A 144,179-nucleotide genomic window follows, 5' to 3' on the forward strand; every position below is an offset into this window, starting at 1 on the left:
GGAACTCTATTCCATGAAAATATATCTGAGAAAATATCAAGTATTCTTTTTAAAGAGGTAAAGAAATAACCATGCTTCAATGTTAAGATTTTGTGTCCCTTTATTTGCAACAGTCTCTGGCTCTTTTGATGACTCATTCTGAAATAAATTATATTTTGTTTCATGGATAGTAAAAGTTGAGAAAGAAGTGAAAGTTTGGCTTTTTCATTTTTGAAGCAATTAATTATTAAATGGGAGCCTTTAAGGGGTTGACAGCTTTTTATTGCATTGTGCAAATTTTAAAATAGCAAACATTACAGGAGAATAAGCACAAGTGTCAATTAAATGTCACAATCAGATAGATTCAAATATATATATTTTGTATCTAATACCTGAGTCAGTGTCAATCAGTTGTGAGCTCCCTGCAGTAACTAGAATGTGCATAAACTCTCAAAAATTGCATAAGATAGTGGGTGCTTGGGTCTGTGTTCTGTCCCTAGTTCCCTGTCATTAGTCCTGATGAGTTTTTTAATGAATTGTTAATGTATTAACATCATAAGTTTTATATGTAAAATAAAGTGCCAGAAATAGGACTGGCCTGACAAAAAATTTAAATGGTCAATAAAAATGTTAAGAAACTGTGGTTAAAAAAAGCATCAACTGTTCAGAATTTTGCAAGAGAATGATTATATACTCCACAAATATCTGTGCTTTTTTATACTCAATTTCCCCATTCCCCTGATTATTTAGTGTAAAATAAGCAAATGAATAAACAAAATAAAAATAAAAACAAAAAGAACATCAGTGTTGTTATGCTAACTAATCAACACATTTCTTTTTCTTAGATTTATGTTTGGCAAGTCCCTGGAATTAGGTATCCATTATATACCTAAACTGCAACTTCATCATGCGTCAGTATGGTTGTTAAAACGTGGTCTTTCACACAAATTAGTGGAGAATATCTGTAACAGCAAACCTTACTTTAAATATTGAAATGAAAAGCATTCCATCTTTAATCGTAAGTAGAAAGAGGATAAGTTATGGATGTATGACTACAGAGTAGGATGTACTGTACTGAAAATCCTACGGTGGCTCAGACAGTGAAGAATCTGCCTGCAGTGCAGGAGACCTGGATTCAGTCTCTGGGTCAGGAAGATTCCCTGGAGAAGGGAAAGGCAACCCACTCCAGTAATTTTGCCTGCAGAATTCCATGGACAGAGAAGCCTGGCGGGCTATAGTCAACGGGGTTGCAAAGAGTCGGACATGACTGAGCAACTAATATTTTCACACCATTTTAAACCATGCATTCAAAATCTGTTATGAATTTTCTCCCTTTAGTCTCTCAAGGACTAGCAAATGGTCAGTCCTGATATATTTATTCTAATCCCTAGGCAACAATAATTTTAAAAAAATTATCTTAACCTTTTATTTTTATTTATTTATTTATTTTTTAATCAAACTTTTAGTTTATAATAGCCATATTAAAGTCTCCTAGTTGGTTGGTTGTTTGTGTTTTTTACTGTAAACATTGACTATTTCTACGTAGGAGGCAAAGAAAAGCATGAATAAAAATCCTTAAGTATGTTTTTAGGTGAAAAAAATTACTATACTAAGGAAATATAGTTACTAATCAATTGTAAGTTGCAGCTATGCCTATAAACAATTGTCTCTGAACATGTTATTTTTATTAAGAGTCTTCTCATTTGACAATTTTATTTTCCAATAAAACAAAGAATTACAAAATAGAAGTGTAAATTTATATTTAAAAAAATAAAATAAAATACTTAGGGTAAAAAAAAAAAAAACATAAAAACAACCAGAAGTGTCACCTTCAGTCATATTGTCTATAGCAAGTGGTTCTTTTAGGCTTGGTAAAGTTTCTTTAGTTTTAAATCAGAAAATGTTAGCCAGGAATATTTGTTTTCATTGAGATGCCACAAGTAGTTTTGAAAAATTTTAGGGAATTAGGTATAATTTTAAAATATTAATTTGTAAAATAGTTACATCTTAATTAATGGTAATGCCATCATATGAGAGGTGCCAACATACAAAAATCTCAAGACTTTGAAACCTAATTTTAATATTTAGAAATAAGGGATTTTACTAAAATCAAAATTTTGCAATTGCTGATAAAATTTTCTCATTCTGATGAATCCGTTTTTATAGCCTAACTGCAGATTTTCTTGCTTTTTGGTTCTTTGGTGGGGCGGGGTGGGGGGCAGAGAAGGTTGGGATTTAACCTTCTATCTTTGGATAAGCCTGAAACATGCACAATACACATCTCAAAAGTAAGGTTAGGGTCGTTCAATATAGATACCTTCTAATAGGGCCCAGAAACATGACAATAAAAAGTTGACATGATTTAAAGGAAAGTTCTGCAAAAACATTTGCATTGTTTTTACGACTAGCGGCCTGATTCTTGATTCTTATGAGGGCAACTGCTGCTGCTAAGTCGCTTCAGTCGTGTCCAACTCTGTGCGACCCCAGAGACGGCAGCCCACCAGGCTCCCCCGACCCTGGGATTCTCCAGGCAAGAATACTGGAGTGGGTTGCCATTTCCTTCTCCAATGCGTGAAAGTGAAAAGTGAAAGTGAAGTTGCTCAGTCATGTCCGACTCTTTGCGACCCATGGACTGCAGCCCACCAGGCTCATCTGTCCATGGGATTTTCCAGGCAAGAGTACTGGAGTGGGGTGCCATTGCCTTCTCCTATGAGGGCAAAGCCTTTCACAAAAGACCGTGGGTCTGTGCCTTAAGAATTATTTGTTTTTTATTAGACGTTGAAGTTGAATTATTTATAATTTTATAATTTGCTGAAAAATAAGTAATTTTTTTCTTTAAGAAAATACCCATTTCTAAGATTAGATAAAAGATTAGCTTCTGTTTGAGTTTAAAAGTCACTATCACTGTGTACAATCCAAATGACAATAAGCACAGAGATTTATTGTAACTTTGGTGTCAGTATGTCTATCAGGAATACAGGATCCATGTGATAACTTTATGTCACAAAATAAACATGTTGTAGTACTTGAGAACCTCATGAGTTCTGATTCTGTTCATTTAGGAATACTAATGCTACATTTGAGAATATGAATAATAGAATTTTTAAAATATCAAACAGTGCTACAGATATTTGAACTAGTAATTTTAAGACAGTATAAAATAGTAGCCCAAATGGCTCAATCTCCATTTTCCATCTACTAAATATTCTTAAATTTATACTCAGAGAGGATCTTCAAATTATAGAGCTTTCTCTATATCTTAAAGAATACGCTTGAGAGAAAAAGTTTAGAGTTTAGCAAAAACCAAACTTCACCAAGAAAAGATTTTGTTGAGAATGAAAGAATAAACAATAAATAAATTAATAAATTATATTAATTTGATTATTTAATGCAGTGAGTAAAGCTCACATTTTCCATTAAGGTTTATATAGAACCATATACACAACTGGAAATGAACATAGTTTTAACAAAGTCAAAACCATACATATGTGACATGTGCTAATCTATACAATAGCAGCATTAACTATATTTAATTTTAGATAAGTATGGATTATTTTTAAAAATGTATTATTTGCTTATTCATAGAATTTACAATTTATTAAAAAGTTTTTCTGCTAATTGGCATATGACACAAATAATAAAATGCCTTATGTAAGTAAAGACCATTTGTATTCAAGTAAAATATATTAAGATGTTCAAAGTTAGTAAACAGACAATAAAGGCAAATAAAATTTACACAAAATTTTGTTTGTTATCAGGATGTATTTCAAATGAAGAAATCAAATCTTCCACTTTTTTTTTTTTTTCTGATTTGGTGAGTGCATGGTCCTGGGTCCTCATTATAATGGCATTATTTTGGATGCATTATGGTGTGGAAGTTGGCTTGGGAGATGGACAAGATCCTTGACTATCAAAACTGGTCGCCCGGCCAGGTAACTGAAAGATAATAATTTTATAATGTCCAAAAAAAATAATAAAGTGAGTAATTGTTGTTACCTTTTAATAGTGAATATTCACACCCATGATATGCTAGTCTCTGAACAGAAGATATACATAATTCCCCATGACCTTCATAACTCACCTTCTCAGGTGGTGTGAGGGGACACAAACATCTCACAAAAATGTATGCAGACAGGGTTATCATTACCATCTTTCTAAATTCATGTCAATGTATGGTAAAACCAATACAGTATTGTAAAGTAAAATAAAAAATTAAAAAAAATGTATGCAGAGCATGGTATATAGATGACATGCAGGGAAACTACAGATTCATTTCACATTCTATCACAGACTATTAGTTTTTTTTTTTAATGTTTCTGCTTTTTATTTTATTTTATTTATTTATTTATTGCTTTTTATTTATTTATTTATTTATTTTTATGAATCCACCACGGGTTTATTTCCTGATAGCTCAGATGGCAAAGAATCTGCCTCCAACGTAGGAGATCCAGGTTTGATCCCTGAGTTGGGAAGATCCCTGGCAAAGGGAATGGCTGTCCAGTCCAGTACTCTTGCTTGGAGAATTCCATGGACAGTGGAGCCTGGTAGGCTACAGTCCATGGGGTCACAAAGAATCATGCGAAACCACTGAGCAACTAACACTTTCATTCTAAGTTGGAGTAAAAGCAAGAAGGTTCAAGACACAAAACACTGCATTCCATTTGCTTTAAGGCAGGAGGTGATTTTTATAGAAGCAATTAATGAGAAGGACTGAGTTTGGAAAATAGGAGCCACAAGGGATAAAGAATAATTTCTTCTAAATATTATGTATATTTTAAAGGTTTAATTACAATCGGATAATCTTTTATATCCAGGTAGAAGTAGACAGATTTTCCAAGTGATGTTTTAGTCTCTTTCTTACCAATTTACTCAGCTCTTGAGTAATTGTTCCCTTCTCATTTTAATCCCTGCTGTGGCAACAAAACACATAATTCCACACACAGCACTTTCCCATAATTTAAAATCCAGCCAGTTCTTAGGTCTGTAGTCCCTATGTTCTGTTTGACCAGTGAATGCAGGTGCAGAAGTCAGTAAAAAGTGAGCTATTTGCTGGAGAAAGTACCTCTGCATAATCTTTTCAGCCCTCTTGTCCTCTGCTAGTGAGCAACTAGAAAATTTTATCTGGGATCTTCTTCTGATGTTTATCCTTCCTATATAACCTACAATGACTGAAAAGTTCTCCCATGTTTTCACACACAAATTCATGCCTATTTCATAGTTTTTCCTCATCATATAAATGTGTAACTGCTTATTGTTGTTCAGTTGCCCTAAACAACAAACAGCCATGTTCGATTCTTCGCAACCCCATGGACCGCTGCATGCAACTTACTAGTCATGAGCAATTATAATATACTTTGGGTCATAAAACATCTGTCTTTCATTAGTTAAAAGCTGTTGATCACATTATCTCACTTATCCCTACATCATTCCTATAAACTCTGTAAGAGTGTGTATTTCTCTTTTTCAAATATTTATTAATTTTTTGGCTGTGCTGGGTCTTCATTGTGGCATGCAGGATCTTTGGCTGTGGAATGAGGATGCTTAGTTGCAACATTTAAAGCCTAGTTCCCTGACCAGGGATCAAACCTGGGGCCCCTGCGTTGGGAATGCAAAGTCTTAGTCACTGGACAATCAGGGAAGTCCCAGAGCTGTGGATCTCTATTTTCTAAATATAGAGAAATGTAGCAGCAGATAAAGCATGTGGTCTGCCCAGGATCAGACAGTCAGAGGGACAAGGGTTAGAATTCATGTCTGCCTTCAGTGTAGTACTCTGCCCAGCAAACTCTGCTCTTATGTCTAGATTCTAATCACTTTTTAAACTAAGTAAAAACAAAAATACGAATCAGGAAAATAATAGTTAAGCAGCAGCATGTACTTCAGATAATACACGTTGTTGAAATGTAACAACCTTCTCAGGACTTACTGAGTTATAATTTAGGAGAAAGTGCTGTGTGAATGTGCATTTGCATAGCATGTCTGTCTTTTATGAAATACAATAAATGATGAAGTGAGTTAAAGATTTGGAAGATTAATGTAATAAAGCAGATAATTTATCTAACATGACATTTCACCTCCTATGTCAGAGCATGTACTGTTTATATAGTGTTCATGGAATTTTCCCCATAATGTCTTGAGTAACACAGCCAGAGTCACACTTTTGTGACCAAGCTGAGAATAGAATGAGGGCTCAGTGACATTTAGTTAATTATACTGCTCTGTCTCTCCTATTCAACCTATGCTTAGTGATAGAATAAGAAGCAGAAGCTTATCCATGGGAGAGATGGCAATGTATACGTCACTTATTACTGTGTGGTTATCATAAATTTTTGTAATGGATTGCATAAAGTCCACCCCTTATCAACTCACAATTAATTAGGTCATATAAATAATTTATTTTGAGGTTCTTCAAGATATCCCAGTCTTTGGAAAATAAAATCACTTCACCTGGCAACATTCAATGTATTGAATAGACCGACACTGCTTTCATGGCTAAAAATTCTGATAGAAACTGGTATTGATATCACTTCTAGTTAATATAACTATTAGTATTAGTTATATTTAGAACAACACTGTGCTAAGCTGTGTTAAGTACTTCATAGTCAGCAGTTCATCTAGTTTTACTCTAAGTTTACTGCTAGTAAGTAGTAATAATAGAAACTTAGGTTTATGTCTTGCCCAAAGTTCTCTAATATGTGGTCACACAGCAGAGCCAGGTTTTCAACTTAGGCAAATGGATGCCTCAATATTTTTAAAAACAATCTGTGAGACTTTTTACTTCCTGAACAGAGCCAGTAACTATATACCTGCCCCCTTACATATTAAGTGACATCTTTATTTAGGGATTCTTGGAAAGTTTAGGTGAGGTGGCTGTTTTCACAAGAGAAGCAAAAAAATTCAGTTTCCAGGTAATAATAAATTTACTTCATTGTTCCATCACTTAATGACACAAATTTTCAGACTATGTAGAGAAAATAACAGATTTGAGTTTTTATGGACTTATTCTAAAGGAATATCAAACTCAGAAAATTTAGTTATTTTTAAAAACCAACAAGACATACAGAACTTTGCATACTGGATAACAGGGTCTGTGGGACAAAAACAAGAGCAAATAGCTTTTTTTTTTTTTAAGGGAATATGTAAAATGTTAGTGAAATTTTAGCAGATAAACAATATTTAAATAAGAGATAAAGAAGAGAGTAGATGCGAGAGAGGTCCAGAGCTTACCTCCAGCAAGGGGTGCCAATGTGTTATTGGTTTTCGGTGATAGGTCAACATTTCATTCCAATGGTCTCGCCCAAGACCCTCAGCGTCCAGTCCTGTTCTACACACTCCTATGACCTCATTGTGTCCTACCCTATGATTTGGAGAATATTTTACTTTCATTCCAATATTCAAAGATAAGTTTCACACACCTTAACAGAATTTTAAGCACAATTAAAGCAGTAGATTTTGTGATAAGTTCTAGATAATTTTACATATTAAATGTCTTCAGGTCTAATGAAGAGTCTTAAGTAAGTTAAAACTTTCTAAACAAGATTGGGCTTCCCAGATGGTTCTAGTGGTAAACCAAACCGCCAATGCAGGAGATATGAAATATGCAGGTTCGATTCCTAGGTCAGGAAGATCCCCTGGAATCAGTCATGGCAACCCACTTCAGTGTTCTTGTCTAGAGAATCCCTTGGACAGAGGAGCCTGCTGGGCTACAGTCAATAGGGTCGCAAAGAGTAGAACACAACTGAAATGACTGAGCAGGATCAGCATTCAAAAATGAATTTGTAAAAGGACTACACACAACTATTTTAGTGCTTCATTTTAATCTGTAAATCAAGCACATTTCACAATAATAGGAGTGTGAATGAGAAATGCCAGTTGGTCCTTACCTATATGATGAGTTTCTTTCTTGGAAGCAGACTTATTAACTTTAAGTGATGTAACTCTAATCTCCTTTTCCCAAAGGGCTTAATGTTTTATAATGCTGCATAAATTACTCACAAAGTGTTCAATATAAATGAGCTTATATAAATGACCATAATTAATTGATTCTAAATGATATGCCAGTGAATGTTACCACTGGTATAATAAATAAACAGGGAAGGGCTACATTTTGAACCATGGCATTTAACTTACTGCATAGCATCAGAGCATAGTGAACATTCTTGTTTTCTATTCCTGCCTTGTTTTCATAGCAATAAATCAAAATAATAATGATAATGTTTTTGAGAGCTTATTATGTGTGAGACACTTTTCTAAGTAATTTAAATCTACTGACTCACTTAATCTTTACATCATGACCATGAATATCATTATTGTCAACTCATTTTGCATACAAAGAAGTTAAAAACTCAGAAGGGACCTGCCTGCCTTTGTACACTTAGTAAGAGATAGAAGACTTGAATCAAAAGAGTTGACCCAAACACACATGGGGTAAGCTGCTTCTCAAGAACAGAATGCAAGTTAAAGGCATTTTTTTTCTAGCATTATTTTGACATAAAACTCTAAGGAGATTTTTGAGATGATTTTAGGACATTTCTCACTGTCACTGATGTATTAATTGTACAATTAATTAATGATGTAGTAATTAATTGATGTATTATGGCAGAAAGCAAAGAGGAACTAAAGACCCTCTTAATGAAAGTGAAAAAGGAGAGTGAAAAAGCTGGCTTAAACTCAACATTCAAAAAACTAAAGATCATGGCATCTGGTCCCATCATGTCATGACAAATAGATAGGGAAATAATGGAAACAGTGACAGACTTTATCTTGGGGGGCTCCAAAATCACTGTATCTGGTGACTGCAGCCATGGAATTAAAAGACAATTGCTCCTTGGAAGAAAAGTTATGAACAACCTAGCTGCTACTGCTAAGTCACTTCAGTTGTGTCCAACTCTGTGCGACCCCAGAGACAGCAGCCCACCAGGCTCCTCGTCCCTGGGATTCTGCAGGCAAGAACACTGGAGTGGGTTGCCATTTCCTTCTCCAATGCATGCAAGTGAAAAGTGAAAGTGAAGTCACTCAGTCGTGTCCGACTCGTAGCAACCCCATGGACTGCAGCCTACCAGGCTCCTCTGCCCATGGGGTTTTCCAGGCAAGAGTACTGGAGTGGGGTGCCATTGCCTTCTCTGATGAACAACCTAGACAGCATATTAAAAAGCAGAGACCTTACTTTTCTGACAAAGGTCTGTCTAGTAAAAGCAATGGTTTTTCCAGTAGTCATGAATGAATGTGCAAGTTGGACCATAATGAAAGCTGAGCGCCAAAGAATTGATGCTTTTGAACTGTGGTGTTGAGAGTCCCTTGGACAGCAAGAAGATACAATCAGTCCATCCTAAAGGAAATCAGTCCTGAATATGGAAGGACTGATGCTGAAGCTGAAACTCTAATACTTTGGCCACCTGATGTGAAGAGCTGACTCATTAGAAAAGATATTGATGCTGAGAAGGCTCAAAGGCAGGAGGAGAAGGAGACAATACAGGATGAGATGGTTGGATGGCATCACCAACTCGATGGACATGAGTTTGAGCAAGCTCTGGGAGTTGGTGATAGACAGGGAAGCCTGGCATGCTGTAGTCCACGGGGTCACAAAGAATAAGACACTACTGAATGACTGAGCTGAACTGACTGAATTTCAGAAGGGATTGGAAGATGATATTTAATCATAGTGCCCACTGTTATACAGTTAAGGATATTGAGGATTCTTGAGTATAAATTCCTTAATTCAATTATTCACTTTCTCAGTATGCAACAAATATCTATTGAGATTCTTAAAGGAGCCACAGGTTTTTCCTAGACACTGGGGATAAAACAACAAACAAGTCACTGCCCTCAAAGAGTTTACAACCTATTGAATTAATGTCATTAGCAGACTAAAAGCTAGATAAGGAAAAACACAGTTTTAGCAAACTCTGGTAGTTGATGATGGACAGGGAAGCCTGTGTGCTGCAGTCCATGGGGTCACAAAGAGTCAGACATGACTGAGTGACTGAACTGAACTGATGCTTAGTATCTTTCCCCTAAAAATGAAGTCCCTCACAAGTATATTTTTATAAATAACTTTAAAAATTCATTTTACAGATTTTCAGGGTCCACTTCCCTAAAGTTATTTGGGTGACAAATGCTCAGTTGTATCCACCTGCAGTCTTTGCTGTGAGAAATCAATGGGAGTAATTTTTTGATAAAGTGGAAGAAGGGGTTCTGATCAAAACACTGTAATATTTTTAGAGTTTGCCATTTCAACTAGAAATTCAAGATTTCTCTCTCTCTTTTTAAACAGTGTCAGCTTTTCTGTAAACTGTGATATAAACTAATGGTACAAATCATCTTATCTTTTAGTACTTCATTTTTCTAGCTGTCATCCAGAGTATACATTTTTAATGTCTCTGTTATAGGGTCCTGGCTACTACCATTTGCATAATAATACAAAATAGACACTCTGAATATTTATGTATGTTTATTCTGTACCACTTGTGTTATCTCTAGAACAAAATAAGACACTATCTATGTCTGATAATTTTGTAGGTTAAATATACAAGATTCATTTTTGAAAGCCTTATAAATATAAAAAGAAAACAATAAGAAGAATTATATAGCAAAGAACTTCAGTGGAACACAAGTTCAGAGGAAGAAGAGATTGGTTAGCCAAGAAAGACGCAGAAGTGGTGACTCAAGCAGAGCTGTGAACCATGAATGGAATGAGATAAACTGAGCAGGTCAACATTTCAGATAAGAAAGGAGTAGGTGCTGCAACAGGAAGAAGATTCAGTGCTTTACTCAGGAGTTACCTATTGATTTTATGAAAGGAGAAGTAATCAAAGTGTGCGAGCTAGAAGAACTATCCATAAACCAATGATTTAAGATTAGTTAGTGTGAAACCTTCGAGGCAATAACAATATGGACAATATTCACCTTCAACTCTTAGTACTCACTGTTCACAATCCCAAATTATACTAATGTTTTAAAAATGGAAAAGTGAATATCTAAGAGAAAACTTGCCCTTTACCCAGCTAACTAATGATAGAGCTCAGGTAAGCATCATGATATTCATATTCCAGCCCACTTGGAAAAGCAAAATCCATTGATTATAATTTCTGCTGTTACTATTTAAAAAAAAACTTCACAAAAGTGTTTCTTATAATGTATCCCATACAACTTCCACACCCATTATGTCACAATACTCAGGTAACCTGTCCTTCAACTTCAGAATCATGTCCTTTGGAAAAGAAAAATGAAATGTTATAGCATAGAATAAAGTAAATTTTGAATGAATAATTTTTCCATTTTCCAATTTAAATTAAAATTCTTATAGCAGAAAATAACCCAAAAAGCTGAATTTGGTCCACATATGACTAAATGTAGCAATTACTCTGTGAGTAGAAAAATAAACATACCTATCATAATCCATGACTGCAATGGAAAGGCTGACCTGGTCCACATTCTCTGGAGGGATGTCGAAAATAATTGCCTCATTGTACACAGGGTTTAGAGTGTTTTTCTTCGTAGTCGTCTTCTTCTTTTTTAATCTTCTACCCTCACACATAAGAGACACTTTGACATAAGGATCTAGCAATAGAAAGGTAGTTTTAATAAAATGCAAGTAGTAGTACAAAGCATAAATAAAAACTGTGGTTAATTTTATTAAATAAGGAAAGTGGTATATTATGTCCTATAATGGTATATTATGTCCTATAGTTTCAATTATACCAAAGAAATTCTTTTTTTTTTTTTTTTTTAGGTTTTATTCTTGAATTTTTTTTTTTTTTAAACACACTGGTTTTTCTAGTTGATTTATCTAGTTATATAACTTTAACTACAATTTAAATACTGATGACTCAAATTTATTCCTAGCCTTTACTTTTTTTCTGAGGCATCATACACTCACATAACCAAAGAAATTCTTGCACTGTTAAGAAAGTCCTAGGACCTACAACAGTTTTCCCAACCTGGGGATCCAGCAAAAGGACTGAGAACTCCCAGGGACTTTGACTTTGGAGGCCAGTGGGATTTGATTACAGAACCTCCACAGGACTGGGGAAAGAGACTCTTGGAGGGCATAAACAACACCTTGTGCCCACCAGGATCCAAGAGAAAGGAGCAGTGTCCCCTTAGGAGACTGAGCCAGACCTGCACGTGTGTGTCCAAGAGTCTCTGGAGAAAGCATCGGCCAGCTGTAGAGTCAGGGATACTGAGTACAACAGTGCAGGCATAAGTTCTTTTGAAGGAAGTCTCCATTATCACCATTACCCCTACCATAGTTTGCCCTCAGCCAAATAACAGGAAGGGAACACAGCCCCACTCACCAACAAAAAAATGGATTAAAGATATACTGAGCATGGTACCACCTATCAGAACAAGAACTAGATTCCCCCACAGTCAGTCTCTCCCATCAGGAAGCTTCCATAAGCCTCTTATCCTTCTCCATCAGAAAGCAGATAGAATGAAAACCACAATCACAGAAAACTAACCAAACTGATCACATAGAACACAGCCTTGTCTAACTAAATGAAACTTTGAGCCATGCCATGTAGGGCCACCCAAGATGGATGGGTCATGGTGTAGAGATCTGACAAAACGTGGTCCACTGGAGAAGGGAATGGCAAACCACTTCATTATTCTTGCCTTGAGAACCCCGTGAACAGCATGAAAAGGCAAAAAGATAAGACATTGAAAGACGAACTCCTCAGATAGGTAGGAGCCCAATATACTACTGGAATAGTGGAGAAATAACTCTCGAGAAACCTATATGCAGGTCAGGAAGCAACAGAATTGGACATGGAACAACAGACTGGTTCCAAATAGGAAAAGGAGTACATCAAGGCTGTATATTGTTACTCTGCTTATTTAACATATATGCAGAGTACATCATGAGAAATGCGGGGCTGGAAGAAGCACAATCTAGATTCAAGACTGCTGGGAGAAATATCAATAACCTCAGATATGCAGGTGACACCACCCTTATGGCAGAAAGCGAAGAGGAACTAAAAAGCCTCTTGATGAAAGTGAAAGAGGAGAGTGAAAAAGTTGGCTTAAAGCTCAACATTCCAAAAACTAAGATCACGGCATCTGGTCCCATCACTTCATGGCAAATAGAAGGGGAAACAGTGGAAACAGTGTCAGACTTTATTTTGGGGGGCTCCAAAATCACTGCAGATGGTGACTGCAGCCATGAAATTAAAAGATGCCAACTCCTTGGAAGGAAAGTTATGACCAACCTAGATAGCATATTCAAAAGCACAAACATTACTTTGCCAACAAAGGTCCATCTAGTCAAGGATATGGTTTCTTCAGTGGTCATGTATGGATGTGAGAGTTGGACTGTGAAGAAAGCTGAGTGCCAAAGAATTGATGGTTTTGAACTGTGGTGTTGGAGAAGACTCTTGAGAGTCCCTTGGACTGCAAGGAGATTCAAACAGTCCATTCTGAAGGAGATCAGCCCTGGAATTTCTTTGGAAGGAATGATGCTAAAGCTGAAACTCCAGTACTTTGGCCACCTCATGCGAAGAGTTGACTCATTGGAAAAGACTCTGATGCTGCGAGGGAAGAGAATGAGATGGCTGGATGGCATCACCAACTTGATGGATGTGAGTTTGAATGAACTCCGGGAGATGGTGATTGACAGGGAGGCCTGGCATGCTGCGATTCATGGGGTCGCAAAGAGTCGGACACGACTGAGTGACTGAACTGAACTGAACTGAACTGGTCTGAACTGAACTGAACTGAACTCCAGAAAGATGGAGAGACAGAGCCAAAGTGAAAACAATGCCCAGATGTGAATGTGACTGGTGATGGAAGCAATGTCTGACGACTTCCTATGAACAATATTGCATTGGAAACTGGAATGTTAGGTCTATGAATCAAGGTAAATTGGAAGTGGTCAAACAGGAGATGGCAAGAGTGACCATTGATTTTTTATGAATCAGTGAACTAAAATGAGCCAGAATGGGTGAATTTGATTCAGATGGTTATATCTACTACTGTGGGCAAGAATCACTTAGAAAAAAATGGAGTAGCCCTCATAGTCAACAAAAGAGTCTGAAATGCAGTACTTGGGTGCAATCTCACAAATGAAAGAATGATCTCTATTCCTTTACAAGGCAAATCATTCAATATCAGAGTAACCCAAGTCTATGCTCCAACCACTTATGCTAAAGAAGTTGAACAGTTCTATGATGATCTACAAGATCTTTTAGAACTAACATCCAAAAAAATTTAAAAAATGTACTTTTCATCATAAGGGACAGGAATGCAAAAATAGGAAGTCAAGAGATACCTGGAGTAACAGGCAAGTTTAGTATTGGAGTACAAAACAAAGCAGGGCAAAGGCTAACAGAGTTTTGCCAAGATAACACACTGCTCATAGCAAACATCCACTTCCAAAAACACAAGAGGCAACTCTACACATGAACATCACCAGATGGTCAATATCAAAATGAGATTGATTATTTTCTTTGCAGCTGAAGATGGAAAAGCTCTATACAGTCAGCAAAAACAATCTTCTATGGCTCAGATCATGAATTGCTTATTACAAAATTTAGGCTAAAACTGAAGAAAGTAGGGAAAACCACTAGACCATTCAGGTATGACCTAAATCAAATCTCTTAATTATACAGTGGATGTGACAAACAGATTCAAGGGATTAAATCTTATACACTGAGTACCTGGAAAACTTTGGACAGAGGTTCATGACATTGTAGAGAAGGTGGTGATCAAGACCATCCTCAAGAAAAATAAAGGCAAAATGGTTGCCTGAGGAGACTTTACAAATTGCTAAGAGAAGAAGAGAAGCTAAAGGCAAAGGAGAAAAGGAAAGATATACCCATTTGAATACAGAGTTCCAAAAAAATAACAAGGAGAGATAAGAAAGCCTTTCCCAGTGATCAGTGCAAAGAAATAGAGGAAGACAATAGAATGTAAAAGACTTTCTTAAAGAAAATTAGAGACACCAAGGGAACATTTCATGCAAAAATGGGCACAGCAAAGGACAGAAAAGGTAAGGACCTAACAGAAGCAGAAGATATTAAGAGGTGGCAGGAATACACAGAAGAACTATACAAAGAAGATCTTAGTGACCAGGGTAACCACGATGGTATGATCACTGACCTAGAGCCATATTATCCTGGGTTGAGAAGTCAAGTAGGCCTGAGGAAGCATCACAATGAACAAAACTAGTGGAGGTGATGGAACTACAGTTGAGATATTTCAAATCCTAAAAGATGATGCTGTGAAAATGCTGCACTCAGTATGCCAGCAAATTTGGAAAACTCAGCAGTGGCCGCAGGACTGGAAAAGGTCAGTTTTCATTCCAATCCCAAAGAAAGGCAATGTCAAAGATTGTTTAAACTACCACACCATTGCAGTCATCCCATGTGCTAGCAAAGTGATGCTCAAAATTCTACAAGCCAGACTTCAGCAGTACATGAACTGAGAACTTCCAGATGTTTAAGCTGGACTTAGAAAAGGCAGAGGAACTGGAAATCAAATTGCCAACATCCATTGGATCATCTAAAAAGCAAGGAAGTTCCAGAAAAACATCTACTTCTGCTTTATTGACTATGCCAAAGCCTTTGACTGTATGGATCATAACAAACCGTGGAAAATTCTAAGAGATGGGAATACCAGACCAATTTATCTGCCACATCTGAAATCTGTATGGAGGTCAAAAAGCAACAGTTGGAATAGGACATGGAACAAAAGACTGGTTCCAAATTGGGAAAGGAGGACATCAAGGCTGTATATTGTCATGCTGTTTATTTAACTTATATGCAGAGTACATCATGTGAAATGCTGGGCTGGATGAAGCACAATCTGGAATCAAGATTGCCGGGAGAAATATCAATAACCTCAGATATGCAGATGACACCACTCTTATGGCAGAGTGAAGAGGAACTAAAGAGCCTCTTGATGAAAGTGAAAGAGGAGAGTGAAAAAGCTGACTTAAAACTCAACTTTGAAGAAACAAAGATCATGGTCCCATTACTTCACAGCAAATAGATGGGGAAACAATGGAAACAGTGTCAGACTTTATTTTGGGGGGCTACAAAATCACTGCAGCCATGAAATTCAAAGACACTTTCTCCTTGGAAGAAAAGCTATGAACAACCTAGACAGCATATTTAAAAGCTGAGACATTGCTTTGCCGACAAAGATCTGTCTAGTCAAAGCTATGGTTTTTCCAGTAGTCACATATGGATGTGAGAGTTGGACTATAAGGAAAGCTGAGCACCAAAGAATTGATGTTTTTGAACTGTGGTGCTGGAGAAGACTCTTAAGAGTCCCTTGGACTGCAAGGAGATCCATCCTGTCTATCCTGAAAGAAGTAAGTCCTGAATATTCATTGGAAGGACTGATGCTGAGGCTGAAGCTACAATACTTTAGTCACTGATGGGAAGAACTGACTCGTTAGAAAGACCTTGACGCTGGGAAAGATTGAAGGCAGGAGCAGAAGGGGATGACAGAGGATGAGATGGTTGGATGGCCTCATTAACTCAATATACATGAGTTTGAGCAAACTCCATTATTGGTGATGGACAGGGAAGCCTGGCGTGCTGCAGTCCATGGGGTCCCACAGAGTTGGACATGACTGAACAACTGAACTGACTGACTGATGTCCTATTGTATTACTAGTTTTATAATTAAACAGCATAACTGGGGGGAAACAGAATAAGACTTCTTATTGAATGAGCTAGAAAAGAATTTGCTGATCACTGTAATACAACAGAGAAAACCCAGTATTTTACCAAGAACCAGTCTAAATTATAATGTGTCTTTAGTTATTTGAGGACATGTTTTATTGTAAGAAATATCTAAGGAATATAATCCCAATAGGAAAAATTATATTTATTTCCTTCAAAGTGATTTAGAATTAGAAGACTAAAATTTATGAAATAGCAACATTGTATCTAGATAAGTATATATAATCACAATGAATTGAAATTAGCAAAACTGTACTTGTTAGGACTATCTTGAATTGTTGGAAAAGGCACTAAATTTAGAGGTTCTGTTTCAGTCATCATGCTTGATAAAGAGTTTGGATTGAAGGAATGATTACTACAAATCATTTATTAAATGTTCAGCCATATAAAATGAAAAATATATATATATTCTCAAGGAAGTTTCCTCAAATGTATTGTCTGTATGATGCCAATAGGGAAGAGAAAATTTCATTTATGCTATATTTTTATGGGCCAAAGAGACAAATAATTGGTAACAAGTTCTACCCTAGCTGATTGATCTCTACTCTTAACTCCTATCACCTTAAGTAGAAAACCAGCCACAATACTATAGAAAATCATACAATATTTGCAATAAGGAGTTCATGATCTGAGCCAAAGTCAGCTCCCAGTCTTGTTTTTGCTGACTGTTTAGAGCTTCTCCATCTTCAGCTGCAAAGAAAATAATCAATCTCATTTCAATATTGACCATCTGGTGATGTCCATGTGTAGAGTCATTTCTTGTGTGGTTGGAAGAGGGTGTTTGCTATGAGCATTGCATTATCTTGGCAAAACTCTGTTAGCCTTAATTTACCTGTTACTAGAGGTTTCTCTTGACTTCCTGGGCTTCCCTGGTGGCTCAGAGGTTAAAGCATCTGCCTCTAATGCGGGAAACTCGGGTTCGATCCCTGGGTTGGGAAGATCCCCTGGAGAAGGAAATGGCAACCCACTCCAGTATTCTTGCCTGGAGAATCCCATGGACGGAGGAACTTGGTAGGCTACAGTCCACGGGGTCACAAAGAGTCGGACACAACTGAGTGACTTCACTTTCACTTTCTTTCACTTTCTCTTGACTTCCTACTTTTACATTCCAGTCCCCTATGACGAAAAGGACAACTTTTTTGGATGTTAGTTCTAGAAGGTCTTGTAAGTTTTCATAGAACCGTGAATGCCAGCTTATCTGGCATTAGTGGTTGGGGCACAGTCTTGGATTACTCTGACACTGAATTGTTTGCCTTGGAAATGAACAGAGATCATTCTATCCTTTTGAGATTGCACCCAAGTGCTGTACTTCAGACTTCTGTTGACTATGAGGGCTACTCCATTTCTTCTAAGGTATTCTTAGAAGAATAGTAGTAGATATAGTGGCCCACAGTAGTAGATATAATGGTCACCTGAATTAATTTTGCCCATTCCAGTCCACTTTAGTTCACTGATTCCTAAAATCATGATGTTCACTCTTACCATCTCTTGCTTTACCACTTCCAATTTACCTTGATTCATGGACCTAACATTCAAGTTTCCTATGCAATCTTGTTCTTTACAGCATCAGACTTTACTTCCATCACTGGTCACATCCACAACTGGGCATTGTTTTCATTTTGGCTCTGTCTCTTCATTCTTTCTGGAGTTATTTCTCCAAAACATTAAAAAAAAAAAAACAAAAAAAAACCTAAGATCATGGCATCTGGTCCCATCACTTCATAGCAAATAGAAGGGGAAACAATGGAAACAGTGACAGACTTTATTTTCTTAGGCTCCAAAATCACTGCAGATGGTGACTGCAGCCATGAAATGAAAAGACACTTACTCCTTGGAAGAAAAGCTATAACCAACCTAGGCAGGATATTAAAAAGCAGAAACATTACTTTGCTGACAAAGTCTGTCTAGTGAAAGCTATGGCTTTTCCAGTAGTCACGTATGGATGTGAGAGTTGGACCATAACAAAAGCTGAGCACTGAAGAACTGATGCTTTTGAACTGTCATGTTGAAGAAGACTCTTGAGAGTCCCTTGGATTGCAAAGAGATCCAACCAGTCAATCCTAAAAGAAATCAGTCCTCAATAGTCATTGAAAGGACTGAAGCTGAAGCTCAAATTCTTTGGCCAGCTAACGGGAAAACTGACTCATTGGAAAAGACCCTGATGCTGGGAAAGATTGAAAGCAGGAGGAGAAGGGGGTGACAGAGAATGAGATGGTTGGATGGCATCATTGACTCAATATACATGAGTTTGAGCAAGTTTTGGGAGTTGGTGATGGAGAGGGAAGCCTGGCGTGCAGCAATCCATGAGATCACAAAGAGTCAGACAGGACTGAGAGACTGAACTGAACTGAACTGATATAATATTTATCAAGAGTTTGCTTTTTGTACCTTTTTATAAAAAGGAAGCATGGTTTGGAAGAGGAGATAGGCATTGGGGTGTTTGCTAGGTGGTAAAACTGTCTATTCTATCTTCATCTGTTCTTTTTATTATTATTATTATAGTTACCCTCCAATTTTGGAAAAGACTCTGATGCTGGGAGGGATTGGGGGCAGGAGGAGAAAGGGACAACCGAGGATGAGATGGCTGGATGGCATCACGGATTCGATGGACGTGAGTCTGAGTGAACTCTGAGAGATGGTGATGGACGAGGGGCCTGGGGAGCTGCGATTCATGGGATCGCAAAGAGTCGGACACGACTGAGCGACTGAACTGAACTGAACTGAACTGAACCCTCCAATTATAGCACCACATTTTTTTTTCACTCTATCAATGTAATAATAGATTTTATTTCCTTAGAATAAGCCAAAAATGTGACATTAATTTATTTCAGCAAATGAATGAAATGAATGTTTTTTAGATTCTAGAAAAATGTATTTGTATATTTCATAAGTATTTGTACCAAGGGGCCAAAACATATTTTGTGGCTGGAAATAAGGTATATAGAGGAAAACAAGGTAAAAGGGAAATATTCAATGACTGTTTGTATTTTTTTTAAACTTTTAATTTTATATTGGCATACAGTTGTCAAACTCAGCTGAGTGACTAACAAACACACATACAGAGTTGATTCACAATGTTGTGTTAGTTTTAGGTTTACAGCAAAGTGGTTCAGTTATGCATATACATGAATCTATTCTTTTTCTGGGCTTCCCTGGTAGCTCAGACGGTAAAGCGTCTGCCTACAATGCGGGAGACCTGGGTTCGATGCCTGGGTCAGGAAGATCCCCTGGAGAAAGAAATGGCAACCCACTTCAGTATTCATGCCTGGAAAATCCCATGGACCAAGGAGCCTGGTGAGCTACAGTCCATCGGGTCACAGAGAGTTGGATACAACTGAGCAACTTCACTTCACTTCACTTCATTCTTTTTCTAATTCTTTTCCCATTTAGGCTGTTACAGTATTGAGCAGAGTTATCTTCCCTATAGAGTAGGTGCTTGTTGGTTATCCATTTTAAATATAGCAGGGTGTGGTGGTGGTTTAGTTGCTAAGGCGTGTCTGACTCTTGCAACCCCCTGGACTGTAGCCACCAGGCTCCTCTGTCCATGGGATTCTCCAGGCAAGAATACTGGAATGGGTTGCCATTTCCTTCTCCAGAGGATCTTCCTGACCCAGGAATTGAACCCTGGATCTCCTGAATTGCAGGCAGATTCTTTACTGACTTAGCTATGAGGGAAGCCCAGGTTGTATATAATAGCAGTGTGTACATATCAATCCCCTAATCCCTGACTATCCCTTCCCCCCACCCATTTCCCCTGGTAACCATAAGTTTGTTCTCTAACTCTATGAGTTTGTCTAAATAGAAATATTGATCAATGGAACAGGATGGAAAAACCCAGAAATAAACCCATGCACCTATGGTCAATTAATCTATAACAAAAGGGGAAAAACTAAACAATGAAACAATGGAGGTAAGATAGTCCCTTCAATAAATGGTGCTGGGAAAACTAGACAGCTATATGTTTAAAAAATGAAATTAGAACATTCTTTAGCAGCATACACAAAAATAAGCTCAAAATGGATTAAAGGCCTAAATGTGAGACCAGACACTATAAAACTCTAAGAACACCCATGGATGATTCATGTCAATGTATGGCAAAAACCACTACAATATTGTAAAGTAATTAGCCTCCAATTAAAATAAATAAATTAATTTAAAAAAAAAAAAACCTCTTACAGTAAGACATAGGCAGAAGACTCTGTGACATAAATCGCAGCAACATTTTTTTTTTATCTGTCTCTCACAGTAATGGAAATAAAAGCAAAAATAAACAAATGGGACTTAATTAAACTCAAAAGCTTTTGCATAGCAAAGGAAACAATAGACAAAACTAAAAGACAATCCACAGAAAGGGAGAAAATATTTACAAACAATGTAACTGACAAGGGGTTTGTTTTCAATATTTACAAACAGCGCATGCAGCTTAACATCATCAAAACAAACAACCCAGGGCTTCCCTGGTTGCTCAGTAGTAAAGAATACACCTGCCAATGCAGGAGATATGGGGTCAGTCCCTGATCTGGGAAGATCCCACTTCCATGGAGCAACTAAGCCCACAAGCCACAACTACTCTTAAGCCTATACACTCAAGAGCCCAGGAGCCACAACTACTGAGCCCACATGCAGCAACTACTGAAGCCCGTGAGCCCTTGAGCCCGTGCTCCACAACAATAGAAGCTACAACACTGAGAAACCCAAATGGCCTCTACAGAGTAGCTCCCATTCACCTCAACTAGAGACAAGCACATGCAGCAACAAAGACCCAACACAGCAAAAATATAGATAATAAAGAAATAAATTAAAATTATAAAATACAACCAAATCAAAAAATAGGCTGAAGATCTAGACATTTCTCCAAAGAAGACATATAGATGGCCAGAAGGCATATGAAAAGATGCTCAACATTGCTAATTACTTAGAGAAATACAAATCAAAACTATAATAAGATATCACTTCACACAGGTCAGATTTGCTATTATCAAAAAAGTCAACAAAAAATATATGCTGGAGAGGGTGTGGAAAGATGGGAATCTTCCTAATCTGTTGGTGGAAATGTAAATTGATAGAGCCATTATGAAGGTTTCTTCAAAAACTGGGTCTTCCCTGGTATCTCAGACAGTAAAGAATCTGCCCACCATGCTGGAGACACAGGTTTGATCCATTGGTTGGAAGGATCCCCTGGAGAAGGGAGTGTCTACCCATTCTCTTTTTCCCTTAAGAATTCCAGTATTCTCACCTGGAAAATCCCATGGACAGAGGACCCTGGCAGGCTATAGTCCATGGGGTCAAAAAGAGTCAGACACAACTAAGCAACTAACACTTCACTTCACTTCAAAAACTAAAAATATAGCTACCATATGACACTGCAATCCCATTCCTGGGCATACACCCAGAGAAAAACATGGTCTGAATGGATACGTGTATCCCAATGTTCACTGCAACACTGTTTTACAATAACCAAGACATGGAAGCAACTTAAATGTCCATTGATAGTGGAATGGATAAAAAAGATGTGGTACATATATATAAAATGACAGAATGATCTCTGTTTGTCTCCAAGGCAAACCATTCAATATCACAGTTATCCAAGTCTATGCCCCAACCAGTAACACTGAAGAAGCTAAAGTTGAACGGTTTTATGAAGACCTACAAGACCTTTTAGAACTAACAAACACCAAAAAAAGATGTCCTTTTCATGATAGGGGACTGGAATGCAAAAGTAAGAAGTCAAGACACACCTGGAGTAACAGGCAAATTGGCCTTGGAATGTGGAATGAAGCAGGGCAAAGACTACTAGAGTTTTCCCAAGAAAATGCACTGGTCATAGCAAACACCCTCTTCCAACAACACAAGAGAAGACTCAATACATGGACATCAGCAGATGGTCAACACCGAAATCAGATTGATTATATTCTTTGCAGCCAAAGATGGAGAAGCTCTATACAGTCAACAAAAACAAGACCAGGAGCTGACTGTGGCTCAGATCATGAACTCCTTATTGCCAAATTTAGACTCAAATTGAAGAAAGTAGGGAAAACCACTAGACCATTCAGGTATGACCTAAATCAAATCCCTTATGATTATACAGTGGCAGTGAGAAATAGATAGAAGGGCCTAGTTCTGATAGATAGAGTGCCTGATGAACTATGGAATGAGGTTGGTGACATTGTACAGGAGACAGGGATCAAGACCATCCCCATGGAAAAGAAATGCAAAAAAGCAAAATGGCTGTCTGGGGAGGCCTTACAAATAGCTGTGAAAAGAAGAGAGGCGAAAAGCAAAGGAGAAAAGGAAAGATATAAGCATCTGAATGCAGAGTTCCAGAGAATAGCAAGAAGAGATAAGAAACCCTTCCTCAGTGATCAATGCAAAGAAATAGAGGAAAAGAACAAAATGGGAAAGACTAGAGATCTCTTCAAGAAAATTAGAGATATCAAGGGAACATTTCATGCAAAGATGGGCTCGATAAAGGACAGAAATGGTATGGACCTAACAGAAGCAGAAGATATTAAGAAGAGGTGGCAAGAATACACAGAAAAACTGTACAAAAAAGATCTTCACAACCCAGATAATTATGATGGTGTGATCACTAATCTAGAGCCAGACATCCTGGAATGTGAAGTCAAGTGGGCCTTGGAAAGCATCGCTAAAAACAAAGCTAGTGGAGGTGATGGAATTCCAGTTGAGCTGTTTCAAATCCTGAGAGATGATGCTGTGAAAAGCTGCACTCAATAAGCCAGCAAATTTGGAAAACTCAGCAGTGGCCACAGGACTGGAAAAGGTCAGTTTTCATTCCAGTCCCAAAGAAAGGCAATGCCAAAGAATGCTCAAACTACCACACAATTGCACTCACCTCACATGCTAGTAAAGTAATGCTCAAAATTCTCCAAGCTAGGCTTCACCAATACATGAACTGTGAACTTCTTGATCTTCAAGATGGTTTTAGAAAAGGCATAGGAACCAGAAATCAAATTGCCAACATGTGCTGGATCATGGCAAAAGCAAGAGAGTTCCAGAAAAACATCTATTTCTGCTTTATGGACTATACCAAAGCCTTTAACTGTGTGGATCACATTAAACTGTGGAAAATTCTGAAAGAGATGGGAATACCAGACCACCTGACCTGCCTCTTGAGAAATCTGTATGCAGGTCAGGAAGCAACAGTTAGAACTGGACATGGAACAACAGACTGGTTCCAAATAGGAAAAGGAGTATGTCAAGGCTGTATATTGTCACCCTGCTTATTTAACTTCTATGCAGAGTACATCATGAGAAACACTGGACTGGAAGAAACACAAGCTGGAATCAAGATTTCTGGGAGAAATATCAATAACCTCAGATATGCAGATGACACCACCCTTATGGCAGAAAGTGAAGAGGAACTAAAAAGCCTCTTGATGAACGTGAAAGTGGAGAGTGAAAAAGTTGGCTTAAAGCTCAACATTCAGAAAATGAAGATCATGGCATCCGGTCCCATCACTTCATGGGAAATAGATGGGGAAACAGTGGAAACAGTGTCAGACTTTATTTGGGGGGGCTCCAAAATCACTGCAGATGGTGATTGCAGCCATGAAATTAAAAGATGCTTACTCCTTGGAAGAAAAGTTATGACCAACCTAGATAGTATATTCCAAAGCAGAGACATTACTTTGCCGACTAAGGTCCATCTAGTGAAGGATATGTTTTTTCTGTGATCATGTATGGTTGTGAGAGTTGGACTGTGAAGAAGGCTGAGCGCCAAAGAATTGATGCGTTTGAACTGTGGTGTTAGAGAAGACTCTTGAGAGTCCCTTGGACTGCAAGGAGATCCAACCAGTCCATGCTAAAGGAGATCAGCCCTGGGATTTCTTTGGAAGGAATGATGCTAAAGCTGAAACTCCAGTACTTTGGCCACCTCATGCGAAGGGTTGACTCATTGGAAAAGACTCTGATGCTGGGAGGAATTGGGGGCAGGAGGAGAAGGGGACGACAGAGGATGAGATGGCTGGATGGCATCACTGACTCAATAGATGTGAGTCCGAGTGAACTCCGGGAGTTGGTGATGGACAGAGAGGCCTGGCGTGCTGCGATTCATGGAGTTGCAAAGAGTCGGACACGACTGAACGACTGAACTGAACTGACACACACATACACGATGGAGTATTATTCAGCTATTAAAAGAGAATGAAATAATGCCATTCACAGTAACATGGATGGACCTAGAGAAGTCATACTCAGTTAAATCAGTCAGATAGAGAAAGAAAAATACTGCATGGTATTGCTTATATGCAAATCTAAAAATGATATAAATGAACCTATTTGCAAAATAGAAACATTCCTATATATTTTTCAATTTTTAATAATAGGAACTATGTTCTAAGGAAGAAACTCACTTTTGTGGTGTCAGCCCCAGGCCTAAGCCTCTTTTTAACAGTGAGAATGAGGCCCGGTTTATCATTTACTACCCCCATCATGTCTCTGATGACATTTCTCTATTAGTGATAAAGATAATTTACTGGTTCCTTACTTGATTCACAAGGCTGTTGTGAGAATTAATGAGGTGATGTTCTCAAAGCATGCACTCCCCTGATGAGAAGCTTCATTTAAATAAAAAATATTCTTGAACTTAATTACAACTTTGCTCTTTGCTTGTCTGGAAATTTGGTTCTTTTTCAATACATGGTAGAAAGAGCAAAATAAACAATAATTTGCAGAATATATTGTTTATCTTAAGTTCTTCCACATTTGTTTACTGAAGACTTTTTCACCAAAATGAATGTAGATTTAATTTCCTTTCTTTCTATTTTTACATTTCAACTATGCACTATAATTTTTTTAAATGAATAAAAATTCATAACAAATTTTAAAAGATGAGACAGAGAAAGACATGCAATGAGAAGTCTCCTTCCCATCTGTTCCCATACTTCTCCACCCCTCAGTTTTTGTATATCACTCAAGTATTTCTTTATGCAAATATTAGCAACATGATATATATTCTAAGATTACACATTCTTATATCGAAAGGAGCAAGATATCCATATTTATGCTTGTACATCATTTTTTACTCAGTTAATTTTTCCTAGAATCCTTCCTACTTTAGAGTTCTTTTTTTTGTTTTTTGTTTATTATTTTTTTATTTTTTAATATAAATTTATTTATTTTAATTGGAGGAGTTCTTAATATTTTTTGTGTTGCAAATTTAGTTTATTTTGTTCTGAAGAACCAAAAGGTTATAGATTGCACTCCCCATGCCATCTTTTACTAAATCTGCATTACTATTTATTATTTATTTAATTCAACAAATGCTATTGACCTCCCTACTCTGTCCTTATCATTTTTTCCTTATCATTGCCAAAGTTCCCTATTAACTTACAAATAACTCTCCAGAACTGTGGTGATTTAAATGAAGGGAGTAAAGAGAATGATGGAGTTTTGCCTCTTCATCAAATTTAGAACAAGAGAAATTTCCTCCACTGTTTTTAAGAAACTTTAAGGTGTGTTCATTTACTTTATTATATCTCTCTGTTCCTGCATGCATGCATGCATGCTCAGTCACTTCAGTTGTGCTCGACTCTTTGTGACCCCATGGACTATAGCCCTCCATGCTCCTTTGTCCATGGAATTCTTCAGGCCAGAATGCTGGAGTGGGTAGCCTTTCCCTTCTCCAGAGGATCTTCCCAACCCAGGGATTGAACCCAGATCTCCCACATTGCAGGTGGATTCTTTACCAGCTGAGCCACAAGGGAAGCCCCGAAGTGTATGGTAAGTTACACATTTTTTGTGAAAGAACTAAATCAGGAGAGAAAGAAATTAAAATATAAACCCAAGTTCAAAGGCAATCTACTTGATAATATGATAATACCTTTAAAAAATGCCATAGTGCTAATGTAAACTAAAGAGGTGTTTAGAACACTTTAGTTGGTAATCTCTTTTTCTACTTTTATAGTGCCCCAAGGCTTCCCAGGTGGTGCTAATGGTAAAGAACATACCTCCCAATGCAAGAGACATAGAGACACTGGTTCAATCGCTGGGTTAGGAAGATCCCCTGGAAAAGAAAATGGCGCCTATTCCAGTATTCTTGCCTGGAGAATCCCATGGACAGAGGAGCCTGGCGGGCTACAGTCCATAGGTTCACAAAGAGTCGGACACAACTGAAGCGACTTAGCACATAGTGCCCCACAGCAGAAAATGAACTTAATAATTCAGTAGCCATTCATAATTTCAGCTATATGGCATGTTTGTTTGGGAATGTCCCCATTAGCCAATTGTGAGCATACCTGATGAGCCAGTGATATCCATAGCCTTCAGGTTTCTGCACTTGATGACTGTCAATGTCATACGTCCAGCAGTTGGCAAATAACAAAGGGAAAACATGATTTCACCCAGATCTATACTTTCCTAGAAAGGAAATAAGTAACATTAGCAATTTAAAATACCAGATAGTGAAAAAAAATTACTGCTGAGTAAAAAAATCACTTTAATGGACTATTTGAATTCCATGTTTTATTGAGGATATATGTTACAATGCAAAATGCTCTAATAAACAGATAAGAAAAGAGAGTATATCCCAGGTGGTATTTTGATATATCTATTTGTATTTCTAACCAGAATCTCAAACTTAATACAGTCAGAATCAGACTGGTGGTTCTACTTACTTGCAAACATTTACTAAAACCAGTTCCTCTGTCATCTTCCCAAAATCAGGAAATGGTATCTTAATTCATCTAGAGGTTGCAGTTAAAAACTTAGCACTTACTTTTATTCTTTTTCTCTCACCCCTAACACATCCAACCCACATCTTGTCTACATTATCTATAAAACTTATCTGAAATTACTGATATTCTTTGTAGCTCTATTACTATTAATCTCATGGATGTCACTTTCACTTCTTATCAGGATTATTGCAAAGATTAATCAGAAGCCATCAGTGTGGTGACTTATGAAATGCAAATCACATTATCTCACTTTCCTGCTTAAAATCATCTAAACAGCTGGTATATCTAGGAAATTACAGATTAATACCTTTTGTCCTGGTATAATTATTAAGAATATCTCTATTATTAAATATGTCTTTGTTTAGATAATGTATTACAAAGTCATACACATATGACCCGTGTGGTATGGTCTCATCTATCACTCTATTAATCTCTTGCCCCTTCCTCAGTTCACTCTCATGTAGGCCAAAAGCTTTTTCCTCAGTTATTCATCAGATGATGTTTGTGCTTTTAACTTTTGCATTTTCTTTTTCTCTCCCATAACCTTGCATGGCTGACTCAGCTCACCATGTAGGGCTTAGCTCAAAAAATAAATCTCTTCAGTGAGGCCTTCCTCCTTCCTATCCTATACCCACCCTACTCACAAGATTCTTCACATTTTTTCATAGCACTAAGCATCATCAGAATTATCTTTTAAATTCAATTTTCATTTCCCTGACTCCCATATGTAAGGTCTAAGGGAAAATAGTTCTTATCTATTTTATTTTTGTAACCTAATGAAGGTACATAGCTGACTTTCAGTGCAGTTTTTGAAGGAATGAAAATACTATTAATTAATCTGGATAAAAATCTGAACAGCTTTGCTTCATTTGTAAAGTAAAACTGTCCATATTATCCTGGTATAGATAAATTTGCTGTCAAAGTCTGCATAGATGGTAGACAAATGAAAATGAGTGTGAGCAATGCACATTCTGGACTTAAAGAGTTGTTTACAGGACTTAAATTGTTTATAGGACTTAAATAGAATTATTCCTGGTAAAAAGATCTGTAGAAGATTTAATATGGGGAAGAACAAGTTGCTATTCATTCAAGTTCATAAAACTTGGTTCTTAAAAAAATTTCATGAAATACTATTAACATTTATTGGACTAATTCTTACAATTCAAGTTCTGATCTATGTAATTCCCATTTCTTTATTCATGGTCTAGAATTAGTGTTAGTTGCTCAGTCATGTCTGACTCTTTTCTACCTCATGGACTGTGCACAGTAGCCAACCAGGCTCCTCAGTTCATGGAATTATCCAGGCAAGAATATGGAGTGGATAGCCATTCACTTCTCCAGCGGATCTTCCTGACCCAAGGACAGAACCTGGGGTTCCTGCATTGCAGGCAGATTCTTTACCATCTGAACCATCAGGCCTAGCAATTAAGAGCATAAATATTAGAGTCAGCTAAAGTTGCATTGACTCCTATTTTCTCCTTCTGAGCTGTGAGATCCTAGGAAATCTAATTAAGCTTTGAATCTCGGAAATTTCATTTTCAGATTGAAGAAAATATCCTCCCCACAGGGGTTTTAATCAGTAATTGAGATAATGTAAATAAAGTCCAAGGTATTTAACAAAGTGTCTGGCATATGATAAGGCATGCTGTTCTGTTCATTGCTGTATTGCTATCACATGGAGCAATGTCTTAACACATATCAGGTGCTCAGAAATATTGGATAAGTGAAAAAAATAAATAGAAGAATTAGTATTTTTAAAAAAGAGTAAGAAAATAATTATTTAAAAACAAAAGTATATCCAAATGGCTCTCCTCTGGGTTGTTTGCTGCACACTTAAAATAGCAAGAAAGATCTAAAAGGAGAAGCCTGAGGAAAACAGGAAGATACAACCTCCTATAGGACTCATTCTTTTCACTACCAAGAAAATATTGAGCATTATTTGTTAGGTACACTGGTAGGCGCTGTAGATACTAAAAGAGAGATGGCATGATTCTGCCCTCAAAGATCTCAGCTGAGGAGGAAGTCAGTATATAAGACTATAAACAGCTAATAAAATAAGTCTGAATTTATTTATCTGATTCTTTACTTATTTTCTTTTTTTCCAAGAATTTCTTTAGGCTCAGTTAATGGGTTAAAATTCTTTGTCTATAGCCCATCCTTCTTTCCTTTTCTGGATGTTTGTCCTCCCAGGAACTGTCAATCAGAGTAAGTGCTTTTTGTTGAAAGCTGGTAAAAATTAAAGTGCTGTTAAACTGCTGTACTCAATATGCCAGAAAATTTGGAAAACTCAGAAGTGGCCATAGGACTGGAAAAGATCCGTTTTCAATCCAGTCCCAAAGAATGTTCATACTATCACACAATTGCACTCATTTCACACGCTAGCAAAGTAATGCTCAAAATTCTTCAAGCTAGGTTTCAACAGTACATGAACCGAGAACTTCTAGATGTTCAAGTTGGATTTAGAAAAGGCAAAGGAACCAGGGATCAAATTGTCAACATCTACTGAATCATTGAAAAATTGAGAGTTCCAGAAAAACATCTTCTGCTTCATTGATTATGCTAAAACCTTTGACATTGAATTGAAGTCGCTCAGTCGTATCTGACTCTTTGCGACCCCATGGACTGTAGCCTACCAGGCTCCTCCATCCATGGAATTTTCCAGGCAAGAGTACTGGAGTGGGTTGCCATTTCCTTCTCCAGGAGATCTTCCTAACCCAGGGATCGAACGCGGGTCTCCCGCATTGTAGGCACTTTACCGTCTGAGCCACCAGTGAAGTCTTTGATAGTGTGGATCAAAATAAATGTGGAAAATTTTTAAAGAGATGGGAATAAACGAGCACCTTACCTGCCTCCTGAGAAATCTGCATGCAGGTCAAGAAGCAACAGTTAGAACTAGACATGGAAAAACAAACTGGTTCAAAATTGGAAAAGGATTATGTCAAGGTTGTATAGTTTCACCCTGCTTGTTTAACTTATATGCAGAGTACATCATGAGAAATGCAGTGCTGGATGAATCACAAGCTGGAATGAAGATTGCCGGGAGAAATATCAACAGCCTCAGACATGCAGTTGACATCACTCTTATGGCAGAAAGTGAAGAACTAAAGAGACTTGATGAAGATGAAAAAGACAGTGAAAAAGCTGGCTTAAACTCAACATTCAGAAAACTAAGACTGTGGCATCCGGTCCCATCACTTCATGGCAAATAGATGGACCAACAGTGGAAACAGTAACAGACTATTTTTGAGGCTCCAAGATCACTGTAGATGGTGACTGCAGCCATGAAATTCAAAGACCCTTGCTCCTTGGAAGAAAAGCAATGACAAACCTAGACTGCATATGAAAAAGCAGAAACATTACTTTGCCAACAAAGGTCAGTCTAGTCAAAGCTATAGTTTTTCCAGTAGTCATTTATGGATGTGAGAGTTGGACCATAAAGAAAGCTGAGCACTGAATAACTGATGCTTTTGAGCTGAGGTGTTGGAGAGGACTTGAGAGTCTCTTGGACTGTAAGGATATCAAACTAGTCAATTCTAAAGAAAATCACTCCTGTATATTCACTGGAAGGACTGGTGCTGAAGTTGAAGTTCTAGTACTTTGATCACCGGATGGGAAGAGCTGACTCACTAGAAAAGACCCTGTTGCTGGGAAAGATTGAAGGCAGCAGGAGAAGGGGATAACAGAGGAAAAGATAGTTGAATGGCATTACCAACTCAATGGACTTGAGTTTGAGCAAGCCCTGGGAGATGGTAGACAAAGAAGCCTGGCATGCTGCAGTCCATGAGGTCACAGAGTCAGATATGCCTGAGAGACTGCACAACAACAACAAAAATTAAAGGATCCCTTTATAAATATAGAACAAGATACCAAGTGCCACCAAGAAACATGTTGGGGACTGTGAAGGATAAATTAGGAAAGAAATAGAGATAATCTCAGACATGACATACTTAGAATTCAACAGGAAATGAACCACATTTTCTGCTTGTGCAGAAAAAACGTACACAGAGCCTTCTAAAGAGATTAATAAAACATTTTCATACCTCTGACTGATGGTTTTACTTTTATACATCACACAATCTGTAGGAGTAATTTTTCTTTTTCTTTTGATGTATCACATGTTTACAGGGTGGAACAAAGAAAGTTTGCTGTGTTTGGTGCCATCTCGGAAAGACCTTATCTATGAATTGAGTTGCAACATAATTTTGACTATCAATAGGTATTGGCAAATATGAAGAGGTTAAATTGACGAGTGATTGAAGAACTAGCCCAATAAACTGAAAGAAATGAATATGGGGCACTTTTTAAAGGACCACTTTGATGACAAGCTAGTTGGCTTTTTGCTCACTGCAGTACTAAGAAGTCCACTTAAATGTGTCAGTTCCATATAGTCAGGAGTTTTAAGGAAACTGGAATGAGCTGAGTGGGGAAAATTAATGTATTGTAGGCATGTATAATAAATGCACAAAATTTGAGTCTTTATTAAGACTAAGTTTTTCCTTTTGAAAGTAAGAATTTGAAAAAAGAAAAACTGCCTATATATGGAAAAGGGCAAAATACTCTCTAGGGTAAATACCAATATTCTTCAGCTTTTTAAATCTGGAAGCAATACAAGAGATAATTATGAGAAATGAACTTGATGAAGGTAAATGGCTGTATGACCTATAAAAAGATCCCATAACAAAAGTGCATCAAATCTCTGGGTTTTGGTGACAGTCTTCTGAGGTACAATGTGCACTGATCTCAGTACCCACCACTGAATCTGTCCCTATATTGATAGCCCACCTCCAGGGACCAGACTGTGTTTTATTTGACTCTGTCTGCCCCAGAGCAATGTAGTTTATAAGGAAAGTCACTTTCAACAATCTGAACTTCCCAGGCCCTGAAAAAGACCAGGAAATAAACAGAAAGGTCTCTGAATATACAGCATAAATATAACATAGTTATGCAGCAAAATTCTCTTATATAAAGATGCTATACCATCCCTATCCAACACCCATTTACTATTATTTTAGACAAAATTGGTGTATCAATCTATAACAGGTCAAAAATCATACATGAAATGTAAAGTTGGGAAAACTAACAGCACTAGGTCTAGCAAAGCAGAGATAAATGATAGCTGCAGAGATACAAAGCATATAAAAAAGAAGCAAATACTGTATCCTAAAAAGGATAGCCATTTAGAATCATTTTGTATCAAAGGGGACTAACACTAATAATGCCTCAGTAACTTTAAAATGTCATTTTATTACAGAGTTGAAGAGTAATTAAAGTTCAAAATGATGATTCTGAGTCATCAAGCTAGGGAAAATTATCCTTTATGTTTTGTTTAAGAAAGTAGAGAAGTATACACTACTTTTTGAAGTTATTTTTATCCCAAAACCTTAAAATGTTTAAAATAATAATTTTGGCTTAAAATGAGAAATGCTTTGAATTTCTGAAAATTTTATTTATGAGTAATCTCATTTACTGTAATGCTCTATAAATATGAACTCTGCATATTAACCTTTGAAAAACATTTGTGTCTTTATGCATATAATTATTTGAAAGCCTACTATTAAGTATAGGATATCATGTTCCATAAATTTTCTTTCAGATAGGACAATTTTAATTTAATTCTGATACACACACACATAATTGGTGAAACATTCACAATGACAATTTTCTTAATCCATTGGAATAAAGGACTTATGAATAAAAGCTAACATTAGGGTTGGGTTAGACACTGTATCTTTGATTTCTTTTACCTGGTTCCACAGACATAGAGCTGGAGAGATCAAGATAATTGATGACTGGCTACAGTCAACCTCTGAAACATAATCACAATTATAAAGTTTTTGTGTGTACTGTGTCATTAAAACAGCAATCATTGGAAAGATAAATCAATATGCAAACAGTTGCATTGCACATCTTATTTCAGGACTAACTGAACTAATAGCGAGCTCAAGATATGGAGAGGAGGCAGTTTAAAGGCTCAATGACTAGTGTGTATAATAACCAAGGGAAGCACTCCTGGAGGGAAATAATCATTATGTTGGGTTTGAAGAATTAATGAAATTGAGTTTTACAGGGAAGACGAAGAATAATGCTACAGGTGAGTACTATGATAAATACTCAGAAATAAGAATGGACAATTTACGTTGAGAAATATGGAGTTTGGCAACATGTTGAAGGAGGTTTAAGGCTAGATATAGTTGGTTTGGTGACTTCTCTGGGCAACGGGGATCCAAAGGTTTTGGTAACACTAGAGAGTGGGAGCTTAGCAGAATGAAAAGGGCATAGGTTCCTGGATTGGAAAAGCCAGAGCTGAAAGCTACAACTTCCATGTACTAGTTCCCAAGCACATGGCAAAAATATGACCTCCTTTAACTCCAGTTTGATCACATGTAAATGGGGATAATAACCTCTGCCTCACAAGGTAGGTATCATCCATACAAAGTCCCTGGCATGAATAGACATTCAAAAGTAATGATACCAATGAAAATAATGGTTTAAAACATTTATTTATTTTGAGTAGGCTAGGTTAAAAGAGCAAAGAGAGGGATCACTGAAGTATACAGATATAGGGAAGTGCTGGCTACAGACATGCTTGAATTCAGATATATTAGGAAGGATCATTAAGGCTTATTTTAAAAAATCTTTAAATGAACAACTTGTTGCCATAGTGACAGCAGTCATCACATCCACTTAGGACCCTAAATGCAGCCTGCCTTCCAAATTTCCTGCTTGGTAAGAAAACAGATGGCTTTCCTCACTTTGTTAAATATGTTATAGGATCAAATCAGTGTCTTCATGAAGTTACTATTTTACTTCATGAAATGAAGTTTTAGTGAAATGCAGACCCAAAGAGGGTCTACTGAATTTAAACTACAGCAAAATACTTACATCTCTCTGACCCACACCTCCCATACACCTGAGGAAATCATAGAACTTAACCTTAATCAATCCGTTTAACCCTATTTGGCCTTAGTGTTTTTTGGTATAAAATGAAGGTGTTCAAAGAGAAAAACTAGTTGATTTTCCAGCTCTAAAATTTTGTGTCTTAATTCCTAGTAAAATGAGGACTAAATAATATATATAGCTCAGGTATGTTTAGACTGGATGGACAGGCCCTTTTAGTCTTTGTGTGCTACAGAACCAACAAAACCTCATTGGAAAGACTAGAAAGGATCAGTTGGAGCTCATAGCTTGATTTCAAGTTTAAGAATAAGCAGTTATAAAACATGACCATCAAGTAAATTCCCAGACAATGTGGTTCAGATGAGGAAGGATCCAGTCCTTAAGGTAGAGAACATAGGGTTTATTTGGTTAGGGATTTGTGAGAAAAGACCATGTTGAACGAGTAACATTCAGAGTCATTTATATTGTTCCCCAGCTTTGCTAAAAATTCTAAGTATTTGACTCTCTGATGCATGTTGGACACACAGGACTTTCAATATAGTCTATACTCCTCAACATGACACATAGTCCCTATCAAGTTGGTTCCTATGTTTTTTCTACTGTCATTTACAAATTTATTTTTTATTATTATTATTTTTAACTTTACAACATTGTATTGGTTTTGCCATACATCAACATGAATCCACCACGGGTGTACACGTTCATGGGGTTCTCAGGGCAAGAATACTGAAGTGGTTTGCCATTCCCTTCTCCAGTGGACCACATTTTGTCAGAACTCTTCACCATGACCTGTCTGTCTTGGGTGGCCCTACACGGCATGGCTCATAGTTTCACTGAGTTAGACAAGGCTTGTGGTCCATGTGATCACATTGGTTAGTTTTCTGTGATTGTGGTTTTCTTTTTTTTAATTTAATTTTATTATTTTGAATCACCAGTGTAGGTTCGATGCAGGATACAGGATGCTTGGGGCTGGTGCACTGGGATGACCCAGAGAGATGGTATGGGGAGGGAGGTGGGAGGGGGGTTCAGGATTGGGAACACGTGTACACCCACGGTGGATTCATGTTGATGTGTGGCAAAACCAATACAATATTGTAAAGTGATTGTGGCTTTCAGTCTGTCTGCCCTCTGATGGAGAAGGATAAGAGGCTTATGGAAGCTTCCTGATGGGATAGACTGACTGAGGGGGAAACTGGATCCTGTTCTGATGGGAGGGGCCATGCTCAGTAAATCTTTAATCCAACTTTCTGTTGATGGGTGGAGCTGTGTTCCCTCTCTGCTATTTACCTGGGGCCAAACTATGGTGGAGGTAATAAAGATAATGGTGACCTCCTTCAAAAGATCCCAGGTATATACTGCTACACTCAGTGCCCCCAACCCTGCAGCAGGCCACCACGAACCCACGCCGCTGCTGGAGACTCCTGGACACTCACAGGCAAGTCTGGGTCAGTCTCTTGTGGGGTTACTGCTCCTTTCTTCTGGTGTACAAGGTTCTGTTTGTGTCCTCCAAGAGTCTATTTCCCAGTCCTGTGTAAGTTCTGGCAGCTCTATGATGGGGTTAATGGTGACCTCCTTCAAGAGGGCTTATACCATACCCAAGTCTGCTGCACCCAGAGCCGCTGACCCTGTGGCAGTCCACTGCTGACCCATACCTCCACAGGAGATGTTCAAACACAGTTCTGTCTCACTCTGTATGGGGTCCCTGGGACCTGGTGAACACAAGCTTTGTTTTAGTCTCTTAGTGTCTCTGGTGGGAATAGGATTTGATTCTAAACACAAATTTGCCCCTCCTACCATCTTGCTAGGGTGTCTCCTTTGCCCTTGGACATGAGCTATCTCCTCACAGCCACTCCAGCACCTACTGTCTTACTGGGGTTTCTCTGAACTTAGACATAGGGTATCTCCTTCCTTTGGGCTCACTGCTGCAGGAAATATATCCCAATCAAGGGTCCAAGTGGGGCAAGGGTGGGGAGAAAACATCATTTCAATGCCTTTTTCCATTAATTTAGTCATAGTGGATCACACACTAGTAAAGTAATGCTCAACATTCTCCAAGTCAGGCTTCAACAATAAGTGAAACTTGAACTTCCAGATGTTCAAGCTGGATTTAGAAAAGGCAGAGGAACCAGAGATCAAATTGCCAACATCCACCGGATCATTGAAAAAGCAAGAGAGTTCCAGAAAAACATCTATTTCTGCTTTATTGACTATGCCAAAGCCTTTGACTGTGTGGATCACAATAAACCGTGGAAAATTCTGAAAGAGATGGGAATACCAGACCACCTGATCTGCTTCCTGAGAAATCTGTATACAGGTCAGGAAGCAACAATTAGAACTGGACATGGAACAGACTGGTTCCAAATAGGAAAAGGAGTACATCAAGGCTGTATATTACCACCCTGCTTATTTAACTTCTATGCAGAGTACATCATGAGAAATGCTGGGCTGGATGAAGCACAAGCTGGAATCGAGATTGCCAGAAGAAATATCAATAACCTCAGATATGCAGATGACACCAGCCTTATGGCAGAAAGTGAAGAAGAACTAAAGAGCCTCTTGATGAAAGTAAAAGAGGAGGGTGAAAAAGTTGGCTTAAAGCTCAACATTCAGAAAACTAGAATCATGGCATCCAGTCTCATCACTTCACGGCAAATAGATGGGGAAACAGCGGAAACAGTGGCAGACTTTTCCAAAATCACTGCAGATGGTGATTGCAGCCATGAAATTAAAAGATGCTTACTCTTTGGAAGGAAAGTTATGACCAACCTAGACAGCATAATATAAAGCAGAGACATTACTTTGTCAGCAAAAGTCCATCTAGTCAAGGCTATGGTTTTTCCAGTGGTGATGTATGGATGTGAGAGTTGGACAATAAAGAAAGCTGAGCCCTAAAGAATTGATGCGTTTGAACTGTAGTGTTGGAGAAGGCTCTTGAGAGTCCCTTGGACTGCAAGGAGATCCAACCATTCTATCAAAAAGGAAACCAGTCCTGAGTGTTTATTGGAAGGACTGATGTTGAAGGTGAAACTCCAATACTTTGGCCACCTGATGTGAAGAGCTGATTCATTTAAAAAGACCCTGATGCTGGGAAAGATTGAAGTTGGGAGAAGAAGGGGACAACAGAGGATAAGATGGTTGGATGGCATCACCATCCAACTCAATGGACACGAGTTTGGGTAAACTATGGGAGTTGGTGATGGACAGGGAGGCCTGGCATGCTGCAGTCCATGCTGTCACAGAGTTGGACATGACTGAGTGACTGAACTAAACTGAGCTGAACTGATACAACAAACTCTCCACTCTAGCTTTATCAAATACCTCATCAATTTCTAAACATTCATTCATTTATTAGTATGCTTGTGTTTATTGAGAACAGCCTAAATGGAAAACACTGTTCTTGTCATTAGGGGAACACTGATGATCGGGACAAAATTTTTCTCCTCATAGGGCTTATATGGGATTTTGTGTAAGTTACATAGCCTCTCAGAACATCACATAATTAAGAGACAAAATGGAATAAAATATATTTAAGTCTGCATAATTTTAAAGTACATTTTTAAATCCAGTGTTGTACCGCCTTTTAGATGGATTCCTGGGTTTTAATTATGAGAGTAGAGATGAAAAATACTTGATTCTTCTCATGAGGATCTAGGAGAACTTCAGAAGTGGGTGACTGAATCTTGAAGAATGACTAATGGTAAAGGAAATTAAAAATAGAGGAAGCATCATATAAAGAAGTTGTGAGGTAAGGCTTTTAAGTGTCTAACTATGACCAGAATGTAAACAAGATCACTGGGTTAGGAACCATTCTCAATAATACTTACTCAGATCAACCCAGAATTTCTCTGCAATCAAGATGAGATCCACTTTCATGACTAATATCAATAATAATTTCCTGGGGAGGTTGCATTTAGACTTAAAAGGGATAATATGCAAAGATAATGTATGTTCAATTTGCAGATGCTCAAGAAATACTATTCTTTTCTTGTTTATAACAATATTTCTATTGTTCAGGAGCATCATAGTGTTGATTCTCGATAAAAAGCATACTGAATGAAAAAAATCATAAAAGCATCAAGCCAGGTCAGTAGCAGCAGGGACTTCACTTCCGTTTGAAGATGTGAAGACTACTCATTAACCAGAGAGCAACTGAGCTAAGACACTGTTCACGACGGCTGAGGGCTTTATGAGGAAACCCTCTAGAAGTGTGCAAGGGCATATCCATTACATGGCTCAAAACACTTTTGAATCATTTAAAGGTACACAGGATTTGGGGAGCTGAAGTTGCATGATACACATCTGCTAGTTTTATTGACCTATTTCTTTATAGACCCCTTTACTCTCAGGTGATTTGGCATTATGTTTGCTATAATTCTATAGCACTCTGGAATTTCAAAAGAAATACATCTCTAAGGTGGACAAATTGCTTCTTTTTTTGTACATCTGACCATCTTTTCCACTCAGCCAGAGCAAGCAGTCTAGTGACTATGGGGAGCAAGGGAAAATGATGAAGAAGATGCTTGGCAGAATACAATTAGGAAATATAATTAACATTATAATCCTGTTCCAGTTTCTAGCTCATTTCCCTCCTTCTTCAAAGAACCACAATTTTTGAACAACCTTTCCTCCCTGCCCTTCCTATTTCTCTCAGTGATTCCAATTAAACTAGATTTCATCATTTTGAATGAAGATGGGGAAGAAACAACCAAAGGAGGGTCCTATCAGAAAACCTAGTTACATTCCTGGATTTTTATCTCACATTTTCTTTACTGATTCTTTCCCACCATCTCCATTAAAAACAGAGAAAACGCTCACCTAGTGTCCTCTAGCAGGATCTGCTAGTATTTCCATAAGGACAAAGGAATGCCTTTGTATTAAGCATATAATATTAAGCATTGTGCTTAGTCATGGAACAAAGATGAAACTTATTTGAAGTCAGGGCAGAAGTGGGGAGAGAGCATGGTAGAGTTACAGATGGGACCATTATAAAGCATACTAAGCATTAAGTGTTTAATGATCACAGCCAAGAGCTATTATTGCCAAGGATGCTATTTAATATTGCCCCTGTTTTGTCTCAGTAGGAGAATCATTTTCAGCCCTTAATTCAAGCAGGAAATAACTACCTGACACAACGGCTTAACTCTTATACAATCCAATACAGCCATTGGATTAGCTACCAGGAGTCATTGAATGCTCAGGTTGAAGAGATAGAGCTGAAACAAACTTTCCTGGATTTAACAAATGAAGTATCCTAACCATCTACATAAAGAGCAAATGGGATAGGCTAATATAGACACTGAGACAAGAAGAACTTAGAACACAATAAGAGTATACAAATTTGATAAGAAGTCTTTATCTTACTGGTTAAGAGATATCAAAGTTTCTTGCTGAGAGGAACTGGAGACTTATTTTCAAAACTTAATTACTATTTATAGATGGAGCATAGAAACTTGTGTAGTAAACTGTATACAGCATTCCTTAGAATGTTTGATACCTTTAAATATCATTACAAAATTCCTGATTGAAGGAATTCCTCTCAGTTATTGCTATATGAAGATACTGAATTGGATGAATTTGGCTTCACTATTTAAAAAAATAAGAAATTGGTTTAATTGGTTCCACTTTCCTTTGCCAAAGTTTTTTCTTCATATAGTAGCCAGAAATCTTACAGCTAATAAATGAAGTCATGGCTCACTTCTGATCAAAAGCCATCAATGGTCTCACATGTCACTCAGAATATAACTCGAAGTTCTTTCCATGACCTAAAGGCTCTCGGTGACCTGACCCTCATCTACCACTCACATCAGAGAGACTTTATCTGACCACACTATGAAGAGTGGCCCCGCCTCACTACCAACTTCTTGTCCCTTACCTTGCCTCACATAGCACTTCCATTCACTGGAGATATTCATATTTCTTTCATTATCACCTGTTTCTACATAGTAAGCCTTATTAGATTGGGGACATTTTATATCCTAAAACATCCAGAAGAATACCTGGCAAATAGAAGAACTACAGAAGTTATTGAACTGATAGATTTAAGATCCTTGGTCTAAATAGGCATAGCAGGTAACCAGCATCTGTTATAAAAATGTTCTCCTAGTCATTATTTTTCACTGTGTGGGCAATATTTTATAGTCATCATATCAGTTATATCATAGTTGCTTCTCTATAAATAACTAATTATAAATTGAAACATCTGCAGTCTACTTGGTACGGTAGCAACCTATTTAGACATAATTTCCTTCTCCTGGGTGGCTAAGCTCTTCCCTAGATTGTTATTTCATACATGCCTATACTTGTAAAGCATCCCATTACTTACTATGGGGTGTGGGACTGTGCATAGCATATATAAAAATTAAAAGCATTCCAAAAATATAAATAAAATTGGTATTCAATCAGTGATTGAATGGTTTAAAACTGGTAAAAATTTTGTAAAAATTTAGTTTACAAAACCAAGTAAAAAATTGGTTTAGTGAACTAATTAAATTTATAGAAAGACTTAATGCAGTGTATGTCAAAGTACAGTCTTTTAAATGTGTCATGTTTTAATCAACTTAAGATTGAGGATAATAGTAAATAATATCACTCATTTTTTAAAACATTTTTGACAGTAATACATTTAGGAAAGTTAAATATTAAGGTAAGAAGTTTAACACATGGAGGGAATTGGATATTACTAATCAAGTAGATATTCAAGATATTCAAGAATAATCAAGGCTGTATATTGTCACCCTACTTATTTAACTTATATGCAGAGTACATCATGAGAAACTCTGGACTGGAAGAAGCACAAGCTGGAATTAAGATTGCCAGGAGAAATATCAGTAACCTCAGATATGCAGATGACACCACCCTTATGGCAGAAAGTGAAGAAGAACTAAAAAGCCTCTTGATGAAAGTGAAAGAGGAGAGTGAAAAAGTTGGCTTAAAGATCAACATTCCAAAAACTAAGATCATGGCATCTGGTCCCATCACTTCATGGGAAATAGATGGGGAAACAGTGGAAACAATGGCTGACTTTATTTTGGGGAGCTCCAAAATCACTGCAGATGGTGACTGCAGCCATGAAATTAAAAGACGCTTACTCCTTGGAAGGAAACTTATAACCAACCTAGACAGCATATTAAAAAGCAGAGACATCACTTGGTTGACAAAGGTCCATTATATCAAGGCTATGGTTTTTCCAGTGGTGATGTATGGATGTGAGAGTTGGACTATAAAGAAAGCTAAGTGCAGAAGAATTGATGCTTTTGAACTGTGGTGTTGGAGAAGACTCTTGAGAGTCCCTTGGACTGCAAGGAGATCCAACCAGTCCATCCTAAAGGAGATCAGTCCTGGGTGTTCATTGGAAGGACCAATGTTGAAGGTGAAACTCCAATACTTTGGCCACCTGATGTGAAGAGCTGAATCATTGGAAAAGACCCTGATGCTGGGAAAGATTGAAGGTGGAAGAAGAAGGGGACAACAGAGGATAAGATGGCTGGATGGCATCACCGACTCAATGGACATGGGTTTGAGTTGACTCCGGGAGTTGATGATGGACAGGGAGGCCTGGTATAGTGCTGTTCATGGGGTTGCAAAGAGTCGGACACGACTGAGCGACTGAACTCGCTCAAGTTCTCTACTGAATCTACTTGTTATCTGCTACAAGTATCTGTTTTCTTTATTTACAAGATTATAGCATGTCGGGTATAAGTGACACAACTTATTTTAGTAACTAAATTTTACAGAACTGTACTTTTATTATCTTATTTTCAAAATTATTCCCATGGGGCTGATATTATTATAAACCTTTTTTTTTATGGTTGTATGAACAAGTTCAGAAATGGTAAGCAGTTTCCCCAAAATGATATGAATAGATGATAACTAATCCTGGATTGTAATTAAAGGACACTCATTTTGAGTTCCTGTGGTCTTCTGCTTTCCTCTGTGACTTTCTTCAAGGGAAATACTGCTCCACGCTTTACAAACCAGAAGGACAAATTCAGAATTGTTTTCATGGACTTAGATTTCAAAGCTAATGAGTGACATACTATATTTCTTTGAAAAAAATTTTTTTAATTAAAAAATCAGTTACTGAATTTTAGGAAACTAATGCAGTCTATTATAGAAGAAGAGAAGATTTTGAATATTTAAAAATCAACTACATATTCTTTTCACTACATAAGAGAATCTTAATAATTAAACTAGTTAAATGTAAGAGAGAAAGTAAAAAATTTAATTTAATACTACCAGTAGAATTATACTACATTCCTAAACCTTGCAACAGACCTGCATATGTTGCTAGAACATCATGGGCATAAAAAGTTTCCTTCTGTTTCCTATAACCTCCAAACATTATAATATAGAAAGACACAAACAATAAATACAATCAAATTATTCTTTAGTGTGGATTTTTCACCAAATATATATAAGAAAGAAAAATAGCCTAGACATTCTCTGAAATAGCATTGATTCTGACTACTGTTCTGAATAAGGCCAAAAAATTACTGCTTAGTACTTCATGCATTTTTGATTAATGTTGTAAAGATAAATTTGACAGGGTTATAAGTTTTAAATTTTTTACATATATTTTGTCAAAAGTATCATATTAAATTTTTATTCAATTCAAATTATGTAAGTAATATGAGATTTTAATTTTGTAAACCAAAAGTGAAATTCCATGTTAAAAAATTAGTTTTTTTCATTTCTTTTTAGCATATTTCAAACATGTAATCTAACAGTTCAGGGCAAACAACACTGAAGCAAGAGTTAAATTAATGATTTAAAATCTAGTTTTGAACTTTCTATTAATTAGCAGTGTGAACTGGTAATTTTCTTATCATTGGACCTATATTTGCTACCTATTTTTTTAAAAAAAGGATCACTTGAATTCTCTACCAATTCTAAAATAATATGACCATAAGATCCAGACTTTCAAAACCTACTTAGAACATACCCTTGAGCTTTTAGGTTAATATAAAATGACTTCTTTCCTGTTATAAGCCTCATGCACTTTATTATGAGAACAAAATCTCAAATCATTATTTAACACATATTGATTTTACTTATATATAGTCCAACTTAGATATTTTATTATATAACCTAAAAGGAACAAGTTGGAGAAGTAAGGAATGTAGGAAGCATGTATACTTATATGGAGAAAAAACAGTGTAATAGATGAACAAAGGACAAAAATAAAAGTCTGCTTTTTAAATTTACTATCATAATTAATGGTCATAAAGATCACCACTGATATGCAAAGGCTAAATTATATTCAGTAGTGTCTATTGAAAAAGTAGGGATATATGTGTGTGTGTGTGTGTGTGTGTTCTTAAATTATATTTCTAAACTGGGCACACAAATATATGTTTTGAAATCTAAAAAAATTATCATAAAAGAGTCATTTTTTAGACTATCTAAATAAATGCTGTATTATTTATTCTGAAATCTTGATTTTTTAAAAAACAGAAATTCAGATTTTTTCAGTTGCAATGAAATGTGAAATTCTGATACAAGGAAGCCCTTTGAAATTCTCTGTATAAAAAAGATTAGAAGACTGTAACAATGTCATAGCTATTTTGCCTTGTTAATAGTTGAAAACCTTATCTTAATATCAAGCATTTAAAGGACTAATTTAGCTTCCCTAAAACTAATAAATATGTGGAATATATTCCACATGTGGCATGGTCCCCAATGGCTCAATGGAAAAAGAATCTGTCTGCAATGCCAGAGATACAGGAAATGTGAGTTTGATCACTGGGTCATGAAGATCCCCTGGAGAAGGAAATGGCAACCCACTCCAGTATTTTTGCCTGGGAAATCCCATGGACAGAGGAACCTGGCAGGCCATAGTCCATAGGGTCACAAAGAGTTGGACAGACTGAGCAACTAAGCATACATACATGCATGATCCTAGAAGTTTACAGGAAATTAAGCTGTTTGTAATCAGGAATCATTTTATCTCTTTGTTATATCTTTCAGGATATAAGAAGAAACTGAATGACACACACAAATCAGAGTAATTCCAAAGGGTTTAATTGGGGGGTGGGCATCTAAGGGGTGTAAGCAGGAAGTAGGGAAACCACAAGAGACTGTGATGTCCTGGCTGCTGGTAAGAGTAGAGGTAGTAATGACCCCAAGGTCTGAAAGGACAAGGGAGAGGACAGTTACCAGATCTCAGAAAGAGGTGTAATAAGAAAAGCCTACTTTGAGAGGAACTGTACCCTCAGGTAAAGCACATAGCCAGCCTGAGACAATCTCTCATAGAAAGATCTAAAGAGACTACATAGCCAAATGGCATTCTCCTTCTGCCCGAACACCTTTTGCCAGAACTCAGAGAGCTTAGAGTGTATGGACAAACAAGTCGACCTCTTTATGCATCAAACAGGTTGAAGCATAGTGGAAAGTAGCATACTGAAGATAACCAGAATCATTAACTCTTGAGGTTTTATAAGATATACATTATAAGTGCATGCAGAGGTTGGTGAGGGGAAAAAGAGGAGGAGATGGGCCCAGTGGAAAAGGAAGAGTCAAATTAGGTGGGAGATAAGAAGCATGTTAGGTAGCAGTATATATCATAAAAGAAAAAGTAGTATCTACTCACTGAGTCATGGCATACAGTAACTAAATAGATTTGAACTATCTATTGCACAAAACTTTCCAGTTTAAGTAGAAAAACACATCATCTAAAACTATCTTCAGTATAATAACAGGGCAAAGCTACTTTTAGCACCAAGATCTTCATTCCTATATAATAAGCCAACTATAACAAAAACCAAAACAATATACTGATGATATCATTCTGCCAATGCTTTTTAGCAGCTAATGTATAGTGAGCATTTAGAAAAGGTCTGGATCTATGCTAAGCACATATCTTATTTAGTTTGTTCAACAAACCATGATTAATGTTCTCATAATCCCCATTTTGCAGATAAGATAATTAAGACTTAGAGAGATCCAGTAACTTGCTCAAAAATATGCAGATTAATGACCTAATAAGTATGTAAATCCATGGTCAGTTTGTTTCAAAGTTCTCACTGAATTCTTCCATTCTTTTCCTGATTTGGGTGGGTATCCTTGTAACTTTCTGTCAGTGAGAACTTTCACAAAGACTTAGAAAATATATTAATGAATCAGTCAGAAATGAAGAATATAATAACTGACATAAAAATACACTAAAAAATCAAGCATTATAATATTTACAGGGTCCCCAAAATGATAAGAGAGAGACAAAGAGACAGAAAATATATCTGAAGAAATAATGGTTGAAAACTTCCCTAAATTGTGGGCATCCAGGTATAGAAAGCACAGGCAGCCCCAAACAAGATAAACCTAAAAAGGTCCACACCAAGGCATATTATAACTAAAATGGCAAAAGTTAAAGAGAGAATGATCAACTTGGATTCATTCCAAGGTTGCAAGAATGGTACAATATCCACAAATTCAATCAATATGAACTATATGTACTATATGAACAAAACAAAAAGTAAAAATCATATCATCATCTCAACAGATGTTGAAAAGGCATTTTATAAAGTTCAACATCAATTTATGATAAAAACTCTCAACAAAGTGGGCATAGAAGGAGCATACTTCAACATAATAAAGATCATATATGATAAACCCAAACAATACACAGTTGTGGATGTGACTGGTGATAGAAGCAAGGTCCAATGCTCTAAAGAGCAATATTGCATAGGAACCTGGAATGTTAGGTCCATGAATCAAGGCAAATTGGAAATGGTCAAACAGGAGATGGAAAGAGTGAACGTTGACATTCTAGGAATCAGCAAACTAAAATGGACTGGAATGGGTGAATTTAACTCAGATGACCATTATATCTACTACTGCGGGCAGGAATCCCTCAGAAGAAATGGAGTAGCCATCATGGTCAACAGAAGAGTCTAATGCAGTACTTGGATGCAACCTCAAAAATGACGGAATGATCTCTGTTCGTTTGCAAGGCAAACCATTCAATATCACAGTAATCCAAGTCTACGCCCCAACCAGTAATGCTGAAGAAGCTGAAGTTGAACGGTTCTATGAAGACCTACAAGACCTTTTAGAACTAACACCCAAAAAAGATGTCCTTTTCATTATAGGGGGCCAGAATGCAAAAGTAAGTCAAGAAACACCTGGAGTAATGGGCAAATTTGGCCTTGGAATATGGAATGAAGCAGGGCAAAGGCTAATAGAGTTTCTCTAAGAGAACGCACTAGTCATAGCAAACACCCTCTTCCAACAACACAGGGGAAGACTCTACACATGGAAATCACCAGATGGTCAACACCAAAATCAGATTGATTATATTCTCTGCAGCCAAAGATGGAGAAGCTCTCTACAGTCAGCAAAAACAAGACTGGGAGCTGACTGTGGCTCAGATCATGAACTCCTTATTGCCAAATTCAGATTGAAATTGAAGAAACTAGGGAAAAACCACTAGACCATTCAGGTATGATCTAAGTCAAATTCCTTATGATTATACAGTGGAAGTGAGAAATAGATTTAAGGGACTAGATCTGATAGAGTGTCTGATGAACTATGGACTGAGGTTCATGACATTGTACAGGAGACAGGGATCAAGACCATCCTCATGGAACTGCCACTGCTACTGCTAAGTCACTTCAGTCATGTCCGACTCTGTGCGACCCCATAGATGGCAGCCCACCAGGCTCCCCCGTCCCTGGGATTCTCCAGTCAAGAACACTGGAGTGGGTTGCCATTTCCTTCTCCAATGCAGGAAAGTGAAAGTGAAGTCGCTTAGTCATGCCCGACTCTTAGTGACCCCATGGACTGCAGCCCACCAGGCTCCTCCATCCATGGGATTTTCCAGGCAAGAGTACTGGAGTAGGGTGCCATTGTCTTCTCCGCCCCCATGGAAAAGAAATGCAAAAAAGCAAAATGGCTGTCTGAAGAGGCCTTACAAATAGCTGTGAAAAGAAGGGAAGCGAAAAGCAAAGGAGAAAAGGAAAAATATACCCATTTGAATGCAGAGTTCCAAAAAATAGCAAGGAGAGATAAGAAAGTCTTCCTCAAAACCAGAATTGAAAGAGACACATGTACCCCAATGTTCATCACAGCACTGTTTATAATAGCCAGGACATGGAAACAACCTAGATGTCCATCAGCAGATGAATGGATAAGAAAGCTGTGGTACATATACACAATGGAGTATTACTCAGCTATTAAAAAGAATACATTTGAATAAGTTCTAATAAGATGGATGAAACTGGAGCCAATTATACAGAGTGAAGTAAGCCAAAAAGAAAAACACCAACACAGTATACTAACACATATATATGGAATTTAGAAAGATGGTAATGATGACCCTGTATGCAAGACAGCAAAAGAGACACAGATGTGTAGAGCGGACTTTTGGACTCTGAGGAGAGGGAGAGGGTGGGATGATTTGGGAGAATGGCATTGAAACATGTATACTATCAGGTAAGAAACGAATCGCCAGTCTATGTTCGATGCAGGATGCTTGGGGCTGGTGCACGGGGATGATCCGGAGGGATGATGTGTGGTAGGAGGTGGGAGGGGGGTTCATGTTTGGGAGTTCATGTACACCCATGGTGGATTCATGTCAATGTATGCCAAAACCAATACAGTATTGTAAAATAAAATAAAGTAAAAATAAAATTTTAAATTAAAAAAATAAATAAATAAAAAATAAAATTACATGCCAGCCTATTAAAAAAATTGATTTGTGTTATTAGTGAAATGTAGTTCTGTCTTGGTAAAAATGGTATTTTGATTTATTCTCACTTTATCTACCTGTACCGCTTCCAAAAAATACAGCCAACTTAAAAATGCACACCTTGAATTCTTGTTAAAAAGCAAAAAAAAAAAAAAAGAAAGAAAGAAAGTCTTCCTCAGTGATCAGGGCAAAGAAATAGAGGAAAACAATAGAATTGGAAAGACTAGAGATCTCTTCAAGAAAATTGGTGATACCAAGGGCACATTTCATGCAAAGATGGGCACAATAAGAGACAGAGATGGTATGGACCTAACAGAAGCAGAAGATATTAAGAGGAGGTGGCAAGAATACACAGAAGAACTATAGAAAAAGATCTTCACGACCCAGATACCCATGATTGTGTAATCACTCACCTGAGCCAGACATCCCAGAATGCAAAGTCAAGTGGGTCTTAGAGAGCATCACTATGAATAAAGCTAGTGGAGGTGATGGAATTCCAGTTGAGATATTTCAAATCCTAAAAGATGACTTTGTTAATGTGTTCTACTCACATTGTAATATCTTACTTTATATACATTTTATGTTTCAGTAGTTCGGTTCAGTTCAGTAATATGCCAGCAAATTTAGAAAACTCAGCAGTGGCCACAGGAGTGGAAAAGGTCAGTTTTCATTCCAATCCCAAAGAAAGGCAATGCCAAAGAATGTTCAAACTACCGCACAATTGCACTCATCTCACATGCTAGCAAAATAATGCTCAAAGTTCTCCAAGCCAGGCTTCAACAGTACATGAATCATGAATCTCCAGATGTTCAAGATGGATTTAAAAAAGGCAGAGGAACCAGAGATCAAATTGTCAACATCCACTGAATTATCAAAACAGCAAGAGAGCTCCAGAAAAACATCTACTGTTTATTGACTACAACAAAGACTTTGACTCTGTGGATCACAACAAACTGTGGAAAATTCTGAAAGCGATGGGAATACCAGACCACCTTACTCCATCCTGAGAAATCTGTATGTAGTTCAAAAAGCAACAGTTGGAACTGGATATGGAACAACAAACTGGTTCCAAATTGGGAAAGGAGTAGTCAAGGCTGTGTGTTGCCACCCTGCTTATTTAACTTATATGTAGAGTATATCATGCAAAATGCTGGACTGGATGAAGCACAAACTGGAATCAAGATTTCTGGGAGAAATATCAATAACCTCAGATACGCAGATGATATCACCCTTATGGCAGAAAGTGAAAAACTAAAGAGCCTTTTGATGAAAGTGAAGGCAGGTGGAGAAGGGGATAACAGAGGTTGAGATGGTTGGATGACATCACCGACATGAGTTTGAGCAAACTCTGGGTGTTGGTGATGGACAGGGAAGCCTGGTGTGCAGTAGTCCATGGGGTCGCAAAGAGTAAGACACGACTGAGTGACTGAACTGAACTGAACTACTGAAACATAAAATGTAAATAAAGCAACATATTACAAATTATTCCTTTTCCATATTCATCCAGTTTCTACCATTTTTGCCAATAGGTAATGACTATTATTGGACTTCTTAGGTGTTTCTAGTTATAAAGAATTCAGTTGCCAATGCAAGAGATGTAAGAGAGAGATGCAGGTTCCATCCCTGAGTCAGAAAGATCCCCTGGAGGAGGGCATGGCAACCCATCCCAGTATTCTTTCCTGGAGAATCTCATGGACAGAGGACACTAATGGGCTACAGTCCACGGAGTCACAAAGAGTCCAACATGACTGGGAAGCTAAGCACATTGCCTGTGTGCATGCTAAGTTGCTTCAGTTGTTTCTTACTCTTTGTGACCTTAGGGACTATAACCTGCCAGGGTCCTCCGTCCATGAGATTCTCCAGGAAAGAATACTGCAGTGGGTTATCATGCCCTCCTCCAGGGGATCTTCCCAACCTGGGGATTGAACCCAGGTCTTCTGCATTGCATTCTCTGCTGTCTGAGCCACTGAGGAAGGCCAAGCATAGTGGAGTGGGTAACCTAACCCTTCTCCAGGGGATCTTCCCGACCCAGGAATCCAACTAGGGCCTCCTGCATTACAGGCAGATTCTTTACCAGTTGAGCTACCAAGGACACATGCAATAACTATTATTAAATTTTTATGTCTCTTTATAAAGACCTTAAAAAGCCTCTTGATGAAAGTGAAAGAGGAGAGTGAAAAAGTTGGATTAAAGCTCAACATTCAGAAAACGAAGATCATGGCATCCGGTCCCATCACTTCATGGGAAATAGATGGGGAAACAGTGGAAACAGTGTCAGACTTTATTCTTTTGGACTCCAAAATCACTGCAGATGGTGATTGCAGCCACGAAATTAAAAGACGCTTACTCTTTGGAAGAAAACTTATGACCAACCTAGATAGCATATTCAAAAACAGAGACATTACCTTGCTGACTAAGGTCCATCTATTCAAGGCTATGGTTTTTCCAGTGGTCATGTATGGTTGTGAGAGTTGGACTGTGAAGAAGGCTGAGCACAGAAGGATTGATGCTTTTGAACTGTGGTGTTGGAGCAGACTCTTGAGAGTCCCTTGGACTGCAAGGAGATCCAACCAATCCATTCTGAAGGAGATCAGCCCTGGGATTTCTTTGGAAGGAATGATGCTAAAGCTGAAACTCCAGTACTTTGGCCACCTCATACGAAGAGGTGACTCATTGGAAAAGACTCTGATGCTGGGAGGGATTGTGGGCAGGAGGAGAAGAGGACAACAGAGGATGAGAAGGCTGGATGGCATCACTGACTCGATGGACGTGAGTCTGAGTGAGCTCTGGGAGATGGTGATAGACAGGGAGGCCTGGCGTGCTGCGATTCATGGGGTTGCAAAGAGTCAGACACGACTGAGCGACTGAACTGAACTGAACTGAACTGATTGCATATATAACTCAATGTGAATATATATTTTTCTTTCCCAGTTTAGAAGTAGAGGTATAGGGTATACACTATACTTCAGTGTGATTTTTTCCTACATTGGAGATATTTCTATCTTAGGTGAAGTGCTGATTGGCTTACCATATTTTTAACATGCAATGAGATGAGCTCTAAAGTGAAAACTAATTTTTTGCACAAAATAAAGATACAACTTTACTGTTTTCTTAGTCATTCAATCTGAAATTTTAAAAAAAACCCTGCTAATTCCTGATAAAAATATTAATCCTACTTGTATAGAAATAATTAGTAATACAATTATAGCTGATATGTGTCTCTTTTTTCAACCTGATAGGATTATTAACAATAAATTTAAAATATTAGTATTTCTGGCTTATTTCACATATGAATTTGTGCTACACACTCAATAATTTTTTAATTTTTTGTCTACAGAAAGTAGTTAATGGCAACAAATATAACCAAACATATCAATAAAGTACTTCATTACATTGTTTTTTCCCCTCAGAGATTTGTACTAACATACATTCTTTCACTTGACCTTATATGAAAATAGGCTGTTAATTATTCAACAAATATTTAGTGAGGGCATTAAACTACATTACTATTTCATTCCTTTCTCCTTCTTTCTAGAAAACTCTATAATTTCTGTGTGAATTTTTTTTTAAGTTAAAGATATATGAGTAGGAAAAGACAATTTCTTAAGCAAATTTTAACTTGTTCTTTTTTTTCATTTTTATTACTCTGAGGATATAAAAATGCTTAATAATTTCTCAATAAATTTTCAAAAGAGAATTTTTAATTAAATACTACATTAACCTAAAAAATGATACTAGTGCATACTGAGAACTTTGGTTCCATATTCAGGAAACAGGTTTCATCACTATCTTCACAACAAAAATGTCATAAGTAGTATCTAGAACAGTGCACGGCTCAGTTAAAGGGAAATGCCATTTGACTAGAATAATTTAATAAAATACATTATTATCCTCATACTTTCTTTTATATCTAGAATACTGAAATGAAAATGTCTAAAGCCATGGCAGACAAAATAAAGGCATCCTTAAAGATGGCTGCATCCTAATTACAAGACCTGAGTATGCTACCTACATGGCAAAAAAGTACTTTGCAGATATGATTAAGATTATAAACCTTGGTATGGGAAACTTATCCTTGATTGCTCACATAGGCTCAATCTACACAAAGGAATTCCTGTGACTGCTAAAATTTGGAAAAGGCAAGGAAATGCATCACCCCTAGAGCCTCTAATAAGGCGCAGAGTCCTGCCAACACCTTGAGTTCAGTCCAATAAGACCTATGTTGGACTTCTAACCTACAGAAGTATGATGTGATAAATTTGTGTTAAGACACTATATTTGTGGTAAGTTTTACAGGTGAAATAAAAAAGTAATACCTGAAGCATATGGGAGAATTAAAAATAAAACTGAAGGGTTCATTTACATTTATCAAAAAACAGTTTATGTTCTATAAAAGGTCAAAAATTGAAGCTTCCATGAGGAATGCTTACTATGTTTTTAAGGACTAATTATGGAACACAAAAACTATGAATGTTAAAAAGAAAATCCACTATCAGTCATCTATAAAATTATGCTAATTTTTATACTTAATTTAGGGGTTACCTACCTCTGATCCCAAATATATGAACAGAATGTATGTCAACAATTTTTTATGGTAACATTTTTCACATTCCTAGTACTCAAAGCATGTCAAACATAGAGTAGGTAATCAGCAAATAGTTGCTGAATAAATAAAAGAACGAATAAGATTGGAGAATCAATAGAAATAACCTAACAATTAATTGTTATCTGCATTTTATAATTCTAGAATATGTCATATATCTAAAACAGTAAAATTTCCCTCTTCACCACTGTTATTCCTGTAGGAATATAAGTAATAAGGTAAAAAATGATATGAAATTAAAAAAGCTTCAATGTTCCTTTGAAATATAATCGAGTTTGTTCCTTAATAGAGAATCACAGTGGAGACCATGAAATAAAAACCCAATAGCTAAAATGCTTTGATGATGTAATGCAATAAACTGACTATAAAATTTTATTTTATTTATCTATATAATTTATAATGAAAATGTGTTAACCTCAAATACTAGTGTACTACAAAAGGAGCTATTTCTAATTTAACAGTTTTCTTATTTTTAAAATAACCTCTGTCTCTGTCTAAAACTTCAACTTTTTAGGTTTATAATTTGTGGTAAAACTTTTATAAAAGATGTTAAATACATAAAGACAGCCTGGCAGTAAAAAATTAAATACCTTCATTAATAACTAATAAATGAAAAAAAATTAGCAATCTAACCTCCTAGGAGACCAGTTCCCTAATTCTGTTTATCCAGTTCTATTCTGGACAAATATTCTTGAATATAAAAGAAATTTCTATAAAAAGAATGCAATAACTTTTAGTATAACAAAATTTAGGGCTAATTTAAATGTCCAACAATAAAAGATTCACTAGGGAAAATGGATCACATCTTGAACATCATGTACTAAAACAAATACCATCTGAAAAAAAGCATGGAAAAGTTTAAACTTATATTGACTTTAATTACTTTCAAACATTTATAGAAAAACAAATCAAAAGCAATATGCCAAGGTTTTACGTATTAATTCATGGCATTATAGGCTATTTAATTGCATTTTTTTATTCTATTTTTCAAATTTTGATATTATTTTATAATCAGAAAAATCATTTTACAATGAAAAAGAAAGTCCTAATGTAAACAATTCCAGTTGAGTTATGTCAAATCCTAAAAGATGATGCTGTGAAAGTGCTGCACTCAATATGCCAGCAAATTTGGAAAACTCAGCAGTGACCACAGGAATGGAAAAGGTCAGTTTTCATTCCAATCCCAAAGAAAAGCAGTACCAAAGAATACACAAACTACCACACAATTGCACTCATCTCACATGCTAGTAAAATAATGCTCAAAATTTTCCAAGCCAGACTTCAACAATATATGAACCATGAACTTCCAGAAGTTCAATCTGGTTTTAGAAAAGGCAGAGGAATCAGAGATCAAATTGTCAACATCCACTGGATCATTGAAAAAGCAAGAGAGTTCCAGAAAAACATCTATGTCTGCTTTATTGAGTATGCCAAAGCCTTTGACTGTGTGGATCACAATAAACTGTGGAAAATTCTGAAAGAGATGGGAATACCAGACCACTTGACCTGCTTCTTGAGAAATCTATATTTAGGTCAGGAAGCAACAGTTAGAACTGGACATGGAACAACAGACTGGTTCCAAATAGGAAAAAGAGTACGTCAAGGCTGTATATTGTCACCCTAGTTATTTAACTTCTATGCAGAGTACATCTTGAGAAACGCTGGACTGGAAGAAGCACAAGCTGGAATCAAGATTGCCGGGAGAAATATCGATAACTTTAGTTATGCAGATGACACCACCCTTATGGCAGAAAGTGAAGAAGAACTAAAAAGCCTCTTGATGAAAGTGAAAGAGGAGAGTGAAAAAGTTGGCTTAAAGCTCAACATTCAGAAAACTAAGATCATGACATCTGGTCCCATCACTTAATGGCAAATAGATGGGGAAATAGTGGAAACAATGGCTGACTATTTTTTGGGGCTCCAAAATCACTGCAGATGGTGACTGCAGCCATGAAATTAAAAGACGCTTACTCCTTGGAAGGAAAGTTATGACCAGCCTAGACAGCATATTGAAAAGCAGAGACATTACTTTGCCAACAAAGGTCCGTCTAGACAAGGCTATGGTTTTTCCAGTGGTCATGTATGGATGTGAGAGTTGGACTGTGAAGAAAGCTGAGTGCTGAAGAATTGATGCTTTTGAACTGTGGTGTTGGAGAAGACTCTTGAGAGTCCCTTGGACTGCAAGGAGATCTAACCAGTCCATCCTAAAGGAGATCACTCCTGCGTGTTCATTGGAAGGACTGATGTTGAAGGTAAAACTCCAATACTTTGGCCACCTGATGCAAAGAACTGATTCATTCCAGAAGACCCTGATGCTGGGAAAGATTGAGAGCAGGAGGAGAAGGAGACAACAGAGGATGAGATGGTTGGATGGCATCACCGACTCAATGGACTGGAATTTGGGTTATCTCCAGGATTTGGTGATGGACAGGGAGGCCTGGGGTGCTGCAGTCCATGGGATTGCAGAGTGGGACACAAATGAGTGACTGAACTGAACTGAACTGAACTGAATGTAAACCAATCACTTCCTCATTATTTGCCATATCAAATGGTATAATTTTATGAATTCCACAAAAGCTTCTGAAGGAGTGGGCTGTTTTAAGCCCAATCAAGGCCTTTCCAAATGGCACCAAAGTACATTTTAGGTTAAACCTGAGGAATGAAATCTTCTTAAATAATTAAAATCAATAATAACTATTTGGAAATTGACTGTAGAGAGTAAGTTAAAGATAAATATTTTACAAGTGAAAAGTCCTATTACTTTTGGCAAATTATAGGAACTGTCCAGTATGGTGAAGTAATGAACTTCCCCAAAACAAGAAGTGTAGAAACAAAGGTTAGACATTAAAAGAAAAGATTTTTTATGTATACAATCACTAATATTACCTAGATAGTGTTAAGTGCCTGAATTATTTATGTACAAATGTAATTCATACACTGTTTGCAGGTATTTAGGACAAAATTTCCCTAACTTTTTGAAACTAATCTGGGTAAAAATTAGGTTTATATATCACTGCAGGTCAAATAAAAGGAATATATTGGCAGAATTATAACTTACTGTGGTAGCACAATGAATATCTTTCCATACTGTGGCTTCTCTGGAGAGATCAGAGGCTTCAAACAAATTATCAAAAATCACTTCCCCAATCATGTCATGTCTAGAAAATCTGTCAAAATCATACACACTGAAATGTAGTTTTCTGTTGCTTAGTTGATCATATGCTACAGGAAACTGAAAAGTTTCATCAAACAGAGGATTTAAAGTCTTTCTGTGCACACGAGTCTGAAATTTCTTTTTCCTATCTGGAAGAAGATACATCTTCACATAAGGGTCAGAAGTTCCCATGAAGTCTTTAGCAGGGAGATCTAAGGCTTTGATAATTTTCACCACTAGAAGTTCATTTTCATAGTCATACTGGAGGGCGAAATTAAGCTTTCCACAGGTTTTGACATCTTCTTTCCTGTTGTCCTCAGAGTCCACTGATTTCTGTTTGTAGAGCTCTGGTTTTATTCTCCCAATGCTGGTTGTTGTTTCTCGTCTTTGTAAAATGGGTTCTGTGCCCATGCCAAAATCAACACTGGAAACCTGCATTTGCCTTGGTAGGTGTCTTCTGAAGGAATTGTGTCTGTATACATATACATATATATATACACAAAAAAATCATTTAGGTAGATTGTTTTGATAATAATGTTATATACAGTGGCATAAAAACTCTCCCCCACACCCATGATGATGAAGCATTCTATCGACAGCAATAAACAGATGGACACACACACAAACACATATACACACAGTACTTTTGAAAAACCAGGGATGAAGTATTCAAAGAAAAAATCTCCTAAAATTATAGAAACACCTAAAACACACAAATGCACAATTTACAAGTTCTTGGTATTTTTACTTACCATCATAAGCACAATTACAAAGAAAGAGGATTACCAAAAAAGTTCAATATTATACAAAATGTTATAAATGTTATCAATTACTTGGGTGCATCAAGATGTAGACATTATGTAAACAAATCATTCAGATGAATGGTTTCTTTTCATCTGGATATTTTGGTCCTATGAATTTTCATTTTAGTGTCAATACTAAAGACATAAGTCCACGTGTTCTTACACTGTGTTATTTCTAACATTTAACCAAATTAATGTTTACTTTTCAAAATATATATAATTATGACAGCCAAAATGAGTACATTTTACTTTTTTCAACATAGAGTGGCTTCAGAAACTCTTAAGGATTGAAAGATTGTAGAATTTTAGAATTTGGGGTTAAATAATAGTTCTTTAAATTCAAACTGAATTTCATATACTCAGTTACTGTTTATCTCATCAACATTTCCAGGACATTATATATATATATAATGATCTCAGCTTATTAATTGTCACCTAACTGTGACTTGCATTAAGATCTGATTCTCATACTTTCTCCATGATTTCTAGCATGAGCTATATCAACTTCTGTGTTTCCTTAAGGTCTAGTTCCAGGTTTCCTGTTCTTTTTTCAGTCACTCCATTAGACTAATAATCAGTTCCTGAGCTACAATTACTAAGTTAAATCTGATGATTCCCAGAGATTCCTGAGATATAGATATATCTCATATAGACAAAAATTTAGTTCCATATCTCTTTGTCTTCAAGGGGGATTTCTAAACAAATGTCCTAATTTTGCCCCAAAGTCAAGCAAATTCATTATTATCCCTACTTTTCTTTCAAATCTGTTATCTCTTCTATAATCTCTTATAACAGGTGTAACAGTTTTATCAATCATTTATGCTTAGAATCCTGCAGTATGCTTTGAATCACCTTTCCTTTAATTCATGGGCTTTGCTCAATTTTCTAACTCCAGTTGATCTGCTGCTTTGAGACATCTCATATAATTGCCCATTCTGCTTCATTTCCATTGCTATGCAGTCCAGATTCTTATCACCTCATACTTTGCTTTCTACAGTAGCCTTCAGTTTGGCTTTCCTTCTTTCAGCTCCCTCTTACACTCAATAGCTCTCCAGCACTTATGTTAAAATCCTTTGCTCATGTCATTATATCTTTTTCCACTTAATCAAAATTGAAAAATTATTTCTATACAAAAACAAACTAGGACTACTTTATCTCAGATGAGGGAATTTGCTCCTAATTAAACTATACTGAATTCAAAACTAAAATAATTCAATATTTTAGTTTCAGTATTTGAGTATAAATATAAAAGTCTTTACTGACTGACTTAAAGCTTGAAGTGATCTGCTTCCTCAGATTGACCCCATTTTAATGTGTTGAACACGCTATAAAATATATTTTAATCTTAACTCTATTCCAGATAGATCAGGGGCTTAAATTAGGGTCACAAATCATCAGGAAATAATAAGAGTTTTAAAAGGAATACAGGTAGTATATATTGCTTTGAATTATTAAATAGATCTAATATAGCCCACTTTATACATTCAACCTTCTTAAGAGATTTGGAATACTTACTAAACAATCTAATGTTTCTGCCAAAGTCACTTTCACTTATGCAGCAATATAATTTTTTTAATTTTTGCAAGCAAAAAAAAAACCCACAAATTTTTTCTTATTATTTATAAATTGATCCATAATTTCACATCCCTTATGCTTTTCAATAAAATTTAATCTTCTGTCCTCCCCCTAAAAAATCAATAATTTATTTCTTATGTCACTGAATATAACTGTGCAGCTGTAAACCCCTTCTAACAGGAATCAAAAAGTAGTAAGATTTTCATTCTAGTAAGCCAGTACCCTAATTACAGAGTAAATAGTGCCTGTTCTAATTCAGAGTTTAGCTAGTCAGCTAGGAGAAGCTTTAATTATTACAATGTTAAAGTATTGTCACGACACACAGATCTTCTTTACCTTATTGCATTTTTTCTCCTTTGGAATGACAGAGGTAAGTGGCTATTTAGTCTCACACAGATATCCAACCAATTAAAGTACAGGCAATTAGACTGCTACAGACCCCACTCTTAACCTTCAAACCTAAGAAGACACCACATAAATACCCCTCCAGATGGAGAAGGAAAAGTTCTACCCATCTTACCTGGAACATCCGAGGGTAGCTACTAAATATAGTCAATATTACATAATGTCATAGGAACAAATGTAATCAATACGACAATTTTAAAATATTATTTTACCAACAGTTCTTTTCTTTCAAACAAAATCAGAGACCAGAAGTTGAATACGTATGGACAGAATCTCTTTGGGTGACATGTGAGTAGAGTCCTGGAATCCCACTGGAAACCATGCCAATATTTCCCACTATCCAAGCAAAATCACTTGAAGAGGATTACACTGAGATGAGATTTTTAAAATGCTGCACTTGAAATCAGACAATAGTTTGGTACCAGCTTTCCTATGAAGTGAGCAACTTTGGACAAGTCACTTCACCTTTTGAACTTTATTTTCCTCATCCATGCTGCTGCTCAGTTGCTTCAGTCATGCCTGGTTCTTTGAGAGCCTATGGGCTGTCACCCATGAGGATCCTCTGTCTATGGGATTCTCCAGGCAAGGATACTGGTGTAGGTTGCCATTTCCTCTCTAGGGAATCCCGACCCAGGTATCAAACCCATGTCTCTTACAATGTATTGTTCTTCATCCTGCTCACAGCACCAATTGTCTTGCTGTATCTCACTGTGCACACTGTTTGCTGAAACCACGGTAAGCAAGGCGAGATTTAAGAGACTGGAAGAAAATGTGAGGAGTCTAGGAACTGCAGACCTGTTTATCCTCTCCTGGCTGGTGCAGCAGCCATAGCAGACACATCATAACTGCACACAGCCCTTCTTTCTTGTCTTCCGTTATCACTTTCACATCAATCCCCCTGAGTACACCACTCCAGGCTCTAAAAAGTTCAAGTCAACAGATCATACCCATAATATTGTAAAGTAATTAGCCTCCAATTAAAATAAATAAATTTATATAAAAAAATCATATCCCCATTAACACCTATTGTGACTCATTTTCAGTTCAGTCACTCAGTTGTGTCCGACTCTTTGTGACCCCATGGACTGTAGCACATCAGGCTTCCCTGTCCGTCACCAACACCTGGAGCTTGCTCAAATTTATGTCCATTGAGTTGATGAATCCATCTAACTATCTCATCCTCTGTCACCTCCATCTCTTCCTGCTGTCAGTATTTCCCACCATCAATGTCTTTTCCAGTGAGTCAGGTCTTTGCATCAGGTGGCTGAAGTGTTGGAGCTGCAGATCAGCATCAGTCCTCCCAGGGAATATTCAGAGTTGATTTCCTTTAGGATTGACTGGTTTGATCTCCTTGCTATTCAAGGAACTCTCAAGAATCTTCTCCAGCACCACAATTTCAAAGCATTAATTCTTCAGTGCTCAGCCTTTTTATCGTCCAACTTTCATACCTGTACATGACTGTTGGAAAAACCATAGCTTTGACTATACGGACTTTGTCAGCAAAGTGATGTCTCTGCTTTTAAATATGCTGTCTAGGTTTGCCATAGCTTTTCTTCCAAGGAGCAAACATCTTTGAATTTCATTACTGCAGTCACTATCCGCAGAGATTTTGGAGCCCAAGAAAATAAAGTATGTCACTATTTCCATGTTTTGCCCATTTATTTGCCATGAAGTGATGGGACAAGATGCCACGATCTTAGTTTTCTAAATGTTGAGTTTTAAGTCAGCATTTTTGCTTTCCTATTTCACCTTCATCAAGGCCTTTTAGGTTCCGTTTAGCTTTCTGCCATTACGGTGTCATCTACATATCTGAGGTTGATATTTCTCCCAAAAACCTTGATTCCAGCTTGTATTTCATCCAGCCTGGCACTTCACATCAGGTACTCTGTGTATCAGTTAAATAAGTAGGGTAACAATATACAGCCTTGATGCACTCCTGTCGCAATTTTCAACCAGTCCATGGTACCACATTTGGTTCTAACTGTTGCTTTCTGACCTGCATACAAGTTGCTCAGGAGGTAGGTAAGGTGGTCTTTTATTCTCATTTCTTTAAGAATGTTCCACAGTTTGTTGTGATCCACACAATGAAAGGCTTTATTGTAGTCAGTGAAGGAGAAGTAGATGTTTTCCTGGAATTTGCTTGTTTCTATGATCCAATGGATGTTGGCAATTTGATCTTTGGTTCCTCTGCCTTTTCTAAATCCAGCTTAAGCATGTGGAACTTCTCAGTTTACATACTGTTGAAGCCTCAGTTCAGTTCAGTCGCTCAGTATTGTCCAGCCCTTCGTGACCCCATGAACCACAGCACGCCAGGCCCCCCGTCCATCACCAAATCCTGCAGTCCCCCCAAACCAATGTCCATTGAGTCAGTGATGCTATCCAACAATCTCATCCTCTGTCATCCCCTTCTCCTCCTGCCCTCAATCCTTCACAGCATCAGGGTCGTTTCCAGTGAGTCAGCTCTTCACATCAGGTGGCCAAAGTATTGGAGTTTCACCTTCAACATCAGTCCTTCCAATGAACACACAGGACTGATCTCCTTTAGGATGGACTGGTTGGATCTCCTTGCAGCCCAAGGGACTCTCAAGAGTCTTCTCCAACACCACAGTTCAAAAGCATCAATTCTTCGGTGCTCAGCTTTCTTTATAGTCCAACTCTCACAGCCATATACGACCACTGGAAAAACCATAGCCTTGACTAGATGGACCTTTGTTGACAAAGTAATGTCTCTGTTTTTTTAATATGCTGTCTAGGTTGGTCATAACTTTCCGTCCAAGGAGTAAGCGTGATTTAATTTCATGGCTGCAATCACCATCTGCAGTGATTCTGGAGCCCAGAAAAATAAAGCAAGTCACTGTTGCCACTGTTTTCCTATCAATTTGCTATGAAGTGATGGGACCGGATGTCATGATGTTAGTTTTCTGAATTTTGAGCTTTAAGGCGACTTTTTCACTCCCTCTTTCATCAAGAGGCTCTTTGGTTTTTCTTCACTTTCTGCCATAAGGGTGGTGTTATCTGCATATCTGAGGTTATTGATATTTCTCGCAGCAATCTTGATTCCAGTTTGTGCTTCCTACAGCCCAGCATTTCTCATGATGTACTCTGCATATAAGTTAAATAAGCAGGGTGACAATATACAGCCTTGACGTACTACTTTTCCTATTTGGAACCAGTCTGTTGTTCCATGTCCAGTTCTAACTGTTGCTTCCTGATCTGCATACAGATTTCTCAAGAAGCAGGTCAAGTGGTCTGGTATTCCCATCTCTTTCAGAATTTTCCACAGTTTATTGTGATCCACACAGTCAAAGGCTTTGGAATAGTCAATAAAGCAGACATAGATGTTTTTCCGGAACTCTCTTGCTTTTTCTATGATCCAGTGGATGTTGGCAATTTGATCTCTGGTTCCTCTGCCTTTTCTAAAACCAGCTTGAACATTTGGAAGTTCATGGTTCACATATTGCTGAAGCCTGGCTTGGAGAATTTTGAGCATTACTCTACTAGCGTGTGAGATGAGTCCAAGTGTGCGGTAGTTTGAGCATTCTTTGGCATTGCCTTTCTTTGGGATTGGAATGAAAACTGACCTTTTTCAGTCCTGTGGCCACTGCTGGCTTATTGAGTGCAGCACTTTCACAACATCATCTTTCAGAATTTGAAATAGGTCAACTGAATTCCATCACCTTCACTAGCTTTGTTTGTAGTGATGCTTCCTAAGGCCACTTGACTTCACATTCCAGGATGCCTGGCTCTAGGTGAGTGATCACACCATAGTGATTATCTGGGTTGTGAAGATCTTTTTTGTATAATTCTTCTCTGTATTCTTGCTACCTCTTCTTAACCTTTTCTGCTTCTGTTAGGTCCATACAATTTCTGTCCTTTATTAAGCCCATCTTTGCATGAAATGTTCCCTTGGCATCTCTAATTTTCTTGAAGAGATCTCTAATCTTTCCCATTCTATAATTTTCCTCTATTTCTTTGCATTGATCTCTGAGGAAGGCTTTCTTATCTCTCCTTGCTATTCTTTGCAACTCTGCATTCAAATGGGTATATCTTTCTTTTTCTCCTTTGCTTTTTGCTTCCCTTTTTTCACAGCCATTTGTAAGGCCTCCTCAGACAGCCATTTAAGTTTTTTGCATTTCTTTTTCTTGGGTCTTGATTCCTGTCTTCTGTACAATGCCACGAACCTCCGTCCATAGTTCATCAGGCACGCTGTCTATCAGATCTAGTCCTCATTTCTCACTTCCACTGTATAGTCATAAGGGATTTGATTTAGGTCATAACTGAATGGTCTAGTGGTTTTCTCCACTTTATTCAATTTCAGTCTGAATTTGGTAATAAGAAGTTCATGATCTGAGCCACAGTCAGCTCCCAGTATTGTTTTTGCTGACTGTATAGAGCTTCTCCATCTTTGCCTGCAAATAATATAATCAATCTGATTTCGGTGTTGACCATCTGGTGATGTCCATGTGTAGAATCTTCCCCTGTGTTGTTGGAAGAGGGTGTTTGCTATGACCAGTGCGTTCTCTTGCCAGAACTCTATTAACCTTTGCCCTGCTTCATTCTGTACTCCAGGGCCAAATTTGCCTGTTACTCCAGGTGTTTCTTGACTTCTTACTTTTGCATTCCAGTCCCCTATAATGAAAAGGACATCTTTTGGGGGGTGTTAGTTCTAGAAGGTCCTGTAGGTCTTCATAGAACTGTTCAACTTCAGCTTTTTCAGTGTTACTGGTCGGGGCATAGACTTGGATTACTGTGATACTGAATGGTTTTCCTTGGAAATGAACAGAGATCATTCTGTCGTTTTTGAGATTACATCCAAGTACTGCATTTCAGACTCTTTTGTTGACTATGATGGCTACTCCATTTCTTCTAAGGGATTCCTGCCTGCAGTAGTAGATATAATGGTCATGTGAGTTAAATTCACCCATTCCAGTCCATCTTAGTTTGTTGATTCCTAGAATGTCGATGTTCACTCTTGTCATTTCCTGTTTGATCACTTCCAGTTTGCCTTGATTCATGGACCTAACATTCCAGGTTCATATAAAACCTATTGTAAAGAGCAATATTGCTCTTTACAGCATCGAATCTTGCTTCTATCACCAGTCCCATCCCCAACTGGGTGTTGTTTTTGCTTTGGCTTCATCCCTTTATTCTTTCTTGAGTTATTTCTCCACTGATCTCCAGTAGCATATTGGGCACCTACCGATTGGAGGGGTTCATCTTTCAGTGGCCTGTCTTTTTGCCTTTTCATACTGTTGCTTCAAGGATTTTGAACATTACCTTGCTAGCATGTGAAATGAGCCCCATTGTGCAGTAGTTCCCTTCTTTATTCAGCTCAATTCCATTGTTAATCATTACAGTCACTCTCATGCATATATTCTCAATTTTCTTGCTGCTCTCTATCTTCTTCTTGGTAGGGCAAAACCACAGTCCTAGTTGAATTCAACTTTCCACCATTTCTACACCTGTACATGTATAAGTGAATAAGCTAAAGATAAACATAAACAGCTTTCAATGTTCATTTTAAGTTCATGACCACATTCCTCATTAGACCCTAACAGTGAACAGCAAAACATTCTCACTCTCAATTTCCACCTTCTCATTTATTCAAATTTGTATCACCATCCTTATTCCCAATCTCACTTCCCATTTCACTAACTTCCCATTTCACTATGGGGCCTTAATTCCCATTTCACTAATGAAGTTGAAGCAAAAAGCAGAAACCTTCCACCTCATAAACTCTGTTATCAGTATATATATATATTATTCTACCTTTCTGATTGCTAAAAGATTAATCATCCATGTTGTTCAGTTCAGATTAGTTACTCAGTCATGTCTGACTCCTTGCAACCCCATGGACTGCAGCACACCAGGTTTCCCTATGCATAACAAACTCTTGGAGCTTCCTCAAACTCATGTTCATTGAGTCAGTGATCCCATCCAACTATCTCATCCTCTGTGTTTCCCTTCTCCTCCTGCCTACAATTTTTCCCAGCATCAGAGTCTTTTCCAATGAGTCAGTTCTTCTCATTAGGTGGCCAAAGTATTGGAATTTCAGTTTCAGCATCAGTCCTTCCAATAAATATTCAGGACTGATTTCCTTTAGGCTTAACTGTTTGGATCTCCTTGCAGTCCAAGGGACTCTCAAGAGTCTTCTCCAACACCACAGTTCAAAAGCATCAGTTCTTCAGCACTCAGCTTTCTTTATAGTCAACTCTCACATCCATACATGACTACTAGAAAAACCATAGCTTTGACTAGATGGACCTTTGTCAGCAAAGTAATGTCTCTGTTTTTTAATATACTGTCTAGGCTGGTCATAGCTTTTCTTCCTAAGAGCAACTCTCTTTTAATCTCATGGCTGCAGTCACCATTTGCAGTGATTTTGGAGCCAAAGAAAATAAAGTCTGACACTGTTTCCATTGTTTTCCCATCTTTGCCATGAAGTGATGGGACCAGATGTCATGATCTTAGTTTTCTGAATGTTGAGTTTTAAGTCAGCTTTTTCACTCTCCTCTTTCACTTTCATCAAGAAGCTCTTTAGTTCTTCGTTTTCTGCCATAAGGGTGGTGTCATCTGTATATCTGAGGTTATTGATATTTCTCCCAGAAATCTTGATTCCAGCTTGTGCTTCATCCAGTCTGGCATTTTGCATGATGCACTCTGCATATAAGTTAAATAAGGAAGGTGACAATATGCAACTTTGATGTACTCCTTTCCCGATTTGGAACCAGTCTGGTGCTCCATGTCTGCTTTCAAATGTTTCTTCTTGACCTGCATGCAGATTTCTCAGGAGGCCAGTAAGGTGGTCTGCCATTCCCATTTCTTGAAGAATTTCCCACAGTTTGTTGTGATCCATACAGTCAAATGCTTTAGCATACTCAATAAAGCAGAAGTAGACGTTTTTCTGGAACTCTTTTGCTTTTTTGATGTTCCAACAGATGTTGGTAATTTGATCTCTGGTTCCTTTGCTTTTTTGAAATCCTTCTTGACCATCTGGAAAATCACACTTTATGTTCTGTTGAAGCCTGGCTTGGAGAATTTTGCGCATTACTTTGCTAGCATGTGAGATGAGTACAATTGTACATTAGTTTGAACACTCTTTGTCATTGCCTTTTTTGGATTGGATGAAAACTGACCTTTTCCAGTCCTGTGGCCACAGGTGAGTTTGCAGTTTGCTCAGCAGTGGCTAAACTCAGCAAACTATATATACATCTTCTGGCTGGATTCAGACTATATTTTGAAGATAGAACAAACAGAATATGACACATTATCTTGGGCATATGAGTAAAAAGAGGAAGTCAAGACTGACTGCAATGTTTCGACCTGAGCATCTGGAAATATAAAATTGATAAAGATGAGACTGAGAATGGAGTGAGTCTGAGAGCCAAGAACAGGAAATATGGACCTGTTTTGTTTAAGGATTTTGTTTGAAATCTTAGTTGAAAAATTGAATGGGCAACTAGATAATGACTCTGGAACTCTGGAGAAATTTGTGATATGTACTTAAATTTGGAATCCATATAGAGCTGATGTTCAAACTCAGGAGATATTACTATCAAAAAGGTGAGTGTATATAAGAAAGAGAAAACATGAATCCGCCACGGGTGTACACGTGTTCCCAATCCTGAACCCCCCTTCCACCTCCCTCCCCATACCGTCCCTCTTGGTCATCCCAGTGCACCAGCCCCAAGCATCATGGCAAAACCAATACAATTATTATAAAGTAAAAAAAAAAAAAATAAAAAATGTTTTCCCCCCCCCCCCCAAAAAAAGATTCCCCACACCCCCAAAAAAAAGAAAAAAAGAAAAAAAAAGAAAAGAAAAGAAAGAGAAAACAAGGGATGAATCCCCAAAATACTTCAATGTTAAGTCATCAGGAAAAACAGAGTAGACTGGGAAGTAAAGACTAGTAAACCAGAAGGAAACCCAGGAGAGTGAAGTCTGAAAACCACGTGAAGAGAAAAGGTAAACAACCATGGATTAAGCTGAGTTTAGTAACATGGAAGAGATATTATGGACATTTTCAAAAGCAGTTATGTCAGAACTGGTGTGTGAAAATCTAATTAACATGTGTTTACATAAAATGGAAAGAGATAAATTGGATAGTGCATGAACTATCTTCAACTCTTTCAAGGAGTTTGGCTGCAAACATGTTAGAGAAACAGCAGTACAGACAGAGGAAGTGGGTTGTTCAGAAAATTCCTTTAAGATAGCAGATATAACAGTATCCTCTTGTGCTGATGGTTATAATCTGGTAAAGAGGCATTAATAATGCAGGAATCAAAGAGGAGCAATCTTTAAAATGACATGAGAGAAAATGGGAATTAGTATACAAGTGGACAAACTGGCTTTAGATAACAGCATGGGTGTGATCACTCACCTAGAGCCAGACATTCTGAAATGTCAAGTGGGCCTTAGGAAGCATCACTAAGAACAAAGCTAGTGGAGGTGATGGAATACCGGTTGAAATATTTCAAATCCTAAAACATGATGCTGTTAAAGTACTGCACTCAATATGCCAGAAAGTTTAGAAAACAGCAGTGGCCACAGGACTGGAAAAGATCAGTTTTATTCCAATCCCAAAGAAAGTCAATGCCAAAGAATGTTCAAACTACTGCACAATGGTACTCATCTCACACACTAGCAAACTAATACGCAAAATTCTCCAAGTCAGGCTTCAACAGAACATGAACAATGAACTTCCCAGTATTCAAGCTGGATTTCGAAAAAGCAGAAGAACCAGAGAGCAAATTGCCAACATTCATTGGATCATCAAAAAAGCAACAACCTTACCTGCCTCCTGAGAAATCTGCATGCAGGTCAAGAAGAAACATTTGAAAGCAGACATGGAGCACCAGACTGGTTCCAAATCGGGAAAGGAGTACATCAAAGTTGCATATTGTCACCTTCCTTATTTAACTTATATGCAGAGTGCATCATGCAAAATGCCAGACTGGATGAAGCACAAGCTGGAATCAAGATTTCTGGGAGAAATATCAATAACCTCAGATATACAGATGACACCACCCTTATGGCAGAAAACGAAGAACTAAAGAGCTTCTTGATGAAAGTGAAAGAGGAGAGTGAAAAAGCTGACTTAAAACTCAACATTCAGAAAACTAAGATCATGACATCTGGTCCCATCACTTCATGGCAAAGATGGGAAAACAATGGAAACAGTGTCAGACTTTATTTTCTTTGGCTCCAAAATCACTGCAAATGGTGACTGCAGCCATGAGATTAAAAGAGAGTTGCTCTTAGGAAGAAAAGCTATGACCAGCCTAGACAGTATATTAAAAAACAGAGACATTACTTTGCTGACAAAGGTCCATCTAGTCAAAGCTATGGTTTTTCTAGTAGTCATGTATGGATGTGAGAGTTGACTATAAAGAAAGCTGAGTGCTGAAGAACTGATGCTTTTGAACTGTGGTGTTGGAGAAGACTCTTGAGAGTCCCTTGGACTGCAAGGAGATCCAAACAGTTAAGCCTAAAGGAAATCAGTCCTGAATATTTATTGGAAGGACTGATGCTGAAACTGAAAATCCAATACTTTGGCCATCTTATGTGAATAATTGACTCATTGGAAAAGACCCTGATGCTGGGAAAAATTGAAGGCAGGAGGAGAAGGCGATGACTGAGGATGAGACAGCTGCATGGCATCACCGACTCAATGGACATGTGTTTGAGTGAGGTCTGGGAGTTGGTGATAGGCAGGGAAGTCTGGAGTGGTGCAGTCCATGGGGTCACAGAGTCGGACACAACTGAGCAACTGAACTGAACTGAATGTACGCGCGCACACACACACACAGATGCACATACCATTGTTGGTGTTGTTTAGTTGCTAAGTCGTGTCTGATTCTTTTGCAACCCCATTCGCTGTAGCCAACCAGGCTCCTCTGTCCATGGGAATTTCCAGGCAAGAATGCAAGAAGACTGGAGTGGGTTGCCATTTCCTGCTCCAGAGTATGTTCTTGACCCAGGGATCAAACTCAAGTCTCCAGCATTGGAAGGTGAATTCTTTACCCCTGAGCCATTAGGGAAGCCCTGCTCTATAAATATTGTTGAATAAATAAGTTAAAAATTTCCCCTGAAAACTTTAGCTATATGTTAACAATCCAATAATAAAAAAGCTGTTTGGAGAGGAAAAACTGTTTTTCTTCTCAATTATGCGATATAATGGTTAAAATTAATTTGAGTAACTTATCTTTATTCTGTTCAAGGAAATTTGTTCTTTCAGTTCAGTTCAGTTCAGTCGCTCAGTTGTGTCCGACTCTTTGCGACCCCGTGAATTGCTGCATGCCAGGCCTCCCTGTCCATCACCATGTCCCGGAGTTCACTCAAACTCATGTCCATTGAGTCGGTGATGCCATCCAGCCATCTCATCCTCTGTCGTACCCTTTTCATCCTGCCCCCAATCCCTCCCAGCATCAGAGTCTTTTCCAATGAGTCAACTCTTCGCATGAGGTGGCCAAAGTATTGGAGTTTCAGCTTTAGCATCATTCCCTCCAAAGAACACCCAGGGCTGATCTCCTTTAGAATGGACTGGTTGGATCTCCTTGCAATCCAAGGGACTCTCAGGAGTCTTCTCCACAGTTCAAAAGCATCAATTCTTCGGTGCTCAGCTTTCTTCACAGTCCAACTCTCACATCCATACATGACCACTGGAAAAACCATAGCCTTGACTAGACGGACCTTTGTTGGCAAAGTAATGTCTCTGCTTTTGAATATGCTATCTAGGTTGCTCATAACTTTTCTTCCAAAGAGTAAGTGCCTTTTAATTTCATAGCTGCAGTCACCGTCTGCAGTGATTTTGGAGCCCCCAAAGATAAAGTCTGACACTGTTTCCACTGTTTCCCCATCTATTTGCCATGAAGTGATGGGACCAGATGCCATGATCTTAGTTTTCTGAATGTTGAGCTTTAAGCCAACATTTTTACTCTCCCCGTAATAGAAACTAATAAAATGAATTATGGTATTCAGAAAATACTTGTCCCTTGACCTTTTATCATGTTAAAAAATGTTTATAAATCAAAATAAGAGATGATAAGCAATTGCTTTTGATGTATCATATATTTAAAGGAATGCATATGAAGTAATTAGGTTGAGAAATTTTTCTTGGTAGTTTTTTATCTACAAATAAAGTTCTGAGAACATAATATTTTATATTAAGAGAGTGGAACAATATAAAACCCTAAATTAAAAAAAAAATCTTACAATAACATCTTGTCAGAATAATAAAACCAAGAATATTTTGTTTGGTATTGCTACATCCCCTATAAGGACTTTTGACCTTATAATTGTGTATTTTAGCTTTAACTTTCTATGCTCAACATGTCATTTAGGCTGTGCCTTAATTTTAAGTATGTTGATGTCTATCATGAGCCTCTCTCCTAGTGAGCTCAGCTAGGATTTGAAGAAAACTGTTAAAATCCTTCAAATGAATTTACCTACCACTCTGGGGCCCTTCTGTACTTTCACATCTCCTTGAGCATATGGCAAAGAGTGTATTGAAATATCCTATCTTCAAATTTATCTACCATTCCCCAACCCTTCCACTAGTATTCTTTATAATAGCAGAAAATAAGTTTTATTAATCTTTTCATGAATTTCATAATAATCACAAGCTGGGATTCAGGAAATATCTGTTGGAGTTTGTATGAAATGATTACTAAAAGATCTTATGACTAATAAAAGTCAACTTCCCAAGAATTATTTGTATTATGAAGAAGAGGGCCTAACCAATTTATGTGCGGTCCTGTGCTTAGTCACAGTCATATCTGACTCTTTGCAACCCTACTGACTGTAGCCCCCCAGGCTCCTCTGTCTATATCAACTCTTCAGGCAAGATTACTGGAGTGGGTTGCCATGCCCTCCTCCAAGGGATCTTCCCAACTCAGGGACTGAACTCAGGTCTCCTACATTGCAGGCAGATTCTTTACACTCTGAGCCACCAGGGAAGCCCAAGAATCCTGGAGTGGGTAGCCTTTCCCTTCTCTAGAAGATCTTCCTGACCCAGGAATTGAACCGGAGTCTCCTGCATTACAATCAGATTCTTTATCAGCTGAGCTACCAGGGAAGCCCTAACCAATTTATAATTGGTGCTTATAAAGAGGAGATAATATTTATCAGTGTCATTAAACAAAATCTCCTAGTTTTTATACCTCATAAAGTTTTATTTCTGACCTTGGTTCAAAGAGCCACTCCATTTCAAAAGTTAGATTATATACCAAAAGCATATGTTTGCTAAAGGAGATTATTTAACCATCTCAAGCATCTGTACAGTATATTTTATAAATTGTTATTTCAAGGAGCTAGATATGGCTTATTTACCTTATATGCAGAGTACAATCATGCAAAATACTGGGCTGGAAGAATCACAAGCTGGAATCAAGACTGCCAGGAGAAATATCAATAACCTCAGATATGCATATGACACCACCCTAATGGTAGAAAAAAAGAGGAACTAAAGAATCTCTTGAAGGTGAAAGAGGAGAGTGAAAAAACTGGGTTAAAACTCAACACTCAAAAAACAAAGATGATGGTACCAGTCCCATTGTGTGTGCATGATAAGTTGCTTCAGTTGTGTCTGACTCTTTGCGACCCTCTTTGCAGCCCGCCGGAGAAGGCGATGGCACCCCACCCCAGTACTCTTGCCTGGAAAATCCCATGGACAGAAGAGCCTGGTAGGCTGCAGTCCATGGGGTTGCTAAGAGTCAGACACGACTTAGCGTCTTCACTTTCACTTTTCACTTTCCTGCACTGGAGAAGGAAAATGGCAACCCACTTCAGTGTTCTTGCCTGGAGAATCCCAGGAATGGCAGAGCCTGGTGGGCTGCCATCTATGGGATCGCACAGAGTCGGACACGACTGAAGCGAATTAGCAGTAGCAGTTGCAGCCCGCCTGGCTCTTGGGTCCATGGGATTCTCCAGGCAAGAATACGGAGTGGGTTGCCACTTCCTTCTCCAGGGGATCTTCCTAACCCAGGGATTGAACCCAGGTCTCCATTGTAGGTGGATTCTTTACCACTGAGCATGGCAAATAGATGGGGGAAAAGCGGAAACAATGACAGACTTTATTTTATTTGGCTCCAAAATCACTGCATATGGTGGCTGCACCCATGAAGTTCAAAGATACATGTTCCTTTGAAGAAAAGCTTTGACAAACCTAGACTGCATGTTTAAAAGTAGAGACATCACTTTGCCAACAAAGATTTGTATAGTCAAAGCTATGGTTTTTCCAGGAGTCATGAATGGGCATGAGAGTTAGACCATAAAGGAGGCTGAGCACCAAAGAATTGATGCTTTAGAACTATGATGCTGAAGAAGACTCTTTAGAGTTGTTCGAACATCAAGGATATCAAACCAGTCAATTCTAAATTAAATCCACCTTGAATTTTCATTGGAAGGACTGATGCTGAAACTGAAGCTTCCTCCAATACTTTGACACCTGATGCCAAAGAGCTGACTTATTGGAAAAGACTGTGATACTGGGAAATGTTGAGGGCAGGAGGAGAAGAGGGTAACAGACAATGAAACAGATGGCTGGCGTCATCAATTCAATGGACATGAGTTTGAGTAAACTCCGTGAGATAGTGAAGGACAGGGAAGTCTGATGTGCTGCAGTCCATGGGGTCACAAAGAGTTGACACACTGAGTGAGTGAACAACAACAACAAATATAAAAATAAAAAAAAAAAAAAAAAAAAACAGATCTGAGGTTCTCCCATTGTTCTGATCACGATATCCTAGCTAGTTAAATATCTTCTAAATTCTCCGTTTCTGTAACATCTTGTTTCCCACTCTGTTCAGTATCTTGGAATGAAAATTGCAACTTTTGCTATCTTTTGAGAAGGATTTAATTGTTTAAAAATCTCTTAAAGAAAACTATGCAATTCAGTTTTATACATTTTAAAAATATTTTTACATAATTTATTTCTGAGTGTTCTTTCTAACTTTATTTGTGATGACTTTAAGAATTACTTTTCTAAGAAACCATGGCTAATGTGAATCCATCAGCACATATAAGTCAATGATTTCTTTAATTATTTTCAGTAGGTACTTAGAATCCTAACAGTGATTAACCAACATAATTTCTCATCCTCAACAAATTATTTTGACACTTACAATTCACCTCATTTCACAATAGTAATGAATGCATAGAAAATTGTTCCTTATACTCATCCTAGGGAGTTGACCTAAGATTAACCATCATTATTATCTCACCAGCTGATGATGTCTTTAAAGGAGGAAAGTGGAGAGATAATCAATGAAAATCATTCACTTGATGCTTTTTATGCACTTACACAGTGATGGAAATTGGGGCTCCCCTGGTGGCTCAGATGGTAAAGATCCACCTGCAATGCAGGTGTCCTGGGTTCAATCACTGGGTTGGGAAAATCCTCTGGAGAAGGGAATGGCTACCCTCTCCAGTATACTTTCCTGAAGAACTCCATGGACAGAGGAGCCTGGCAGGCTATAGTCCATGGGGTCACAAAGAGTCAGACATGACTGAGCAACTAACACTCCCAGTGTCTTTCAATGATGGAAAAAAAGAGCACATTAAAGTAGATTATATACACACTGGTTCTCTGAGAAATTATCCTATTAGATACGGCAATCAGCTAGAGCTCAACACTAAGACAATAGACAATTGCTAGACTGTAGATATGACTTTAACGGACAATAACTGACAATTGGATAGAAAAGATTTATTTCCTTAAAGATCTTATAGTGAATAAAAGAGTTTGTCATTCTAGACAAGGGAAATGAGCACAGAATAAAGTTGAGATCTACAGGAGGATGATAAAAAGACCAAGCAACTTTCTACCTGGTAACCATAAAAGGCCCATTTGGATAAATAAGATGAAGTCATCAAACTCATTTACTGATTTTTTAAATTCAACAAATATATCCTGAATTACTACAGTGCTTTGTCTAGGTTTCAAGAGCAATGCAGAAGTGAAATCAGCAGATCTTCTGCCTAAGAAGGCTGGGCTATATGTGTGGGGCAATATGGACCTAAAACATTATAATGGCAGGTTGGCATCATCAGACACATGCATCAAACATCAAAAGTTTGAATGTCAAGTTTTTAGTCTAGGATTGTACTAGACTTGGAATGACAGAAGTGTCACAATATTTTTTATGAAATCTTAGATTGTTCCTTTATAACTTTTCTGTTTTCATTTTGTTGTTTGCAACTTCCTGATTTTTATCATGCCTGAGCTACTATATTACTTTCAAAATAGATGTCTTTTTCTACAGCCTGCCCTACAAAATATTGTCAAATTAATTTTACTAAAACACAGCTCTTTAACCAAGAGACTCTTCTGACAAATATTTTTGACAGGACAGACCTTGAACAATTTGTCCATGATTTCAAGGCCTTCTCAGACTTTAATTCCAACTGACTTTATCTTCAATTATTCCTCAATAGACCTGTATTTTCTGATCAAAGTAACTTACCTGATGTTTTCATAGCAAGATTTCCTATTCTGTGTCTTTCCATATAAAATGTTTCCATCTGGAATTCATATCCTCTTCGAATTGCCATTTATGTGAATTTCTAGTTTCCTTTGGCCTCAGATCCATACCTCAACTGGCATGATTTTTCTATTCTCTTAAGTCCACATTTTCCATCACACAGTATGTACTTGTAATTTTGAATATTGTAATTTCTTAGGTTTCTTATCTTTCCGCATTATGTTGTGGATGTTTTTCTCAGTTCCCTAGAGTTGCAGATCAGATAGAGTATGCAGAATACCCTGAACATACTTAAAAGTTATATCTACTGAATATATCTACTAAGTAAAACTACTGGATGAATGAAAAAGCAATTAAGATAGATGCTAGAATAATGTTAATAATAAGAAACACACAGACATCTGTTGGGCTACCAAGAGGCTGATGGGGTCAAATGTCCAAATATTTAAAAAGGAAGATGAGAACTTGAGAAATGTGATAGTTTCTAGCATGCTGTTAACCAATTAGAATATCACTTAAGGAGGGAGAGGTGTTCAGGATGGGGAACACAGGTATACCTGTGGTAGATTCATGGTGATGTATGGCAAAACCAATACAATATTGTAAAGTAATTAACCTCCAATTAAAATAAATAAGTTTATATTTTGAAAAAATAGAGACAACTAAAAGTTGAGAGACTATGATGCTTGTTATCTATTGTCTAAGCCAAATTAAAAGGAGTCCTGATACCAGACTTCAGTTCAGTTGAGTTCAATTGCTCAGTCGTGTCCGACTCTTTGCGACCCCATGAATCACAGCACGCCAGGCCTCCCTGTTCATCACCATCTCCCGGAGTTCACTCAGACTCACATCCATCGAGTCAGTGATGCCATCCAGCCATCTCATCCTCGGTTGTCCCCTTCTCCTCCTGCCCCCAATTCCTCCCAGCATCAGAGTGTTCAAATGAGTCAACTCTTTGCATGAGGTGGCAAAAGTACTGGAGTTTCAGCTTTAGCATCATTCCTTCCAAAGAAATCCCAGGGTTGATCTCCTTAAGAATGGACTGGTTGGATCTCCTTGCAGTCCAAGGGACTCTCAAGAGTCTTCTCCAAACCACAGTTCAAAAGCATCAATTCTTCGGGGCTCAGCTTTCTTCACAGTCCAACTCTCACATCCATACATGACCACTGGAAAAACCATAGCCTTGACTAGACGGACCTTAGTTGGCAAAGTAATGTCTCTGCTTTTGAATATGCTATCTAGGTTGGTCATAACTTTACTTCCAAGGAGTAAGCGTCTTTTAACTTCATGGCTGCAGTCACCATCTGCAGTGATTTTGGAGCCCAAAAAAATAAGGTCTGACAATGTTTCTACTGTTTCCCCATCTATTTTCCCATGAAGTGGTGGGACCGGATGCCATGATCTTCGTTTTCTGAATGTTGAGCTTTAAGCCAATTTGTTCGCTCTCCTCTTTCACTTTCATCAAGAGGCTTTTTAGTTCTTCTTCACTTTCTGCCATAAGGGTGGTGTTATGTGCATATCTGAGGTTATTGATATTTCTCCCGGCAATCTCGATTCCAGCTTGTGTTTCTTCCAGCCCAGCGTTTCTCATGATGTACTCTACATAGAAGTTAAATAAGCAGGGTGACAATATACAGCCTTGATGGACTCCTTTTCCTATTTGGAACCAGTCTGTTGTTCCATGTCCAGTTCTAACTGTTGCTTCCTGACCTGCATACAGATTTCTCAAGAGGCAGGTTAGGTGGTCTGGTATTCCCATCTCTTTCAGAATTTTCCACAGGTTATTGTGATCCACACAGTCAAAGGCTTTGGTGTAGTCAATAAAGCAGAAATAGATGTTTTTCTGGAACTCTCTTGCTTTTTCCATGATCCAGTGGATGTTGGCAATTTGATCTCTGGTTCCTCTGCCTTTTCTAAAACCAGCTTGAACATCAGGGAGTTCACGGTTCAGGTATTGCTGAAGCCTGGCTTGGAGAATTTTGAGCATTACTTTACTAGCATGTGAGGTGAGTGCAATTGTGTGGTAGTTGGAGCATTCTTTGGCATTGCCCTTCTTTGGGATTGGAATGAAAACTGACCTTTTCCAGTCCTGTGGCCACTGCTGAGTTTTCCAAATTTGCTGCCATATTGAGTGTAACACTTTCACAGCATCATCTTTCAGGATTTGAAACAGCTCAACTGGAATTCCATCACCTCCACTAGCTTTGTTCACAGTGATGCTTTCTAAGGCCCACTTGAGTTCACATTTCAAGATTTCTGGCTCTAGATTAGTGATCACATCATCATGATTATCTGGGTCGTGAAGATCTTTTTTGTACCGTTCTTCCATGTATTCTTGCCACCTCTTCTTAATATCCTCTGCTTCTGTTAGGTCCATACCATTTCTGTCTTTTATCGAGCCCATCTTTGCATGAAATGTTCCCTTGGTATCTCTAATTTTCTTGAAGAGATCTCTAGTCTTTCCCTTTCTGTTGTTTTCCTCTATTTCTTTGCATTGATTGCTGAAGAAGTCTTTATCTCTTCTTGCTATTCTTTGGAACTCTGATAAGATTCAGATGCTTATATCTTTCCCTTTCTCCTTTGCTTTTCACCTCTCTTCTTTTCACAGCTATTTGTAAGGCCTCTCCAGACAGCCATTTTGCTTTTTTGCATTTCTTTTCCATGGGGATGGTCTTGATCCTTGTCTCCTGTACAATGTCACGAACCTCATTCCATAGTTCATCAGGCACTCTATCAGATCTAGTCCCTTAAATCTATTTCTCACTTCCACTGTATAATCATAAGGGATTTGATTTAGGTCATACCTGAATGGTCAAGTCGTTTTCCCCACTTTCTTCAATTTAAGTCTGAATTTGGCAATAAGGTGTTCATGATCTGAGCCACAGTCAGCTCCTGGTCTTGTTTTTGCTGACTGTATAGAGCTTCTCCATCTTTGGCTGCAAAGAATAAAATCAATCTGATTTCGGTGTGGACCATCTGGTGATGTCCATGTGTAGAGTCTTCTCTTGTGTTGTTGGAAGAGGGTGTTTGCTATGACCAGTGCATTTTCTTGGCAAAACTCTATTAGTCTTTGCCCTGCTCCATTCTGCATTCCAAGGCCAAATTTGCCTGTTATTCCAGGTGTTTCTTGACTTCCTAATTTTGCATTCCAGTCTCCTATAATGAAAAGGACATCTTTTTTGGGTGTTAGTTCTAAAAGGTCTTGTAGGTCTTCATAAAACCATTCAACTTCAGTTTCTTCAGCATTACTGGTTGGGGCATAGACTTAGATAACTGTGATATTGAATGGTTTGCCTTGGAGATGAACAGAAATCATTCTCTCGTTTTTGAGATTGCATCCAAGTACTGCATTTCAGACTCTTTTGTTGACCATGATGGCTACTCCATTTCTTCTGAGGGATTCCTGCCCGCAGTAATAGATATAATGGTCATCTGAGTTAAATTCACCCATTCCAGTCCATTTCAGTTCACTGATTCCTAGAATGTCAACATTCACCCTTGCCATCTCTTGTTTGACCACTTCCAATTTGCCTTGATTCATGGACCTGACATTCCAGTTTCTTATGCAATATTGCTCTTTACAGCATCGGATCTTGTTTCTATCACCAGTCACATCCACAACTGGGTATTGTTTTTGCTTTGGCTCCATCCCTTCATTCTTTCTGGAGTTATTTCTCCACTGTGCTGCGACCGACACACTGAGCGCAGGCGGCTGCAAGCCGGCCAACTGAGCGGGACCGAGAGAAGCTACCCCACGTCCAAGGTCAGGGGCAGCAGCCTAGAATGCCAGGCTGCGACGGTGCAGGAATGGCTGAGAGGAATCACCCTGCATCTGAGGTCAGGTGCGGCGGCTGAGAGGAGCTACCCCGAGTCCGAGGTCAGGGGCAGCAGCGGGAGGAGACACCCCACGTCTGAGGTCAGGGTGGCGGCTGGGAGGAGACACCCCACATCTGAGGTCAGGGTGGCGGCCGAGAGGAGACACCCCACGTTCGAGGTCAGGGTGGTGGCTGGGAGGAGCTACCCCGTGTCCGAGGCCAGTGGTGGCTGGGAGGAGACACCCCACGTCTGAGGTCAGGGGCGGCCAGGAGAAGCCACCTTGCAGCCGAGGCCATGGGCGGTGACCCTGAGGAGCCACCCCAAGCTCGAGCCCAAGGCCAGGGCCAGCGGCCCGGAGGAGCAACCCAAGGAGTGGTGGCTGTGCAGGCACAGGAGGGCCTAGAGGAGCTATCCCACGCTGAAGGTCAGGAACAGCAGTGGTAAGGAGATACCCCTCGTCCAAGGTAAGGAGCAGCGGCTGTGCTTTGCTGGAGCAGCCGTGAAGAGATACCCCACGCCCAAGGTAAGAGAAACCCAAGTAAGATGGTAGGTGTTGCAAGAGGGCATCAGAGGGCAGACACACTGAAATCATACTACTCACAGAAAACTAGTCAATCTAATCACACTAGGACCACAGCCTTGTCTAACTCAATGAAACCAAGCCATGCCTGCGGGGCAACCCAAGACGGGCGGGTCATGGTGAAGAGGTCTGACAGAATGTGGCCCACTGGAGAAGGGAATGGCAAACCACTTCAGTATTCTTGCCTTGAGAACCCCATGAACAGTATGATACCAGACTAGAGCTGGGATATCCTAATAAGGTGAGGGAACCAAGCATTAAAGTTAAATTACTGTGTGGATTGGTGGGGTAGAGTTCCTGATATTGCCAGACTTCAATGAAAAGTTAGCATTTGAGCAGAATAATCCAATTTATAATAATGTGCCCTCAAGCTCTTTGTCTGTATAATAAACAGAAATTTCCCCTTCCTCTCTATATAAAGGTAATTAATATGAGAAGTAATTAATATATATGAGGAGTTTTGAGAAATAGAAATAATCAAGTTTTCTGCAAGAAATTCATCCCAAGGTCAAACAGATTAAAATCATGACTAGCTATTCATGATAACCACATATAATTTCACATTTCTACCTGAGCAGAGTGAGCAGGAAGATGCCCTCATTCTCCAACCTCCAAGCTACCTGTCCTCAGTGGACTTTGTAACCATCTTTTTTTCTGTTAAACTTTTTATTTTGCATTGGGGTAGAGCTGATTAATAATATCATGATAGTTTCAGGTGAACAGTGAAGGGACTCAGTCACACATATACATGTATCCATTCTCCCCCAAACTCCTCTCCTGTCCAAGCTGTCACATAACACTAAACAGAGTTCCATGTGCTATACAGCAGGTCCTTGTTTGTAACATCTTTGATTGTGAAAAAACCATAACTCCTTGGCTTTAACTCTAAAAATGTGTTCCATCAATCTGGATAAATGTGAGTTCTAATTTTCAGCAGCTGCATTTCTTTAGGAAATTTTAAAAATCTGTCTGGGTTTCAGTTAACTCACAAGAAATAGGAATAATTAATAATATTAACTTCATGCAGGCTGGTGGAGGATTAGCAGGAAGGATGCTGGTATGGTGACTAAACTGCAAGCACTCAAAACTGATATTTTATTTTCTTCCTTCCCCAATCTCTCATAAACAAGGAAATTCAAAGAGGTCAATGATATCAAGCTTGTATAGTAAAATAAAGTAAAAATTAAAATTAGAAAAAAGCTATGAATCTGTATTATACTTTTTCTCTTAAACAATATGAGACATATGTACAATGCCATCTTTTTGTTTAAGATTAAGAGAAACAAGGATTTTTTTCTGATTTAATTTCCTATAATTACTGAGAAATTCCTGGAGTATGAAATGGCAACCCACACCCGTATTCTTGCCTGGAAAATTCCATGGACAGGAGCCTCATGGGCTACAGTCCATGGGGTCACAAAGAGTCAGACATGACTCAGTGACTCACTGACTGAGAAATTTAGTGCTAAAATGACGTGTTGTCACTCTCTACTGTATTTTATTTCTAGACAGCAATTCTGCATCCAAAATCAATTCTTCAAACGTGTGTTCTCAGTATGTATTCTTTCATTCTCCCCTAGCTAGTGATAATTGGATAGCTAGTGATAATTGGATAAGTTGTATGTTTACATTCAACAGATAATCTTTTGGAGATAGTGTTTTATTTTTCTGAAGTTTCCAAAAAAATTGAGCAAAGAAAGGCAAGTTATTCTTATTGTACATGCTCAGTCATTCAATTGTGTCTAACTCTCTGCAACCCATGGACTGCAGCCTGCCAGGCTACTCTGTCCATGGAATTTTCCAGGAAAGAACACTGGAGTGGGTTATCATTTCATACTCCAAGACATTTTCCTGACCCAGGGTATGAACCCACTATTTCTGTGTCTCCTGCATTGGTAGGCAGATTATCACCTGAGAAGCCCAAGTTATCTTCATTAATTGAGTGTCTTTATTTGGGGTGCACTTATCCACTAAAAGATTTGAATAATTCTCAACACTAAGTTGATATATAGTCTCAGACAGTAGCAATATTTTTTAAAAATGTCTTATAGATTAATTGAATATTTGTACCCTGAAATTTCTGAGTATGTTAAGGCTTTATTAAATATCATATTTGGCCACAGTTTGAAGTTTTGATAGTAATGATAATCAAGTAACCACATGAAATAAATTTAAAGCATTTTTTCCTATAAGTATAAAGAAGAAGCATATGTAATAATTATTTTAGAATTAACTATCTATAAATCAATTTAAATTAATGCATACTGGATCATAAAAGTGAATGAATGCAGCGCTCAGGAAAACCTGTCAACATAATAAGTAAACACGAAGCACATCTAGGTTATAAAATTTAAATAGCTTGAAAAGTATAACACTTCCATTCATCTTCCTTACCCCAAAGTTTCTCATCCCTGAAGTAACAATTATTCTTACTTATCTCACTGGAATTTATCTCAGAAAGAAGATGGTTTATTTATAGATACAATCCTTTTTTAAAAAATTTTACAAAAGATATATTGAATATTCTTTCAATCCTAGTAGCAAACATGACCCTTGTAATTTTTCAACTTGATAGATTTCCAAATCCACAAAAAGTATGTCATGTCAATACTTGTGGCAGATTCATGTTGATGTATAGCAAAACCAATACAATATTGTAAAGTAATTGACCTCCAATTAAAATAAATAAATTTATATTAAAAGAAAGAAATACAGAAAGCATAAATGCATCTTTGATTTAGACAGATAGGAATGTAAGATTAGGAAGTCAATTGTTTGGCAGAAAACATCACTTACCCCCATTGCTTTTGATTTTTACCGTGTCCCTAGAGTACTGGAGAAGGCAATGGCAACCCACTCCAGTACTTTTGCCTGGAAATGCCCATGGACGGACAAGCCTGGTAGGCTGCAGTCTATGGGGTCTCTAAGAGTTGGGCAGGACAGAGCGACTTCACTTTCACTTTTCACTTTCATACATTAGAAAAGGAAATGGGAACCCACTCCAGCATTCTTGCCTGCAGAATCCCAGGGACAGAGGAGCCTAGTGGGCTGCCGTCTATGGGACTGCACAGAGTCGGACACTACTAAAGTGACTTAGCAGCAGCAGCAGCAGGGTAAAACTGTTACGTCTGGGAATCAGAGAAATACTGCTACTGTTAGACCATTATTATCAGAAACACTGCTACTATTATAATAACATGTTGGTTTTTCATGTTAAAGACTGAAGACCTTGCTGCTGCTGCTGCTAAGTCGCTTCAGTCGTGTCCGACTCTGTGCGACCCCATAGACGGCAGCCCACTAGGTTCCCCCGTCCCTGGGATTCTCCAGGCAAGAATAGTGGAGTGGGTTGCCATTTCCTTCTCCAATGCATGAAAGTGAAAAGTGAAAGTGAAGTCGCTCAGTCATGTCCGACTCTTCGTGACTCCATGGACTGCAGCCCACCAGGCTCCTCCGTCCATGGGATTTTCCAGGCAAGAGTACTGGAGTGGGTTGCAGTAGAAAAAAATCTTTTCATAAGAATCTTTTTCCCATTTACAGTTAACACAATTTGAAATACACTATAGCAAATTATATTTGTCCAACTAAACTTTTGCTGATTTTTCCAGGCTGAATTAAAATGTACCTCCTTAAAATGTATCACTTTAAGGAGGCTTCCCTCTGCCTTCCCTTCATGTACACTCTTGCTATGCTCATGATACTCACCAAAGCTGTTATGCAATTTACCATAATAGTTTGGTCTTTGAGTTCCAATAAGCAATGAAATTTTCTAGCAGTTTATGGTATAGGTGCTAAACAAGTGTAAACTAAACATTAGCCTCTGTTACTCAGTTTTGATTGTGAACTTGTAGGTGATTTAATGGAACACAAGGCAAATGGCTGACTTATTTATTGGTTGTATTAAACTAAATCAAAAGACTGGAAATCAACCAAAAATATTTCAAAGGAAAAAGCCAATAAATAAGTATCTAATTAGATTATTTTAATGAAATCTCTACCTTTCACGGTACCACTCTCTGTCTGACTTTGTCCTCAATTTCTTTCTCTTCATCCCTATTTATTCTATCCTATCAATTCCCTCCTTACCCTATTATTTATTTTCCTCTGTCTTTCTCATTTCTCTTGTTTGTCTTTTCTCCTTTCCCACCTCAGTTTTTCTCCCTTAGAAAATCACATATAACACACACAAATACAGACACACACACAGTCCAAATAGTTTTGTTTATTTCATCTTTCCTTACCGGGATGAAGATGTAGGCTCAGTTGTTTGTCTTTGCACACGTGCATGTTTAATTAAATGTTCTTTTACAGCAGTTTGGACTTCGGCTGGGATATCAGGGGAAGTGTGGCTGATTTTTATTGCAGGCTCAATAACTTTTAGTGCTGGTTCTCCATTTTCTTTAATCTCTTTTTTCTCTTCAGTCTCAAAAACTTCAGTGGGAGCACTTGACATGCTCTGTGGAAGGGTGCTGACATTGGAAGTCATGGGTTTGCTCTTCCAGAAAGGCCAGCATAACTTCCAGAAGACAAAAAGTGAAACAACCAACAAGGCCAGGCCACAAAAGCTGACAACAACTGCTAACAGGCTGACTGAAATATCTGGAAAAAAATTACAATGTAGGAGAAATATTAAGTCATTGATAATGTATATAGTAGAGCAGTAATTGTGTGATAATGTGATATTATGGTTATTATTAATAGTATGCTGATTTAGAGTTTCAAAAATATACTTTTAAATACTTTTGTAAGGAGGAAATATTAATAATTATGTTTGTTCTCTATGTTTGCATCTCATTCCTGCCCTGGAAATAGGTTCATCTATACCATCGATGACATAGATGGGTGGGATGGGGGGAGGTGGGAAGGAGGTCCAAGAGAGAGAGGAAATATGTATATTTACATATTAATATGTTCATTCACTTCATTGAACAGAGGAAACTAACATAATATTGTAAAGCAATTATACTCCAACTATATATATAGTTGGAGTATAATATATATATATATTCAAAGGAAACAATTGAAAAATTTTATCCCAGGAAGTTTCCAGTTGTATACAAGAAAAGCATGATATATACATATTATTTCCAAGTATAGTACAAGGGGGTCCGAGAGTTCACAAAATGAAGGTTAGCTCCTTGCAACCTACCTTGAAGTCATGAAGCTTAACATGCTCTAAGACTGTATATAACAAGAAAGCCTTCTGTTGGCTTCATCTTTGATCTACAGATGCAACCTTCTTATTCTCTAAGCAGTAATAATGTTAAATATTTGTATAAGCTGCTTTCTGTGGTCTGTCTAAATGAGAATGTGTGCGTGCTAAGCAGCTTCAGCCATGTCTGACTTTTTGTGACCCTATGGATCATAGCTTGCCAGGCTCCTCTGTCCATAGGATTCTCCAGGCAAGAATACTGGAGTGAGTTGCCATGCCCTTCTCCAGGGAACCTTCCCAACCCAGGGATTGAACTCATGTCTCTTATGTCTCTTGCACTGGCAAGCAGCATCTTTACCACTAGCACCACCTGGGACACATTACTAATAGAGAATGAGTACACAATTAGTTGTATTTTCAAACTCCATGTGTGTGTGTGCACTCAGTCGCTCAGTTATGTTGGAGTCTTTGTGTCCCCATGGGCCCACCAGGCCTTTTTGTTCATGGAATTTTCCAGGAAAGAATACTGGAGCAGGTTGCCATTTCCTACTCCAAGGATCTTCCCAACCCAGGAATCAAACCAGCATGCATCTCTTGCACTTCCTGCTTTAGCAGGCAGATTCTTTACCACTGTGCTACCTGGGAAACCCCTCTTCAAACTCCATAGGTCCTTTCTAATAAGGTTGAGTGCTCCTAACTTCTGAAGTCCAAAATTGGTTAATAATTTGCTAAGGAATTTTAAAATATTCTTATTTTAAAATAATTACAAAATTAATATATGTGTAAAATAATTAAAAGGAATACAATAAAAAGTTAATAAGATTATATAAATAAATAAATGGGAGAGAAGTCACAAATCTCTCATGCAAAATCATGCCCAGGAGTTTATGTAGATACTCTGCCCTCAAGGAAGTGGAAAACAGCTCTCCACTCCTTAACTGTAGGATGTACAAAGTGACTTCCTCCTAATGAGTACTTCCTCCTACTGAGTACCTAATGAGTACCTTTTGTATGAAAAGGGGAAAAATGGTATAGTTTTACACAAGAGACATCTGAAAAATACAAACCTCATCCAGGTGATCAAGGGGAACATCAACAGTGACAAATCATGTCAATAGCCTTGATAATGATGTGATGAATATGGCACATTATCTCTGTGATCTTTCTCCCCAAATTAATAGCCCAGATCTAATCATGAAAAAAAATATGAAAATTTGAGTATAGGGACATTCTACAAAACACCTGACCAGTAGTCTTCAAAACCCAATGTTGTCAAAAAAAGAAAGTCTGAGAAACTGTCATACTGTCATAACTCAGAGAGACTAAGGAGACATGATAATTAAATGTGATATGGTAATCTAGATGGAATTATCCTAGATAGTCTCCTGGAATAAAAAATAAAGAACATTATGAAAAAGGAAATCTGAATAAAGTATGGACTTCAGTTAACAATGTATCAATACTAGTTCAGCAACTATAACCAAATACATTAGTATTTCACATACTAATGTAAAATGTTAATGATAGGAGCAGCTGAGTGTGGAGCAACTTTAAGTACATCGACAACAGTTTCAAAAAGTAAAATCCATTGAAACATGTTAAGAATATCCCTCTACCAATTTCCATTTTCACCTTCCTAAAATTACAAATGTTAGCAATCTGGTGCTGCAGCACTCTTAAAGTTTGGAAGACTAAATAGATATCCCACAAAGAATTTTTCTAGACTTAGATAACCATATACTTTATTTCATAACTTTGTTTAGCATCAGTGTCAAATATAAGTCTTAATTTCTTTTGTTTCTCTGTTTTAAATAAAAGATGTTAGGGATATAACATAGACTGAATTGTGTCTGTCCCTCCACCACCTCCAAATTCATATGTTAAAGTCCTAACACCCAGGACCTCAGAATATAACTATATTTGGAGATGGGCCTTTTGAATTAGTAATTAAGACAAAATGAGGTCATATGAATGAGCCCTAGTGCAATATATCTGAGGTCCTTATAAGAAGAGGAGATTAAGACAAAGAGAGTCATAGAAGGAAGACCATGTAAAGGCCCAAGGAGAAGGTAACCATCAAGAAGCCAATGGGGAGAGGACTCGGAAGAAATCTACCCTCCTGACAGCTTATCTCAGACTTCTACTTTTCAAAACTCTGAGGAGTAAGTTTCTGTTGTTTAAGTGACGCATTGTAGTACTTGGTTATGGAAGCCTTAGCAAACTAAAGAACAAATCTAATTTCTTTTAATCACCATTGTAAAACACCACTCCTCGAAAAGAACCAGTAACCTCAGTTTGGTGTGAATCTGTCCAGTCCAAGCACTAATAAATAAAAATATCTCTTAAGTAATCATAAAGTATAGAATTTTAAATATAGAATAAAATATAGAATTTCACTGGAGGAAGAAATGATAACCCACTCTAGTATTCTTGCCTAGAGAATCCCATGAACAGTATGAAAAGGCAAAAAGATATGATACCATAACATGAGCCCCCAAGATCAAAAGATGTCCAATATGCTACTGGGGAACAGCAGAGAACAATTACTAATAGCTCCAGAAAGAATGAAGTGGCAGGGCCACAGCAGAAATGATGCTCAGCTGTGGATGCACCTGGTGGTGAAAGTAAAGTCCAATGCTATAAAGAACAATATTGCATAGGAACCTGGAATGTTGGCCCAAGAATCAAGGTAAATTGGAAGTGGTCAAAAAGGAGATGGAAAGAGTGAACATTGATATCTTTGAAATCAGTGAACTGAAATGGACAGGAATGGGAAATTTTAATTCAGATGACCATTATATCTACTATTGTGGGCAAGAATTCCTTAGAAGAAATGGAGTAGCCCTCATAGTCAACAAAAGATTCTGAAATGCAGTACTTGGGTGCAAGCTCAGAGAGAATGATCTCAGTTCATTTCCAAGACAAATCATTTAATATCACAGTAATCCAAGTCTGTGCCCCAAATATTAATGGTGAAGAATTTGACGCTGACTGGTTATGAAGACCTACCACACCTTCTAGAACAAAAAGCAAAAGATGTCCTTTTCATTATATCAGACTGGAATGCAAAAGTCAAGAGATACCCAGAATAACCAGTAAGCTAGGCCTATGAGTATAAAATGACACAGGACAAAGTTTAACAGAGTTTTTCCAAGAGAACACACTGGTCATAGCAAACACCCTTTTCCAACATACCAAGAGACATGGACATCACCAAGTGGTCGATATGGAAATCAGATCAATTATGTTCTTTGCAGCTGAAAATGGAGAGCTATATACAGTCAGCTAAAACAAGACCTGGGATTTCTTTGGAAGGAATGATGCTAAAGCTGAAGCTCCAGTACTTTGGACACCTCATGCGAAGAGTTGACTCATTGGAAAAGACTCTGATGCTGGGAGGGATTGGGGGCAGGAGGAGAAGGGGACGACCCAGGATGAGATGGCTGGATGGCATCATGGACTCGATGGACGTGAGTCTGGGTGAGCTCCGGGAGATGGTGATGGACAGGGAGGCCTGGTGTGCTGCGATTCATGGGGTCACATAGAGTCGGACACGACTGAGCGACTGAACTGAACTGAAAACAAGACCTGTAGTTGGCCCAAATCATGAGCTCCTTATTATAAAATTCAAGCTTAAATGGAAGAATGTAAGGGAAACCACTAGATCATTCAGTGAAAATGTTAGTCATTCATGGTATGACCTAAGTCAAATCCCTTGTGATATACAGTGGAGGTAACAAAGAGATTCAAGGGAGTAGATCTGATAGAGTGCCTGAATAATGCAGAGATTTGTAACATTGTACAGGAGGCAGTGACCAAACTATTCCAGAGAAAAAGAAATGCAAGAAGACAAAGTGGTTGTCTGAGGAGGCTTTACAAATAGCTAAGGAAAGAATAGAAGTGAAGGGCAAAGGAGAAAGGGAAAGATATATCCAACTGAATGCAGAATTCCAGAAAATAACAAGGTGAGACAAGAAGGCCTTCTTAAATGAATGATTCAAAGAAATAGGGGGAAATAGTGGAATGGGAAAGATGAGAGGTCTCAAGAAAATTAGAGATATAAAGGGAATATTTCATACAAGAATGGGCACAATAAAGGAGAGAAATGGTAAGGACTTAATAGAAGCAGAAGATTAAGAAGAAATGGCAAGAATACTCAGAAAGGTGTTAATGACCCAGAGAAGTACTGTGGTTTGATCACTCATCTAAAGCCAGAAATCCTGGAGTGAGAAGTAAAGCGGGCCTTAGGAACCCTTACTATGAACAAAGTTAGTGGAGGTGATAGAATTCCAGCTGAGCTACTTAAAACCCTAAAAGATGTTGTTGCTGTTAAAGCACTATGAGTGTAGCACTTTTCCAAATTTGGAAAACTCGGCAGTGGCCATAGGGCTGGAAAAAGTCTGATTTCATTCCAGTCCTAAAGAAGGGTAATGTCAAAGAATATTCAAATTACTGCACAATTGCACACATCTCACACACTAGCAAAGTAATGCTCAAAATTCTCCAAGCCAGGCTTCAACAGTATGTGAACTGTGAAATTCCAGATGTTCAAACTGGATTTAGAAAGGCAGAAGAACCAGAGATCAAATTGCCAACATTTGTTGGATTGTGGAGAAAGCATTGGGGTTCCAGAAAAACATCTATTTCTGCTTCATTGACTAAAGGCTTTGACAACGTGGATCACAACGAACTGTGGAAAATTCTTAAAGATATGGGTATACCAGACCACCTTACCTGTCTCCTGAGAAACCCATATGCAGGTCAAGAAGCAACAGTTAGAACTGGACATGGAAAAACTCCATGTATTTGTGCATGCTATGTCGCATCAGTTGTGTCCGACTCTTTAAAACCCTATTGAAACTGTGGCCTGCCGGGCTCCTCTGCCCATGGGATTCTCCAGGCAAGAATACTGGAGTAGGTTGCCATGCCCTCCTGCAGGGGATCTGCCCAACCCAGGGATCAAATCTGTATCTCCTGGGGCTCCTGCATGCAGGCAGATTCTTTATACTGAGCCACCAGAGAAGCCCACATGTATGGAAAAACTGACCAGTTCAAAATTGGGAAAGGAATACAACAAAGCTGCACATTGTTAACTTTCTTATTTAACTTATATTCAGAGTACATCATAGAAAATACTAGGCTAGATGAATCACAAGCTGGAATTGAGATGTTTGGGAGAAATAACAACAACCTCAGATATGCAGATGATACCACTTTAATGGCAGAAAGTGAAGAGGAACTAAAGAACCTCTTGATGAAGGTGAAAAAGGAGAGTGAAAAAGCTGACTTAAAACTCATCATCAAAAAACTAGGTCCTATCACTTCATGGCAAATAGATAAGGGGAAATGTGGAAACAGGATCAGATTTCACTTTCTTGGGCTCCAAAATCAATGTGGATGGTGATTGTATCCATGATATTAAAAGACACTTGCTCCTTGGAAGAAAAGCTATGTCAAACCTAGACAGTGTATTAAAAAGCAGAGATATCACTTTGCTGACGACAATCTGTGTAGTCAAAGCTATGGTTTTTCCCGCAGTCATGTTTGGATGAGCTGGATCATAAGAGTTGGACCATGAGTGTTGGACCATAAAGGCTGATCACTGAAGAATTGATGCTTAAGACCTGCGGTGTTGGAGAAGACTCTGGAGAGTCCCTTGGGCAGCAAGAAGATCAAAACAGTCAGTTCTAAAGGAAATCCATCCTGAATATTCATTGGAAGGACTGATGCTGAAGCTGAAGCTGAAGCTCCAAAACCTTGGCCACCTGATGCAAAGAGCTGACTCATTGGAAAAGACACTGATGCTGAGAAAGACTGAGGGCAGGAGGAGAAGTGGGTGACAGAGGATGAGATGGTTGGATGGTATCACTGGCTCAGTGGACATGAGTTTAAGCACACTTAGGGAGATAGTGATGGACAGAGAACCCTAGTTTGCCTCAGTTCATGGTTTCTTGAAGAGTCAGACATGACTTAATGGCTGAACAACAACAACAATGGATATTTCAAAATAGAACCCAGACTCACTAACAAAATATCATGTAAGTTTACCAGTTCCTACAATTTCAGAGAAATATTATTTTACTTTTATTTTTATTGACCTGATAGGGAAATGATTGGTAGTTTTCAGTTCAGTTCAGTCGCTCAGTCGTGACCGACTCTTTGCGACCCCATGAATGGCAGCACGCCAGGCCTCCCTGTCCATCACCAACTCCCGGAGTTCACTCAGACTCGCGTCCATTGAGTCAGTGATGCCATCCAGCCATCTCATCCTCTGTCGTCCCCTTCTCCTCCTGCCCCCAATCCATCCCACCATCAGAGTCTTTTCCAATGAGTCAACTCTTTGCATGAGGTGGCCAAAGTACTGGAGCTTCAGCTTTAGCATCATTCCTTCCAAAGAAATCCCAGGGCTGATCTCCTTGAGAATGGACTGGTTGGATCTCCTTGCAGTCCAAGGGACTCTCAAGAGTCTTCTCCAACACCACAGTTCAAAAGTATCAATTCTTCAGTGTTCAGCCTTCTTCACAGTCCAACTTTCACATCCATACATGACCACTGGAAAAACCATAGCCTTGACTAGGTGGACCTTAGTTGGCAAAGTAATGTCTCTGCTTTTGAATATGCTATCTAGGTTGGTCATAACTTTTCTTCCAACGAGTAAGCATCTTTTAATTTCATGGCTGCAGTCACCATCTGCAGTGACTTTGGAGCCCCCAGAAATAAAATCTGAAACTGTTTCCACTGTTTCCCCATCTATTTCCCATGAAGTGATGAGACCAGATGCCATGATCTTCATTTTCTGAATGTTGAGCTTTAGGCCAACTTTTTCACTCTCCTCTTTCACTTTCATCAAGAGGCTTTTTAGTTCCTCTTCACTTTCTGCCATAAGGGTGGTGTCATCTGCATATCTGAGGTTATTGATATTTCTCCCAGCAATCTTGATTCCAGCTTGTGTTTCTTCCAGCCCAGCGTTTCTCATGATGTACTCTGCATATAAGTAAAATAAGCAGGGTGACAATATACAGCCTTGACATAGTCCTTTTCCTATTTGGAACCAGTCTGTTGTTCCACGTCCAGTTCTAACTGCTGCTTCCTGACCTGCATACAGATTTCTCAAGGAGATACCCCTCATCCAAGGTAAGGAGCAGCGGCTGTGCTTTGCTGGAGCAGCCGTGAAGAGATACCCCAAGCCCAAGGTAAGAGAAACCCAAGTAAGATGGTAGGTGTTGCAAGAGGGCATCAGAGGGCAGACACACTGAAACCATACTCACAGAAAACTAGTCAATCTAATCACACTAGGACCACAGCCTTGTCTAACTCAATAAAACTAAGCCATGCCCGCAGGGCAACCCAAGACGGGTGGGTCATGGTGGAGAAGTCTGACAGAATGTGGTCCACTGGAGAAGGGAATGGCAAACCACTTCACTATTCTTGCCTTGAGAACCCCATGAACAGTATGAAAACGCAAAAAATAGGCCACTGAAAGATGAACTCCCCCGATCGGTAGGTGCCCGATATGCTACTGGAGATCAGGGGAGAAATAACTCCAGAAAGAATGAAGGGATGAAGCGAAAGCAGAAACAATACCCAGCTGTGGATGTGACTGGTGATAGAAGCAAGGTCCGATGCTGTAAAGAGCAATATTGCATAGGAAACTGGAATGCCAGGTCCATGAATCAAGGCAAATTGGAAGTGATCAAACAAGAGATTGGTAGTTTTATCTTTCTGTAATTAGTGAGGTAAAATGGTTTTGGTTAATTCTCAATCTGTTGCTGATGCAAATCCATTCAGAAATTAAAATAATTCTGTTTTTATTGCTTCTTAATTATATGAATAAAAATTAATTTTAATATGCTATGATATACAGAAACTAATTTTTCCTTCATTTTTCAATTGAAGCTAAAGCTACATTGAGTATATTTTCTATCTATATTCCATTGGTGAGGAATGTGTGATCATATTTTATATTTTATAGTTTATTTTTAGCACTATAACTTGAGTAAAAGAGAAAAAATATAAAATCAATATGCTTCCTGATTATTAACCACAATTTTGAAATGAAGGAAGCCTATGATTTGCTTCATAATCTTCATACATTTTAAGCCCCATTTACATATTTTTTCTGGATATTTTAACCCAGTTAACTTCTCCAGTGGCTAAGTTCTCTTCAGTTGGAGCCAAAGCCAAGATATAAGGAGACTGCAGGACAATGCAGGGTAGGAGAAAGGACAGACAGTTTTCAGTCTATAACTGAAAATATCCCCCGTTTTTAGGTTCTTTTATCCAATTTCAACGTGTGTGTGGAAGGAGGTGTGATTCACAAACCACCACAATTTTCTGGATACCAACTGGGTGTTCTTAAAATTCAACTCTATTCTGATGTTTGACTACCTGGAGGTAGCATCAAATTCCACAGGTTAACCGCTCAGTCCCAACTCACTGTCCCTCTCCCTTCTGATGCCAGTAGCAAACACAGGTTGTCAGCTGTGGGATTCTGACCAACTGGCAAAAGATTGGAGGAGGTTCCCACCACCTACTCCTTAGGTTTGATTAATTTGCCAGACAAGCCTATAGAACTCAGGAGACTTGTTTATTTACCAGTTTATTAAAAGGAGATATAACTCAGGAATAGCCAGATTGAAGAGTTCATTGGGCAAAGTATTGAGAAAGCTCCCATGCCCTCTCAGAGCACACTGTTTTCAAATTTCTGCATGTTTAGCATAGAAGCTCTCAAACCCCATCCTTTAGGTTTTTTTTTTTTTTTTTAATCAATGAAGCATGCACATTTTTATTTTAAGAATTGTTTGGCACCAGGTTTTTTAGGAAAGTGTTTGCTAAGTATGATGACTAAGATCCATGCACTAATATCTGTGTACAAGCTTCTGATTTCCCACATGTCCTGTTGGCTACAAGGACAGAAAAGACATTGTTCTCTGGCGACAGATTAGGCTTTGGTGGAGCCAGTTTAAGGTCACTATTGGTAATAATCCCAAGGGCACAGGTATTACCTCAGTCATCAATTTAATAGATTACAAATGAACCCTTAGCACAAAGACAAGGAGAGAAGTCTCTTTCATTTCCAATGTCATGATAATCATTTCTGAAAATTCCAAAAATGATGTGGGCCACATGACTGTCAGAAATTGGCTTGTTTCTAGAGCCATTGCTGCAGCACTAAAATTGATGAGCAAATACAGAGGAAAACAGTGTCATTTAACCTGAAAGGGTTTTTATAGAGGCTTCATGATACTGGCATGGCTAAGTAAAAAAACTGGCCATTGGTTCAACCTCCAAATGATTCAACTTCCAGCCCTTTTCCCCTCCCAGAAGTTCAGCAGGGGTGAAACTAAAGTCCCAATCCTCTAATCACATGGTTGATCTTCTGGAAAACAGTACCCAAGCTTAGCTGTGATCCAAAAGTCATGTCACTAACCTAACAAGACACCTTTATGGCTCTCGTCACTAAAGTAATTCTAAGGTTTTGGGGAGCTGTGAGCCAGGAACTGTGGACAAAGACTATATATATATGCACACTATCACACCTCTCTTCTCACTATTCTTGGTCATGTATTTCATCCAAACCAAATCACTTTTGAAAGCAACAGCCTATACTATCAGTAATACCAGGATAGCAGGAATATAGTTATTAATTTATATATTATATTATTATGCAACTTAGATAAACTGTGCTCCTACCTCATTTTTTATATAGATTTATTTATTTATTTAAAATTTATTTAACTGGAAGTTTCCCCATTTATTTCCCATGAAGTGATGGGACCAGATCCCATGATCTTCGTTTTCTGAATGCTGAGCTTTAAGCCAACTTTTTCACTCTCCTCTTTCACTTTCATCAAGAGGCTTTTTAGTTCCTCTTCACTTTCTGCCATAAGGGTGGTGTCATCTGCATATCTGAGGTTATTGATATTTCTCCCGGCAATCTTCATTCCAGCTTGTGCTTCTTCCAGCCCAGTGTTTCTCATGATATAATCTGCGTATATTTAAATAAGCAGGGTGACAATATACAGCCTTGACGTACTCCTTTTCCTATTTGGAACCAGTCTGTTGTTCCATGTCCAGTTCTAACTGTTGCTTCCTGATCTGCATATAGGTTCCTCAAGAGGCAGGTCAGGTACTCTGGTATGCCCATCTCTTTCAGAATTCTCCACTGTTTATTGTGATCCTCACAGTCAAAGGCTTTGGCATAGTCAATAGAGCAGAAATAGATGTATTTCTGGAACTCTCTTGCTTTTTCCATGATCCAGCAGATGTTGGCATTTTGATCTCTGGTTCCTCTGCCCTTTCTAAAACCAGCTTGAACATCTGGAAGTTCACGGTTCACGTATTGCTGAAGCCTGGCTTGGAGAATTTTGAGCATTACATGGGAAATAGATGGGAAAACAGTGGAGTGTCAGACTTTATTTTTAGGGGGCTCCAAAATCACTGAAGATGGTGATTGCAGCCTTGAAATTAAAAGACGCTTACTCCTTGGAAGAAAAGTTATGCCCAACCTAGACAGCATATTGAAAAGCACAGACATTAGTTTGTCAACAAAGGTCTGTCTAGTCAAGGCTATGGTTTTTCCAGTGGTCATGTATGGATGTGAGAGTTGGACTGTGAAGAAAGCTGAGCACCGAAGAATTGATGCTTCTGAACTGTGGTGTTGAAGAAGACTCTTGAGGGTCCCTTGGATTGCAAGGAGATCCAACCAGTCCATTCTGAAGGAGATCAGCCCTGGGATTTCTTTGGAGGGAATGATGCTGAAGCTGAAACTCCAGTACTTTGGCCACCTCATGCAAAGAGTTGACTCATTCGAAAAGACTCTGATGCTGGGAGGGATTAGGGGCAGGATGAAAAGGGTATGACAGAGGATGAGATGGCTGGATGGCATCACCGACTCGATGGACGTGAGTCTGAGTGAACTCCAGGAGCTGGTGATGGACAGGGATGCCTGGCGTGCTGTGATTCATGGGGTCACAAAGAGTCGGACATGACTGAGCAACTGAACTGAACTGAACTGAACTAGAGGTTAATTACTTTACAATATTGAATTGGTTTTGCCATACATCAATATGAATCCGCCACAGGTATACACGTGTTCCCCATCCTGAACCCTCCTCCCCTCTTGCCTCCCCATACCATCCCTCTGGGTCGTCCCAGTGCATCTTCCCAGGTCACCTTAGCCAATCTGGGTCAAATTAAAACTTTGCATAACATTCCACAGTATCTTGTGATTTGACCCCTGGCTATTGACCCAACTTCATTCGTCTGCCACTCTATTGCCTATTCTCCTCCTCCAGGCCACATATTACTCTCTCACGATTTCTGTTCAGTCTATTTCAAGTGGTTCCATTGTCTTCTCCTATCTGTCTGCCTGGCAAATTTGTATTCATGCTTCAATAACCAGATCCAGGAGTATCTTTCCCTGAAGCTCTTTCTGTCTCCTCTGTTCCTAAAGGCTTTTAAAGCACACCCACCAGCACAGCACTAGTATTGTAACAGAAATAATTTTTTGGCCTATAATTTTTATCCTAAATGCTTGGGATACAATGGTTTCAAAACTTATTTTCTTTTGAATATTAGAAAGGTATTATGGTAAACATATCAGGAATAACATCTAGTAACCAAATACATTAAATAGATATACAATGAAATATATGAATTAGGCCCACTGAATGGGATCACTGAAGACCGTAAGCAACTTAAGGTCAATTTAGGTAAGATGTTGATGCCAAATTGGACAATTTACAAAATAATTTTCAGTTTTTTGAGGTTTGGAGGTTTCATAATTGTGGGTAAGGGATTGTGGATATGTGTTTATTTTGCTTCTCCAAGTATCCCAGCCTAAAAATAAACTCACTTCCTTTATTTACCTTTTTTAGTGTTTAGTATATATCATACAGTCAAAAAATATTTATGGAGCTTCTGAAAACATATTTGGGGAATTATCTCAAAAGATATGCCTATGTACTTCAAGACAGCTGGATAACTAAGAGTTGAGTGATATGAAAGGAATATGCAGAAATTCTTATACTAGGAAAATAGAATAATTATACTGTGAAATGATTTTGACCTGGGTTCAAATGTTAGCCCCACCACTGTGTGGCTTTGGGCAACTTGTTTAGACTTTAAGAATCTTAGTAAAATTGAGGAATTTATCTTTTTGTTTCATAGGAATGCTGTGAGTTTTATATAAGGTAATATATGTAAATTATTAATCATCATAGTTTGCAACAACTATGGGTAACAACAACATAGTAAGGGCAACAATGGGTTGTTACTATTATCAACTTTTTTTTTTTTCTTTAAACAAGAGTACCTAGGGGAAAGGAGGCATAGCTATGGAATGAATATGGATTGAATGGTGATTCACAGATTAGTAAGAAGAGAAACATCTTCCAATGCTATTTGGTACTAAAAGGAGTGAAGTTGTTTATATTAGAGACCAAAATTTCTAAGTAAAAATTATTTTTTCAAGAAGCTAATAAATAACATTCTATTTTCCTACCCAGTTGTGCTCAGAGAAACTGTTCAACCAGGTAGCAATTATAATAAAAGTGAGCATAAGCTTAGTTAGTTCAATCATTCCGTCATGTCCAATTCTTTGCAACCCCATGCACGCAAGGCCTCCTTGTCCATCACTAACTCCCAGAGTTTACCCAAACTCATGTCCATTGAGTCAGTGATGCCATCCAACTATCTCATTCTCTGTCATCCCCTTCTCCTCCCACCCTCAATCTTTCCCAGCATCAGGATCTTTTCAGATGAGTCAGCTCCTCACATCAGGTGGCCAAAGTATTGGAGTTTCAGCTTCAAAATCAGTCCTTCCAATGAACACCCAGGACTTATCTCCTTGCAGTCCAAGGGACTCTCAAGAGTCTTCTTCAACACCACAGTTCAAAAGAATCAACTCTTCTTAGGTCTATTAGAAAGTTGACTTGCTAACATATCACTTTGAATTAATTAGACTTTCAGATACAGCCAGAAGCCAGGCTGGACAACCACAAGTATTCTCCATGAGTACCTGACCCTATAAAATTTATTACATGAAGGAGTAGAGAATATCCATCAATGAAGAGGGAAACAGGTAAGTCATGTCTTAGGGATAGGGTAAGCTAAGATTCCATGATTATCTTATCTTGTAGCTTCTTCCATCCAGAAATGCAAAAGGAGGGGAAAGGGCTTTTCCCACAACAAGAAAAAGTGAAAGGAGTTATATTAATTAGAATTTCTTTGAGAAAAACAAAACTAAAATTATAAAAACAAGCTTATTGCATTATATATTTTTACATTGCTTATTATTGCAATTATGACAAATAAGAGTATTTCAAAAACAAAACCAAGAGTTTAATTATTAGGTCTTGATGACATTTTTTTCAACAAAATTTGTTAAACAAGATAAAGACTCTGACTATCAAGGGAGATTAAAAAAGATTAAGGGAGATTAAAAAAGATTAAGGGAGGATTTGTGAGAATTTGTAAAGTCATCAAAATGTTTTTTTTTTTTAATTTTAATGATTGTTTTTAAACATTTAACTATGACATAAAGGATGTTATGAGTTTGGACTTAGTTCAAATTGAAATATGTAGTCCCAGAAGCATTTTTATGTTAAGGTATGAAATGGTTAAATATGCATTTCATAAATAACACTCTGTCTGGGGAGAAAATAAAAGTGGAGACCAGATGAGAAGAGAAAACAGAGTTACCGATTAGAACAGTCATCCACATGAGAGATGAGAGTATTTCTGAACAAGGGTGGCTAGAATGGAAAACAGAGCACATTTTAGAGGTATTTGGCAAGGCAAGGAACTTGTGAAGAGTGTGAAGATTGAAGAAAAAGAATGTGATTCATTGGGAGACAAACAGGATGATGAAGTAAGGAAGACCATGACTTCAGCTATGTTGGGTTTGGACTATACATTAATAATAATACTCAACATGCAAGTAGAAATTTTGAGTAAGCTGTTGGTCATATATGACTACAACTGAAGATAAAATTGAAGGACTTCTTTAAACAGACGAATCTGAATCCATGACAAAGAAGGTAAAAGCTCCTCAACAGAATCCTGAAGACATCAATAATTAAAGAAAGAAAGAGAAATTTAAAGAACAAAGAGCCTGCATATAAGACTGAGAAAGAGTAGAAGACTTATGAAAAAAATGAGGTCAAGTTGCTTTCATAGAAGTTTGGAGAGTATTTATAAAGTGGTAAGTAGTATAAGAAGTTAAAATAAGTTCAATCAAAACTAAGGTAGATAAGTAAACATTAACTTAAACAAGTAAATCTGCAGTGAATTCAATAAGACTAGTGCAGCAGAGACTGTGTTAACCAGATGAATGTAGTTTAATGAATGAATGAGAGTGAGGATGTGAATTCTGTGAGTATAGATAGTTCTTTCAAGATATTGTATTTAGGAAAGAAGGAAAGAATCACTCGTGGAATTGATGTTTTTAATTAAAATGTGCAATATTTCAGCATGGTTTATAATTTGTGGGAAAATAGTACCAGATAAGGAGAGAAAGAAAATCAAGCAGAGTGAATAATTAACAATAAAGTCACATAAAAGGTGACAATGGATTGAATCTGAAGCAAAGATGAAAGAACTCTATCACTTCTTCCTTTTCAAGAAAAAGAGGATAGTTCTGAAATCAAATTTTATACATATAGGCAGGAATTCAAGAGAACTATTGTTTATAATTTTCTCTCCAAATAGGAGTTAGAGTCAACTGCCAGTTATTTGGGGATGTTGGAAAATAATTTGGAATATTTAAATACAGTGGGGAAATTCTGATATATGAACTTTAGAGAATAGGAGAAAATTGAATAGGAAAACATAGGACATCTGGTCAGAATTGAGGGTTCTTTTGCAACTGAAGACTAAGAGTGATACTAGCCTACCTGGTTTTAAAATCTAAATATTCAGGTTCTTTGGTGTAGGAATAGAGAAGCAGATGAATTTATCCATGAATGAGCATCTTCTATCCTCCCAGAAAAATGTAATAAACCTCAAAGGAGAAAGTGATTGCAATGATTAAATGATGTATCATAAACACGATGCAATATTTATTGACAGGACATTAACCTGGAGGTAGAAAATTGAATGGAGTTTCCAAATGCAAAAGAAGAAAGCATAGAGGCTTTTGGTTGGGGTTTGGAATATTTGGATTTATAATTCTAAAATAGTACTTTTAACATAATGACAAGCGTTTGGTCATGATCATGAAAGAAATGAAGTAAGGTGGAGACGAGATCACTGTAGGGAGATGAATATGAATGGTTTTCCTTCTCCACACAGACTTTGAAGTTACCCATTGTATAATGAATAAACTTGATGAGTAGCATCTGTGTAGCTCAAACTTTCAATGTCTCTGGATAATTAAAAATAATCCGTTATATACCATTCATCCAATTATATCTTGGTAAGAATTGAAGTTAATGAAATCTCAAAAATTAAATTAGGCTCAAAGATAATCAGGTTTAATATTGCACAAACCCTGATTTGATTACATACATATGCATAACTATTGCTTCTACCACTATGTGTCTACTTACTTCTCTGTCTGTCTGGCTGACTCTTCATCTCTGACTCATATGTAGCTATAAAGATCTTACTCTTATCATGCCTTAATATCTCAAAATAAAGTCAGAGAGTTCTGAAAAAAAAAAAAAAACCACTCTCATCAGAAAACATAATTAGCAAAAACATGCAAAGTCCTCATAAGCTTTTAATGAACCAGAATTTTGCTAATTTATAACATTTGCATGGTCTTAATTACTATAAATTGTAAATAACGTTAGGACTAAGTACATATTATCCATGCAGATGGCTACAATGATGCAGAAAATCATAGACCAATTGCTATTCTCTCGATTCCAATTACTACTGTACCACTTTTTTAAATTTAAAAATTCTAGTTCTTTAATTTCTCAAAATGTACAAATAAGTAACTTCTCAATTAATCAGAAATTATCATTTCTTTTTTTATATAATATTGTATTGGTTTTGCCATACATCAAAATGAATCCGCCACAGGTATACACGTGTTCCCATCCTGAACCTCCCTCCCTCCTCCCTCCCTGTACCATCCCTCTGGGTCGTCTCAGTGCACCAGCCCCAAGCACCCAGTATCATGTATCGAACCTGGACTGGCAATTTATTTCATATATAATATTATACATGTTTCAATGCCATTCTCCCAAATCATCCCACCCTCTCCCTCTCCCACAGAGTCCAAAAGACTGTTCTATACATCTGTGTCTCTTTTGCTGTCTTGCATACAGGGTTATCGTTACCATCTTTCTAAATTCCATATATATATTAGTATACTGTTGTTGGTGTTTTTCTTTCTGGCTTGCTTCACTCTGTATAATAGGTTCCAGTTTCATCCACCTCACTTGGTTGTCCTCATTGTCCATATAGTCAAAGCTATGGTTTTTCCAGTAGTCATGTATGGATGTGACAGTTGAACCACAAAGAAGGCTGAGCACCAAAGAACTGATGCTTTTGAACTGTGCTGGAGAAGACTCTTGAGAGTCGCTTGGATTGCAAGGAGAGCAAACCAGTCAATCCTAAAGGAAATCAGTCCTAAATATTCATTGGAAGGACTGATGCTGAAGCTGTTGAAAACTGACTCATTGGAAAAGACCCTGATTCTGGGAAAGATTGAGGGCAAGATAAGAAGAGGGTGACAGAGGATGAGATGGTTAGATGGCATCACTGACTCAATGGACATGAGTTTGAGCAAAGTCAGATATATACTGAAGGACAGGCAAGTCTGGTATGCTGCTGTTGATGGGGTTGCAAAGACTTGGACAAGACTTAGTGACTAAGCAACAACAACAATATGGTATTATTATTATAATGTCACATAATTCTGATTTCTACAACAAGGGACCAAACTAATAGTAACAAACAAAATAGAAGTTTATTTCTCCCTCATTTAATTTACTTGGTCCAGTATAAGCAAGTCAGGGTAAACACATCAGCTTAAGGTGTCTGGAATCCTGTTTTTTTTCCATGTTTTTGCTTTCCTACTCAAAGGTTTTTGCCTCTTCCTTAAGGTCCAAGATGCAAGCTTACATGTCTACATTCCAGACAGCTGGATGAAAAATAACAAGGGAGAAAGGAAGGTAATGGTGTGTCCTTTAACGTTAAGGGAAAAATCTAGAAGTAGTGCACATCACTGCTGTTAATATTCCGACAATCATAACTTAGTCATGCGATTGTACCAACCTATAAGGTATGCTAAAAAAAAGCTGTCCTTTTTAAAGTTTTTTTTTTTTTTTAATAATGCTGCCACATACCAAACTAAAAATAAAGGATTCTAATGCTGTGAAATAGAACGGCAAAATGAATACTAGGAAACAACTATTAGTCTCTTCCTCAACCATAAATCCAATACATAGTTAATCAACCTATTACTGTTGCAAAAATGCCTCTTAAAATTTCCATTTTAATTGTTATTGACTTTTGCCTTTTTCTTGAATTTCAGTAAGTGATAGGAACTTTATATCATTACCATATTTAATTGATTTATAAAATGCATATTTTTAGACATTTAGTTTTTGAAATCAGAATGTATCAGTATCAATGACCTGTTAAAAGTACTAGTAGTCATTAAGTAAGTGTGTCATAGTTTTCACTCTGTTTATGCTAAAGCAAATGTATCAGCATAAGAAGTCAAAGAATGAGTCTAAATGGCTTGGAAGAAAGTGTTGTGTTGAGAAAATAGTGAAACACACACATAACCTTCATAAGCCAAATTTTTGCTGGGTCAAATGAGTTGGGCAACATTGTCAGATTCAACATAACTTTACAGCTAGCTTTCAGTTCAGCTCAATTCAGTGACTCAGTCATGTCCGATTTTTTGCAACCCCATGAATCACAGCACGGCAGGCCTCCATGTCCATCACCAACTCCTGGAGTTCACTCAAACTCATGTCCATAGAGTCGGTGATACCATCCAGCCATCTCATCCTCTATCGTCCCCTTCTCCTCCTGCCTCCAATCCGTCCCAGCATCAGGGTCTTTTCCAATGAGTCAACTCTTCGCATGAGGTGGCCAAAATATTGGAGTTTCAGCTTCAGCATCAGTCCTTCCAATGAACACCCAGGACTGATCTCCTTTATGATGGACTGGTTGGATCTCCTTGCAGTCCAAGGGACTCTCAAGAGTCTCCTCCAACACCACAGTTCAAAAGCATCAATTCTTCGGCACTCAGCTTTCTTCACAGTCAAATTCTCACATCCATACATGACCACTGGAGAAACCATAGCCTTGACTAGACAGAGCTTTGTTGGCAAAGTAATATATCTCCTTTTCAATATGCTATCTAGGTTGGTCATAATTTTCCTTACAAAGAGTAAGCATCTTTAAATTTCATGGCTGCAATCACCATCTGCAGTGATTTTGGAGCTCAAAAAAAATAAAGTCTGACACTGTTTCCTTGTTTCCCCATTTCTCTGCCATTATGTGAAGGGAACAGATGCCATGATCTTCGTTTTCTGAACGTTGAGCTTTACGCAAAGTTTTTCACTCTCTTCTTTCACTTTCATCAAGAGGCTTTTTAGTTCCTCTTCACTTTCTGCCATAAGGGTGGTGTCATCTGCATATCTGAGGTTATTGATATTTCTCCCGGAGATCTTCATTCCAGCTTGTGCTTCCTCCAGCCCAGTGTTTCTCATGATATACTCTGCATATAAGTTAAATAAGCAGGGTGACAATATACAGCCTTGATGTATTCCTTTTCCTATTTGGAACCAGTCTGTTGTTCCATGTCCAGTTCTAACTGTTGCTTCCTGACCTGCAAATAGGTTTCTCAAGAGGCAGGTCAGGTGGTCTGGTATTCCCATCTCTTTCAGAATTTTCCACAGTTTCTTGTGATCCACACAGTCAAAGGCTTTGGCATAGTCAATAAAGCAGAAATAGATGTTTTTTCTGGAATTCTCTTGCTTTTTCCATGATCCAGCAGATGTTGGCAATTTGATCTCTGGTTTCTCTGTCTTTTCTAAAACCAGCTTGAACATCTGGAAGTTCATGATTCATGTACGGATGAAGCCTGGCTTGGAGAATTTTGATCATTATTTTACTAGCGTATGAGATGAGTGCAATTGTGCAGTAGTTTGAGCATTCTTTGGCATTGCCTTTCTTTGGGATTGGAATGAAAACTGATATTTTCCAGTCCTGTGGCCACTGCTGAGTTTTCCAAATTTGATGGCATATTGAGTGCAGCACTTTCACAGCATCATCTTTCAAGATTTAAAATAGCTCAACTGGAATTCCATCACCTCAGCTAGTTTGTTCGTAGTGATGCTTTCTAAGGCCCACTTGATTTCACATTCCAGTATGTCTGGCTCTAGGTGAGTGATCACACCATAGTGTATCTTTTTTGTACAGTTCTTCTGTGTATTCTTGCCACCTCTTCTTAATATCTTCTGCTTCGGTTAGGCTTATACCATTTCTGTCCTTTATCGAGCCCATCTTTGCCTGAAATGTTCCCTTGGTATCTCTAAATTTCTTGAAAAGATCTCTAGTCTTGCCCATTCTGTTGTTTTCCTCTGTTTCTTTGCATTGATCACTGAAGTAGGCTTTCTTATCTCTTCTTGCTAGTTTTTGGAAATCTGCATTCAGATGCTTATATCTTTTCTTTTCTCCTTTGCTTTTCACCTCTCTTTTCACAGCTATTTGTAAGGCCTCCCCCAGACAACCATTTTGGGTTTTTTTGCATTTCTTTTCCATGGGAATGGTCTTGATCCCTGTCTCCTATACAATTTCATGAACCTCCATCCATAGTTATCTATCAGATCTAGTCCCTTAAATCTATTTCTCACTTCCACTTATAATCATAAGGGATTTGATTTAGGTCATACCTGAATGGTCTAGTGGTTTTCCATACTTTCTTTAATTTCAGTCTGAATTTGGCAATAAGGAGTTCATAATCTGAGCCACAGTCAGCTCCTGGGCTTGTTTTTGCTGACTGTATAGAGTTTCTCCATCTTTGGCTGCAAAGAATATAATGAATCTGATTTCGGTGTTGAGCATCTGGTGATATCCATGTGTAGAGTCTTCTCTTGTGTTGTTGGAAGAAGGTGTTTGCTATGACTAGTGCATTCTCTTGGCAAAACTCTATTAGCCTTTGACCTGCTTCATTATGTATTCCAAGGCCAAATTTGCCTGTTACTCCAGGTGTTTCTTGACTTCCTACTTCTGCATTCCAGTCCCCTATAACGAGAAGGACAATTTTGGGGGGTGTTAGTCCTAAAAGGTCTTGTAGGTCTTCAAAGAACTATACAACTTCAGCTTCTTCAGCGTTACTGGTTGGAGCATAGGCTTGGATTACCGTGATATTGAATGGTTTGCCTTGGAAACGAACAGAGATCATTCTGTTGTTTTTGAGACTGCATCCAAGTACTGTATTCTGGACTCTTCTGTTGACCATGATGGCTACTCCATTTCTTCTAAGGGATTCCTGCCTGCAGTAGTAGATATAATGGTCATCTGAGTTAAATTCACACATTCCAGTCCATTTTAGTTTGCTGATTCCTAGAATGTTGACATTCACTCTTGCCATCTCCTGTTTGACCACTTCCAATTTACCTTGATTCATGGACCTGACATTCCAGGTTCCCATGCAATATTGCTCTTTAAAGCATCAGACCTTGCTTCTATCACCAGTCACATCCACAGCTGGGTATTGTCTTTGCTTTGGCTCCATCCCTTCATTTTTTCTAGAGTTATTTCTCTACTGATCTCCAGTAGCATATTGGGCACCTACTGACCCGGGGAGTTCCTCTTTCAGTATCCTATCATTTTGCCTTTTCATACTATTCATGGGGTTCTCAAGGCAAGAAAACTGAAGTGATTTGCCATTCCCTTCTCCAGTGGACCACATTCTGTCAGACCTTTCCCCCATGACCCGTCTGTCTTGAGTGGCCCCACATGGCATGGCTCAGTTTCATTGAGTTAGACTAGGCTGTGGTCCATGTGATCAGATTGGCTAGTTTTTGTGATTATGGTTTCAGTGTGTTTGCCCTCTGATGCCCTTTGCAACACCTACCATCTTACTTGGGTTTCTCTTACCTTAGTGGTGGAGTATCTCTTCACAGCTGCTCCAGCAAAGCGCAGCTGCTGCTCCTTACCTTGGACCAGGGGTATCTCCTCACAGCAGCCCTTCCTGACCTTGAACGTGGAGTAGCTCCTCTAGGCCCTCCTGCGCCCATGCAGCTGCCGCTCCTTGGACGTGGGGTAGCTCCTCTTGTCCACCATCCCTGACCTCGGGCATGTGGTAGCTCCTCTCAGCCACTGCCCTGACTTTGGACGTGGGGTAGCTCCTCTCCGCCGCTGCCCCTGACCTCGGACGTGGGATAGCTCCTCCCGGCCGCTCCTGTGCCAAAGCAGCCTGGCACTGCAATTACATAAGGGTGCTGCCTCCTGGATACCCATCCACCAGGCTTCTCTGACCCTGATTAGTTGTCCAGCAGACAAGGATGAGACACCTAGTTCCTGGACCCTTTGAAGGCCCCGCTCTTGACTGAAGACTGAAGCGCAGAGACGGAGAGCACCAAGTGTGAGGTTTCCCAGCCCTGACAGCACCCCAAAATGCTGCACCCAGAGCCTGAGCCTCATCCCTGGGAGGGCACCTGCCCCCTTGGCCTACTCACTGACCCTGTGAGGCAGTGTGGCCGCCTCCTCCCGGGAGGTACCTCTCAGACTCTCCAAAGAAAGACAAGCAGTCAGGGGTGGCTCAGAAGCTGTGACTTGGCCGTTTACCTCTTGACCACCTTCCCAGCCCCCAGAGCAGCCTCTCCAGGCTGGACAGCCCTCCGCAGGCAGCCTGCTTGGGCCTGCGTCCCCAAGGAGGAAGGAGGGCCAGAACCCCAGGGGCTGCGTGGTGTGGCCCTGACCCTGTGGCCCCCAGAGCAGTCAGGACCCCGGCTCACCTAGACAGAGTGGCCCAGCTCTTCCTACTGACCAACATGCCGCCGTACCATCACACTTCACATCTGCTTCGCATCCGCTCCGTGCCGCCCCGCAGAAAGTATTGTTAGCTAGCTTTAGAGCACAGCAACACTAGTATTTATATCCCTTTTGAATTCCTCTAGGACTTTGCGGTGGTGCTAGTGGTTAAAAAAAAAAAAAAAAAAAAACCTGCCTGCCAATGCAGGAGATGAGACATAGCTTCAATCCCTGGATCAGGAAGATTCCCTGGAGAAGGGCATGGCAACCACTCTAGTTTTCTTGCCCGGAGAATCCCATAGGGAAAGGGGCCTGGCATGCTACAATGGGACTGCTAAGAGACATGACTGAAGCAACTTAGCACAATAATGAGTTCCTTTAAGGGAAAAAATGGATCATTACTAGTCTTGACAGTATTTTTGATGCCATAGAGTCCAATAATGAGTGGATAAATAAAAGTATCACCATTGAGAAGAATCAGACTCAGTACTTTACCTTTTAAATTATTTTAATCTATTTGTCTTTTATGTTTTCCTTTTTGTTATTGTTGTTTTGTTTCCCTTTTTATACTTGTACAAGAGTGATATAGGATTTTTAAAATTTATGTGTGTTCTAAAAGAAATTTTTCCATAGGTGTAAACTAAAAATTCTACGTGATGAAAAAGCACCAAGTCATAATTTAATTTTTGTACTCTTCTTTTTTGATTTTCCTGGTGTAATATAAAATAATGGTGTGCCTTGTAATCCACAGCATCCTAAATTCAATGAAATGGTATTGTTAGGTAGGAAGTTAGGCATGAGCAACAAGAGGTGGCCTAACTGAAAAGGATACAAGCTGATCTCTAAATCCCATTCCAGACAGGCCGAGTGCTCACAGATATGCTACAAAAATAACCCCAGAAACTTTTCCAACTCCTGCACAGGTACCCTAGGCACACAATGGATACAAACTAACAACAGGGACTTCCTTAAGTGACCTTAGGCTCCTAGGAGTCCATTCAGTTCAGTTGCTCAGTCATGTCCGACTCTTTGCGACCCCATGAATGGCAGCACGCCAGGCATCCCTGTCCATCACCAGCTCCCAGAGTTCACTCAGACTCGCGTCCATCCAGTCAGTGATGCCATCCAGCCATCTCATCCTCTGTCATCCCCTTCTCCTCCTGCCCCCAATCCCTCTCAGCTTCAGAGTCTTTTCCAATGAGTCAACTCTTCGCATGAGGTGGCCAAAGTACTGGAGTTTCAGCTTTAGCATCATTCCTTCCAAGGAAATCCCAGGGCTGATCTCCTTCAGAATGGACTGGTTGGATCTCCTTGAAGTCCAAGGAGTCCATTAGGTATTCATAAATATTCTATACATACATATATCTGATTATAACAGACTGAATTATGGGAAAGACACGCACAATAGAGTCTGTTGTTATATAACTTGCAACTGTCTATCAAAACTCTCAGTCTGCACCCATCTAGATGAATACATAAAAGCCCTATTATGCATGTCACCAGATACCGCCCCTTCCCTGATTGGCCCATTTGCATTTTGTACAGGGTAGAACCAAGAGGAGACAGGAAATATAAAAAGGGAAAGCCAAGAGGGATCGTGGCCACTACTTCAGGGTTGGCTTGTCCCCACATCTCAGGAGTGTACTATCCCTTGTCTGTTTAATAAAAACCATATTGTAAAGTAAAAAAAATAATAATAATAAAATAAAAGTAAAAAAAAAATAAAAGTAAAAAAATAAAATAAAATATACATATACAAAAAAAAAAAAAAAAAACACCCTCTGCTTGAGCTATAACTGAGCTGTAACCTTACCATTGTTTTGAATGCTTACTATGAAGAGACAGGGGCTGAGAAATCCTGCCTGCTTGAGCTGTAATTAGTCTTTCATTCCAAATCTTTGTTATGAGGAGACAAAAATCAAGGGAGAGAAATAAGCCTGCCTGGCAGTATCAAGCATGGTATCAAATATCCTTAAATTAGCCAAATTTATTTTTAAATCTTTACATATATTCATAATTGAGTAAATAATTTACAATCTATTATTATATACTAACTCTACATTTATGTTGAGATACTATGCACATTTAATGGTACCAGTACATTTTAATGTTTGGCACAGTGGCTTTCACATAGTAAGAGCTCAGTAATTATTTGTCGGAAAAAAGCATAATGCTAAAACTACCTCTCACATATATTAACAACTCATATTATAATATATTCAAAATGATAATATATCACTTAATATTGTTTTGTTCACTATACCTATAAATGTGTGACTATTTAAACACAACTAAAGGAACAATGGACACTGAAGAGAAAACAACGGTCCTCATTGTTAAATTAAAATAACCTTGCAGTATGGACAAACTGACTTACAAGTTTTTAAAAGCTATCATGTTCTCTATTCAATAACAGAATATTTAACAGTAGATTATAACACTTTGGGACCCATCTGAATGGGAAAAAGTTATGTATCAGTTCCTTTTCCCTTACCACTCCCTCTAGATGATTTTACCTTTTAGCTCTTAGGCCACCACAGCACAAATCCAGGAAATAATTTTTATATATATATATATATATATATATATATATATCTTTATATATATATCTTTATATATATATATCTTTACTTTCTGACAGTCTACCTAAGCTATGTTAATGTCAGCTCTTACAGCTTCAGTGGTCACTAGGATATTTAATATTGTGAGGGAAAAGAAAATAACTCTTTTTAGAAGCTCTCTTCAGGAATTCTGTTTCTAAACTTGAACAGTATTGGGTATTATACCAACAGAGGAAATTGATGTTGCTCTAGTGTGCTTTAGCACCATGGATGGCCCTAGGATCTCTTTTTATGCCTACTTTTTGTTGAGCCTAAGACAGGATCTAAAGAGCCCAGCATTGTTATCCTAGCCACATCTTTAATTAGTTGTGATCGAGGGGAAGTTGCTAACTTTTCCTGCCTTAGTTTTCACAACTGCAAAATGATGATTTCTAGTTCTTACTGGAATGACTAACAGCAGTTTGAATAATAATATGATTATTTTTTCTCTGTGCTACTTCTTACATAAGCAAATGAACAGACTTTCCTTTTACTATTGTGAATGGGTATATTAAACAGATATTCCCACTTTTCTAAAACTTTAATAAATTCAATACATTTATTATGTAACACATAAGTTGAGCCATGGAGTCATAGTTCTACCTGAATACACTCAGGAAGTGAATGGACATCCAAAGTTCAGTTACTTTGAGTATGTTGCTTATCATACTCTAGCTTGTAAATGCCTAAGTGCTCTAATTTTTGCCATTATCAAAAAACTGAATAAGTGGTATATTATCTACATAGAATATTGTATTGGACACCATAGACACAAAGATACAAATATATACAACTTATTTTCAGAAATTCAAAATTGAAGTTCAAAAATGACTTATATACAAAGTAAATCATGTGAAATGCCAGGCTGGATGAAGCAGAAGCTAGAATCAAGATTCCTAGGAGAAATACCAATAACCTCAGATATGCTGATGACACCACCCTTATGGCAGAAAGCGAAGAGGAACTAAAGAACCTCTTGATGAAAGTGAAAGAGGAGAGTGAAAAAGTTGGCTTAAAACTCAACATTTAAAAACTAAGATCATGGCATCCAGTCCCATCATTTCATGGCAAATAGATGGGGAAACAATGGAAACAGTGAGAAACTTTATTTTGGGGGGCTCCAAAATCACTGCAGATGGTGACTGCAGCCATGAAATTAAGAGACACCTGCTCCTTGGATGAAACACTATGACAAACCTAGACAGAGTATTAAAAAGCAGAGACATTACTCTGCCGACAAAGGCCCCTATAATCAAAGCTGTGATTTGATTTTTCCAGTAGTCATGTATGGATGTAAGAGTTGGACCATAAAGAAAGGTGAGCACCAAAAATTGATGCTTTTGAACTGTGCTGTTGAAACAGACTCTTGAGAATCCCTTGGACTGCAAGGACAGCAAACCAGTCTATCCTAAAGGAAATCAGTCCTGAATATTCACTGGAAGGCTGATGCTGAAGCTGAAAGCTCCAGTCCTTTGGCCACCTGATATGAAGAACTGACTCACTGTAAAAGACCCTGATGCTGGGAAAGTTTGAAGGTGGGAGGAGAAGGGGACAATAGAGAATGAGACAATTGGATGGCATCACCAACTGGATGTACGTGAGTTTGAGCAAGCTCCAGGATTTGGTAATGGACAGAGAAGACTGGTGTGCTGCAGTCCACGGGGTCACAAAGAGTCGGACATGATTGAGTGACTGAACTGAACTGACTGAGTTTCAGAAGGGATTGGGAGGTGATTAAATAGCACCCACTGTTATACAGTTAATGATATTGAGGCTTCTTGAGGATAAATACGTTAATTCAATTATTCATTCTCTCAGTATCCAATAAATATTTATTGAAACTCTTAACAAGCCACAGTTTTTTTCTAGGCACTGAGGATAAAACAATAAACAAGCCACTGCCCCCAAAGTGTTTACAGCCTATTCAATTAATGTCATTAACAGAATAAAAGGTAGATCAGGAAAAACATAATTATATTTTCAAAATATAGATTATTGAAATTGAAATTGGAAAGTCCATTAAACACTTATGATAATGTTCATTTTCTGACAACTCTTTAGACAAAAACAATTTTTAAATAAATGAAGATGTATTCCCAATAACAACAATTTTCCTCCATAAAACAAGATTACAATGATGATTAAGTTTTAAAGAAAATCTGATTTGGATAAAATGGACAGCTATATACTCTGTATATTAAATTGCTCTTGAAAGAATCATTTCTGAAATTCACAGCTCATATAGAGAGGAAACACATATCTTAATTTTGTCTCAAAGTGGAAAAAAGTTTAAGGCAAAAAATAAATCATGGTAATACAGCCAAAATATTGATATCTCACAGTGAAGAGTACTGGATGTTTGCTGATACTTGCTTGGCCTTTGAAGCCAAGATAGTCATCCATTTGCCTAGAAGCAACTGAGATCAAGCACAATATGTGCTGAAGATCATGTAAATATGAGACTAGAAATAGTAGAAGCTGGCCATTCTTCAGTGGAGTATCAATATGGGGAAGGAAAAAACCCTCTGGTGCATCCTTCAAATGTGCCTACAGGTTTGAATTCACTGTGGTTCAGTTACTTTTTGAAACCTACAACGCTCAAGGATTTCTATTAATCCTAACATGCCTACTATGTTTCTAAACTGTAATTCTTTATACAATCATTAGAATGTGTAAAACTCATTACTACTAGTGATACAAAATAATTAAATTAATTGGTAATCATTTGCTTTCTATCTGTAGAGAAAACCTATAAAGTCCTTTTACTCATTTTAAACTATGACAGACCTAAAATGCATTATTCTCAGAAATCATGTTATTTTGATTTTTGTACTTAGCCATCTCTGTTTTTATTAGTCAAGTAACTTCAACGAAAGTGTTTGCCATATAAATACCTACTTGTTCCCACATCTTGAGAAAATGAAGAACACATATATGAATTTAGAAGAATTTGTTTACATTTTTATTTTTGAATTTTAGTACTAAATTAAAAGTGTAAAATGTAAATTTAAAACATTGAGGAATTAAATGTTTATATAAAATTTTTAAATTATGGTTAGGTCTGCACAGTTGTGATGTGACTATGAGTTTAAGGGGGTTTGATTAGCTGCATTTATGAGGTCTTCTTTTTTTTAATTTATTTTTTTATTTTACTTTACAATTCTGTATTGGTTTTGCCATACATTGACATGAATCCACCATGGGTGTACATGCGTTCCCAAACATGAACCCCCCCTCCCACCCCCCTCCCCACAACATCTCTCTGGCTCATCCCCGTGTACCATCCCCAAGCGTGCCATATCCTGCATCAGACATAGACTGGCAATTCGATTCTTACATGATATTATACATGTTTCAATGCCATTCTCCCAAATCATCCCACCCTCTCCCTCTCCCACTGAGTCCAAAAGTCCACTATACCCATCTGTGTCTTTTTTGCTGTCCTGCATACAGGGTCATCATTGCCATCTTTCTAAATTCCATATATATGCGCCAGTATGCTGTATTGGTGTTTTTCTTTCTGGCTTACTTCACTCTGTATAATCGGCTCCAGTTTCATCCATCTCATCAGAACTGATTCAAATGTATTCTTTTTAACGGCTGAGTAATACTCCATTGTGTATATGTACCACAGCTTTCTTATCCATTCATCTGCTGATGGACATCTAGGTTGTTTCCATGTCCTGGCTATTATAAACAGTGCTGCAATGAACATTGGGGTACATGTGTCTCTTTCAATTCTGGTTTCCTCAGTGTGTATGCCCAGCAGTGGGATTGCTGGGTCATATGGCAGTTCTATTTGCAATTTTTTAAGGAATCTCCACACTGTTCTCCATAGTGGCTGTACTAGTTTGCATTCCCACCAACAGTGTAGGAGGGTTCCCTTCTCTCCACACCCTCTCCAGCATTTATTGCTTGCAGATTTTTGGATTGCAGACATTCTGACTGGTGTGAAGTGGTACCTCATTGTGGTTTTGATTTGCATTTCTCTAATAATGAGTGATGTTGAGCATCTTTTCATGTGTTTGTTAGCCATCCGTATGTCTTCTTTGGAGAAATGTCTATTTAGTTCTTTGGCCCATTTTTTGATTGGGTCATTTATTTTTCTGGAATTGAGCTGCAGGAGTTGCTTGTATATTTTTGAGATTAGTTGTTTATCAGTTGCTTCATTTGCTATTTTGTCTTTAACAAGTGGTGCTGGGAAAACTGGTCAACCACTTGTAAAAGAATGAAACTAGATCACTTTCTAACACCGCACACAAAGATAAACTCAAAATGGATTAAAGATCTAAATGTAAGACCAGAAACTATAAAACTCCTAGAGGAGAACATAGGCAAAACACTCTCCGACATAAACCACAGCAGGATCCTCTATGAACCACCTCCCAGAATTCTGGAAATAAAAGTAAAAATAAACAAATGGGACCTAATTAAAATTAAAAGCTTCTGCACAACAAAGGACAATATAAGCAAAGTGAAAAGACAGCCTTCCGAATGGGAGGTCTTCTTAAGTAATGAAATTTCCTAAAATCTCACAAGCATTTGGATATGGAGCAGCAATTAAAGACCAGAAATGAACTTAAATCCAGTTCAAAAACTATTATGTATATTCAGTCACAGTATATATGAAAAATTACATTTAAGGCAATAGGCCAATATACTGTTTTGTATTTTCCCTAAATATTAGAGTATTAAGTTCTATTTTATGTTATTGAATTTAGTGGGTGACTTGTCTATTTTGGAGGGGGAGAATCAGTGGTAAAAAGACTGCAAAAATCTGATTTTCTAAAAAACTGCACACAATGAACTTTCTAGTGTACTAGTAATGTTGACATCAATAATATCTCTGAAAAAAACTTTGTCAAAAGAGTAAATTAACCAGTATTGCCATCTGCAGTTAAGTTACTGTAAAGTTTACTAAAATATAGACTCTGTCAACTTGACTGCTTGATTCTCAAGTCAATAACATTATCACCGCTTCTGCTACTGCTATTGCAGTAAATGGTAAAGAGAATGGTGAAGCCTCTTCTTTACTGGTATTAAAAAAAAAAAAACAGTAGAAGAATATTTTATTTCTATATGAGATTCATGACTTCTTTAAGGTAAAGTAACTTTAGGCTTACAATCAGTCTTCTGTATCCATGTTTCACATCCATGCAATCAATCATCCACAGGTTGAAAGTATTTTTAAAAATTCAGGAAGTTTAAAAAAAAAATTGGATTGTCAAACAGGCAACTATCCACATTGCCTTTATATGGGTCTTCCTTGGTAGCTCAAATGGAAGAAAATCTGCCTGCAATGCTGGAGACCCGGGTTCAGTCCCTGGGTCAGGAAGATCCTCTGGAAAAGGGAATGGTAATCCACTTCAGTAATCTTGCCTGAGAAAACCTATGGACAGAGGAGCCTGGAGGGCTACAGTCCATGGGATCGAAAAGAGTCAGACATGGCTGAGCACCAAATGAATGAGTGACATATCATTTACCTTGATTTAGACGTTGTTGTTCAGTCACTCAGTCGTGTCTCATTCTTTGTGACCCCATGGACTACACACGCCAGGCTTCCCTGTCCTTTACCATCTCCCGGAACTTGCTCAAACTCAGGTCCATGGAGCTGATGATGCTATCTAATCATCTCATCCTCTGTTGTTCTCTTCTCCTCTTGTCTTCTATCTTTCCCAGCATTAGGGTCTTTTCCAATGAGTCAGCTCTTCGCATCAGATGGCCAAAGTATTGGAGCTTCAACATCAATCCTTCCAAAGAATATTCAGGATTGATTCCCTTTAGGATAGACTGATTTGTTCTCCTTGCAGTCCAAACGATGCTCAAGAGTCTTCTCCAACCCCACAGTTTAAAAGCATCAATTCCTCAGCAATCAGCCTTTATGGTCCAACTCTCACGGCCATATATGAGGGCTTCCCTGATAGCTCAGTTGGTAAAGAATCTGCCTGCAATGCAGGACAACCCAGTTCGGTCCCTGGGTTGGGAAGATCTGCTGAAGAAGGGATAGGCTACCCACTCCAGAATTCTTGGGCTTCCTTTGCGGCTCAGCTGGTAAAGAATCCACTCACAATGTGGGAGACCTCGGTTTGATCCCTGGGTTGAGAAAATCCCCTAGAGAAGGCAAAGGCTACCCACTTCAGTATTCTGGCCTGGAAAATTTCATGGACTACAGTCCATGGGGTCGCAAAGAGTCAGACATGACTGAGTGACTTTCACGTGCTGGAAAAATCATAACTTTGATTATATGGACCTTTGTCAGCAGAATAACGTCTCTGTTTTTTAATACTCTGTCTAGGTTTGTCATAGCTTTTCTTCCAAGGAACAAGCATCTTATAATTTCATATATGCAGTCACCATCTGCAGTGATTTGGAGCCCAAGAAAATAGTCTTTCACTATTTCCCCATCTATATGCCAAGAAGTGGGCTTCCCTGGTGGCTCAGCTAGTAAAGAATTCCCCTCCAATGCAGGAGACTTGGGTTCAATCCCTGGGTTGGGAATAGCCCCTGGAGAAGGGAAAGGCTACCCACTCCAGTATTCTGGCCTGAAGAATTCCATGGACTGTAGAGTCCATGGGGTCACAAACAGTCAGACATGACTGAGCAACTTTCATTTCATTTTTTCATGCCATGAAGTGATGGGACCAGATGCCATGATCTTAGTTTTTTGAATGTTGAATTTTAAGCCAGCTTGAATTTTTTCACTCTCCTCTTTCACCTTCATCAAGAGGTACTTATAATACCCTGATGAAGGTATTATATACATCAAGAAGATGAAGAGGTATTAGAAGTACCTCTTGATGATTTAGGTATTAAAGGTAATCCAGTGATTATTTAAAGTATATGGGAGGAAGTGCTATAGCAAATACGACAGCATTTTATGTAAGGAACTTGAGCATCATAAATCTTGGTATCTGTGTTAGTTGCTCAGTCGTGCCTGGCTCTTTGTGACCCCATGGAGTGCAGCCCACCAGGCTCCTCTGTCCATGAGATTTTCCAGGCAAGGATACTGGAGTGGGTTGCCATTTCCTTCTCCAGGGGATCTTCCCAACTCAGGGATCAAACCTGGGTCTCCTGCACTGCAGGCAGATTCTTTACCAACTGAGCTACAAGGGAAGCCCTTAAAGTATATGGAAGTAAGTGTTACAGCAAATACTACAGCATTTTATGTAAGGAACTTGAGCATCATAAACCTTGGTATCTGTGGGGCCTCCTGGATTCAATCACCCAAGGAGACCAAGAAAGCCCTGTACCTGAACTTCTCTCCCCCAACCCCTGCATTAAGGAATCTAAAATCATGCACAATCTGGAAGTTTGCAATTGTTGTTGCAACCTTAGAATAACTGACACCATCTGGGCAGTGCTGAAAGTAAAAAACCATCATTCTATTCAATGTCCATGTCCTCTTACCATAATGTGTTTCTCATTAAACAAACAGTGAGTCAAGTATCACTTGCTAGAACAAGTGCATAAGAAAATCTACTACAAAGAACAAGGTGAGGCTGAGTAGCTAATTAATATAGCTAAAGATTTGATAATTAATCTTTGATACATTTCATAGATATCTATTAGTAATAGGAGCTTATTTGCAGATTATTTTACTTTTTATTTTTGTATGGATTTACAAATGGAAAGTGTAAAACAAGTTTCTACATCCTTATATCTCATACGCAACCTAGAAGGATATCTTTTTTAGTGGTAATCATTCAATTAATATTCATATATTAAATTGAATACCCAATGTGAATAGTACATATTTTCACTTAAAGGAAGAAAAATACCCATGTAATTGTTTGAGATTTTGTTTTGCTCCATTTTTGTTCCCAGGCACAAATCTGAAAGGAATTAGGATTACAATTACTTCCTATAAGGCTTAGAACAAGTTCAGAATTCTCTCTACAATTCATATGCTGTGTTTTACCTTAAGCTGTGCTGAGCTAGGTTGCTTCAGTTATGTCCGACTCTTTGAGACCTAGGGACTGTAGCCCAAGAGGTTTCTCTGTCCATGGGATTCTCTAGGCAAGAATATTGGAGTGGGTTGTTGTGCCCTCCTCCAGGGGATCTTCCTGACCCAGGAATCGAACCCATATCTCCAGCATCTCTTGCACAGCAGGCAGGTTCTTTATCCACTGAGCCACTGGGAAGCCCACCTGAAGGCCATAATTGTGTATCTATAAAGATTTAAAAGCTAGTATTTGGCTTCCAGTCTTCAGATTTTCCTCATTACTAGCCAATCTAAGGCCCAGAAAACCACTATTTGCTGTATGATCACAATGGCTGGGGTTGGGGGTGGAGTGGAAATCAGGAGTTTTATCCACAGCATCACCTATTAAATGACCAAAGTTCAGATCGTTTAAATACTCTCATTTCTTTCACTGCACTTCCATCTCCGAGTCTTATCTTTAGCATGTGTATCATCAGACATTTCAGAGCAACTTATCCAATTACCACAGAAGACTTTAAGTTCAAACTATTTTGAGTGTTTACCTCATAATGAGCAACTATACACAAGACAAGCATATATGTAATATTCAGCCAGTGACTTCAACTAGTAGTTGAATTTCACACACTCCTAGAAATGTAACACCTGCTGAACAAACGGGAAAAGACTCTGCTGTGTTTATTAAGATTCACAAAATGTCTATGTTTCCAGCATATGTACAGCAGCAATTATGTATCATTCCTCTCCAGGGCCTAAGTAGCAACATCTCCTCAGGTTCTGCCAAGGGCAGGCAGAAGCCTCTCTTGGTTCCTATTACAAATATTCCACTTAAATAATGTTACTGTAAAGGTTAAAACACATTTGTTCCCCACCTCCCTCCTTTCTCTCTTTGTCTTTGGTGGTAGTGGATGGGGAACCCACTAACTGTGCCTTCCTTGTCTCCTTCCTAGCATACAGTGTTCTCCACTGTTAAGGTTCCATGCTGAACTAAGGTCCAGCTCTCATCTGTTGCCCTGACTACCCTCAACCCACGAGGTCCCTCCAGAAGACTAAAATGACAGGCTAGTAAAAGGAAAGAAACAAACCCTACAGAAGGAATGACAATCTTCCAGCCCGATAACGAAAATCCCCAAACCTGTGTTCATCTCCCAAAACTATGTGGACTCTCTCCCATGGCACTCAACTCGGCCTGCAACTCCAGGAATCCAGCTAGACCCCATTAATGGCACAATAGGCTACACAAACTTCACAGAGCAGGTGGTTACAAGTCCTTTCCCTCCAGGCATCACCCCTGAGTGGCTCTGCTATGATCCACATTCCTTTTGCAAAAAATCTGTTACCTGAGACTTCTTTCCACCTTCAGATTTCTAAAGGTCCGTGTGCCTCCTCCATCCCACACCGTTTTTTACCCCCAAGTTTGTTGACGGGGCAGAGAGGATGCCTGTATTAAGGGCTGTATGAGCACCTGTGTAGAAAGGATTTATAAACCTTTCCTTCTTCCACTTAAATCTGTCTGTCCTCTAAGCCTTAACTGTTGCCTCGAAAAATGGGGTTGATCATCCCCGCTGTTGGCCCAACGTTGTCAAGAAGCCCTAGAATTTCATATATATTAAAAGGTTTTGCACACTGTCAAATGAGAAGATGACATTGGTTGCAGGTTACCCCTACCGGGCTCCTTTCTGTTCTCGGGGACCAACGCAGCCCCATTTCCAAGGCGGGTTTTTTTTTTTTTTTTTTTTTTTTGCTTGTTTTGTTTTGTTTTGCATCTAAGTATGGATTCTTCGGCCTGGCCCCTTCCCCAAGCCGCGACCCGCCACCTGCGGGACAAAAGCGAGGGCAGCCAGAGTCCCGGTGGCAAATGGCCCCCGCGGGCAGCGCTCGGCTAATGATCTGGACGCCGCGGCCCGCGCTCTCCTCTCCTCTCTGGGAGCGAGATGGGAGGCGTGGGAGAGCTCAGAGAAAGAGGGTACAGGAGCCTAGGAGCGAGAAACGGCGGCAGCGGGGACGAAGCGGACCAGAGAAGTGGAAGAACCCAGACAGATGGAGGCAAGAAGACAAAACCCGAACAATCCACACTGGAAGCCGCCAGGAGCTAATCAAAGGAGACGGGTAAGACAGGAAGGCTAGGCGTCCTAAAGAAGCCCCGGCGCCGCGCGGAAGGCGCAGGACCCAGGAGCTTAGGACCGAGAGCGCGAGTCCCCTAGGACTGCGAGGTCGCGAGCGGAGCCCTCCCCAGTTACCTGTGTTACTTCCGCCTTGGCTGCCCCCGTCCGGGGGGAAGATGCTCGAGCATTTCTCCCACTCCACCTGGCCCGCGAAGCACAGCTCCGTGACGATGTGCAGCGCCTTTTGGCACAGGCTGCTCACTCCGTCCTCCTTATGGAAACTCATCGTTTGGCCTCGTTTCTCCCAGATAGCTGTTCGTTCCCCTTCCAGTTACCTCTGTGCTGACCCCTCTAGCGCCCTAAGTCATATCCCGCCCTCGGAGACTTTGGCCCAAGAGCGCTCAGCTAAGAGGCGACAACTCTTAGGAGCCCCAGGTTGGCCCCATGGCGGGAGCAGAGGGCTCCAGAGAAGGTGGAGAGGCTGGGGCAGGAATTAGAGCTAGGCGCAGGCGGCAGCGAGGTTATTGCTAACTCTCAGGCCGCGCGAACGAGCCCAAGCAAGCCAGAGAGACCTGGCATGGAGAGCGGAGAGGAGCGCGGGGAGACGTAAAAAACCTAAAGCCCTTCACTTGCAGAAGCGTTTGTGTTTCTGGAGGGTGCCTGACGACGGCGCGTCCAATCGCAGCCTGGCGCGGGTCTGGTGACCCCTTCTCTAGTCAACCGGGGAAGCGGGAGACAACGGAGGAGGCGCCGCTGGGCGCCCTTGCTGGGTTTTCCTGCTGAGGCCAGAGATGCTCTTCTGGCGCGCAGGTTGGTGAGAAATCTTGGTTTTCTGGATACCTTTCCCAGCCCCGTACCCCCCTACCAAAACCCCTCTTGATTACAGATGTGCTCTGATTCTATAATACTTTTCTTTAAAAGATCATGCCAACTGAAAACAAACTGAAAAAGTTAACGAAATACCTGGTAGATGAGCGATCAAACCAGACGTCTACAGAAAGAAAAAAAGACATCCCAGGAAAGCATCTTAGAAATGACTTCTTTTTTCTTTTTGATTTCTAACTATGATTGTCTAGAAACAGAATATTCAACCTAAGAGCTCTTTTTACTACTAATAGTAAAATTCTCCATGAGGTGCATTTACCATTTACCCAGTTCAGTTTTTTTTAATGCATAAATAAAGTGAATAGGCAAAGTTGTTCATTGCTATTTAATTTTTTTTTTACTAAATTTAAGAGACCACAAAACAAAATGTTATTTGTATTAATATTCAGTTTGAATTTTGTTATTAATATGCAATTGGCAATTGAGATTGCATAACCTGACCTCCTTTATCACTCTATCAAGTGACTTAAGTACTGAAGAAGACAAGGCACAGGTGTTAAAGGGGAAAAGGGTTAAGTTCAAATCTGTCACACAGATTGCTTAACCTGAGGAAATTGCTTTCAGGGCTTTAATTAAGTCAAAGGGCTGACTGAAGCGTTTAGACTCTTATAATTCTCTAACGCAAATGAATGGAGCTAAAGCTACAAAATAATGTTAATAAACATGTGCCACAAGGTTATAGGAAATAAATATACATTGCTTTTAAATTGTTTTCAGGCAGAGTTTGATCCCATATTATAATCTGAAGATTGATTTAACTTTTGTTAGGTAAGGATTCTATATTTTAGAAGTGAAATATCCTGAATTTGTTCATGTTAAGGATGAAGAAATTTCCCTCTACCCATCTTGATTCTTCAGGGTGGTCTAAGAATTAAATTGATGTGAGAAAGATCAACAGGAGAAAAAAACAACAACAACTAGTAATGTACAATGGGAGAGACTCAGGAAAAGTGAGTGACTCACCAAAATGGCTGAAGCCCTCACCTTAAATGCCCTCTTCAGCTAAAGACAAAAGAAGACGTTGGGGTTATCCGTTTGGTACCTCAGAGGAGTGGAAGACAATTCACAAGGAGATGGAAAAGCAGATGCTTGGTAAACAAATGTTTACTCTGCCATACAGAGACAATAGGAGACAAAGAGACTTTTAACAAACAGATTTTGCTAGGTTTCTCCCAGTCTACACATGTAGTTCATACAAAGTTTTCTTTGATGATAGCTCCCTTCCTGGAACAGCTCCAGCTACATTCTTTAGGCAGCTAGCAGGACTCTCAAATTTATTCCTGAGTCTTTTGGGTGTTGTTTTCAGCTCAGAATAATCTGTGTGCCCAAGAGACATTTTGGGGTGGCAGGTTTTGCTCCCAAAGAATAGGTAGTTTTATTTTAAACCATCCCACAGTTTGTGATAAATTATTTCTTCTGTAAGGACACTATGGTAAAGCTTAGGGTAAACATTTGGCATAGCATCCCAGTAGGGAGCATATATTAGTTGAATCATTTTAACCTGATTCATAGGACAACTGGTATAACTAACGACTATTTTTTCTTGCATGAATTAAGACAAAGTATAATCTGCTGGCTTCATTTGCTTTTTGTTTTTATGCACATCGATCTGGGTTGTTTTTAGATCAGATTGACTAAAGAAACAACTTCACTGTCAATTTAAGAAACCTTAAATATCTACTATGTTTGAAGCTGTTATTAAATAAGTGCACTGGTGCCCATGTTATAGAAAGCCAAACTCTGACAGTGGGTGTTTGCAGCAAAGTAGTAAGCATTTATTTGGGCATTAAGCAAGAACAGGCAGATTATGCTCAAGCAAGAGTTTTTAAAGACGTTAGGAAAGAACTGTGGACATTCTTCTGATTGGTTGATAGGGAAGAACCAATTTTGACTCCTTGTTTTGGATCTGTTTCTTTGACTTTAATCTTTGCTTTTTGTTGCTTTTGTTATTATAGTCATACATAATGGCCTGCTTTGCGAAACCCTGCCCCTTTGTCTGAATGTTAAACCAAAGTGCCTTTGTTCAGGACCCTGCTCACTTGTGGATGGCTACAAGAAGGAAGAAGTTAACTTATCCCCTCCCTGAGACTGGCCATTCCTGGAAATATTTGCAGGATTAATGACTTTTTACTTTACTTCCTCACTGCTTCCCCCTCTCCTTTCTGTAAAAGATACTGGTTTCCCAATTCCAATAAAATGGTTATTTTGAGATATTAGTCTGCCATCTTCTTGGCCAGACAACTTTCCAAATAAAGTTATATTCCTTACCTCAACACCTAGTCTTTTGGATTTATTGACCTGTCATGTGGTGAGCAGAGTGAGTCTGGACTTGGTAACAGGTTGGTGGTGAGATAATAGGGTGATGTTTGGGAAACCTCAATCTTCCGGCTCCAATCTGGGGCCTACATGTGTGTAGTCAGCATGTAGTCACCATCCTCCACCTTGGTGGGGTCTTAGTTTCCACACAAAAGCTCAAAGATATGCATTAAATTGTATCTATATCCCTTCAGGAAGAATTAGGAGCTTAATGACTCTGTTGTCCTAATCACTAACTGCTTGAGCTTACTCTCTGAAGCTCAGTAAAGATTTTGAAGACTAAAGCCTCTCTTTCTACAAACAAGAAATGGGGGCATAGAGGGGATTCTGTATGGAAGGCCCCTCAGGGTCCTGCTCAGTTTCATAAGTAATACATTTTAATAAGTCCCTTTCCAATTGTCTTTGCCCTCTAGTCCTTCACACTTAAACAGACAGATCCATATGAAATGACCTGCAAAGCAATGCTGTTTACATATTTACTACATAAGCTGTTGTGTGGGATGTCTAAACCAGTGATTTTATACTATTCAGAGGCTCTACTTGCATAAGGCAGTATGGCTCTCTGTTGACCCTCTTTTGGATTTTTTCCAGGTTTTTTTTTTCTCCTTTGATTATTTTTTAATTGGAGGAAAATTGCTTTATACTGTTGTGTTGATTTCTGCTGTACAACAATGCGAATCAACCAAAATTATGCATATATCACTTCCCTCTTCAGTGCTTCCCTGGTGGCTCAGACAGTAAAGAATCTGCCTGCAATGCAGAAGACCTGGGTTTGATCCCTGAGTCAGGAGGATCTCCTGGAGAAGGAATTGCCAACCCACTCCAGTTTTCTTGCCCAGAGAATTCCATGGACAGAGGAGCCTGGTGGGCTACAGTCCATGGGGGTCACAAAAAGTCAGACATGGCTGAGCAACTAACATTTTTTGCTTTTTAACCTCCCTCTTTAGCCTCTCTTCACCCCCTATATCCTATCCTTCTAGGTCATCAAAGAACACCAGGCTGGGCTCCATATATATATAACAATTTTTCACAAGCTCTCTCTTTTACACATGATAATGTATATATCATTGATCCTACTTTTTTGGTTTATACCACTCTTTCTTTCTATCACATGTCCACAATTCTGTTCTCTATGACTGCATCTCCCTTCTTTCCTTGCAAATAGGCTCATCAATGTCATTTTTCAAGATTCCATATATGTGCATTAATATACTGCCTATGTTTCCCTCTATGAGCTTTACAGTTTGTGGCCTTACATTTAAGTATTTAATCCATTTTGAGTTAATTTTTGTGTATGATGTTAGAAAGTGTTCTAATTTAATTCCTTTACAGGTATCTGTTCAGTTTTCCCAGCACCAATTATTGAAAAGACTGTCTTTTCTCCATTGTATATTCTTGCCTTATTTGTCAAAGATAAGGTGCCCATAGGTGCATGGGTTTGTCTCTGGGCTTTCCATCTTGTTCTATTGGTCTATATTTCTGTTTTTGTGCCAGTAACATACTGTCTTGATGACTGTAGATTTGTATTATAGTTTGAAGTCAGGAAGGTTGATTCCTCTGTTTTTCTTTCTCAAGGTTGCTTTGACTATTTGGGGTCTAATATTTCCATACAAATTGTGAAATTATTTGTTCTAATTATGTGAAAAGGGTCATTGGTAATTTGATAGGGATTGCATTAAGTCTGTAGCTTCCTTTGGGGAGTATAGTCATTTTCACAGTATTGATTTTTCCAATCCAAGAGCACAGTATATCTCTTCTTCTGTTTGTGTCATCTTTGATTTCTTTCACCAGTGTCTTATGGTTTTCTGAATACAGGTCTTTTTTCTCTTTAGGTAGGTTATTCCTAGATATTTTATTCTTTTTTTGTTTTAATGGAGAATGGAATTGTTTACTTAATTTCTCCTTCTGGTTTTTCATTTTTAGTGTATAGGACTGCAAGGGATTTATGTGTGTTAATTTTATAGCTTACAACCTTACTATACTCATTGATTAGTTCTATTAATTCTCTGGTGGCATCTTTAGTGTTTTTTATGTATATATATAGTGTCATGTCATCTGCAAACAGTGAGTGTCTTACTTCTTTTTCAATCTGGATTCTTTTATTTCCTTTTCTTCTCTGATTGCTATGTCTAGGATTTCCAAAACTATACTGAATAATAGTGGTGAGAGTGAGCACTCTTGTCTTGTTCCTGATCTTAGAGGAAATTCTTTAGTTTTTCACTGTTGAGAATGTTTGCTGTGGCTTTGTCATGTATGACTTTTATTATGTTGATGTACATTCCTTCTATGCCTATTTTCTGAAGTGTTTTTATTATAAATTGGTATTGAATTTTGTTGAAAGCTTTCTCTGCATCTATTAAGATGCTCATATGATTTTTATCTTTCATTTTTTAATATGGTGCATTACATTGTTTGATTTCCATATATTGAATGCAATATATACATGCCTTGCATATATTAGGATATATATGCCTGGGATAAAACCCACTTGATCATGATGCATAAACTTTTAATGTGTTGTTGGGTTCTGTTTGCTAGAATTTTGTTGAGGATTTTTACATCAATGATCATCAGTGATATTGGCCTGAAATTTCCTTTGTGGTATCTTTGTCTGGCTTGGTGTCAGAATGATGGTGCCCTTGTGAAATGAGTTTGGGAGTTTTCCTTCCTCTGCAATTTTCTGCAAAGTTTTGAGTAGGATAAGTGTTAACACTTCTCTAAACTTTTGATAGAATTCACCTGTGAAACCATCTGGCTCTGGGGCTTTCTTTGTTGGAAGATTTTTCAATACACTTCCAATTTCCATGCTTATGATTGGTCTGCTCATGTTTTCTATTTCTTCCTTGTTCAGTTTTGGAAGGTCATACTTTTCTAAGAAATTGTCCATTTATTCCTGGTTATCCATTTTATTGGCACATAGTTGTTGATAGTAGCCTCTTATGATCCTTTGTATTCCTGTGTTGTCTCTAATAACTTCTCTTTTTTCATTTCTAGTTTTATTGATTTGAGTCTTCTTCCTTTTTTTCTTGATAAGCCTGGCTAGTGGTTTGTCAATTTTCTTTATCTTCTCAAAGAACCAGCTTTTAGTTTTATTGATCATTGCTATTGTCCTCCTTTTTCTTTCATTTATTTCTGCTCTGATCTTTATGATTTCTTTCCTTCTACTAACTCTGGGGGGGTTTTTGTTCATTTTCTGTGGTTTTAGGTGTAAGAATTTGTTGCATCTCTTGTTTCTTGAGGTAGGCTTGTACTGCTATAAACATCTCTTTTAGCACTACTTTTGTTTCATCCTGTAGATATTGAATTGTTGTGTTTTCATGATCATTTATTTCTAGGTATATTTTGATTTTCTTTTTGATTTCTTCAGTGACAGGTTGGTTATTCAGAAGTGTATTGTTTAGCCTCCATGTGTTTGTTACAGAGTTTTTTCCCCCTCTACTTGATATCTAATCTTATAACACTGTGGTGGGAAAAGATATTTGAAATGATTTCTTTTTCTTTCTTTTTACTTTTTTAAAATATAAATTATTTATTTTAATTGGAGGTTAATTACTTTACAGTATTATATTCGTTTTGCCATACATCAACATGAATCTGCCACAGGTAAGGCTTTTCAATATTTCTTTTACGGTAGGTTTAATATTGCTCAATACCTTTAGTTTTTGCTTATCTGAGATATACTTTACCTCTTCTCCTATTCTAATTAATATTCTGCTTGGTATAGTATCATAGATTGCATGTTTTTCCCTTTCAGGACTTTGAATATAGTATGCCTCTCCTTTCTGGCATGAAAAGTTTCTGCTTTTCAGATAATTTATTTATCAGCTAAATAAATTAGCTGATAACATTGTGGGGGTTTTCTTGCTGACTTTTGTTTTTCTTCTGATGTGTTTAGAACACTCTTTTATCTTTAACTTTTGTTGTTTTAATTGACATGCCTTGGTGTGGATCTGTTTGGATTCATCTTGTTTGAAATCCTCTGTGCATCCTGTACCTAGTTTAGTTTTGGAAAGTTTTCAGTCATAATTTCTTCAAATACTTGCTCTGTCTCCTCTCTCTCTTCCTTGTTGTTGTTCAGTCACTAAGTTGCATCTGACTCTTTGCAACCTCATGAAATGAAGCACACCAGACATTGCTGTCCTTCACTATCTCCCAGAGTTTGTTCAAATTCATATCCATTGAGTCAGTGATGCCATCCAACTATCTCAACCTCTGTTCCCCCTTCTCCTCTTGTCCTCCATCTATCTAAGCATCAGGGTCTTTTCCAGTAAGTTGGCCCTTCACATCAGGTGGCCAAAGTATTGGAGCTTTAGCTTCAGCATCAGTCTTTCCAATGAATATTCAGAATTGGTTTCCTTTAGGATTGACTGGTTTGATCTTCTTGCTGTCCAAGGAACTCTCAAGAGTTTTCTCCAGCACCACAGTTTGAAAGCATCAACTCTTTCACTTTCAGCTTTCTTTATGATCCAACTCTCACATCCATACATGATCACTGGAAAAATCATATCTTTGTCCTTTGGATTTTTGTCCTCAAAGTGATGTCTCTGCTTTTTAATACATTGTCTATATTTGACATGGCTTTTCTTCCAAGAAGCTAGAATCTTTTAACTTTGTGGCTACAGTCACTTTCAACAGTGATTTTGGAGCCCAAGGAAATAAAGTCTGTCACTGTTTGCATTTTTTCCAGATGTTCAAACTGGATTTAGAAAAGGCAGAGGAACCAGAGATCAAATTGCCAACATCTGCTGGATCATGGAAAAGCAAGAGAGTTCCAGAAAAACATCTATTTCTGCTTTATTGACTATGCCAAAGCCTTTGACTGTGTGGATCACAATAACCTGTGGAAAATTCTGAAAGAGATGGGAATACCAGACCACCTGACCTGCCTCTTGAGAAACCTATATGCAGGTCAGGAAGCAACAGTTAGAACTGGACATGGAACAACAGACTGGTTCCAGATAGGAAAAGGAGTACGTCAAGGCTGTATATTGTCACCCTGCTTATTTAACTTCTATGCAGAGTACATCATGAGAAACGCTGGGCTGGAAGAAGCACAAGCTGGAATCAAGATTGCCAAGAGAAATATCAATAACCTCAGATATGCAGATGACACCACCCTTATGGCAGAAAGTGAAGAGGAACTAAAAAGCCTCTTGATGAAAATGAAAGAGGAGAGTGAAAAAGTTGGCTTACAGCTCAACATTCAGAAAACAAAGATCACGGCATCTGGTCCCATCACTTCATGGGAAATAGATGGGGAAACAGTGTCAGACTTTATTTTTAGGGGCTCCAAAATCACTGCAGATGGTGACTGCAGCCATGAAATTAAAAGACGCTTACTCCTTGGAAGAAAAGTTATGACGAACCTAGACAGCATATTTAAAAGCAGAGACATTACTTTGCCGACTAAGGTCCGTCTAGTCAAGACTATGGTTTTTCCAGTGGTCATGTATGGAAGTGAGAGTTGGACTTTCAAGAAAGCTGAGCACCGAAGAATTGATGCTTTTGAACTGTGGTGTTGGAGAAGACTCTTGAGAGTCCCTTGGACTTCAAGGAAATCCAACCAGTCCATTCTAAAGGAGATCAGCCCTGGGTATTTCTTTGGAAGGAATGATGCTAAAGCTGAAACTCCAGTACTTTGGCCACCTCATGCGAACAGTTGACTCATTGGAAAAGATTCTGATGCTGGAAGGGATTGGGGGCAGGAGGAGAAGGGATTGACAGAGGATGAGATGGCTGGATCACATCACGGACTCAATGGACGTGAGTCTGAGTGAACCCTGGGAGTTGGTGATGGATAGGGAGGCCTGTCGTGCTGCGATTCATGGGGTCGCAAAGAGTCGGACACGACTGAGTGATTGAACTGAACTGAACTCCTCCAAAATAATATTTATAAGGGTAAAGCAATAGTGTTACTCTCTCCAGAGGTTACTGTGCAACTTCTAATCCCAAGACTAGGGAAAAATGCGTGTGTTAGTCACTCACTCGTGTCTGACTCTTTGTGACCCCATGCACTATACAGCCTGCCCGGCTCTTCTGTCCATGGGATTTTCCAGGCAAGTGGAAAATCTGGAGTGGGTTGCCATTTCCTTCTCCAGGGGAAATTCCCAACCCAGGGATTGAACCTAGGCCTCCTGCATTGCAGGCGGATGGTTTATATCTGAGCTACTAGGGAAGCCATCAACTTCCAAAAATGGAAAGTACATGCTATGTTTGAACAACTGAGATTTTATGCATAATAACTTAGAAAAACTAATCACAAACTTGAAAATTTTCTTTCAATATAGGAATTCATAGTCACCATAAACCTCATTGTAACTGGCCTCATGGACTTTAAGTGTGACAGGGTGTAACCTTTAAGGACACATAATCTAAATTAAAGGCTTCCCAGGTGCCTAAGTGGTAAATAATCCACCTGCCAATGCAGAAGACATAGGAGATGTGGGTTTGATCCTTGGGTTGTGAAGAGCCCATGAAGGAAATGGCAACCTACTCCAGTATTCTTGCCTGGAAAATGCCATGAACAAAGAGCCTGATAGGCTACAGTCCATGGGGTTGCAAAGAATCAGACATGACTTAGTGACTGAGCATGCACACGATATCTAAATAAGCAAAAATCTACAAGAGATTCATTGTTTTAAGTACTGGACAAGCAGAATTATTTCAGTTTATAACCCCGCCTCTAGCAACATTTGTCATGTTTAATTCTAAAAACCCTACCTCAGAACATTTCACTAAATAGTTCCATTCCCAATATTTCTCCAAATACTTCACATTACTCTGATGTGTTCATTACAAAGGTTGATTTTTGATAAAATACTCACCTCCTCCTGCCTACTGTGATATGTGGGGGTTTTTTTGTGTGTGTGTGTGTGTGTGTGTTTTGCCTTTCTTCTTTTATCATAAAAGTTAGCTCTGGGTGTGAAAACTACTCTACTGGGAGGGAAATTGAGTAGAAAATTAGGCTGAGCCATTCTTGGGCTTAACCCTGTCCACCTGCAGGTTGGCAGTCAATGTACAAGGCTGGACCTGGGGAGCAAAACAAGTTGGAAGCCAGCTCTGCCTATCAGCATGCCAGAATAATTGACCCAACCATAACAGAGGGCTTATTCAGCTCACATAGGAGGTATCCTGAGAGCGTATACCTCTGTCATGAGAAAAAATGTGCTTGTGCCACATAGGATGTCTCCTACATAAGGTGGCTTATCCAAGGTCATAAAACAAAACAAACCTACCTAATACATAGAAATAAACATAGAGAATTAGGCAAAACAAAGAGAAAGCGGGATATCCTAAATGAAGGAGCTAGATAAAATCCTCACAAAAAGAAATAACTTGAAAATAAACAATTTATACATAAAAAAGCCCAAGATAATAATGATCAAACTTCACAACAAACTTTAGAGAATATTAGATGAACAGAATGAGAGTTTAATAAAGAATTAGTAATTATAAAGAAGAACCAAGAAGAACTTATGCACCCAATAACTGAAAAAAATACACTAGATAATACCAGTGGATTAGATGATACACAGGAATGGAAGGAAAAGAGAACTTGAAGATAGATTAGTGGATATCACAGAAATTGAACAGAAAAAAAGAAAAAATAATTATTTGTTAAGGAAGAGAATAGTTAAAGAGACCTCTAGAAAAACATCAAATATACTAACATTTACATTATAGGGGCCCAAAAGAACACAGAGAGAATTGGGCAGAGAATTAATTTGAAGAAATAATAGCTGAAAACTACCTTAACTTGGGGAAGAACATGGGCATCCAGTTTTTGGAAGCATGGAGAGACCCAAACAAGATGGACCCAAGAGGGTCATACAAAAACAAATGTCAATTAAAATGGCAAGAAATTAAAGATAACGAGAGAATATTAAATGCTGCAAAGGAAAACCAACTAGTTACATATAAGGATACTATCCAAAGACTATCAACTGACTTTTTAACAGAAAACTTGCAGACTGGAATGTAGTGGCATGATATATACAGAGTGATGATGTGGAAAAAAACCTGCAACCCCAAAATACTCTACTGTCATGGTTATCATTAAGATTTGAAGGCACAGAATAGAGTGTTTTCAGATGAAAGCTGAAAGAGTTCAGCATCACTGAACTGGCTTTACAAGCAATGTTTAAAGGGACTTCTCTAAGCAGGAAAGAAAAGGGTATAACTAGATACAGTAAAAATTATGAAAAGAAAAATCTCACTGGTAAAGGAAAACATAGAGTAAAATAGATTAAACACTTATGAAGCTAGTAGAAAGATTAATGATAAAACCAGAAAAACCATCTTCATTCACAATAAGTAGTTAATGGATACACAAAATGACATATGTAAACTATGATGTTAAAAACATTAAACTTGAGATGGAGGAGTATAAATATGGGGTAGTTAGATTGTATTCAAAGTTAAGAAATTATCAACTTAAACCCGTACATACATTGCTATACATGCACTTAATGGTAACCACATGAACTTTATGGTAACACACACCAAAACCCAATAATAGATATACACACACAGAAGAAAAAAGATGACACTAAAGATAGCTATGATGTTGCAAGGAAAGAGAGCAAAAATAGAAGAAAGGAATAATAACTACAAAAAATAGCTCAAGAACAATGAACAAAATGGCAATAAGTACATATCTATTAATAATTATTTTAAATGTAAATGAACTAAGTACATCAATAAAAAGACATAGAGTGGTTGAATGGATAAAAAGTAAAAGACCTGTATGCTGTCTACAAGGGATTCACTTCAGATCTACTGAAACACACAGACTGAGAATGAGATTTTTTTTTTTTTAAAGTACTACATGTAAATAGAAATGAAGAGAAAGGTGTGACAATAATTTTGCCATTGTTTGGTTGCCAAGTTGCATCTGACACTTCACAACTCCATGGATTGCAGCACAGTAGGCTTCTCTGTCCCTCACCATCTTCATTTAGAATGAATCAGTGATGCCATCCAACCATATCATCCTCCGTGGCCCCTGTCTCCTTCTTCCTTTAATCTTTCCCAGCATCAGGGTCTTTTCCAATGAGTCAACTGTTTGTATCAGGTGGTCAAATTATTGGAGTTTCCTCTTCAGCATCAGACTTTCCAAAGAGTGTTCAGGGTTGATTTCCTTTAAGATTGACTGGCTTGATCTTGCTTTCCAAGGAGTTCTCAAGAGTACTTCTCCAGCAACAGTTGGAAAGCAACAATGCCAATTCTTCAGTGCTCTGCCTTCTTTTTTGTCCAGCTCTCATATCTGTACATGACTATTGGAAAGATGGTCTTACTAGATGGACCTTTGTTGGCAAGTGATGTCTTTGCTTTTTAACACACTGTCTAGGTTTGTCATAGCTTTCCAGCCAAGAACCATTTTCTAATTTCATGGCTGCAGTCACCATCCACAGTGATTTTTGAGCTCAAGAAGAGGAAATTTGTCACTGTTTCCACATTTTCCTCTTCTATTTGCCATGAAGTGATGGGACCACATGCCATGATCTTAGTTGTTGTTGTTTTAATATTGAGTTTTAAGCCATCTTAAAACATTTTTCACTCTCCTCCTTTGCCCTCATCAAAAGGCTCCTTAGTTCTTCTTTGTCTCTTCCATTAGAGTGGTATCATCTGCATATCTAAGGTTGTTGATACTTTTCCTGGCAGTATTGATTCCAACTTATAACTCATCCAGCCCAGCATTTTGCATGATCTGCTCTGCACATAAATTAAATAAACACGGTTACAATAAACAGCCTTGTTGTACTCCTTTCTCAATCCTGAACCAGTCAGTTCCTCAAGGGTTCTAACTATTCCTTCTTGACCCACATTCACATTCACTTTTCACAGGAGACAGGTAAGATGATCTGGTATTCCCATCTCTTTAAGAGTTTCTGCAGTTTGTTATGATCCACACAGTCAAAGGCTTTAGTGTTGTCAATGAAACAGAGGTAGATGTTTTTCTGGAATTCCTTTGGTTTCTCTATGATCCAGTGAATGCTGGCAATTTGATTTCTGGTTCCTCTGCCTTTTCTAAACCCAGCTTGAACATTGGGAAGTTCTCAGTTTACATAAAGCTGAAGCCTAACTTGGAGGATTTTAAGCATAACCTGTCTAGCATGGGAGATGAGTTCAGTTGGTGGTGTGAGTATTCTTTAGTATTCCCCTTCTTGGGAATTGGGATGAGGATTGACATTTTCCAGTCCTGTGGCCATTGCTGGGTTTTCCAAATTTTCTGACATATGACTGTAGCACTTAAATAGCAACATCTTTCAGTATTTTAAATAGTTCTCCTGGAATTCCATCACCTCCACTAGCTTTACTGGCAGAAGTGCTTCCTAAGGCCCACTTGACTTCACGCACTAGAATGTCTGGCTGTAAGTGAGACACCATCGTGGTTATCTGGGTCATTAAGATCTTTTTTGTACAGTTCTTCTGTGTATTCTTTCCATCTCTTCTTGGTTTCTTCTGCTTCTCTTAGGTTTTTGCCATTTCTGTCCTTTATTTTGCCCATCTTTGGATGAAATGTTCCTTTTATATTTCTAATTTTCTTGAAGAGATCTCAATACTTCCATCAGATAAAATAGACTTTAAAACAAGACTGTGTTGTTCAAAGAGGGTATTTGCTATGGGGTCACAAGGAGATCAGAGAAGGCAATGGCACCCCACTCCAGTACTATTGCCTGGAAAATCCCATGGATGGAGGAGCCTGGTAGGCTGTAGTCCATGGGGTCACGAAGAGTCGAGCATGACTGAGTGACTTCACTTTCACTTTTCCCTTTCATGCATTGGATAAGGAAATGGCAACCCACTTCAGTGTTCTTGCCTGGAGAATCCCAGGGACAGGGGAGCCTGGTGGGCTGCCATCTCTGGGGTCGGACACACAGAGTCGGACACTACTGAAGCGACTTAGCAGCACAAGGAGATGGACATGACTTAGTGACTGAACAAAACTAACAATAGAGTTTTCCGTTTTTGGCTGCAAAGGATGTAATCAATCTGATTTTGGTGTTGATCATTTGGTGATGTCCATATGTAGAGTTATCTCTTATGTTGCTGAAAAATGCTTTTTGCTCTGCCCAGTGTATTCTCTTGGCAAACCTGTTAACTAACCGTTACCCCGCTTCTTTTTGTACTCCAAGGACAAACTTGCCTGTTACTCCAGGACTCTCCTGACTGCCTACTTTTGTATCCCAATCCCCTATAATAAAAAGGACATCCTTTTTGGTGTTACTTGTAGATGGTCTCATAGTTTTTTGATAGAACTGGTCAGTTTCATCTTCTTCAGCATCAGTGCTTGGGGATTAGACATGGATTACTGTGATGTTGCATGCTTTGCCTTAGAAACGAACTGAGATCATTCTGTCATTTTTGAGATTGCACCCAAGTACTTTATTTCAGACTCTTTTGTTGAATTTGAGGGCTGCTCCATTTCTTCTAGGGTATTCTTACCTACAGGAGTAGTTATATTGGTCGTCTGAATTAAATTCACCCATTTCTGTCCATTTTAGTTCACTGATTCCTAACATGCTAATGTTCACTCTTGCCATCTTCTGCTTGACTGTGTCAAATTTACCTTGATTCAAGGAGCTAACATTCCAGGTTCCTATGCAGTATTGTTCTTTACAAACTTTCACCACCAGACACATGCACAACTGAACATTGTTTCTGCTTTGGTCCAGTCTCTTCATTCTTTCTGGAGCTATTTCTCCACTCTTCCCCAGTAGCTATTGGACACCTACTGATCAGGGGGCCTCATCTTCCAGAGTCATATCTTTTTGCCTTTTCATGCTGTTCATGGAGTTCTTGAGGCAAGAATACTGAAGTGGTTTGCCATTCCATTCTCCAGTGGACCACATTTTGTCAGAACAGTTTTGGCAAGAGAACACACTGGTCATAGCTAACACCCTCTTCCAACAACACAGGAAAAGACTCTACACATGGGACATTGCCAGATGGTCAATACTGAAATCAGATTGATTAGATTCTTTTCAGCTGAAGATGGAGAAGCTCCACACAATCAACAACAACAACAAAAAGACCTGGGCCTCACTGTGGCTCACATCATGAGACCTTTATTGCAAAATGCAGACTTAAATTGAAGAAAGTAGGGGAAATCACTGGGCCATTCAAGTATGACCTAAATCAAATCCCTTGTGATTATATATCAGAAGTGACAAATAGAGTCAAAGAATTAGATCTGGAAGATAGAGTGCCTGAAGAACTATGGACAGAGGTTGGTAACATTGTAAAGGAGGTGGTGACCAGAACTGTCCCAAGGAAAATGAAATGTAAGAAGGCAAGATGTTTGTCTCCGCTTTACAAAAAACTGAGAAAAGAAGAGAAGTGAAAGGCAAGTGAGAAAGGGAAAGTTATACTCAACTGAGTCCAGAGTTCCAGAGGATAGTAAGGAGAGATAATACAACCTTCTTGAATTGGCAATGCAGAGGAAAACAATAGAATGGAAAAGATGAGAGATCCCTTCAAGAAAATTGGAGATACCAAGGTAACCGTTCATACAAAGATGGAAACAATAAAGGACAGAAATGACAAGGACCTAAAGAAGCAGAAGAGATTAAGAAGAGGTGGCAAGGATACACAAAAGAACTATACAAAAAAGATCTTAAGAACCCTGATAACCACAATGGTGTAATCACTCACCAAGAGCCAGACACATCCTGGAGAGTGAAATCAAGTGGGCCTTAGGAAGAATTACTGTGAACAAAGGTAGTGGAGATGATAGAATTGCAGCTGAGCTATTTAAAATCCTAAACGATGATGCTGTTATAGTGTTTCACTCTATATGTCAGCAAATTTGGAAAACCTAGCACTGGCCACAAGACTGGAAAAGGTCAGTTTTCATTCCAACCCCAAAGAATGGCAATGCAAAAGAATGTTCAGACTACTGCACAACTGCACTCATTTCACATGCTAACAAGGTAATGCTCAATATCCTTCAAGCTAGGCTTCAATAGTACATGAACTCAGAACTTTCAGATGTACAAACTGGATTTAGAAAAGGCAGGGGAAAATACCTACTTCTGCTTCATTGACTACACTAAAGATTTTGTCTGTGTCGACCACAGTGAACTGTAGAAAATTGTTAAGGAGATGGGATTACCAGACCACTTTACCTATCTCCTGGGAAACCTGCGTGTAGGGCAAGATGCAACAGTTAGAGCTGGACATGGAACAATGGACTAGTTCAGAATCAGTAAAGGAGTACATCAAGATGATGTATTGTCACCCTGCTTATTTAACTTCTGTGCAGAATACATAATGTGAAATGCTGGACTGGATGAATCACAAGCTGGAATCAAGATTTCCAGGAGAAATACTAACAACCTCAGATATGCAGATGATAGCAGTCTAATGACATAAAGCAAAGATGAACTAAAGAGCCTCTTGAAGAAATGAGGGTGAAAGAAAAGAGTGAAAAAGCTGACAAACTCTACATTCAACAAACGAAGATCATGGCATCCAATCCCATCCAATCCCATCACTCCATGGCAAATGGATGGGGAAAATTGAAAATAGTGGCAGATTTTATACTTTGGGGCTCCAAAATCCCTACATACAGTGACTGTATGCATGGAATTGAAAGATGCTTGCTCCTTGGAAGAAAAGGTATAACAAATTTGAACAGCATATTAAAAAGCAGAAACATCACTTTGTCAACAAAAGTCTGTAGAGTCAAAGCTATGATTTTTCCAGTAGTCATGTACAGATGTTAATGTTGGACCATAAGGAGGGCTAGCACTGAAGAAGTGATCCTTTCAGACTGTGGCGCTGAAGAAGATTGTTCATAGCCCTTTGGACAGCAAGGAGATCAAATCAATCAGGTGCTGCACTCAATATGCCAGCAAATTTGGAAAACTCAGCAGTGGCCACAAGACTGGAAAAAGTCAGTTTTCATTCCAATTCCAAAGAAAGGCAATGCAAAAGAATGCTCCAACTACTGCACAATTGCATTCATCTCACATGCTAGTAAAGTAATGCTCAAAATTCTCCAAGCCAGGCTTCAGCAATACATGAACCACGAACTCCCTGATGTTCAACCTGGTTTTAGAAAAGGCAGAGGAACCAGAGATCAAATTGCCAACATGTGCTGGATCATGGCAAAAGCAAGAGAGTTCCAGAAAAACATTTATTTCTGCTTTATGGACTATGCCAAAGCCTTTGACTGCATGGATCACCACAAACTGTGGAAAATTCTGAGAGAGATGGGAATACCAGACCACGTGACCTGCCTCTTGAGAAATCTGTATGCAGGTCAGGAAGCAGCAGTTAGAACTGGACATGGAACAACAGACTGGTTCCAAATAGGAAAAGGAGTACGTCAAGGCTGTATATTGTCACCCTGCTTATTTAACTTATATGCAGAGTACATCATGAGAAACGTTGGACTGGAAGAAACACAAGCTGGAATCAAGATTGCTGGGAGAAATATCAATAACCTTAGATATGCAGATGACACCACCCTTATGGCAGAAAGCAAAGAAATACTAAACAGTCTCTTAATGAAAGTGAAAGAGGAGAGTGAAAAAGTTGGCTTAAAGCTCAACATTCAGAAAACTAAGATCATGGCATCTGGTCCCATCACTTCATGGGAAATAGATGAGGAAACAATGCAAACAGTGTCAGATTTTATCTTTGGGGGCTTCAAAATCACTGCAGATAGTGAGATTAAAAAGACACTTAATGAAATTAAAAGATGCTTACTCCTTAGAAGAAAAGTTATGACCAACCTAGATAACATATTCAAAAGCAGAGACATTACTTTGCCCACAAAGGTCCATTTAGTCAAGGCTATAGTTTTTCCAGTGGTCATGTATGGATACGAGAGTTGGACTGTGACGAAAGCTGAGCGCCGAAGAATTGACGGTTTTGAACTGTGGTGTCAGAAAAGACTCTTGAGAGTCCCTTGGACTGCAAGGAGAACCAACCAGTCCATTCTCTTTTTTTAATATAAATTTATTTATTTTAATTGGAGGTTAATTACTTTACAATATTGTATTGGCTTTGTCATACATCAACCAGTCCATTCTAAAGGAGATCAGCCCTGGGTGTTCTTTGGAAGGAATGATGCTAAAGCTGAAACTCCAGTACTTTGGCCACCTCATGCGAAGAGTTGACTCATTGGAAAAGACTCTGATGCTGGGAGGGATTGAGGGCAGGAGGAAAAGGGGACAACAGAGGATGAGATGGCTGGATGGCATCACCGACTCGATGGACGTGAGTTTGCGTGAACTCCGGGAGATGGTGATGGACAGGGAGGCCTGGCATGCTGCGATTCACGGGGTCGCAAAGAGTCGGACGCGACTGAGCGACTGAACTGAACTGAATAAAGAGTGATTTTTGTATTTATAGATTACATTTAGAAGAGAGTAAAAAAAAGTTGGCTTAAAACTCACCATTTAAAAAACTAAGATCATGGCATCTGGTCCCATGACTTAATGACAAATCAGTTCAGTTCAGTTGCTCAGTCGTGTCCGACTCTTTGCGACCCCATGAATCACAGCACACCAGTCCTCCCTGTCCATCACCACGTTCCGGAGTTCACTCAAACTCACGTCCATTGAGTCTGTGATGCCATCCAGCCATCTCATCCTCTCTCATACCCTTCTTCTCCTGCCCCAATCCCTCCCAACATCAGAGTCTTTTCCAATGAGTCAACTCTTCGCATGAGGTGGCCAAAGTGCTGGAGTTTCAGCTTCAGCATCATTCCCTCCAAAGAAATCCCAGGGCTGATCTCCTTCAGAATGGACTGGTTAGATCTCCTTGCAGTCCAAGAGACTCTCAAGAGTCTTTTCCAACACCACAGTTCAAAAGCATCAATTCTTTGGCACTCAGCTTTCTTCACAGTCCAACTCTCACCAAAGAAGCCAGAGTGCCAAAAAATTGATGCTTTTGAACTGTGGTGCTGAAGAAGACTCTTGAGAGTCCCTTGGACAGCAAGGATATCCAACCAGTTCATCTTAGTGGAAATCAACCTTGAATATTCTTTGAAAGGGCAGATGCTGAAGCTGAAGCTACTGGTCCTTTGGCCACTTGATCAAAGAGTCGACTCATTGTCAACCCTAATGCCAGGAAAGAAGGGAGTGACAGTGTAGGAGATGGTTGGGTGGCATCATCAACTCAACGGACATGAGTTTGAGCAAACTCCTGGAGATAGTGAGGGACAGGGCTATCTGCTGTGCTGCAGTCCATGGGGTCGCAAAAAATCAGACATATCTTTAGCAACTGAACAACAGCAATGATTACATTTATCAGGTAAAGACATTTCAATGTTTTCTAAGTTTTCTGAGAACTCCATTTAAATGTTTTTTTTAATGTTGAATGATTGTTGAAATTTAATAAAAAACTATTATAACTATTCAAATAAATATTTATTCTTTCTACATTTCTCACATAAAGCAAATTAAGAATCCTGACATAAATTCAACTTATCAATGATGTGAATTTTAATATTATTTTTCTATAAATTGTACATGTTGTATTCACAAGTGAGATTAATTTGTCATTTTCTTTTATGTACAGTACTGTTATGATTTTGATGTCAATATATTGAACAAATTGATTAGCTTTTTCTCCCCTTCTCTTTTCTGGAAGACTATATGTAAGACTTGAATGATCCATTCTTAACACTTCGGTAGAAATCACCTATTTAGTACAAATTGAAAACATTTGTACTTAGCATTTTCTTTGTGGATTTTAAATTTTGGTCTGATACGTTGTCTTTAATTGCTTGGGACTTTGTTTTCCATTTCTTCATGAGATAGTTTTGGAAACAGGTTTTTTTTAATAAAAATTTATTTATTTTAATTGGAGGTTAATTACTTTACAATATTGTATTGGTTTTGCCATACATCAACATGAATCCACCACAGGTATACCTGAACCCCCCTCCCTCCTCCCTCCCTGTACCATCCCTCAGGGTCGTCGTAGTGCACCAGCCCCAAGCATCCAGCATCATTTTTTTAATGTCCATTTAATCTGAGATTTCAAATATATTGAAGTTAATGTGGTCTTATTTTGTATTCTTTTCCAAATTTGGCACAATTTATTATTTCTAATAATTAATATTTGTACATTCTTTCTATTTTCTGGATTAGTTTTGCTAGAGATTTCTTAGCATTTTCCAAGAGTAAATGTTTGGGTGTACTTATGTTTTCTTTTGAAATTTTTTTCTCTTTCAGTGGATTTGCTCTTATCCTTGTTATCTATTTTCCTCTAATTTCTTTAGATATGTTTGGTAATCATTTTACTAAGTTTTCAGTTAGGTTATTGTTCAGTTACTGTTCAGTTTTCTAATGTACATATTAAAGGCTGTGCACTTCCCTTTAAGTACCTCTTTAACTTCCTCCTGCTAATTTTGATGTATGATTTAATTATATCACTTGTCTTCATGTTGTAATTTTAGGTTCTCTTTCTAGGATCCTATGCTGGGACCAATGCTTAGTTTTATCTTAGTTTTTAAATAGCATTTTCCCCTAGATTTCAATTTAATGTTCACTCTGTTCTTTCCATTATAATTTTAGAATCTCCTTAAGTTCGACATTACTTTTGTTCAGAAATGCTTTTAAATCTACTGCAATAATGACTAGTTATATGACATAGTTATATGGTAACAGATGAACTTTAAAAAATTATATTTGCCCTCTGTTATAGATTTCTTAGTTGCTAAGACTCTTTTCATTTTCTTACTTTTAATGCAGTAGGAATAAAATGGGAGCACAAATCAGAATGTGATTAACCTACTGTCATGGGGGGGGTAGTGTTATATATTTTAAATTTGAGTTGACTTCAAAGCTTAAGTAAAGGATTTCACATAGAAGACTCAGGAAAAATACATATTCTATATAGAAAGAACAATATAAGTATTTAGTATGTAGAGAGTTGAAGAGATTGGAAAAGAGTAGACAGAAATAAAAATTTTAAAAAGAAAAGAAATGTTTGAAGAAAATATTTCTAGACGGTATGGAAATAAAATTTCAGGAGAAGACATGGCCAAAAGTATTAGATATTATGGAGAAATGAAATAGGATGTGTGACTAAGAAAGGCCATTATAAACAGCAGTTGGAAATTAGGATGGCAAGCAGGGGGTGACAAAATGAATAATTTCAGTGGCATGACGAGAGTAGAAAACACATGTACAGCAAGATTCAGAAATGAAGGAGAGGTTAAAAATCCAAGTAGAATTTAAGTTTATCTTTCAAAAAATACTGTAGAAAAATGAATGAGGAGAAATGAGGCCTAAGCTGGAAAGGGAAAGAAGATCAAGGGATCCCAGTGCGCCAGCCTCGAGCATCCTGTATCATGACCCAGAGGGATGGTATGGGAAGGGAGGCGGGAGGGGGGTTTAGGATGGAGAACATGTGTACACCCGTGGTGGATTCATGTTGATGTATGGCAAAAACAGTACAATATTGTAAAGTAATTAACCTCCAATTAAAATAAATAAATTTATATCTTAAAAAAAGAAGATCAAGGGAAAGGTATTTAACGACTATGAGGACTAGAACTTTGGTAAATGGGATTTAAGAAATTGTAATAGAAACGATTAAAGATACAGAAGAAATAAAAGGTTATTGATGAAGAAAAGTCTTGGTAATAGAGATTCGGAAGGTAGGGCCAAGAACTCAGAAAGAGTTGCCTTAGCAGGCACCTGAAAACTATTTGGAAATGTCAAGGTGGAGTGGGAATTTGAGGGAGTGTTATGGTATTTATTTCCTCAGGTAAGCATGGAGTAAAACCCTCTGTTGTGAGTGAAGAGGGTAGGAGTGAGATGGAGTTGGTAATATGGGAAGGTGATCAATGACTGGGACAGAATAGGAAGGAAATTGGAGATACCCACCCGCCCAAAAAAAAAAAAGATTAGAGAGCACTATTGACATTGAGTGCATGCTCAGTTGCTAAATTGTGTGACATTTTGTGAGCCCATGAACTGAACTCCCCTGTTCATGGGGTTTTTCTAGGCAAGAATACTGGAGTGGGTTGCCATTTCTTCCTCCAGGGAATATTCCTGACCCAGTGGTCAAACCCAAGTCTCCTACACTGTCAGGTCGATACTTCACAACTGCACCACCTGGGGAGCCATACTATGGAGATCAGTTGTTGGCAGTCAATAGCAGAGTAAATCTCAGTTTAGGGATCTACTTTTGTTTGCAAGTAAAGTAAATTTAGACCCTTACTCTTATTATTTTTTCTTGATTACATAAATGAAAACATGGTAAGTTTTAAATATTTAACACAATTTGATTTTCCACTAGACAAAGCAGATTTTATAACTTTTTCTTTGGGGCGGGGGAGGCTGATTATTTTGCAATATTGTATTGGTTTTGCCATACATTGACATGAATCCACCATGGGTGTACACGTGTTCCCCACCCTGAGCCCCCCTCCCACCTCCCTCCCCATTCCATCCCTCTGGGTCATCCCAGTGCACCAGCCCCGAGCACCTTGTATCATGCATCGAACCTGGACTGGTGATCCGTTTCACATATGATAATATACATGTTTCAATGCCATTCTCCCAAGTCATCCCACCGTTGCCCTCTCCCACAGAGTCCAAAAGACTGTTCTATACATCTGTGTCTCTTTTACAACTTAAATGAACTAGGTAGACGTGGTATTTTCTCAATACATCAAGAAAAATCCTTGAGAAGGATCTACAGAATTATAACTTTTTATTTTCAAAGTGTCTTCTATTTGACATATAATTTCTTGACTTTTAGCTAAAAATAATGTTAGATATGTAAAAGGAGTTCCAATCAATAAATATTTATTGAAAACCTAAAGGATGCTCGTCTCAATGGGACCTTATAATAGAGGAGGGAAATAGATACATTTTAATGATGATAATAGCAACTTTGGGGCTTCCAAGGTGACTCAGATGGTTAATTTATTTTTTTCTAATTAAAATATTATGATTTTCTTCAGTTTTGGTTTATCAGTACAGTAAAATTACCCACCCTAGGATAATTTTCCCATTGGTTGGTAATATAATTATCTCTATTTTTGAGATGAAGGGAATTATTTTATTTTTGGTCATTTTAGGGAAAAGTGAAAACTTAAATTTAGCAAAAGTCTTCATATACCTCTTATTTGGAAAAAATTAATAAATTTTAAAACAAATGCAACACTATATAACTACTTTTCACATAAATTTTCACATCATCTTTTGTCTGGCAAACACAGTGAAAAATAGAATTTGAACTTTGTTCCTGGTCAATTTATTCTCTGTGCCTTCTTGCCACCTGGTGGTTCAAAGAACATTGAGTAGGGAAGTGAACTAGGTCTTGTAGTCCATTTTGACAGTAATCCTTACTACATATCTCTCTTTCATTTACAAGTTCTGCTTATTTTTGCCCTCTCTTGGTTTTCCCTTTCTTCTCTTTTACATTCTTCCTTCTACTTTCCCCTCCTCCTAAAGATTTTAGTGTTGCTCTTTCAAGTAGTTAAACTTTAAAATTTTTAAACAAATTCTACTGAAAAAATATATTTAATAGGGTACAAATAATGATTTCAGCCTTACAAGTGTGCTAAATATTTTAAGAAAAATTTAATTTTGAAAATTTTACATAATTATACAATATAATTTATATCTTGTAAAACTTAGCAATTCATTCTTTGGCAGGAAATACAGTTTTATGTAAAGCAGTAGCTGTCTATACAGAACAGATCCCTAGTAAATGTGAAAACAACTGGATTATATGAGCATGTCATTGATTCATTTATTCAAGAAACTTGATAGAAGATGGATAAAGACTATGCTTTCTGAGAACTTGCATTCTAATACAGATTGGGAAGTGTGATAAGCAGTTTATTTAATTTGAAAAATCTTATTGTGTAGTGATGATTTATTATATTACACTGAATAAACATCGCACTTTCACAGGAGACTGTAGAACACAGTTAGTATCACCAAACATTATTCCAGCTATTCCTCCACCCCAATACATTCTTGCTTCCAACACAAATTTAAGAGCTTCCCAAACATTTTCACTATGTTTTATGGTATCTTGAACTATTATATCCATATGGAAGATTCATTATGGGTCATCCAAAGTATGCACCTTGCTTGAGAGATAGACAACAGCTGAGGTCTGATGTAGATGAAGTGAGACTTTTCAAGGCTATCTAGCTCTGAAACTGGCAGAGATAATTCTGATTGTTAATGGGTATGTCAAAGATAATATATACTAAGCTGAGTTACTTCAATATTTTTCCTGTTTACAATCTTTTAAATTATTATTATGAATTTCAGTCTAGAAACTATGACTTTATGTTGAACTCTTTACTTCTCTCACATTCATTGACATCTGCAAACATAACTTTGCTCTAAAACATATCCAGACTTTGATCACTTACCACCTACAATGCTACCATCTTGGTCCAAGACATTTTCAACCCTTACTTTGGTTTTATAATGGTTTCTCTGCTTCCACTCTTTCCTCACTTCCATCTCTAACCAACAGAGTAGATTGAGAGCCCATCAAAATGTGTCATATCACATCACTCCTCTGTTCAAAAGAATGTAATTGCTATTCATCTAACTCAGAATAAAGAACAAGTCATTTCTTTCTTTTGCAAATCTCTCACATATCTTATCCAATTATCTCTCTCCTATTCTTATGCTTCCAACATAAAGTCTCCCTAATAGGTCAGGCACCTCTCACCTAAGCCTTCTCCATCATCTGTGCCCATGCTGAAATGCTCTTTTCTCTTATATCACAGGACTTTGTCCCTCAACTCCTTCCTGTCTTCACTCACATGTTATATTTTAGTGAAGCCTTTCTTAATCAATCTAAAATGTTAGTGTATATCCCTTTCCCTGTTTTTATTTCTCTTGATGATCATCATTAAAAATAATATGTATATTTTACTTGTTCATCTTCTCTCTTTTTGTCAATAATGTATTCTGTGGTAGATATGTCTTTTCTGGTTTGTTGTTTTGTTCTTATTTTTACTCTTAATCTTGTTTAACTTTTACACAGAGATTTTAGTTCTTACTTATTTTTTTCTCCTTTTGGGCACACTTTTCCCTTAGGACTTCAAATCATATTTGGTTCTGGCCTTCAGTACTAGCTCCTTCTCTTGGCCTTCTGCAGTCATCCCACCAAGGCCCTGAGTAAAAAGCTCATCTCCATAACCAGAACCCTGGTTCAGTTCAGTTCAGTTCAGTCACTCAGTCGTGTCCGACTCTTTGCAACCCCATGAATCGCAGCACACCAGGCCTCCCTGTCCATCACCATCTCCCAGAGTTCACTCAGACTCACGTCCATTGGGTCCGTGATGCCATCCAGCCATCTCATCCTCGGTCGTGCCCTTCTCCTCCTGCCCCCAATCTCTTCCAGCATCAGAGTCTTTCCAAAGAGTCAACTCTTCGCATGAGGTGGCCAAAGTACTGGAGCTTCAGCTTTAGCATCATTCCTTCCAAAGAAATCCCAGGGCTGATCTCCTTCAGAATGGACTGGTTGGATCTCCTTACAGTCCAAGGGACCCTCAAGAGTCTTCTCCAACACCACAGTTCAAAAGCATCAATTCTTCGGTGCTCAGCCTTCTTCACAGTCCAACTCTCACATCCATACATGACCACAGGAAAAACCATAGCCTTGACTAGATGGACCTTAGTCGGCAAAGTAATGTCTCTGCTTTTGAATATACTATCTAGGTTGGTCATAACTTTTCTTCCAAGGAGAACCCTGGTACTGCATCAGAATATGGCTAATGCATAGGGGAAAACTTCAGTACTTGTCCATTTACAAGTCTTAGGTCAGGAAATCAAAAAATTATTTTAAAGCATATCCTAATAAGTAGGTAGACTGTATCTGTGGAAAATTGAAATTTTGTACTTACTACACACCTAAAGTTT

The 144,179-nt window shown here is 38.3% G+C and overlaps 1 protein-coding gene across 1 annotated transcript; it reads right to left on the reverse strand.

The window, feature by feature from the left end:
- Positions 1-3,783: 3,783 nt before the first annotated feature.
- Positions 3,784-118,513, reverse strand: LOC120858548 (synaptotagmin-10-like). The gene is made up of 7 exons (XM_040234676.1): positions 118,240-118,513; positions 82,596-82,953; positions 55,601-56,168; positions 26,921-27,041; positions 11,364-11,535; positions 7,204-7,333; positions 3,784-3,915 (listed from the first exon to the last, which is right to left on the reverse strand). Exons 1-7 carry the CDS (start codon positions 118,388-118,390, stop codon positions 3,844-3,846), a joined length of 1,572 nt encoding a protein of 523 aa, XP_040090610.1. The 5' UTR covers positions 118,391-118,513; the 3' UTR covers positions 3,784-3,843.
- Between the last annotated feature and the right edge of the window lie 25,666 nt (positions 118,514-144,179).

The sequence above is a fragment of the Oryx dammah genome, unplaced genomic scaffold (genome assembly GCF_014754425.2).
Source record: "Oryx dammah isolate SB20612 unplaced genomic scaffold, SCBI_Odam_1.1 HiC_scaffold_29, whole genome shotgun sequence".
Lineage (NCBI taxonomy): Eukaryota > Metazoa > Chordata > Mammalia > Artiodactyla > Bovidae > Oryx > Oryx dammah.

What these genes read in the sequence shown, in the direction of transcription:
- LOC120858548 (XM_040234676.1), bottom strand. Translation starts at nt 118,390, where the DNA reads ATGAGTTTCCATAAGGAGGACGGAGTGAGCAGCCTGTGCCAAAAGGCG. An exon ending in CCAAGGCGGAAGTAACACAG is followed by an intron (nt 82,954 to 118,239) that starts GTAACTGGGGAG and finishes ATTTTTTTCCAG; the next exon opens with ATATTTCAGTCAGCCTGTTA. An exon ending in GGATATCACTGGCTCATCAG is followed by an intron (nt 11,536 to 26,920) that starts GTATGCTCACAA and finishes TTCTATTGCTAG; the next exon opens with ATCCTTATGTCAAAGTGTCT.